Source organism: Oryctolagus cuniculus, chromosome 5 (genome assembly GCF_964237555.1).
Source record: "Oryctolagus cuniculus chromosome 5, mOryCun1.1, whole genome shotgun sequence".
NCBI lineage: Eukaryota > Metazoa > Chordata > Mammalia > Lagomorpha > Leporidae > Oryctolagus > Oryctolagus cuniculus.
The window spans coordinates 105394784-105538962 of record NC_091436.1 but is presented as its reverse complement, the minus strand read 5'-3'; positions in this window follow the sequence as shown (position 1 = coordinate 105538962).

Genomic DNA, 144179 nt, shown 5'->3' with positions numbered 1-144179 from the left:
GATGGCGAACCATCAGAAGTATGATCTCTCTTTTTCTCTGCATTTAAATCTAAATAAATAAAATCTGAATCCATGTTTTTAATATTTGACTATTTACAATTTTCAAGCCTATTCTATTCTATTCGCTTTCTTTTTTATTTATTTTATTTTATTTTTTATTTTTTATTTTTTTCATCAGGCAGAGTGGACAGTGAGAGAGACAGACAGAAAGGTCTTCCTTTGCCATTGGTTCACCCTCCAGTGGCCACCACGGCTGGTGCGCTGCGGCCAGCGCACCACGCTGATCTGATGGCAGGAGCCAGGTACTTATCCTGGTCTCCCATGGGGTGCAGGGCCCAAGCACTTGGGCCACCCTCCACTGCACTCCCTGGCCACAGCAGAGAGCTGGCCTGGAAGAGGGGCAAAGCAGGACAGAATCCAGCGCCCCGACCGGGACTAGAACCCGGTGTGCCGGCGCCGCAAGGTGGAGGATTAACCTAGTGAGTCATGGCATCTAGTCTAGTTAATGGACGTCTGCATTGTTTCCACATCTTAGCTACTGTAAATTCACCAGAAACAAACATGTGGGTACAGACCACTATTTCATATGATGATTTCATTTCCTTTGGATAAATTCCCAGGAGTGGGATGGCTAGCTGATATGGTAGGTCTGTATTCAGCTTTTTGAAATACTGTCTTCCACAGTGGTTGTACCGGTTTACATTCCCACCAACAATGGATTAGGGGACATTTCTCCCACATCCCTGCCAGCATTTATTGTTTGTAGATTTCTGTATGAGAGCCATTCTAATTGTGAGGTTAATCCTCATTGTGGTTTTTATTTGCATTTTCCTGTGGCTACCAATCCTGAACATTTTTTCATGTGTCCATTGGCTATTTGAATTTCATCTCTTAAAAAAATGTCTGTTCAGATACTTTGCCCATTTCTTGACTAGATTGTTTTGTAGTTGCTGAATTTCTTGATTTCTTTATAGATTTTGGAGGTTAATCTTTTATCGGTAGCATAGTTTACAAATATTTTCTCCCATTCTTTCAGTTGCCTCTTCAATTTGTTGAGTGTATCTTTTGCAGTACAGAAGCTTCTCAGTTTGATGTAATGTCAGTTGTTAATTTAGAATTGATTGCCTGTGCCTCTGGGGTATTTTCCAAGAAGTATTTTCCTATTCCAATGTCTTGTAGGGTATCTCAAATATTCTCTAGTAATTTAATGGTATCATGTTGTGGATTTAGGTCCTTGATCCATTTTGAGTGGATTTTTGTTTAAAGTAGGGTCATGTTTCATACTTCCACATGTGGAGATCCAGTTTTCCAAAAAAAAAAAAAAAAAAAAATTTGTTGAATACTGTGTTGTCTCCTTTGTCAAGATAGATTGATTGTAGATGCATGGATTAATTTCTGGAGTTTGTAGGCTGCTCCATTGGTCTATGTCTGCTTTTGTGACAGTACCAGAATGTTTTGATTATACTGCCCTATAGAATGTCTTGAGGTCTGATATTGTGATAACTCTGTCTTTACTTTTATTGTTTAACATAGTTTTAGCTATTTGGGGTTTTACTGTGTTTCCATATAAATTTCAGCATTGTTTTATCTAGACCTGAGAATGTTGTTGGTATTTTGATTGGGATCACATTAAATTATACCTTCTTTTTGGGAGCATAGATATTTTGATGATGTTGATTCTTCCAATCCATGAACAAGGAAGAGTTTTTCACTTTTTTATGTCTTCTTCTATTTCTTTCCTTAAGGTTTTGAAATATTTATCATTGAGATCATTGATTAAATTTATTGCAGGATATTTATATTTCTGTAGCTTTTATTAATGGGATTGATCTTCAAAGTTCTTTTTCAGCTCTGGCATTGTCAGAGTTTATAAAGGTTACTGATTTTTTGTGTTGATTTTATATCCTGCTACTTTACCAAACTCTTTTTTTTAACTTTTATTTAATGAATATAAATTTCCAAAGTACAGAATATGGATTACAATGGCTTCCCCCCCATAACGTCCCTCCAACCCGCAACTCTCCCCTTATCCACTCCTTTTCCCCTTCCATTCACATCGAGATTCATATTCGATTCTCTTTATATACAGAAGATCAGTTTAGCATACATTAAGTAAAGATTTCAACAGTTTGCTCCCACACAGAAACATAAAGTGAAAAATACTGTTTGAGTACTAGTTATAGCATTAAATCTCAATGTACAGCACACTAAGGACAAAGATCCTACATGAGGAGTAATTAATTAAAAAATGTTTTTACACTTAATCTTTCTATATTTTTTAACTTTTATTTAATGAATATAAATTTCCAAAGTACAGCTTATGGATTACAATGGCTTCCCCCCATAACGTCCCTCCCACCCGCAACTCTCCCCCTTCCATTCACATCAAGATTCATTTTCAATTCTCTTTATATACAGAAGATCAGTTTAGCATACATTAAGTAAAGATTTCAACAGTTTGCTCCCACACAGAAACATAAAGTGAAAAATACTGTTTGAGTACTAGTTATAGCATTAAATCTCAATGTACAGCACACTAAGGACAAAGAGCCTACATGAGGAGTAAGTGCACAGGGACTCCTGTTGTTGACTTAACAAATTGACACTCTTGTTTATGGCATCAGTAATCACCCTAGGCTCTTGTCATGAGCTCTTTTATAGGAGGGCCAATAGTCATTTAGTGTATTATTTTTGAGAATCATGTAATAAGCAAAAAGAGATAATTTGACCACTTCCTTCCCCATTTCTATACCTTTGATTTATTTTTCTTGCCTGGTCACTCTGGCTAAAACTTCCAGGACTATATTAAATAGGAATGGTGAAACTGAGAATCCTTGTCTGGTTCCAGATCTCAATGGGGATGCCTCCAATTATTCCCCATTTAGTAGGATTATGGTTGTAGGTTTGTTTTAAATTGCTTTGATTATGTGAAGGAATATTCCTTCCATACCGAGCTTGCATAAAGTTCTCATCATAAATGGGTGTTGACTTTTGTCAAATGTTTTCTTTGTATCTGTTGAGATAATCATATGGTTTTGGGTTTTCAGTTTGTTAATATGATGTATCACATTTATTGTCTTTTGGATGTTAAAATACTCCTGCACACCAGGGATAAATCTCACTTGGTCTGGGTGAGTGATCTTTCTGATATGTTGTTGGATTAAACTGGCTAGTATTTTGTTGAGGATTTTTGCATCCATATTCATCAGGGATATTGGTCTGTAGCTCTCTTTTTCTATTGTATCTTTCTCAGGTTTAAGAATTAAGGTGATGCAGGTTTCAAAAAGAAATTTGGGAGAATACCCTCCTTTTCAACTTTTTTGAATAGCTTGAGAAGTATTGGAATTAGTTTTTCTTTAAATGTCTGGCAGAATTCAGCAGTAAAGCCATTGGTCCTTGACTTTTTGTTGTTGTTATTGTTGGATGGGTCATTATTAGTAATTCAAACCTTGTCTTGGTTATTGGTCTATCACTGTTCTATGAATTCACGATTCAATATAGGTAGGTTGTATTTGTCCAGGAATCTATCCATTACTTCTAGGTTTCCTGCCAAATAGTTGCTTATTAATAGTTACCTTGAATGTAAGTGACCTCAAGTCTCTAATTAAAAGATATAGACTGGGGGCCAGTGCTGTGGTGCAGTAGGTTAATCCTCTGCCTGCAGCACCAGCATCCCATATGGGCACTGGTTCTAGACCTGGCTTCTCCTCTTCCAGTCCAGCTCTCTCCTATGGCCCTGGAAAGCAGTATAAGATGGACTGAGTTGTTGGGCTCCTGCACCCATGTAGGAGACCCGGAAGAAGCTCCTGGCTCCTGGTTTTGGATCAATGCAGCTCTCAAAATAAATAAATAAAATCATAAAAAAGATATAGACTGACTGAATGGGTTGAAAAACAATACGATCTATTTTCTACCTAGGAGAAACACATCTCATCAACAAGGGTACACATAGACTGAAAGTGAAAGGATGGAAAAAGATATTCCATGCTAATGGATAGCAAAAAATCTCAGGTGTAGCCATCCTAATATCAAACAAAATAGACTTTAACACAAAAACTGTTAAAAGAGACAGAGGAGGAACCTTGTAATGATTAAGGGATCAATACAGAAAGATGTGACTATAATAAATATGTATGCACCCAATTACAGGGTGCCTGCCTATTTAAAAGAACTGTTAACTGACCTAAAGGGAGACATATGTGGGGAGCAGCTCGGACTAGACTAAGTTACTGGAATTAAGACTTATTCTATGCATCTGCTCTCCTATGTGGGGAGCATCTCGGACTAGACTAAGTTACTGGAATTAAGACTTATTCTATGCATCTGCTCTCCTACAATATGGCGCTGGGAGAGGAGAAAACAGCTTCTACCCAGCTGCCTCCAGTTCAATCAATAAACTGTAGGACTTGCTCCTGATTGGAGGAGAGCGGCGTGCTCGGCGTGTGGGCAGCCGAGTTGGGATTGGCAGAGGAGGACTATAAAGGAGGATAGAGACGGCATGCACCAGGAACATCTACGGGGAACATCTAAGGGGAACATCTAAGGGGAACACCTGTGCAGCCCCCGAGAGAGCTGGCCGGTGGTGTGCCGCTCCCCTGCGGAAGTGGGGAAAGCGGCCAGGGGGAACTGCCCTTCCACGGAGGTGGAAAGGATAGTAGCCAACCCGGGAAGAACCAGCAGCAAACCCGGGGAGGGCCGAGCAGACGAAAGAACAGCGCAGGGTCCTGTGTCGTTCCTCCACGAAGAGGGGGAGCGACAACATAGACTCCAATACAATAGTAACTGGAGACTTTCAATATCCTACTTTAATCAATGGATAGATCAACCAGATATAAAATCAATAAACAGCATAGCTAATTGACAGAACTTTTTACTCTGCCTTGGCAGAAAACACATTCTTCTCAAAAACCCTTTTAACCTTCTCTAGGGTAGACCATTTACTAGGACATAAAACAAGTCTCAGGAAATTAAAAAAAAATCAAAATCATACTATGCACTTTCTCTGATTACAGTGAATTGAAGCTTGAAACCAACAACTCAAGAATTTCAATAACATATGCAAATAAATAGAGACTGAATAACATGCTCCTAAATGAACGGTAGGTCATAGAAGAAATCAAAAGAGAACTCAAAAGTTTCTGGAAATGAATGAAGATGACAAAATATCACATCAAAACTTAAGGAATACAGAAAAAATCAGTGTTAATAGGGATGTTTAAGCAATTAATACCTACAACAAGTAACTGGAAAGTAACCAAATAAATGAGTTGTCAATGCATCTCAAGGACCGATTAAAAAATAGCAAACCAGATGAGATTGGGCGCGTTCAGGGTGGTATGGCCATAGACATCTTCCTTAACTAGAATTAAGGAAGAATAAGTGTTGTGAATATATAAAAAGCTAAGCAAAAAAAAAAAAAAAAAAAAAAAAAACAGGGCAACTAATAACTCCAGGAGAAACAAAAGGTTACCCAAGAGGGGAAATATAGTCATTAAGTCCTACAGGGAACTGCTGGGAATAATATTTACTTTGTTAAACTCCTATAAACTCTAAGTATTGACTTAGCCAAATGTTGTAACAGAGCCGAGAGGATTGGGGAAGTATGACATATTTGTATATGGAGGTACAGATGGTATTTGAGAACTAAATGCTTATGTTCCACAGGGAAAGTTGAGTTGCCTCTCGAGAGTGAGAATTGGGTATGTGGAACAAGGCGGCTGGGGACTTCCACTTTGTATTATAAACTTGGCAGTCCTATTTCATTATTGTACTTTGGCAAAAATAAAAATAGTTAATAAAAATATGGACCCAGCATTTGTAGTGCTGAGAGAATCTTAAAAAAAAAGAAATAGACAAAATTGAAACAAAAAATAGGAAAGATCAATGAAATTTAGAGTTGATTTTTTTAAAAAAATAAACAAAATTGGCACACCACTGGCCCAACTAACCAAAGAGAGAGAGAGAGAGAGAGAGAGAGAGAGAGAGAAGATTCAAATCAGTAAAATTAGAGCTGATAAAGGAAATGTAAAAACAGATACCACAGAAATAAAAAGTATCATCAAGCATTATTTCACTTTTCATTCTTTGGCATAGAGAGAATAATGTGCTCATATACATGCTTTTACATAACTAAATAAATAATCATTTTTGTTTTTAGTACATTTTTTTCTATAATAGCATTGACTGACTCTGCATAATATTATACAATTTTTTTTCTTGAACTCACCCACCTCTCCCAGATATAGTAATCCAATCAAAAGGCAAGAGTACCTGAATATGTTGATAAACAAACACATAGGCTAACGAAAATGTAGGTTTATACTCTAGAAGAAGCAGTATCCTTACAATATTGTTTTATTCCTGCATGTGTATTCACAAAACTACTTTCAAATCTATGTTTTTTTTTCTTCTTCCCGCCAACAGGTAGTTAGCAGAAAACAAACTGTTTAGTGGATCTAAGTCCTACTTGTACATATTTGTGGTTTCTCTTACGAAATTGATTCTTTATTAAACCTGGATTTTTCCACATTCCTTATGATACTGGCATTAACTAAATCTTGGAAATCTTAGGTTTGAGGATGAGTTAGCACAAACACAGGGGTATTTAGTATTCACAGGAATTGGAAGAACAGCTGTTATGAACTTAGGAGCTTCTGACTCACTTCAACTTCAGAATCAGAGCTTACCTTGATATCCACATCTATTCCATGGAGATGGAACTCATGAAGGAGTTCTGTTTATTTCATCCTTCCCTTAAAGAGCTTCTGTCTCCCTCAGATAGAGACATTATGCATTGTGGATTTTATTTTTGTATCACCATATGCCTCATCAATTGTATTTTCTTCTGTATCTTACCAGGACTAGATCTGGAGACAATAAAAAAGAATTATATAAATTTGAGTTATTCAGGTCTCCCATGTGGAAATCACTAACCAGTAAATTAACATACATAAGGGAATACACAACAAAAAATTGAGAGAGCTAAATCCAAGTCCCATGTTATTATTTGAAACTATTAATTTGTCTATTCTCACACCTGTCTCTCATTGGATATATCAATTAGAAATGCTGAAGAACTGCCTTGACTTGTGAGCAGATTGGTTTCTTAATAGAACCAAAGCTCAGATTCACTTTAATTTATAGAATACATTTTCAAAAATATTGAAAGTATTTCTTACACATAAATGTAGTATATCTTTACAGAACATGTGTTGCATTAATTAATTAAGGATATTTTTCCTTAGAAAATATAATGGGTTAGATTTAAAAGTTTGGATAAGAAAACTTGTATCTTCAACAATTTGTAAATTATTTCTAATCTGTTTTCTTTCATGGTTTCAATAGTAATGAAAGTGATAACTAAATTACATCATTGTAACTCATTAAATTACATGAGTAGAATTTTTTATGTTTAAAATGTTAGGATGTAAGAATACAAGCATAACTGAAAGACTAAGTATTACATTCTTGTATGTTGAAACAGTCCACAATCTATGTGTAGGGGTTGCTGTACATTTGCCAATAGTCTCCTGCAACTTTCAAGTGAAAATGGGAGTAGCTTCTCACTCTAATGCCTTTAATAAATCACTTGTAGTCTCTCCTGTATGTAATTAAGTATCAAAGTCTTCCTAGAAGAAAGGACTGTATTCATTTAATATACTCTTATTAATAATTCATATATTTAACATGTTCTATAGGCTTAATGCATCCAATAATAATTATTAAGAAAATATGAATACCTGCTTCATGGATAAGTCAGGAAAAATAACAAATAATAAAATAAAAATACCTCAACAGAATGAGGCATTGATGAGGTGCAACAGGATAAACCACTGATTTGGATACATGCATCCCATATTGGGGTAGGTGATATTGAATCCCATCTCCATGTCATGCTAACATACCTTGAGACACAGCAGATGATGGCTCAAGTACTTGGGTACCTGCAAGTACCCAAGTACTTGAGACATACACATATGAGACATCTGTTTTGAGTTTAGAGTTTATGGCTCCTACTTTCATCCTGGCCCACACCAGGCTGTTGTAGGCATTTGGAGTGTGAATCAGTATACAGAAATAATCTCTCTCTCTCTCTCTCTCTCTCTCTCTCTCTCTCTCTCTCTTGTCTTTCAAAGAAATATAAATTTTAAAAGAAATTTTTTTAAACTCAAATGCTTAAAAAAAAAAGAAAAATCTAGGAATAGAAGAATTCAGTGGTGAATTCTACCACATAGGTAAAGAATTTACACTGATCCTTTCTAAACTCTTCCAAACAAGATAACAGGAACAAAGGCTTCCTAAATTGTTCCATGAGTCCATTATCCTAAAATCAAAGCCAGATGAAGCCACCACAAGAAAATCACATCGCAGTAATATGTCTTATGAATATAGATAAACAAATTTTCAACAACATACTAGCAAGTCAAATCCTACAGCACATGGAACCAACAGAGTTGTACATTGTCAGATGAAAGGATAAAGACAAGAGGCTTCCAAGATGAGATTCCCCAATTCCAAGATCTTGGAATAGGGAGAGAGCTTACTGCTCTAGGCTAGAGAAAGATAGCTTAAAAACAAAGTGAAGAGAAGGCAATCTCAGGGAAGTGTTAAGGAATGAACTGCAGTGGAAACTCCCCAGAAGGAAGAGAGATGCTGTGGCTATACATGCAGAGTGTGGATAAGCAGCAGGACAGACACAGCACAGACCCCAGCAGCAAGAGCCCTAACACCAGCTTTGGATATCGCGATGAGTCCAGAATGCAGCAGCCCAAGCCACTGGCGAGATAGCTGCTGGGAGAGTTTGGCATGAGTGCTGCCTGGAGCCCTGTGGGAGACAGTGTACCTGCCAATTTAGGGGGGAATAAAAAGGGCACATTTTTCTCTCCCCATCCTCCTGAAAATGGTGCTCTGAAACTGGCTGGGAGTGTCATTTAGACATATGTAACACTGTGCCAGCTTGTGACTGTGTGCCCACCAGAAAGCAGGGAGGAGACAGCTGAATCTGGCTGGGAGGATTGAAAGGGGTCTAGGCACCACATAGTACTGTGAGGTGCCCACAGCCTCCCAGCATGTTACAGGATCTGAGGCTGAGGCTGAGGCTGCCTTGGCGGAGTACTCACAGGCAGTTGGCTCTGGGAATGTCTCTGCTTCCTTGTGGATGGGATGGGCGGAGTGTATCCTCAGTGTCCTGTGACTGTGGGAGATTTATGTGCTGGGACTGCGGAAACACTAACGCTATAAGAGAGGGTGCAGGGTGTAGCTGGGTCTTTGGGCAATTGCTGTGGGTAGCTTGACACTGATGCACTGGGATCCATGCTCACACTGAGGACTGCGCAGAGCTTTTGTGAGGTTCTGATGACAGCAGGGATGAATTTCGCACCCACTGGGGCTAGGACCTGGGGAATTGGTCACCTTGGTGGAGAGAAGATGAGTGTGAACCTATGCCAACAGAGCTAATCAAACTCTTCCCTCTGATTAAAAAAAAAAAAAGTGATATCCCACACCCAAGTTGTGTGTCACCTTGGATACTCCCCCCATACCTGAGAACTGAACAGAGCTCCCTGGCCACACCCAGCAGGTACCTCTGGGTATTCATTGAGAGAGAAGATACTCCATCAACCCACAGAGGCATAGTCCAAAGGTAAAAGCCATTAGAGGAATAAAATCCAACAAGTATCTCCACAAATGTGTAAAAAATAAATGCAGAAATACAGGAAACAAGAATAAGGAAGAAACAGGATGCCCCCAAAGCAACACACACAAAAAAACTTTAATATTAGAATGTGAAGATGAAGAAATTAATGAAATGCTGGAAACAGAATTCAAAGGATTAGTCATAGGATTACTCAGAAGCAATCAGAAGCAACCCCACAATTAAAGAAATCAATACACAACATGAATGAAAAGTTTTTCCATGAAAAACCAAAATGAAAATATTAGAAATAAAAAAATTCAATAGATCAAATGAAAATGTGGAAAACCTTAACAGACTTGGTAAAGCAGAAGATAGAATATCCACACACATTAGAAGACAAATCTCTGGAAATTTTACAGTTAGGTTAAAAAAAAAGAAGAGGTAAGAAAAATTGAAAACAGTGTTGGAGCTTTATGGGATATCATCAAACAACACACATGTAGGTCATAGGAGTCCCTGAAGCATGGAAAGTGAGAATAAATGAGAAGGCCTATTTAGCGAAATAATTACAGAAAATTTCCTCAATTTGGAGAAAGAAACTGTCATCCACGTGCAGAAAGCACATCGAATGCTTAAATTCATAATTCAGTGCACCCCTTACACCTATATTACCCTTAAAAATTTCTAAAGATTGCCATTAGAGGAGAAATAAATTCTCCCAGACTCCTGCATTCTAAATATAACACAAGAAATCCTACTGAAAAATAAATTTAAGAAATCAAGTCATACGTCTATCCAGTTATGTAGATGGCAGTTCAGAAGATGGTGGGGAGGATTCCAAGATATTAGCATATCAATCTGACATAATCACCTTGTGTAGTCAACATCCAGATATACCCTTCTATCTAAATTTCTCTTTCAGTTAAGTAGTAGCTACTATATCATCTTCTTCCGTACCTTATGGATATAGCTTTTTTATTAATTAATAGGACTTATCCTCTCCCCCAAATGGAGAACCAATCATCTATCATTTGCTTCCTTTTCCAGACAAATGAACTTCTACTCTTTGATGCCTACCTGTAATTAAAGATTAAATTATGAAGTGAATCTAATTACAACACAATATATAAATAATAAAAGACATGTGGAAAATGTTATTGGTTCTTTTTTTTTTCAAAAAAATCTATATAATCAAACAAGAGAAAATTTAAAACACAATTATCATAACATATCCAGTTATGAAGCAGTATCTGATAATTATGGCCTTGTTTCAAAACTCATAGCAGACTTGCATGAATCTGAGCTAACATTTCATTATACATTTCAATAAGTCATAGATATATACCTGATGTAATGACTCAAATACTCATTTCTGAGTTCTTATTAATTTTGCCTAAATTGGGTCCTATTTATTTGCTGCTGAATTTTGCTATTGAACATGGAAATACAGAGAACAAATTTCCCTGACTCTCAGAAAGTTACTGACTTCTTAACATACCCCTCCTTTCTGTAAAATTCGGCATCAGTTCAGTATCAATCATTGATATTATTGGATTACAGTTATTGCTGTATTGATAGTATAAGATCCAAAAATAGAGAAGTGGATGTGGGAATTTTTATCCCAACAGAAACATGGGTGTGCTGTACAGGAGGTGTTCTTAGAATTAAAACTAAAATGCAAGCTCTTTGTACAGGAGGCAATATACATGCATGCATGCATACACAACACATAGTTTCTTAGAAGTAATACATAATGGATTCACTTCTTCCACTCTGAATTCCTTGATTCATCTGTGCTGGCTGATACAGAATGCCACAATATATCAGATGCTGTATCAGAGTACATTTCAACTTGCCCCAGCTTGTGTCATCACTGAGCCTTCATTAGACCACTTCACCAGTCTACCTGGCCAATTACGTCTGGATGGAGCTACACACTGATGGAATGGCAAGTGTCAACAATGCGAACTTTTTCTCATGTTCTCACTTTTGTGTTTTTATAAAATGAGATTCACAGTCAACAACAAAGCTGTTTAGGATATCAAAATAGTGAATCTTGCATTTAGTGATTTGCTAAATGGCTGTAAAGGCAGAAGTGTTGTTGGAAAGAGAAGAAAATCTTTATGTGGATTAATTGTACTATCAAATGAAAAATAAACATTAATTCAGCATATCTAATGCAATTAATTTGCTGCCAGGTGGCTTGACAGTTAGGAACTAGTTCCACATTAGATATAACTTTGATCTGCACTATTGGCATATAGAAGGATCATCACCATTACTCACAACAGTTACGGTAAGATAAAGCCCATACATTGAAATCCATGCTTAAGCATAATTTTTATTGAATCCATTGAGTAATCATTAAAATACCCCAGGAAACAGTCTGGAAAACATTAATAGAGATGATTATTTTGTTTACCTGATTATTAATAAAAATCTCATCTGCCATTGTGAGGCTCCTGTCTTCGGATCTGGGTAGTTCCAGCCGTTGCAGCCATTTGGGGAGTGAACCACAGACAGAAGACCTTTCTCTCTGTCTCTCCCTCTCACTGTCTGTAACTCTAACTCTCAAATAAATAAATAAAATCTTTAAAAAAAAAAAGAAATAACCAACTGGAAATAAGACCACATTTTTTCTTTGTTTTATTAATTTTTCATAGAGAAAAAGTGTGTGACTACATGCAAACATGGACAAAGTTTCTGAGGTTTTATATTTGAAGTCTTTCATCTAGATTAATAAAGGTTGTATAGTTTTGCAGCTCAAGTACAATGCCAAAAATTTCTATGGTATTCCAAGTGTGTAGCAGACAGATCAACATAAATGTGTTTCTGATATTGGAAAAGGCATCCATTATAACTTCTCTCTTTTTTAATGTCAGAGAGACAGAGAGAGCAAGAGAGAGAGCTAGAGTTTCTTCTATTTAACATGTCAGAGTAAAATGTATAGAAATTTTATAGCCTGTCAGAGTAAAATTCATAGAATTAAAGAGGGGAACTTTTGTAGTTTCATTATTACCTCATATTTGTGTAAATTATATCATGCAGAATTTCTATTGAAAAAATATTGTGACAATATATTACATTCCAAGTGAAGATGATTGAGTTTAGAGAGTGTGCCATATGTAGACATTTCCTGAGCGAAAAAAAAAGCACATTTTTGTTCTTTAAGTCAAAAGCTCTTTTTCTGAAAGAATTTGTTAGGGTGGGGGTGAGAAAGTATGCTTCAAAGTTTGAATTAATTTTGTCCCAAATTTAGGTTTCTTTAACATTGTTAAAGTCTGACTGTGCTTTTTCCTCCATGTCACTGTTATTCAGTCACCATAGCTACAAGTAAAATTGAATATTCCTGCCTAGATTTAAAGCATTGCTGGTCCTTATATTAAAAGAATGAGCTGCATAGATTTTTTTTCTGGCTTTGGTAGAGCTCTTTTTATAAGAACAAGATTGACATAAATAAACTTTTTCAAACATCTTAAAAAGCTTAAATAATGTTAGCGACTTCACTGTGAGAACACGGAATCTAGCTCACTTTTTGTTGTTGTTTTCTTAGAAATTAAAGAAAGTTACCACTGAAAAAATCTGATAGAGTAAAAACCATGGTTATGGGTGAGAATTCTGTACAAGGTTGTGAGGGGTAGCCATCCAGGTTTGCATATCCATTTGCTCTGTTATGCTTGATCAATTTTCCATCATCTGCAGTATGACAATAACTACATGCCTGCTCTAACGCTGCCTTGAGTATGAAAAAATTAATATATATTAAGAAAACTGCAATACATCAAAACTTAACAATGTTAGATCATAATATTATGAGAAATTGTCACATTAAATATAATTTTATATAGATACAAAAGTCAAGTCTTAGTAAAGATTCAAATCACTGCCTCAGACATGCCTTTTATTTTGTACAAAAAAAAAATTTCAGGTAAACTAGATGATATGTCCTTCAAACTAAGGTCAAAAGAAAAGCACACCTACTTCAGAGCTGCATTTATATGCAAAATCTGTACCTTTAGTGATTTTTGTGTGGAAGATCAAAACAAGTATGTTTTAAACTAGATAAATGACATTTTATGAAATCACAAAATGTGCCTTTAAACAGAATAATGACTCTAACGCATTTTAATTAGCTATATGGCAAATTAACAGATGTACAAAACTAAGCTTGCATAATTTATCTACTAACAATAGTGATGGTCCTTTTTTAAGAGCTTATAACACTGTCTACATTTACAGTCTTGATACATCATTGATTTCTAGACTAACAATTTACAACAGAGTTCTTAAAACAATGCCATATTGAGAATATCAGCAAAACATTGTCCTTATTCAATGCATATATATATCATATACAAACATTATTTCTCAAAATGATGTTTGGGTGTGTCAAAAATATGTCAAAATTTGGGAGTTTTCCTATACACATGAGTCACAATCCTTACCAGAGTCAAAAATGTCAGAATATGTTTCATCTTTTCTCAAGAAAGCATTTTAATTCACAAGGCTGTGTGGCATATTAGCTTAAGAATCACACTCTGGAGGAAGACTGCTAGCAATTAAATCTTGTTTCTAGTTCTTCGTGGCTCTTCGACCTTGGAAAACTTATTAAACCTTACTGAGGCTCTGTTTTTTTCATGTTTGATGTTAGATAAACAAAATGATCTTCCTTGAATTGCTGTCAGTAAAAGGAAAGAAATGTGTAGATTTGTGCTTCTCCTCAGTTAATTATAATTACGCTATGTGAAATAACCCAGAGGCAGAAAGACAAATACCACATTTTATCTTACTTTTGTTAGTTGGTAATCAGAGTATAAAAAGTGTATGGATGTCATGTCATTAGTCCATAGTCATAAATATTGCTTCATTGAATCATAAAATGTACATGATAGTATACCCTTCTTTCATCATGTTATGAACATTGACATGAAGTTACATTTTATATTTTATATATTAATATATATTTCCCAGAAAAGCATAATGTATACATATGTATGTGTGCGTGTATATATATATATATATATATATACACATACATAGGTGTAATGGCTGCATATAGAGTGAATGTGGCAAAATTTAAAAAAAAATGTTAAATTTTAAACCTAGAAAATAAGTTTCTAAAATAGGCACTTAGTTTTAAATTTATTCAATCAATGAAGTAAGAAACTAAGTACTACTACATCTATAATGGTTCACTTTATTTATTTATTTATTTATTTATTTATTTATTTATTTCAAAGCCAGAGTGACAAAGACAGGGAGAGACAGATCAAGATCTTCCATCTGCTGGTTCATTCCTCAAATGGCCAAAATAGCCAAGGTTGTGCCAGGACAAAGCCAAGAACCAGGAACTCTGTCTCAGTCTCCAATGTGGGTAATAGAGACCTAGTACTTAGGCCATCATCCATTGCCATCCCAGGCACATTAGCAGGAAACTGGAGTGGAAACTGAGCAGCTGAATTTGAAGCAGCGCTCTGATATGGATGTAGGTATCACAAGTGGAAGCTCAACCTTATGTACCACACCAGCCCCAGTATTTTTATATTGTTTTGCCAAATGAAACAAAAAGGAATATTTTTTCTATTGGTGTATTTTATTAAGATATTATTATGTATTAAGTGGTTCATCAACAGTCAGGGCAAGAGCTGATCAAGTCACTGTTTCTCATAGTGTCCATTTCACTTCAACAGGTTTCCCCTTTGGTGTTCAGTTAGTTGTCGCCAATCAGGGAGAACATATGATATTTGTCCCTTTGGGACTGGCTTAGTTCACTCAGCATGATGTTTTCCAGATTCCTCCATTTTGTTGCAAATAACCAGATTTCATTTTTTATGACTGCTATATAGTATTCTATAGAGTACATGTCCCATAATTTCTTTATCCAGTCTTCTATTGATGGACATTTAGGTTGATTCCAGGTCTTAGCTATTGTGAATTGAGCTGCAATAAACATTGAGGTGCAGACAGCTTTTTTGTTGGCCAATTGAATTTCCTTTGGGTAAATTCCAAGGAGTGGGATGGCTGGGTTGTATGGTAGCATTATATTCAGGTTTCTGAGGAATCTCCAAACTGACTTCCATAGCGGCTTAAACAGTTTGCATTCCCACTAACAGTGGGTTAGAGTCCCTTTAACCCACATCCTCGACAGCATCTGTTGTTGGTAGATTTCTATATGTGAGACACTCTAACTGGGGTAAGGTGAAACCTCATTGTGGTTTTGATTTGCATTTCCCTGAAGGCTAGTGATCTTGAACATTTTTTCATGTGTCTGTTGGCCATTTGGATTTCCTCTTTTGAAAAATGTCTATTGAGGTCCTTGGCCCATTTCTTAAGTGGGTTGTTTGCTTTGTGGTTGTGGAGTTTCTTGATCCCTTAAATATTCTAGTTATTAACCCTTTATCTGTAGCATAGTTTGCAAATATTTTTTTTCCCATTCTGTCTGTTGCCTCTTCACTTTCCTGACTGTTTCTTTTGCAGTACAGAAACTTCTCAATTTGATGCAATCCCAATAGTTGATTTTGGCTTTGACTCCCTGTGCCTCTGGGGTCTTTTCCAAGATGTCTTTACCTGTGCCTATATCTTGCAGGGTTTCTCTGATGTTCTGTAATAATTTGATGGTGTCTTGTCTTAGATTTAGATTATTAATCCATGTTGAGTGGATTTTTGTGTAAGGTGAAAGGTAGGGGTCTTGCTTCATGATTCTGCACATGGGAATCCAGTTTTCCCAGCACCATTTATTGAATAGACCATCCTTTCTCCAGGAATTGGTTTTAGATCCTTAATCAAATATAAGTTGGCCCTAAATGTTTGGGTTGATTTCTGGTGTTTCAATTCTGTTCCATTGGTCTATCCATCTGTTTCTGTACCAGTACCATGCTGTTTTGATTACAACTGCCCTGTAGTATGTCCTGGAATCTGGTATTGTGATGCCTCCGGCTTTGTTTTTGTTGTACAAGATTGCTTTCGCTATTCGAGGTCTCCTGTGTCTCCATATGAATTTCAGCACCATTTTTTCCAGATCTGAGAAGAAGGTCTTCGGTATCTTGATTGGTATTGCAGTGAATCTATACATTGCCTTTAGGAGAATGGACATTTTGATGATATTGATTCTCCAATCCATGAGCATGGGAGATTTTTCCATTTTTTGGTATCCTCTTCTATTTCTTTCTTTAGGATTTTGGAATTCTCATCATAGAGATCTTTAATGTCCTTGGTTAAGTTTATTCCAGGTTATTTGTTTTCGTGGCTATTGTGAATGAGATTGATCTTAGCAGATCTTTCTCAGCCATGACATTGCATGTGTATACAAAGGCTGTTGATTTTTGTGCATTGGTTTTATATCCTGCTACTTTGCCAAACACTTCTCTGAGTTCCAATAGTCTTTTAGTAGAGTTCTTTGGATCCTCTAAGTAAAGAATCATATCATCTGCAAAGAGGGATAGTTTGAGTTCTTCCTTCCCAATTTGTATCCCTTTAATTTCTTTTTCTTGTCTGATGGCTCTGGCTAAAACTTCCAGAACTATATTGAATAGCAGTGGTGAGAGTGGGCATCCCTGTCTGGTACCAGATCTCAGTGGAAATGCTTCCAACTTTTCCCCATTCAATAGGATGTTGGCCGTGGGTTTTTCATAGATTGCTTTGATTGTATTGAGGAATGTTCCTTCCAAACCCAGTTTGCTTAGAGTTTTCATCATGAAAGGGTGTTGAATTTTATGGAATGCTTTCTCTGCATCTGTTGAGATAATCATATGGTTTTTCTTCTGCAGTCTGTTAATGTGGTGTATCACGTTGATTGATTTGCGAACACTGAACCATCCCTGCATACCAGGGATAAATCCCACTTGGTCTTGGTGAATGATTTTTCTGATGTGTTGTTGTATTCTATTGGCCAGAATTTTATTGAGGATTTTTGCATCTATGTTCATCAGGGATATTGGTCTGTAATTCTCTTTCAATGCTGCATCTTTCTCCAGCTTAGGGATTAAAGTGATGCTGGCTTCATAGAAAGAATTTGGGAGGATTCCCTCTTTTTCAATTGTTCTGAATAGTTTGAGAAGAATTGGAGTTAGTTCTTTTTAAATGTCTGGTAGAATTCAGCAGTGAATCCATCTGGTTCTGGGCTTTTCTTTGTTGGGAGGGCCTTTATTATTGTTTCAATTTCTGTCTCAATTATGGGTCTGTTTAGGTTTTCTATGTCTTCCTGGTTCAATTTAGGTAGGTTGCATGTGTCCAGGAATCTATCCATTTCTGATAGGTTTCGCTGTTTGCTGGCATACAAGTCCTTGTAGTAATTTCTGATGATTCTTTTTATTTCTGTGGTGTCTGTTGTTATGTTTCCTTTTTCATCGCTGATTTTATTGATTTGGGTCTTTTCTTTTTTTTAATTAGTTGGGCCAGTGGTGCGTCAATTTTATTCTTTTTTTTTTTTTCAAAAAAAACCAGGTCTTCGCTTGGCTGATTTTTTGTAATGTCTTTTTTTTTTTTTTTTTTTTTTTGGATTCAATCCTATTGATTTCTACTCTGATTTTAAAAATTTCTCTTCTCCTACTAGATTTTTGTCTGGTTTGCTGCAGTTTCTCCAGATCCTTGAGATGCATTGAAAGCTCATTTATTTGGTGTCTTTCCAATTTCTTGATGTAGGAACCTATTGCTATAAACTTTCCTCTCAATACTGCTTTTGCCGTGTCCCATAAGTTTTGATATGTTGTGTTGTTATCCTCATTTTGAGATATCCATTGTTGCATATTTGTTATACACACCTGTGCACAAACAACATATATATATATATATATATGTTCAATGATGGTATGTAAAATATATTGTATGAATAAACTATACACGACTGCAAAATTTCTTTGAACCAAAATAAACTTATCTTTAGTTCCACTTTTCTATGAACTTTTTAATGTGCATTTGTAAGATTAATATGATCTATATTCCTAATATGTGCTATGGTACAAAAGTACAATAAGTGCATGAAATTGAACTGACCTAACTGGGAGCACAACAGGCATTGTCTCATTTCAGATCTGTGTTTCCTGACTTTGTCTCAAATCAATGCTTCTAAAATGACAAGTTGCTGGGATGCTCTCATGGCTAGCGAGGCACATCCTTCAGAGAAGGATTTTACTAATGAAAGTCAAAAGCTATTCTTTTACTTTTATCTTTCTTCTCCACAAAGGTAATTATGTCATGGAAATGGAAAGTAATGAATTAGGAATAATAAAGAAAGCCCTGTAAGACCTAGTGACTAGTAATGCTAACTTTAGAAATATATTTGCCAAAGAATGCAAAAATGCTTCAAACTCCATTGTCTGAAAGAAGAAATTCTACATAGAAAATTTTCCTAAATATCAATAACACATAGACCCCAAATTAGTGTTTACTGGGATGCTTTCCCCAGTGGGAAATGTAGAGTGTGGGCCAGAGCTTTGGCTCACTTGGTTAATCCTCTGCCTGCGGCTCTGGCATCCCATTTGGGCGCTGGGTTCTAGTCCCGATTGCTCCTCTTCCAGTCCAGCTCTCTGCTGTGGCACAGGAAGGCAGTGGTGGATGGCCCAAGTGCTTCAGCACCTGCTCCTGCATGGGAGACCAGGAGGAAGCACCTGGCTCCTGGCTTTTCATCAGCACAGCACCGGCCATGGCGAGCATTTGGGGGGTGAACCAATGGAAGGAAGACATTTCACTCTGTCTCTCTCTCTCTCACTGTCTAACTCTGTCTGTCAAATAAAAAAGACAGGATGGATACATCATATGTAGGCTGGAATCCACAAAGGAATAAAACTTGTTTCAATTTTTATTGTTTCTTCATGTTGATACCTAGGGCTTTTCTGTGATTTCCAGGGCCTTTAGTCATAGAACTAAGAAGCTGAAGCAGGATTTAGAAGGTAGAGCAGGCACTGCCTCAGCCACTACCTCCAGCCAACATGGTAAGTCAATAGGTTAACAGCAACGTTTATGAGTTACAAAGTGGCAGTTGTTTTCCTTTGCCCTCCAAATATTCTTACAATCCGTCATGCAGGGAATCCATGAAAATGTAGGTCAGCCTTCACATCAACACTTTTTAGAGTTATTATCTACTCCTCTCCTCTCTATGTGGGGCGAATCACTGTCCTTGGATTCTGATATATTTTTTACTTTGTCCACAGAGATGAAATAGATTTGATAATATAGTGACATTTGTTTATGTTTCTTGATGTAGGGAAAATAACCTATACAAATGTATTTCATTTTTGAATTATTAATTAATTAATTTGCATTATATTTGAATAGGAGAGACACAGAGAGAAAAGAAGATAGACCTTCTGCTGATTTATGTCTCAAATGCCCACAACAGCCAAAGCTGATCCAGGTCAAAGCTAGGAGCCAGAACTCAACCCAGGTTTCCCACATGGGTGGCAAGGACCCAGTTAGTAAGCCATTATCTGCTACCTTTTGTGTACACATTGGTTGGAATCTGGAATTGGAAATTGAGCCTGTATCAAATGTATGGCAGTCTGATATGGACACAGATGTTTCAAGCAATAGCTCAACTGCTGCATCAAACACCCTCCCTAACCTCTATACATTTTCAAAATGAAGGCAGTGACAAAGAAAAGAAAAGAATACTTGATTAACTCAGTATGTCTTTCAGTGATTTTCCCAAACTCTACACTGACAGGCAGATAACTAAAAAAACCATTTTTCTCTCACACCTAAGTGGAATTCATCAATATATTTTATGTCAGTAATAAAGTTTCCAATTGTATCTGTATATGAGAAATATTTTATTTCTTAACTTATAAATTGAGAGGAGAGGGAGGCTTTATTGTATTTGATTTTATAATAGATATATGAATATTTGAGTGTTTATATGCGATAAACCAAAATATAATTACATTTATTTTAAAATAGCATTATTTTGAAATTTCTATTTTTCTTTTCTGAGCAATTTTGCAATAAGAAATTTGTTCGATTATATCTACTTAGCCACATGTTTCTAGCCATGATATCTAGGGGATGGTTTAATTAAAGTCTTTGTGAAAATGTTAAAAACATAACAATGATTTGAAAATACCTCACACTCTGAAACAACTGTACAAAGTGCACTGTGCCAGTTTTATGTACATATCAGGTTGCATATTTATAAATTTTTCATTCCTATAAATAAATTTCCGATGATATCCACTGTTTATGGACAAGAGTTGTTGATGATTATAGTGACAGATAATTATGGTGTTACAGTATTGGAATATGTGCTTCAAAAACTAAGATCTAGGCAGACCATAAACTCACAAGGAAGTTTGTTCGCTTCCTCAGCATAATGCTCTGGGCCATAGAAGAAAACTATTAGAGACTATGGTATTAAAGTGTCAGTGAAAAGGCACACTCATCTTGCTTTTCTGAAACCCAAGAATTATGATGAGCCCAAGGTACCCTGGGTTTCCAACAGCTTAAAAAGAATCTGTTTTCTACTAACCACCCAAAGTCCTAAGACATAATCCATTTGATGACTTTCTGATTTTAATTTCAAAATCAAGGTAGTAGTGTGAGTTAAGTAGCCAAACAGTCCAAATAATTTTAGAAAGTTACACACACACACACACACACATACAATTTCTTTACTTAATGGAAATAGCTATATTAGTAAAATCATGCAATTCTCTTTAATGAGAATCTGTTTCCAGTCTTATATAATAAACATATTTGGAATATGCTTAGTTAATAGAATAGGTAGATAGATGATAGATCAATATAAAGATAATAGTTACACATACATACCTGTCACATGAGAGCAAAAGTACAATATGATTTGGAAGACCTGGTAGAAGATATGTTTAAAAGAGGTAGACTTAGGATAAATTTTTGTAATTAGTGAATGTAGAATCAACATAAATGAAATCATGAAAACATGAGCTTGTTAGCAAGAACATATCAGAAAAGTGGCTATGCATGGAACTCCATTTCCCTAACAAATCCATTGTAATTGCAGAAAGATAGGTCAGCATTGGCAGATGATATGTCAATAACTGCTCATTTTCTTTTTTTAAAAAACATGTACTTATTTTTATTTAAAAGTAAGATTTACACAAAGAGAGAAGGAGAGGCAGAAAGAGAGAGTTTGTTCATTCTTTCATCCACTGGTTCATTCCCCATTTGGCTGCAATCGCTGGAGCTGTGCTGATCTGAAACCAGGAGCCAGGAGCTTCTTCTGAGTTCTCTATGTGGGTGCAGGGGCCCAAGGACTTGGGCCATCTTCCTCTGCTTTCCCAGGCCATAGCATAGAGCTGGCTTGAAAGTGGTACGACTGGGACTCAAACCAGTGTCCATATGGGATGCCGGCACTGCAGGCAGTGGTTTTTACCCGTTAAGCCACACTGTCGGCTGATGCCCATTTTGAAAATACAGAAATTATGGGAAGGCAAATACTCCAGAATGGATGTGGATTTGTCTGTTGTAGACCAAATGCAACCATTCTATTTCCAGATGATACATATTTTACATTATAGATATATTGATCCATGGTTGCAAGTGACAATAAATGGTATCAGTATCTCTTTGGAAACAGTGAATACCCAAAGACATCAGCATGATATTCCTGAATGGTTTTTCCTCATCAATGGAAATCCAGAATTTATTCTGATTCTGCTTTCCCCTAAAACAATTGATGTTCAAGTCTTCCTTTCATTTGTGAATATTGTGTCAAACTTTTAATTTATTACAATAATTGTTAACATGTTTCCCACAACTTCATTCAATTGTTTAATATAAAACAAAGATATTGGTATTAAAATGATCATGGCAGATTCAAAACAAAATAACCGAGATATGTACATTTGGTTATTGTATTTTTTAATCTGTATTCTGTTTTTTTTTATTTTTTTAACTTTTATTTAGTAAATATAAATTTCCAAAGTAGAGTTTATGGATTACAATGGCTCCCCCCCATAAATTCCCTCTCACTCCCACCCCTCTCATCTCCCACTCCCTCTCCCATTCCATTCACATCAAAATTCATTTGCAATTATCTTTACATATAGAATGGTTGTATAGTTACAATGGTTGTATAGTTAACCCTACACTAAGTAAAAGAGTTCAACAAATAGTATGGCGAGAACGAAACACAGCATTGTTCTTTAGTGGAAGAGAAAAGGGCTAAAAACAATCAGCTAATCTCAAAATTTCTATTTCACTAAAATACATTTCATAAAATACATTTCAGGTACTCTATTAATTACTTAGATCAGGGAAAACACATGATATCTGTGTTTTAGGGACTGGCTTATTTAATTAAGTTCAATGTTTTCCAGTTATATCCATCATGTTGCAAAAGACAGGATTTCATTTTTTAAAAAACTGCTTAGTACTCCACAGCATATATATACCATAACTTCTTTACCCAGTCAATAGATGATGGACATCTGGGTTGACTCCATATTTTGGTTATTGCAAATTGTGCTGCAATGAACATGGGTGTACATAAAACTCTTTTAGGCGATGATCAAATTTGTTGGCATACAGCTGTTTGTAGTAACTTCTGGTGATTCTTTTTATTTCTTTGGTGTCTGTTGTTACATTTCCATTTTAATCTCTGATTTTATTGATTTGGTTCTTCTCCCTCTTTTTTAAGTTAGTAAGCCAAAGATGTATCAATTTTGCTTATTGTTTTAAAAAAATCAGCTCTTCATTTCACTGATCTTTTGTTTGCTTTTTGGTTTCAATTTTGTTTATTTCTTCTGTAATAAATTATTTCTTTCTATTTCTACTTTTGGGGTTTGCTTTTTTGTTGATTTTCTGGGTCCCTTGAATGCATTGATAGCTCATTTATTTGATACCTTTACAATTTCTTCATGTTGCCGCAGATTGCCATAAATATCTGCTTAACATTGCTTCTGCTGCATCCTATATGTTTTGATATACTTGTCATCCTCATTTGTTTCTAGAAAATTTTTCTTTCTCTTATGTTTTCTTCTATGTCCCACTGTTCATTCAGTAGTGTGTTGTTCAGTCTCCATGTGTTTGCATATGATCTAGAGATTCTTGAGTTGTTGATTTTCAGTTTCATTCCATTGTGGTCAGAGAAGATGCATGGTATGATTTTGATTTTTTTTAATTTACTGGGACTTGCTTTATGTCTTAGCATGTGGTCTATCATAGATAAAGTTTCATGCACTGATGAGAACATTGTGTATTCTGCAATTCCAGAGTGAAAGTTCTGTAGATATCAGTTAGGTCTATGTGACCCATAGTGTTGGATTTATTTTGCTCTTTTCTGGGATTTCTGCCTTCACATCCTTTCATAATAATCGCTATATTTCTGTGTTTCAATGTGTTGCATGTTCTTAAGATCTTTTGTAAGACTAAATGAATGGTGGCAAATCTTTCAATTTCTGTTTATTATGAGATCTTTATTTTCCCTTCATTCATAAATGATAGCTTTGCAGACTACAGTATCCTAGATTGACAGTTTGATTTTTCTTTTAAGACTTGGACTATATCTAGCCATTCTTTTCTTGACTGTAGGGTTTCTGATGAGAAGTCATCTGTGAGTCTAATTGGAGATCCTCTGAAAGTAATCTGGTGTTTCTCTTGTGCACATTTACCATCTTTTTCTTTGTGTTTTATTGTTGAAAGTTTGACTACAACATGTCATGTTGAAGATCTTTTCTGGTCATGTCTGTTAGGAGTTCTATATGCTTCCTCTACTTGGACATCCCTTTCTTTCTCCAAATTGGGGAATTTTTCTGCAGTTGTTTTACTAAACAGGTCTTCTAGTCCATTGCCTCTTTCCACACTTTAAGAACTCCTGGGACTTATATGCTGGGTCATTTGATAGTATCTCATCAAACTCCAACACTGTTTTTACTATCTTTTTTTTTTTTTTTATTTTGTCTGACTGTAAGATTTCAAAGATTGTTTTCTAATATGAATATTCCATCTTCTGTCTCTCCAAGTTTGCTATTAAGGCTTTCTTCCACATTTTTTATTTGATTTACTGAATTCTTCATTTCTAACATTTTATATTAATTTCTCTTTAAAATCTCAATTTCATGAGAAAATTTTCACTCATGCCCCGTATTTTTGTTTATTTCATGGATTTGCTCCTGATTGCTTTTGAGTAATCCAATGATTAATTTTTTAATTATGCTTCTCGCTTTTACTCGATCTCTTCATCTTCATATTCTAATAATGAAATGATGCATGTTCCTTTTGGTATGGTCATGGTGTCTTCCTTATTCTTGTTTCTTGAACTTCTTTGTTTTGAGGCATTTGTGGAACTGATTTTTTTTTTCTTCTGATGGCTTTTATTTTTGATCCATGCCTCTGTGGCTTGGTGGAATTTCTGCACTTTCAGTGAATACCAAGAAGCATGTGGTGGGTATGGCCAGGGAGCTCTGGTCAGTGTTCCAGGGTGGGATAAGTGTCCAAGGTAACACCCAAGTTGTGTGTGGTAGATCTCAATGCCCAGGTGTTAGCCTCCAGTGTATTCCATGCCACCATACAATCTGCACAAATGATCTGTGTATTCCTCACTATGAGCACAGTTCCCACTGCAGTGAACTGCTTATAGGCCATGAAGGAGCTCTGAGCATGTGGAGCCACACCCAGTGATAGCCCAGAGATCTAGCTACACCCTGCACCTTCTCATGTCACCATCAAGTCCCCTCGGTCTCAGCACACAAGGCTCCCGCAGTGACTGGGTGCAGAGATTTCTCACTGCTCTGCCAGCCTACCCAGTCAACAGAGAGGTATTGTTCCCTGAGGAAGCTCCACATAGGCCTCTTGATCCTGGGAGGCTATGGGCACCTCATAGTCCTTTGTGGTTGCCCCGCCACCTCCCAGGCAAGTTCCTAGTCAATGGGGACTGCAGATCGTTCCCTCCACTAGAATCTCTGGATCAGGTACATACTCAAGAGTCACTGGTCAAATGTTGCTCTCTCCCTGCCACTGCTGCTGGTACTGCCAAGAAGATGGTGAAGAGTTAAAATTGTATATGTGCGGGTGTAAAAAGTTAAGCTTAAGCTTACAGGTTTAAACCTTCCTGGTACAGCTGTGAAAATAAGACAGAGTGAAGTAGCACCTTGACAGTAGGGACTCCATTTTGGAGCACTTGAGACTCCATTCTGAGAAAGCACCCCCCCCCCCCCCCCCGTGAGACTCTGGTCTGAAACTATGATCTCAAATAGTTGGACAATAGCAGTGCACTACATCACGCTTGGCAGAGCACAAAAACCCCCTAGCATGACTGCTCAAGCTTAAAAGTAGAAAGGTTGCACCTGGGTTACCTGGGCTAATAATAAAGATGTGATTTGTCTGTGTCTTACATTAATGTCAAGTCCTAATTGCTAATTGTAAGATTGTAACTGGTATTGTCAAGATTATAATGAATATTAATTTAACTTAGGTTTTAGGTTATATTGACCCCAGTAACCATATGCTCTCTTTTGATTTTATGTACTCTCTTTTGATCTTAGCAACTGTGTATAGCAACCGTGCATGGCAACCGTGTATTCCCCCCTTCCCGGTTTTGCGGTTTTTTGCCTTTATAAACCCTAACCTTTGGTTATTCGGGGCTGCTCTGCTCATGATGATCAGACAGCCCCAGCATGCTGGATAATCAATAAAGCTTCCCCTTGCTGGTTGCATGAGAGAAAAGTCTCTTGGAGTCGTTCCTCCAGCGGTGGGCTTTTTCGGAATCTAACAATGGCATTTTTCTCAACTAGATGCTGGGTATGCACAAAAAGTTTTCTGCAGCTCCCACCCAAACCAAAAGGGAGAGTTCCTTTTCTCATCCAAGCAATGGGCATTGTTGTGGGGAAGTTTGTGTGAGGTAAGTGTCTCCTCTCTACTTCACTGGGTCCGCGGGTAACTGCTACGCACAGGGCTCCAGGGAAGACTCAGACTACATTGTTCTGCCAGCTAAATCACCACAGGTTTCTGCAGTCCAGTCTTAGATCTGTCTCCAAGCTGTTGCCCATTACATCTCTTGGCTGCTACAGTTGTGTGTTGTGTTCATGTTTGTGCTTCGTGTCCACATCCTCCGCAGAGGTCCACAGCGTTTCTCTCCCTCTTGTAGGATTTCCAGCACAGTTTTCTCTCTAATTCTCCCTGAGAGTGCACTTCCTAGACTTTTTTTTTTATTGTTTATCCCCCATCTAATGCAGTATGTCATTTCCTAATCCACCATCTTGTAATCTCTTGGTTATTCCATTAAGATGTGACAAAAGATAGGAAACAAGTGAAAGGTAATGTGGTACAGTGTTTTTAACCTTGTGTATACTCCTGAGGAATAGTGGTTTTTCCACTTAGTACTTGTGGAATTATTTATTTAATGGAGTATTAAATTTGTGACTATAAAGTAAATTGAAAGTATGTCATCACAAAAATTAAAAGTAAAATAAGAAATGAAGAAGGACAGGGAATTGTGGGAAGTATCATTATGTTCTTTTAAATGTATTGATTATATACATGAAATCTCTTTCCCTTGCACAAATAAACAAATTTTTATTTATGCTCTCACTTCTCCGCTACCTATATCCTATCAGGAGTCTTGGAACCCTACCTAAAATCATGAATTGTATTTTCATCTAGACCTTACATTTAAGAAAGAAAGCCTCCTGTCAGAATTTTGGAGAATTCATGAGATTGTAACAGTTTCATATTTTTTAAGTCCATCTGTAACCATATTTTATAGTTATTTTTAAAATTTGTTTTGTCTGTGGGTTTTTCACTTTTAAAGATGGATTTCTGATTGTGTGTCTATACATATATCCATAAATTTTCTGCAGGTAGACATATATAATTATAACATGTCAGAGTTGCTTTCAAAGAGGTGAATCATGATAACATCTTAATTTAGGATCAATGGTTTCCATCTATGAGATAAAAGAAACAGAGTAGAAGAGACAAAGTTGGATGGATGACAATACAGATTGTAGTGCAGATGGTAAGAATTGTCTCTATTTGAAATATATTAAGGTCAAAAAAATCAGTGTAGTTAGTGAAAGAAGATAAAAAAGAAAAGAACACTATCCTTAACTTTTCTACCTTGCATAACTGGGCTGGTGGGGAACTTTATTCAAAAATTTCAAGAGGGAGACTTTACAATAGCAGGAACATTCTTCCTGTCACGGAGGTGACAATATCCAGAAGAAAATAGATACATTCAGTCATGTGGCAGATCTGCTTCTAATTCTCTTGATTATCTTTCATGTTGTATAATCAAGAACAAACAGCAGCCGTCACCATGGCTCACTAGGCTAATCCTCCGCCTTCTGGCACCAGCACACCGGGTTCTAGTCCCGGTCAGGGCGCCAGATTCTGTCCCGGTTGCCCCTCTTCCAGGCCAGCTCTCTGCTATGGCCTGGGAGTGCAGTGGAGGATGGCCCAACTGCTTGGGCCCTGCACCCCATGGGAGACCAGGAGAAGCACCTGGCTCCTGCCTTCAGATCAGCGCAATGTGCTGGCTGCAGTGCGCCGGCCACAGCGGCCATTGGAGGGTGAACCAACGGCAAAAGGAAGACCTTTCTCCCTGTCTCTCTCTCTCACTGTCCACTCTGCCTGTCAAAAAATAAAAATAAAAACAAACAAACAAAAAAAAAACAAAACACAACACAACAAAACAAAACAAAAAAAAAAAACAAACAGCATGGAAATGAAGAGATGGGAAGGAGAATGATGAGTGAATTATTAAAAGCTTTCATCATTTAGTTTTGTTCAAGAGAGGACTCTGTAAACACTGAAGAAGAAACAGTATTATCAAATTTAATTATTTTCAAAATACATTTGATCAGTTTTTTCCAAATTCTATTGAAAAAAATTGACAACTAAAATTTTTTTTCTAGCAATAAAGTATTATCAACTACAGTCACTATGACATGCATGGATGCTAATTATCCTTTATATCTGAACCTTTGAATCCTTTTATCAACATTTTCCACTCCTCACATCTCCAACCTCTGGCATCCACCATTCTACTCTTATAGATCAACACGTTCTTTTAACTTTTTTAACATTCTACATATAAGAGAGCTCATATAGTATCTGTTCTTTTACCTATGGCTTATTTCACTTAGTATACTCTTCCAGATTTATCTAAATTGTCTCAAATGGCAAGATTTCCTACTTTTTAAATACTGAATAACATCAAACTGTGAATCTCATATTTTCTTTATATATTAATTTGTTGATGGGGACTTCAGTTGTTTAAATATCTTGATAATTGGAATAACCAATGAATATGATGATATGATGTTGCTTTCTCTTTGAGGAACTGAATTCACTTTCTTTGAACACATGCCTAAGTGTGACTGTTGGGTCATATGGTAGTTCTATTTCTATTTTTGAGGAACCTCCATACTGTTTTGCCTGAGGGCCATTCCAATTTCCATTCCTACCAAAGGTAAAAAAGGACTCTTTTATCTTCATAGCAACATCAATATTTACTATATTTTGTCTTTTTTTCAATAATAGCCTTCGGTAAAATTTTTGAGGAGAAAAAAGAAAAACAGAATTCAGAGGTTAAATTAAATCTCACTGGTCCCTGAATTTGAGATAATTTTGGTTTCCTCTGTATTTGTGATATAAACATTCAAATCTGGCTCACAAGGTATGTATCTCAAACGGTAACCTTTAAATTTTGGTAACAGCTGCATTAAGTACAGTCTCCGTCCTACAAGTCAGCTTAATGTGTAGAATATTGCCATTTTTATTGCTTTCTAAATTTGTCATCTCTTAAATTGTTAAGTCTCACAACACATTGGGGATTATATGCGACGAAAGCATGTTTCAGAATTAGAAGTAATTTCGAATAAAGAGTCTAAATTTCTCCTCTTCAAATATATTGCTTAAATATACTTAAGCAGTTATTTACTTCACTTACGGTATGTGCACCCTTGATGAACTCAACTAAATAAGTGTCCAAATTTCTAGTATCTCACATGCAGTAAAACAATTCAATGTGTTTGAAACAGACCTCTTATATTGAGCTATAAATCTACCCTTGGGCTGTTTGGCACCATTTTCATCTTTTCAAAAGTGACATCTCTTCATCATGTCTCTAAATGCCTTTTCTGATGTTTCTAAAAAGTGACAAAAGACTACAATGATAACATAAATTCTCACTCTTCTTCTATCTTCTAGCTCCCTTTTTGTGGCTCAATGATAGTTGAAATAAAGAAAACTTAAAAAAAAAAAGTCCCAAAGACATTTTGTTTTCTCCATGGTAGAGTAGATAGAACGTCTGAGTCATTTAGAGCTAGTTTTTGGGAACAAAATGTGACAGAATAAAATATGCAAGCTTTTTTAAATAAGCAAAGTGTAAGGAGAAAGGTTGATGGAAACAGAAAGAAAATATTTGTTGGAGAATTTTGAAGGAATGTAGATAGGAAAAAAGATGTTTGTCAATCTGACAGCCTAATACTAATACTTAAGAAGCTGAATTCATTGCTAGCAGGATAAGATAATGACAGAGAAGCCAGTCATTCCTATTTGAATACCTGTTCTAATATTATCTATTTGTCATCTTAGAAAGCTATTTAATTTCTTCTTGTCTCAGTTTCATAGACTATGAAAAGAAGATTGTGACAGTACTTTTCTCATAGAAGTTTTGTGTGAGGTGTCAATGTAAGCAAACATTTAAAGCAAAAACATAATGTATAATAAGAGTAAATAATCTTTAGTGACTAGTCCTTCTGGCTGACTTTTCCTGTTATGTAAACACGGCTACTAAAAAATATAATACAGATCCAGGTACTTGTACATGCCATCAACCCCTTCTCCCTTCTCTTTGTTTCTTATAAATGTTGACATCTACAGCCAACTTATATTTGATCAAGTATCTAAAATCAATTCCTGGAGCAAGGACAGTCTGTTCAACAAATGGTGCTGGGAAAACTGGATTTCCACGTGCAGAAGTATGAAGCAAGCCACCTACCTTATACAAAAAATCCACTCAACATGGATTAAAGATCTAAATCTATGACCAATTCTAAATCTAAATCTACATCAAATTATTATAGAACATCGGAGAAACCCTGCAAGATATAGGCACAGGTAAAGACATCTTGGAAAAGACCCCAGAGGCACAGGCAGTCAAAGCCAAAATTAGCTATTGGGATTGCACCAAATTGAGAAGTTTCTGTACTGAAAAAGAAACAGTCAGGAAAGTGAAGAGGCAACAGACAGAATGGGAAAAAAAAAATATTTGCAAACTATGCTACAGATAAAGGGTTAATAACTAGAATATATAAGGGATCAAGAAACTCCACAACCACAAAACAAACAACCACTTAAGAGATGGGCCAAGGACCTCAATAGACATTTTTCAAAAGGGGAAATCCAAATGGCCAACAGACACATGAAAAAATGTTCAAGATCACTAGAAATCAGGGAAATGCAAATCAAAACCACAATGAGGTTTCACCTCACCCCAGTTAGAGTGGCTCACATACAGAAATCTACCAACAACAGATGCTGTCGAGGATGTGGGTTAAAGGGACACTAACCCACTGTTGGTGGTAATGCAAACTGGTTAAGCCACTATGGAAGTCATTTTGGAGATTCCTCAGAAACCTGAATATAACCCTACCATATAACCCAGCCATCCCACTCCTTGGAATTTACCCAAAGGAAATTCAGCTGGCCAACAAAAAACTGTCTGCACCTCAATGTTTATTGCAGCTCAATTCACAATAGCTAAGACCTGAAATCAACCTAAATGCCCATCAATAGTAGACTGGATAAAGAAATTATGGTATATGTACTCTATAGAACAATATACAGCAGCAAAAACAAATAAAATCCTGTCATTTGCAACAAAATGGAAAGCATCATGTTGAGTGAGATAGCCAGTCCCAAAGGGACAAATATCATATGTTCTCCCTGATCATTGACAACTACCTGAACACCTAAAAGGAAACCTGTAAAAGTGAAATGGACACTATCAGAAACAAGGTCTTTATCAATCCTTGTCCTGACTGTCGAGGAACAACTTACTATTTTATTCCTTTCAGTATTTTTTGTTCTACTTAATACCATCGGTTGAACTCTTTAATTAACACACAATTATTCTTAAGCCTTTAAAATTAGATGAAAAGTGATACCTATTAAATATCAGAGTAGGGATAAGAGAGAGAGCACGTGCTCTCTCTGACTTACCCCTAATGGTAGAACTAGAAACGTGTCCGGGGATTCCAATTCAATCCCATCAAGGTGGCATGTATGAATGACATCTCACAAATCAAAGTGATCTGTTTAGGTTCATAATTGATCAAAAAGATAGGATTAAGTGTTAAAGGGATTACATAAATAAGACCAGTGTCTGCAAATAATAATTTATAGAATTAAAAAAGAGAGAATGATCCTACTTGGGAAGCAGGATACACAGCAGACTCATAGAATGGCAGATGTCCTAAACAGCACTCTGGCCTCAGAATCAGTGCTTAAGGTATTTGAACCTGGCTAAAAAGCCCATGAGAATTTCTCAGGCATGGAAAGCCAAGACACTGTGGTAAAGAAATGACCTAAATGAAATATCTGTGAGTGAGATCCCAGTGGAAAGAATGGGCCATCAAAGAAGGAGGTACCTTCTCTGAAGGGAGGAGAGAACTTCCACTTTGACTATGGCCTTGTCTAAATAAGATCAGAGTTTGTGAACTGAAGAGGCTTCCATAGCCTTGGCAGCTCATGACAAGAGCCTTGGGTGATTACTGACGTCATAAATATGAGTTTCAATTGTTAAATCAAAAATGGGAGTACACCTGCTCCCCCTGTAGGATCTCCGTCCTTATTGTGTTGTACTATGCGAATTAACTGTGAAACTACTACTCAAACAGTACTCTGTATTTTGTCTGTCTGTGTGGGTGCAAACTGTTGAAATCTTTACTTAGTATATACTAACTTGAACTTCTCTATATAAAATAATTGAAAATTCAATTATAAAAATAATTGAAAATTGATGAAGAATGTGATGGGAGTGGGAGTGGGAGATGGGATGGTTGCGGGTGGGAGGGAGGTTTGGGTTGAAAAGCTGTTATAATCCAAAGTTGTACTTTGGAAATTTATATTTATTAAATAAAAGTTGAAAAATATTAATGTGGATCTAGATAACTTAATATTGGTAGTTGATGTTAGTACTACTGCAAAGTTTTTGACATAAAATATATTTTATATAGCATAAATGTATCATTCTAACTAAAGAAACCTCTATAGATATCCAATAACTGTTCATCATAAGGAAATTAGTAAGCAAAATTGCTGAAAAGTGCTGTGCAATATTTCAGCATGCTAATTGTACACTGACATGGGGTATGTTTGTTTTCCAAGTATAATATTTGCTAAAGACTTTTTTACTCTCTGATTTTTATTGTAAATAAAATAATACAATAGTATTTAAAATAATTAGAAATTACATTTTATATATAGAAAACATAAAACATCATGATCTAATATTTGGTTTTCAGTTAAAAATTTACAAGATTTTTATCAGTGTAGTCTCAAATGGAAAATTCCTGAACTAATACAAACATAAATGTTCATTGAATATTAAAGCTTAAAATACCAAGTTGTCACTAATAAATTAGATCTCATACAGATAAAATGCTTTCGTGCTTTGATATCTTTTGGAAACATATTCAGTTTTGTGCCTCATTAAGAAGCATATTTTTCCAAGACAGATTAATCTTCCTCCAAGTACAAAATCTATCACCATTTAAAGAGAGAAAATGAGTGCTTTTAAATTCTGCTGATTGCTCTCCTGAAATTCCTCACATCATTGAAACCTATTTTTGTGAAATGTGTTCTTACATAAAAGTTGAGTATATCAGCTTCCTAATAGCAAATAACTCACATACTGAATTTTTCACTTTAAAGTGGGTATGGAGTTATTACAAACAAATAACATAAATCAGAAGATATGTTTCATTTGTATAATGAGATGTACTCTGCATTTTGAAAATGTATCACCACACTTTCAATTATAAGGAATTTGAGAAATAACTGTAATAGGAATAAGTTGTTGTTGGAATCATTGAATGGTGTACTCAGTGTAAGAGCTTTTCCATTGTAACAACTCTTCCTGAGCTTCCTGGAGCTTTATATAATGTTCATATAAGTTGCATATTTGCATGGTATACTTGTTTACAGAATAGTTTGGGGTGGATACAAATCATAAACACAATGAAGCTATGGGGTAATACATGTATATATTTCTGATCGTACTTTCATTTAGGTATTTATTTTATAGAACAGTTAAACAACTAGAATACACACTATGTTATGACTGAAAATAGCGAAACTACAAGTTAAATCATCAAAAGACAAATAACTAACAATTGGAATTGGATTGATGAAAATATTAACATTTTTTTGCTCAGGTACCCATGCACATTTATTCAAAATATTTTAGAAAAATAATTTACATTTTCTTTGCGGGATAATTTGTAGTCAGGGTTTCGAAGCCAGGAAGCTTTTTATGCTAGGTTTAGGTAAAATTGATCTTGACACAGATTTCCTTCAAGCTTACTTTCAGGGCACAGTAGAGTGCCAGCTTTGCTTGAAGAAATCTCGGTACTTTGCGGTGTCTAGTTTTGGAGTGCTACATAAATCAGAGGATTTCTAAAAAATATCTTTGTATCAAAAAAAAAATCTCCTCCCTTGAATAAAATTAAGATGCCAGGAAACTATGATGTGTCTTTTACTTCACCCCCAGAACAAGAAGTAATTTCTGACAGAATTTTCTTTCAAGTGTGGTGCTTGGTTTGATATCCATTTTGTCTTAGTCACATTAAACAATTCAAGTAGACTATCTTGCTAGGAGATATACTCATCCAGAAAATGTTAAAAACTTATCTAGGCAACAGATTGCTGGCTTTATTTGAAAAATCATTTAGGAAAGTCCTAACTTTTGATTGAATCATTTGTAGGGGCTGGCAACATGTAAACTTCTAAAATCTATTTTGGGCTCATAGGTGTTTCTTTTTTGTAAGTGAAAATGAGATTTACTAAAAGCAGCATTTCCTTTATAAAATGAAGTTTTTTTCTTTCTTTTTTATTTCATTTTTCTAACAATTTGTCTTTATCTCAATGGTATCCTACATATCATTTTGCAAAGAAACCAGAATGAGCTTTCCTGATTTTCACATTTCCAAATATTTTAATATTGTTTATTTTCAAAAAACCTCTAACCATTATACATATATTGTATGATCAATTTAATACTGTAGGCCGGCACCGTGGCTCAATAGGCTAATCCTCTGCCTTGCGGTGCCAGCACACTGAGTTCTAGTCCCAGTCGGGGCACCGGATTCTGTCCTGGTTGCCCTTCTTCCAGGCCAGCTCTCTGCTGTGGCCAGGGAGTGCAGTGGAGGATGGCCCAAGTGCTTGGGCCCTGCACCCTATGGGAGACCAGGAGAAGCACCTGGCTCCTGGCTTCGGATCAGCGCAATGTGCTGGCTGCAGTGCGCCGGCCGCGGCGGCCATTGGAGGGTGAACCAATGGCAAAAGAAAGACCTTTCTCCCTGTCTCTCTCTCTCTCACTGTCCACTCTGCCTGTCAAAAAAAAAAAAAAAAGAAAGAAAGAAAGAAAAAAAAAATTTAATCCTTGATATGTGAGCATACATGTATATTTGTTCCTGAGTGACTATGAGAAAATTTTTTTGGAAAGTGCAATTGATTCTTGGCCTTAAAGTTGTAGCTTTTTATAAGTTTCAAGTCAATCACAAAGCAAAACTTAAACATAGACTTAACCAAAAATAATAGCCAGGGAATCAAAGTATACCACTGGAAAAAGTCACTTAACAGAGAACAAAGATTGAAAGAAAACAAAGACAGAAAGAACTACAATAGAAATACACTGTCAAAACAATAGTACTAAGACCTTAACTATTAATGATTATTTTAAATAACAATGGACTAAATTATCCTATTAAAATTTATATAGTGACTAAAAGAATTAGAAAAAGAACATATCTGTATGTTGCTTAGGAGAAAATCACTTTATCTCTAAGGATACAAATAGTCTGAAAGTGAAAGAATGGAATGAGATATTCCACTAAAATGGAATCCAAAACAAATCATGAAGAGTCATATTTCTAACAGGCAACATTGGTTTTAAATAGAAAGCAGTAAAAAGAAACCAAGAAAGTCATGATACAGTGAAATAAGCCAGTCTCAAATAGGCAGATGTCATATGTTTTCCCTGATCCGAGGTAACTAATAGAGTACCTAATTTGCACTGTATTGGAGTGAAATGAGCATTTTGCGATTTGATGATTGCTTTCAGCCCTTGTCTCTTCCATTAAGGAACATTTTTTTTTTCTCTTTTCTTCATTCTATTTGTTAAACTCTGTTGTGGGGTTAACTATACAATCATTAAGTAAACTGAAAACAGATCTTTGTAAAAATTAAGAGAGGGAATGAGTAAGGGAGGATGAAGAAGAGTTGGACTATCAGTGGGAGGAAGGGTATGGGGAGAAGTATCATTATATTCCTAAATCTGTGTATATGAAATGCATGAAACTTGTATAACTTAAATATTTTTTAAAAAGAGAATTCAATCTGTCAAGAGGAAATAATACTTAAAATATGGAGGCATACAATGTTGGAGCACCCATATATGTAAAGCAAATATCAATAAACCAGGACAGATTATGGGATAATAATAGTAGGAAAATTTAACAATGGACACATTGTAGAAACAGAAAATCAACAAAGAGATAGCAGATTTAAATTGCACACCAGATCAATTGGACCTAACAGACATTTATAAAATTTACCCTCCCAAGAGACTGAATATGCTTTCTTCTCAACAGCATACGGAACATTTTCCAGGATATATCATCTGATGGGTCACTAGCAAGATTCCACAGATTTAAAGAATAGAAATCATAATGAGCATCATTTCTTACAACAAACAATAAAACTAGAGGGTGATGAGAAAAACTTTATAAGCCACAAATACAAGGAAATTAAGCTAGTCCTGAATAACCTATTGATCGAGAAATCAAACAGCAAATTTAAAAAAAAATCTTAAAATCATGAAAAATCAAAACATAGCATACCAAAAATTATAGGATACATAAAAAGCAGTACTAAGAAGGAAGTTTACAGCACTTAATTCCAGCATCAAAAAATCAGAAAGGTCTCAGACGACCAATTTCTTTCTTATCCTCTCAGAACTAGAAAAACAAGTCAATCCAAAATCGCTAGAGAGAAATAAGTTATAAAACCTATAGCACAAACACATGATCTAGAGACTGAAACATAATACAAAAAACAAAATGGAAAAAAAAAGTTGGTTCTTTGAGATGATATAGAAAATTGATGCACCCTGTGCTGGATGAACCAAGAAAAAGTGAGAGAACTATCAAATGCATAGGATTAGAAATGTGGCATTTGATAAAATTTGCCATCCATTCATGGTTTTTCCCACTCAGTCAGTATACATTTATTGAACAAACAGTATGTCCCCAGTACTCTTCTAGGCATTGGGGATTTAAAGCCTGACCAAATTAGATATAGAAGGGACATACCTCAACATAATAAAGGAAACTTATAAAACTTATGACAAAACAACAGCTAGGAAAAGTTGAAAGCTTTCTCTCTAGTGTCTGGAACAAGGAAAGGATGCCAAATAGTACCACTTTTATTCAAGATAGTACAGCAGCTCCAAACTACAGCAATCAAGTAAGAGAAAGAAAAGGAATCCAAACTGGAAAGGAAGAAATCAAACTCAATTTATAATGACATAATCTTATACATAGAAAACACCAAGGGCTCCACCATAAATATTTTACAACTAGTGAACAGATTTAGCAAAGTTTTAGCATAAAAATGCAATGTTCACATATCAGTAGTGAAAAACGAATCAACAAAGTAATTCTGTTTCTAACAGCTAAAAAATACAATAAAATAAATTGTAATATTTTTAACCAAAGGAGTCAGAGATCTCTACAGTGGAAACTATAAATCATTGCTTAAAGAAATTGAAGAGGACACAGAGAACAGAAAAAATATTCCATGTTCATAAAATGGAAGAATCAATATTGTTAAAATTTTCATACTACTCAAAATGATTTTTGGATTCAATGCTATTCCCATCAAAATTTCAAAGACATTTTTCTCAGAAGTAGAAAAAGAAGTACTAAAATTTGTGTGTGACCACAAAAGACCACGAACAGCCAGAATGATCTTGAACACAAACTACAATACAGGAAACATTCCACCACAAGTCTACAGTATATATTCATGAAGCAATACTCTTGTTTGACAGAGACTTGGCTATATTTTCCTCAAAATGTACTCTCCCTCAATTGCAAACATATTTAGTGTAATGTAGTGCAGTGTAGTGTAGTGTAATGTAGTGGTTTTGTTGTCTGTCCATGAGTGTCTCTCCAAATCATTCCAGTACAACATACCACAAGTATGTCATCTGACTCCTATGCCATTTTTAATAGTTTTACCACAAGACCTGTCCCAGGTAGGGAATGAGTCTCTGGTAAACTCTATCCACATGAGATTTCTATATGTACCTGTCTGGAAGTCTGGATGGGCCAACATTCCAGAGATATATTTTTGGGTAAAACACAGGATTTCTTCAGATTGTTCTGGTGACTAAAGTCTAGACAATCTTCCTGGGATTGATTCTGTGCCGGTATTTATTATTTGCTTTTGTTTCTTGAATTGATTTCCTTCTGCTCTCTTATTGGTTGCTACTGTTTTAATAAATCCAAGCTAGATTGGAGCAAAAGAATATATTATAAAACTATAATAATTAAAACAACATGTACATAAAAAAATCCATAGACCAATGGAACAGAATAGAGACCCTAGAAGTAAACTCATATATCTACCACTAATTAATCTCCAAAAAAGATGCTAAGAACATGCATTAAAATATAGAGTTTTCAATAAATAGTTCTGGGAACATTGGATATCCACATACAGAAGAATGCAACTAGATTTGAATGTCTCACCATTTATTTTAAAAACCTCATAATAGATTAAATAATTGAATGTGATGCCTGAAATATTGAGACTATGATTAAAAAAAGGTAGGTTAAAAATACTTCAGGACATTTTAAAAGGCATCAATTTTTCTAGATAAAACCTTTAAGTCACAGGAAATAAAACCAAAAATAAACAATTAGGAATGCATTAAACTAAAAATATTTTTGCACAATCACGGAGAAAATCAAAAGAGCCATGAGACAACCTACACAATGGTGGAAAATATTTTAGCACTGCATATCTGCCAATGAGTTAATATCAAGAGTATACAAAGACCTCAGACAACTCAATAGAAAAAAACACACAAACAATTCAACTTAAGAAAAATGGTCAATGAATCTAAACAGACATTTCTCAAAGGAAAACATACAAATAATCAACACATACATAAAAATGCTCAACATCACTATTCATCACAAAAATCTGAATCAAAACTACAGTGAGATATTACTTCATCTCAGTAAAACTGACTTTTATCAAGAAGACAAAAGATAACAAGTATAGGCCAGGATTTGGAGAAAAAGGAGGCATTTGAACAATGTTGAGCATGTAAATAAGTGCAGACATTTTTGAAACAATATGGAGGATCCTCATAAAATTAACAATAATCATCCATATACATTTCTTCAGCAACTAAGATTTGCTTTGGGCAAAAAAAAAAAAAAAATAGAAAAAGGAAAAACGACTTTGAAACCAGACATAGGAGAAACCGATATTAGAGTACTCTGGAGAATTAGGTCACACATGGAATAATCCTTTCAGTGATCACTAGACAAGGGTTTTGCAGGCAAAGAATCAATGGAAATGAAGTGGCTGCCACCACTTAAAAATCTCCATCTCTGGTCCTGTGGTAGAATGACTACTTATTTCTGACGCCAGAGTTATTCTTAGAGGTATTTTTATTACTTGTGTTTGAATTCATCATACTAAGAAGAAGTTAGAACAGAATATGCCACCTTTGAGTTTAAGTTCAACATGGTTTAATATAAATATATATATATAATGTAAATATAACTCAGTTGTATTTGACATAGTTGAACTTCCAGACCACTGGTAACTCCTTTTACAATTGTCATGTTTTACTGTCTGTGACAGCTTCCCCTTGCTTTCCTTCATTGTTTCTTTTTTTGTGTCTCCCATACATTGACGTTCTAGTGGCAAGACTTAGAAAATAATGTTCCTAGGTAAGGCTTTCTTTACCAGAAATTTGTAGATACTCCATAAACTGATTATCCTGAGCACCCGATTTTTTCTTTCTTTCTTTCTGTCTTAGATTTATTTGTTTGAAAGGCATAGTTACAGAGAAAGAGGGAGAGATAGGGAGATAGCTGCCATCCTTGTATACTCCACAAATGGCCACAACTGCTGGGAATAGGTCAGGAGTCCAGAATTCCATCTGGTCTCCCATGTGAGTAGCAGGGTCCCAAGCACTCTGGCCATCTTCTACTGCTTTCCAGGACACATAAACAGGAATCTCAATCAGAGATAAAGTAGCCAGGACACAAACTGGCGCTCATGTGGGATGCCGGTGTCAAAGGGGGCAACTTAACGCAGGGAGCTACAATGCTGGTCCACAGAAATATATTTCTGATGGTTAGTTACTTAATAAATTCTAAATGATGCCTCAAAATAAATTTCTTTTTCACATGTAAATCTCTTATAGTCCACACTTAAATTATTAAAGATATTATCTAATTTCAAATGCAATGATCTGGAAATCACTCAAATTACTTGTCCCTCCATTTTCACATTCATATTTTAAAGAAACACTGTATCTCTTTACCCTAATTATTCCCAATCTGTTAACTTTCCTTATCCTCCATCAATATCTCATCCAAAATTTTCATTTCACGAAAGAACAATTTGAAAGATTCACCCCATAGGAATTGTTTCAATCCTCTGTTCTCACCATGAACTCTCCTATTATTGGCTCTTTTAACAAAATGTCTCCTATGTATAATTTTCTTAATTTCTGTCTTTCATATAATGAATCCTTTTCAATCTACATGTCATCTCAATAATCTAATTCCCCGTTTTCTGAAACACTTTTCTAATTAAACATTTTGATTTTTGTTTGCATGATTATCTTGTATAAATATATATATTACACTAAAACTACAGTATTTTTATAAATGACCTGATGTACATAAATTATGAATTGTTATTGTAATCCATATTTAGATCAGTTTAATCATTATCAAACATAATCAATGCAAACATATAAATCTTTTAGGCATTATAGGATTATAAATTTTAATTCATCGACAACCTATGTAGTGATCTTTGTTCTTATAAGGGGGTTTTCTAGCCTACCATGGATACATCAGTGAACATAAGCAATGTATTCTAAGCGTCAATTTTAGTAATAATGGACAGTCAGTAAATACAAGATATACACACATTTTCTAATTTTTGGAGTAAGAAAATTTTTGGAGCAAGTACGAGCAAGAGAAACTGCTTCTTGTGTGTGTTCAGAACATAATGATCAGGAAATCCTTCCTTGTAAGGTGATATTTGGGCAAAGATTAAAGATGTTGGGATGAACAACATGAGCATCTGAGAAAGTTCCTCTTGGGCAAAAGAAACAGAAAACACAAAGGCCCTAAAAGAGTTCAGGAGAAAATTTAACTGCTTATGTGCTTGACTTTTAATTTCCAGTAGCCATTTTCATGTGATTTTCACTCAATCTAGATATCTTTCACTGTGGTCAGAAAATGTGGTTTGTGTTGTTTCTTTGTGTGTGTTTGAAATCATCTCACTTTACTCATTTTTATAATGTTTCTACTTTTCCAAATCTTAATGAACATCTGGATTCACAGTTATTTTTGTTACATGGTATGATAGTCTCTGTTCTGTGATTATGAAATTGTATGCTTTGTCTATGCTATAATAGTGGATATACTTTGTTATACACTTGTTAAATCCTTTAAGATGGTACAACACAAAGTTAACCCTAATATAAACTGAGTACCTTGGTTAACAATAAAACATATTCATATGTACTCACCATAATAACAAATGTACCCCACCAAACCAATGTGCTAATAAAAGAGGAAATTTGTGGGGTGGAGTCAATAGTAACTCCAGACTTTGTTTTTTTTCAAGATTTATTTTTTATTTAAGAGGCATAGCCACAGACAGAGAGAAGGAGAGACAAAGAGAAGTCTTCCATTCACTGGTTCAAACCCCAGATGGCTCTAATGGCCAGAGCTGGGTGCATCTGAAGCCAGGAGCCAGGAGCTTCATCCTGGTCTCCCATGTTGGTGCAGGGCCAAATCACTTGGGACATTTTCTACTGCTTTTCTAGGCCATCAGCAGGGAGCCAAATCTAAACTGGAGCAACTAGGACAGGAAGTGGCATTCAGATGGGATTCTGGCACTTCAGGTGGAGGCTTAACCTCAGGGCCTGTCCCCATTGCATATTTTAATTCAATTTTTCTTAAACGTGTTCTAAGAGGTATAATGCATTAATTTAAATAAAAAGACACTGTTAAATTAAAAATAAGAGTGTATGTTTATTTTTTTTAAAAAAAATTTAACTATTATTTAGTGAATATAAATTTCCAAAGTACAGAATATGGATTACAATGGCTTCCCCCCCCTTAGCGTCCCTCCCACCCACAACCCTCTCCTTATCCACTCCCTCTCCCCTTCCATTCACATCAAGATTCATTTTCGTTTCTCTTTATATACAGAAGATCAGTTTAGCATACATTAAGTAAAGATTTCAACAGTTTGCTCCCACACAAAAACATAAAGTGAAAAATACTGTTTGAGTACTAGTTATAGCATTAAATCTTAATGTACAGCACACTAAGGACAGAGATCCTACATGAGGAGTAAGTGCACAGTGACTCCTGTTGTTGACTTAACAAATTGACACTCTTGTTTATGGCCTCAGTAATCACTCTAGGCTCTTGTCATGAGCTGCCAAGGCTATGGAAGCCCCCTGGGTTCACTGACTCTGATCATATTTAGACAAGGCCATGGTCAAAGTGGAAGTTCTCTCCTCCCTTCAGAGAAAGGTACCTCCTTCTTTGATGACCCATTCTTTCTACTGGGATCTCACTCGTGGAGATCTTTCATTTAGGTTTTTTTTTTTTTTTTTTTTTCCCCCAGAGTGTCTTGGCTTTCCATGCCTGAAATACTCTCATGGGCTTTTCAGCCGGATCTGCATGCCTTAAGGGCTGATTCTGAGGCCAGAGTGCTGTTTAGGACATTTGCCATTCTATGGGTCTGCTGTGTATCTCACTTCCCATGTTGGACCATTCTCTCCCTTTTTGATTCTATCAGCTAGTATTTGCAGACACTATTCTTGTTTATGTGATCCCTTTGGTTCTTAGTCCTATCATTACGATCACTTGTGAACAGAAATTGATCACTGGGAATAGTGAGATGGCATTGGTACATGCCACTTTGATGGGATTGAATTCAAATCCCCTGGTATGTTTCTAACTCTACCGTTTGAGGTAAGTCAGCTTGAGCATGTCCCGAATTGCACATCTCTTCCCTCTCTTATTCCCACTCTTATATTTAACAGTGATCACTTTTCAGTTAAGTTTCAGCACTTAAGAAGAATTGTGTATTGATTACAGTATTCAACCAAAAGTATTAAGTAGAACAAACAAAAAAAATACTAAGAGGGATAACATATTAAGTTGCTCATCAACAGTCAGGGTGAGGGCTGATCAAGTCACCGTTTCTCATAGTGTTCATTTCACTTTAACAGGTTTCCTTTTTGGTGCTCAGTTAGTTGTCACCTATCAGGGAGAACAAGTGGTATTTGTCCCTTTGGGATTGGCTTATTTCACTCAGCATAATGTTTTCCAAATTCCTAACAGGGATCACTTTTCAGTTAAAATTTAAACACCTAAGAACAATTGTGTGTTAATTACAGAGTTCAACCAATGGTACTAGAACAAAAAAAACCACTAAAATCGATAAAGTATTACATTGTACATCAACCATCAGGACAAGAGCTGATCAAGTCACTGTTTCTCACAGTGTCCATCTCACTTCAACAAGTTTCCCATTTGATGCTCAGTTAGTTGTTGCCAATCAGGGAGAACATATGATATTTGAAACAGTCAGGAAAGTGAAGAGACAATCGACAGAATGGGAAAATATATTTGCAAACTATGCAACTGATAAAGGGTTGATAACCAGAATCTACAAAGAAATCAAGAAACTCCACAACATCAAAACAAACAACCCAGTTAAGAGATGGGCCAAGGACCTCAATAGACATTTTTTTAAAAGGGGAAATCCAAATGACCAACAGACACATGAAAAAATGTTCAAGATCACTAACCATCAGGGAAATGCAAATCAAAACCACAATGAGCTTCCACCTCACCCCAGTTAGAATGGCTCACATTCAGAAATCTACCAACATTAGATGCTGGAGAGGATGTGGGGAAAAAGGGACACTAACCCACTGTTGGTGGGAATGCAAATTGGTTAAGCCACTATGGAAGTCAGTCTGGAGATTCCTCAGAAACCTGAATATAACCCTACCATTCAACCCAGCCATCCCACTCCTTGGAATTTACCCAAAGGAAATTAAATTGGCAAACAAAAAAGCTGCCTGCACCTCAATGTTTATTGCAGCTCAAGTCACAATAGCTAAGACCTGGAACCAACCCAAATGCCCATCAACAGTAGACTGGATAAAGAAATTATGGGACATGTACTCTATAGAATACTATACAGCAGTCAAATTAACGAAACCCAGTCATTTGCAACAAGATGAAGGAATTTGGAAAACATCCTGCTGAGTGAATTAAGCCAGTCCCAAAGGGACAAATATCATATGTATGTTTATTTTTATTTATTTCTACTTTTAAAAACATTTGTTTAATTGAAAGGCAGAATGAAAGAGAGAGAGAGAGAGAGAAACTTCCATCTACTCATTCACTGCCCAAATGGCTACAACAGCTCCACAGTCGGGAAGAAACATGAACGAGTCTTTACCTTTCTTGAGATTTTATGAGTGAAATACACTGAACAACCAATACTATAATATGAACAGAATCATGTTTCTGTTATCATTCAGATTTTGTTTTTAATTGAAGTATTCAATCATCTTTTTCTTTACCGATATGCATTTATATGTTATTTTTTCAAATTATGCAAGATATATATGTTCTTAGAAGTTCCTACATTTGTTTAACTTATCCTTCTTAATTTTCGGTTTTCTTTCATCTTATACTGGTCTATCCTTTAATAGTTTTGGATGGCTTTAAAATCTTTTAATTTATTCCTCTGAGCAAGTTGTATAACTTATTGCCTAGTCTTCAGAAACTAAATGTTATTATTAATAATTTAGATTATTAATACTATTTTGGATAGCCATTAATAGATTGTTCTTTTTCTTTTCTTTTTTTTTATAGGCAGAGTGTACAGTGAGAGAGTGAGAGAGACAGAGAGAAAGGTCTTCTTTTGCCATTGCCGTTGGTTCACCCTCCAATGGCCTCCGCGGCCGGTGCACCGTGCTGATCCGAAGCCAGGAGCCAGGTGCTTCTCCTGGTCTCCCATGGGGTGCAGGGCCCAAGCACTTGGGCCATCCTCCACTGCACTCCTGGGCCACAGCACAGAGCTGGCTTGGAAGAGGGGCAACCGGGACTGAATCTGGCACCCCGACCGGGACTAGAACCCAGTGTGCCGGCGCCACAGGCGGAGGATTAGCCTAGTGAGCCACGGTGCTAGCCAATAGATTCTTCTTAATCTTTAAGTTTTGGAAAGTTTAAAATCCCTTCTTTATGTAACATTTGCAATCATATCAAAGTATTTTGTTTTTTGTGAATTCAAGAGTATGCCAAATAGTTGGTTGGAAAAGGAATTAACATATAATTTTATTTTGACAAAGTATTTTGAAATCTTCCTTCATATAATAATAGAAGGAGACTGGAAGATGATTTTATTCAAGAAGAAAATAATTATGTAAGAATTAGAGATATTTTTATGGGATGTGCCTGGAAGTACTCACACCACTTCCACTCATGCATTCATGTTTTACTGTAAATTAGAGAGCCGTACATGATTGTAAAGGATATGAGAAGCATAATATTTGGAAGTTAATTTTTGGTAACAATCATAAATTTTTACATGGAGAAGTATAATTTATTTGTGGACAGCTATATTTATTCAGCAATTTTTATTTGGTTTATAAGTTGGCAATACTCTATGAAAAAAGATCTTGGTAAATTAGGTAAGCAAATAGTTTCTCATAGGTGTTTTGTGGAAGTAAATCTTTTACCTAATTTTCCTAGTAGTATATTTTCCCAGTACTGCCTTATTTCTGTATTCCCACTTTCTACAAGAGTACAAAATGTAAAGTCCTGTGTTACATAAATATTGACAATGACACTCACAAAGCTATTCACATCTCTTAAGTGGAATATAAATCATCCTGTCTGCTTATTTCTGCTTAACACTTCTATCATTGCCCCTACACTTTACGTACTTTTCAGATCTCATCCTGAGATATCACTACCATTTTGCAGCATAAAAAAGATACAGGAAGGCACAATGGTTTGTCTGAACTGAATGAGGTTGTTTTCTAAGAAAGGCATTGCTGTAAAGGCCTTGAAAGAATGTGCAGTACCTTTTGGAGAGCACTGTTTACTGTGTAAACACTAGATATTTTAGGTCCTTTTCCCTCGAACAAGAAGATCTATGTTTCATTGTTAAATAGCTATTCTCTGAGTTTTGATCCTATTAAAATGATTCCAAACTCCACAACATATTAAAATTCAATATTGAGTAACATAAGTATACTATAAGGCATTTTACTGTTGCACACATACAAGTTTCTCTGTTGTAAATGAAAAAGGTTGTGTTTCTCTTTCTCTGCTATCATGATCTAGAAATTTGTTCGCTTGTTTTTATGATTACAAGACCCAAAACTCTGATTAAAATTTGTTAAAGGAAATTGAAAAAGTATATTCTAAACAGAAAATATGAAGAACAAAATTCTGAATGTATGAGGCAGCAGTGTACATGTGAAACTAAACAACTCATATTTGTTGCAAGTTGTGTATATATATTTGTGCAATTCTTATTTTAATATACATGGAGATATATATATATATATATATATACATGAAAGATATGTACAATAGATACGTAAGATAGATATAGATAGGGATGTAGACACAATGATAATGTATCACACTTAGCTTCATATCTCAGTTTTGGCTTTTCCCAGCTCTGTTTACTAAGACAAGTTAGTAAAGTTTCATAAGCCCAGTTTTCCTTATGAGTAAATTGGGAATAATAATGCCAAACTCAAAGCATTATTATAAGAAGTAAAATAGCTGGTGATAGTTAAAGTTATAGTTGTAGTTTAGCATATAAAGAACTTAGCACCAGCATAGTAGCTGGTACATAGTTAGGCACAAAATAATTATCAGCTCTAAAAATATCAACAACAATAATAGTGTCATATAACTAAATAAAAGTAAATTGTTATAACAAGTATGTTGGAAATTGCATGCATTTATTACATTTTAAGAGAAAGTAGATATTTTTCACACATTTACTAGAGTTGTTATGCAATTTTCATATGCAGTTCTAATAACATTTTCAATATTTATAGACATGAATTGAACATAGGTGGAATTAATAAAAACATTAATTTTTGAGCTTCCAGAAATGTGCTTTTAAAGCTGTATGTTGCATTTGACTGAATCTATAATAGGGTAATTCTGTTTTCTAGTTTTCCTAAGTTGTACATGCTTTGGCATATTTTGATCTCTGCTTCATGGCAGAAGTCCACTAGCAACACAAAAGTCTAGTCTGCAAATAAAAATAGGGCTGGAATATGAAGATAAGTAAACAGTATGAATTAATTGCTTAAATTCTCTATATCATTAATACACTCAACCAATGTTTTCTGTTTAAATAGACAAATAGATATCCTATAGCAATTTGTAATTCTATCATGCATTTAGTAGATAGATAATGCAGGTTTATTCTTTTTTTAAAAGACTTATTTAGTAAATATAAATTTCCAAAGGAAAACTTAAGAATTATAGCGGCTTTTTCCCCCGTAACCTCCCTCACACCTGGAACCATCCCATCTCCCACTCCTGCTCCCATCACTTTCTTCAAAATTCATTTTCAATTATCTTTATATATACAAGATCAACTTAGTATATACTAAATAAAAGATTTCAACAGTTTACATCCACACAGATACACAAAGTATAAAGCATTGTTTGAGTAGTAGTTTTACCGTTAATTCACATAATACAACACATTAAGGACAGAGATCCTACATGGCGAGTAGGTGCACAGTGATTCCAGTTGTTGATTTAACAATTGTCACTCTTATTTATGATGTTAGTAATCACCCGAGGCTCTTGTCAAGAGTTGCCAAGGCTATGGAAGCCTCTTGTGTTCACAAACTCCAATCTTATTTAGACAAGGCCATAGTCAAAGTGGAACTTCTCTCCTCCCTTCAGAGAAAGGTACCTCCTTCTTTGATGGCCTGTTCTTTCTGCTGGGATCTCATTCACAGAGATCTTTCATTGAGGTCATTTTTTTTTGTCACAGTGCCTTGGCTTCCCATGCCTGAGAAACTCTCATGGGCTTTTTAGCCAGATCTAAATGCCTTAAGGTCTGATTCTGAGGCCAGAGTGCTGTTTATGACATTTGCCATTCTATGAGTCTGCTGTGTATCCCACTTCCCATGTTGAGACATTTTCTCCCTTTTAATTCTAGCAGTTATTATTAGCAGACACTAGTCTTGTTTATGTTATCCCTTTGACATATTATTATGATCAATTATGAACTTAAACTGATCACATTGACTAGTAAGATAGCATTGGTACATGCCACCTTGATGGGACTAAATCGGAATCCCCTGGCAGGTTTCTAGCTCTACTATTAGGGAGGGGTAAGTCCGAGTGAGCATGTGCCAAACTACATCTCTTCCCTCTCTTATCCTGACTCTTATATTTAATAGGGATCACTATTCAGCTAATTTTCAATGACTAAGAATAGCTGTGTGTTAAAGAATTCCACGAATGGTATTAAGTAGAACAGATAATACTAAAAGGAATAAAATAGTAAGTTGTTCCTCGACAGTCAGGACAAGGATTGATAAAGACATTGTTTCTCATAGTGTCCATTTCATTTTTACAGGTTTCCTTTTAGGTTCTCAGTTATTTTCCCTGTGGGACTGGCTATCTCACTCAACATGATGCTTTCCATTTTGTTGCAAATGACAGGATTTTATTTGTTTTTACTGCTGTATAATGTTCTATAGAGTACATATCCCATAATTTCTTTATCCAGTCTTCTGTTGATGGGCATTTAGGTTGATTCCAGGTCTTAGCTATTGTGAATTGAGCTGCAATAAACATTGAGGTGCAGACAGCTCTTTTATTTGCCAATTGAATTTCCTTTGGGTAAATTCCAAGGAGTGGGATAGCTGGATTGTATGGTAGCGCTATATTCAGCTTTCTGAGGAATCTCCAAACTGACTTCCACAGTGGCTTTACCAGTTTGCATTCCCACCAATAGTGGATTAGTGTGCCTTTTACCCCACATCCTCGCCAGCATCTGTTGTTGGTTTATTTCAGTATGTAAGTCTTTCTAACTGGGGTGAGATGAAACCTCATGGTGATTTTTATTTGCATTTCCCTGATGGCTGGTGATCCTGAACATTTTTTCATGTGTCTGTTGTCTATTTGGACTTACTCTTTTGAAAAATGTCTTTTGAGGTCCTTGGTCTATCTCTTAATTGGGTTGTTTGTTTTGTGTTTGTGGAGTTTCTTGATCTCTTTGATATTCTAGTTTTTAATCCTTTACCAGTTGCATAATTGGCAAATATTTTTTCCCATTCTGTCGGTTGCCTCTTCACTTTCCTGAGTGTTTCTTTTGTAGTACTGTAACTTCTCAATTTGATATAATCCCCGTTGTTCATTTTGGTGTTGACTGCCTGTGCCTCTGAGCTTTTTTCCAAGAAAGTTTTGTAGATGGATTTTGTGTTTTCACTTATGTATTTGTTGGTTAATGCTATATAATTTAAGGGAAATTCGATAAGTTTTAGCTATTAAGAATTTTCAATTGATATATTCAAGCTTTTCAAATGAGATCATTCAAAATAGCCAATACATAGAAACCACCATCCTGGAAAGTTACTCAAACGAAATGAAATCATCACTTAAAGAGTTCTTTGTATTCCCATAGTTTTTGCAGCTGAATTCACAATATCTAAGATATGGTATCAAGCCAGATGTCCATCAATTGATGACTGGATAAAGGAAATGTGGTGTGGAATACTACCCAGCAATAAAAAGGAATGAAATTCTGTCTTTGCAACAAAATGGATGCAATTGGAAACCATTTGCTTAGTAAAATAAGCCATTCTCAAAAAGGCAAATATATGTTTTCTTTGATATGTGGCAGTTAATATAGAATACCAAGAGATGTAGAGGAATGAAACAGACATCTTGTGATATGATTTTATTGGTTATACTCCTGTGGAATTGTAGTCTTCCTACTTTTTACTTGTTGAATATTAATACCATGGTTAGAGGTGAATTCAGAGTGTGGATTAAACTTATGTCTTTGCAAAACAAACAGAAAGAAAAAGAAATCACCTACATCTTTGCCAATGGACAAGTTGGCAAATAAGTTGTTATACACTCAGACACATGCATAAACACTCACACAGAAACATACCCTGCAGTGGAATGTCATTCATTCTTCAAAACTAAAGAGATATTTCATGTTTGTGACAACAGGGGTGAACCCAGAGGGCATTGTAAGTAAAGCAAGTCTGACCAAGAAGGAAAATACAACATGATCTCATATTATGTGAAACAAAACAGTCAACCATATAGGAATAGAATACAACAGTGGTAAAAGGAGATAGGAGGCAGAGGGAGTACATAAAGAGATGTATATCAAAAGATAAAAAGTAGCAAATATGTAGTAAAACAAGTTTGAAATTCTAATGCACAATGCCAAAAGTGTAGATAAAAAGTTGTACCATATTTGGGATTCCCACTAAAAGAGATTTTAATTCCACTTGAACAAAAACAAAAATTATGTGAGGTGATAGATATATTCACTAGCTTCATAAACACTTTACTATCTATAACCTATAACATCATGTTGTATACCTTGATATATATAATAATACTTATCTCAAAAGTAAGTAGAAAAATCTAAAGAACTTATCCACTCATTCATATATTCCATTTTGTAGCGTTAGATCAATAAACTTATCTAAATTCTACTTCATAATAGTATTTAGGATGGATATATTTCCTTCTAGTTCATAGCCAAGTTTATTTCTATCACAGTTTGTCCATTCATCCAACAAAACCACCATAATGATGAACATATAAATATTATTATGTAGAAGATAAGCTAAAATATTGTGATTTATAATCATTCCAATGTATGGCCCAAGTTACCTATTCCACAGCATCAAACATATTTCATTTTAGGGCCTAAATTTTCAATTTCAGTGTATCTATGTCTACTTTGTCATTAATAAGATGAACTTACTTATAAGTGTTATATAAGTTAAAATGACATAGTCTGGATAGCAAAGGTGAAAGAGATATGGGAAGGTATTTTGTTAGAATAGGTCTAGAATATTTATCTACAATTCAATGGCTAACCCCAACACAATGCATTGTCTGTCCAGGCTACATGTTCAAACCAAGTTAGTAGGGTTTTACTGTATGCAGTCAGGTAGAGCACAAGAGAATATGCATATTATATGCATTTGTCATGATAGGCATTCAGTATTTGTTTTTTGAAAGAAGAGATGAGTAGCCTGCACTTCAGCATAGCTGATAAAGCCGCTGCCTCCAGTATAGGCACCATATAGGCACCTGGCCTAGGAAATCAGTACAAGATGGCCCTTGCACCCATGTGGGAGACCCAGAAGAGGCTCATGGCTCCTTACTTCAGATCAGCTTAGCTCCAGCCATTGTGGCCAACTGGGGAGTGAACCAGCAGATGGGAGACCTCTCTCATTCTCTCTCTTTGCCTCTACTTTTTTCTCTGTGTAACTCTGACTTTCAAAAAAATAAATAATCTTTAAAAAAAGAAAAATAGATGAATGATTTATTTAAGATCAAGTATAATAATATGAATAGTTTAAAATATAAAAACCTTATTGGAATGGGAAAGAGTAGGTAGAACTGCATTAGGTCACGAAATTACTAATACATTTAGGATTTAAAAATTTAAAAATTTTCATATAATATTTACTGATTAAATATTTATTAATTGATCATGCATATTCAAAAATGTTATCATAAAGGAGATGAGTGAGGATTTGAAATTGGGAGGGCAATTGGTGCAGCACTTAATTTGATGATTGGGACATTTTCATTATATTGGAGTATCTGAGTTTGATCTGACCCTGTTTCTGATTCAGCTTCCTGCAACTATGCACCCTGGGAGGCAGCAGGTGATGATTCAAGTGCTTGGATCCTTGTAACCAACATGGTAGAATTGGATTGAGTTCTGAACTCCTGGCTACAGGGATAAGGTATTGGGGGAATGATTGAACATATGGAATCTCTCTCTCTCTCTCTCTCTCTCTGCTTCTCTCTGTCTCTGTCCCTTCCTCTCTCTGTTTTTCAATAAAATGAGATTGCTTTTTACAAAACAACATGAAAATATATGATAGTCATCAGTAATGTCACATGCATATGAAGAGGAACTCAAAGCAAAATAAAATACAAAGATATTAAAAATATTTAAAATGACATCTCTGGAAGAAGTTTGCTTCAAAAGTCAGAGAAACAGAGAAAGAGTTAGAAAGATAAACATGGAAGAGGAGATGGAATTGAGAGTTCCCACCCATTGATTCACTTCTCGAATGTTCTCCACAACTGATATTAGGCTAGGCCAAATAGGAGAGTGAGGAACTCTGTCCTTAACTGAGGGAAGGAATTTTATTAATTAGACACCACTGCTGCCTCCCAGGGTCTACATAATCAGTAGCCTGGAGTCAGGGGGCAGGGATGGGCATCAAATCCTGGTCCTCCTATATGGGAGACAGGCATCTTCACCAGTGTGTTAATCACTAGGCCAAACACCTGCTCCTGGGGAAGATTTTGTATCTTGACTCTAATAGAACAAATATTTTTGAAATTGCAATGCTAATATTACACTTTTATGGTAAGGTGTTGATTTCTAAAAAGTGATATATATATATATATATATTACAATTCTAAATGTACATGTCTAAATTTAAACTTTAATAAAATATATTATTTAGGCTACTGAATAAATTCTCTCTAAATTTTTAAAATATAATTTTGAAAGATAGAAAAAGAGAGATGTTCCGTTTTCTGGTTCAATTCTTAAATTCTCACAATATTCAAGGATGCTCCAGGCCAAAGCCAGTAGCTGGTAATTCAATCCTGTCTACCAAATCACATTCAGGCCATATGGGCCCATTTACTTGGGCCATCACATGCTGCCTAAGGGAGTTATAATGGGGAATGATGCCAGAATTCTAACCAGGCATTCCAATATGGGATGTGGTCATCCTTAAGCAGATGTTAATCCCTGAACCAAATGTCCACTTTTGTGGATGAAATTGTTAATGAGAAAATCAGAACTAAATACCCAACATTTCTGCTAGATTAAAATTCTTTGAAAAGTTAGCCTTGTCTTTTTAAATGCAACATCAGGTACTTTGCAAAAGGAACATTTCAGTTACTGGGTGGAAAAGGTTACATAGTCCAATGGGGGGAAAATCAAAAACAGAAATTACACTACCAACAAGAAATGCAGATTGAGAATTTGATTAGTTTCTTGGTGGAAATTACATAGCAACACTTCCCTGAGCATTTTCTATAAAATGGCATATCCAATTAACATATCCTTCCTGGTGCTGTAGATTTATCACACTTGTTTCCTAAGATCATTTTAACTCATAAATGTTAAGTCCCATTATAAAGCAAATTTTGCTTGACTGTGGTTTTAGACCAGAAACAATGTGTCGTTTACCTTAATTATTGACTAGTAAAGTAATGTATAACTCAGTTGATATAAAAAATAAATCTCATATTTCAATAATACTGCTTCAGTTTAAAGACTATTAGCTTTCCTAACACTGCAAAAAAATACCCTAGAATCTGGAAAATGACCTATCAATATTTCTTTTGTGAATAGTTGATAAGAACCTATTAGTGTCACCAATGAGCTCTTCTTTTTCTGTGACATGCATAGAGATCCCTTAAGCCTCATAATTTCACTATATCTGTTCTTCCTTAGTTGACTGAAAAATGAAAATGATTCCTGGGTGAATCCACAAATGTTCCCTAAACTATAAAATGACACTATAAATGCTATTATTATACAACAATAATAGTTTGCCTTTAACTTCTAATTGTCTGAAGTGCAGTTTCACAAACACTTTTAAGATCATCATTCACTAAAAAGCCAAGAATTAAGCACCCAGTACAAGCCTAGCATGGTAGAGTTATTTCTTTAAATTGTAATGTTTCATTATAGAAAATGGAAATAACATGATTTATTACTTAAGGGAGAGTATTTGCATTGCAATCCTGATATTGGTTATAATGAGAACATTGCAAGTAAAATAAAAAAAAAATGTAACTTATAAAACATAACAACTTAGTGCTGCATTTGAGCCATTGACTGTTTGGTGAAAAGATTGTCCTCATTCCCTTTGAAGGTCTTTATATTTACATATTGAAATCACATAAACAAAATGCAAGGCTAAGGTCAAAATGACTGAGAGCAAAAAGATACTCCTGAGAATATAGAAAGAAGGAAATGACAAATCATCCAGGGTTTTCCAGTTTCCATCAAGTGGTCTAAATTTTTTTGATTCAACAAATAACACAAAAATTAAAATGACTATAAAATTATTAATGTCCACAGGAAAAGAGTAGTTTTGATCTTATGAATCTGAAAGGATATGTAGCAACATATTATCTTTCACTGAAACAATTACTTCAAGATTTCTTAGGAAACAACAATAGTCTAATAATTATAGCATGGCAGGTATGGGACCCTTGCAAAGCTGAATAAGAAATTTTATACACCTAATGCGAGCTTAGGTACTTGATTAAAATTTCTTCAGTATAGTACTTAAAGATATAATAGTATACTTTTTATTTATTTATTTAACTTTTATTTAATGAATATAAATTTCCAAAGTACAGAATATGGATTACAATGGCTTCCCCCACATAATGTCCCTCCCACCCGCAACCCTCCCCTTTCCCACTCCCTCTCCCCTTCCATTCACATCAAGATTCATTTTCAATTCTCTTTATATACAGATCAGTTTAGCATACATTAAGTAAAGATTTCAACAGTTTGCTCCCACACAGAAACATAAAGTGAAAAATACTGTTTGAGTACTAGTTATAGCATTAAATCTCAATGTACAGCACACTAAGGACAAAGATCCTACAGGAGGAGTAAGTGCACAGTGACTCCTGTTGTTGATTTAACAAATTGACACTCTTGTTTATGGCATCAGTAATCACCCTAGGCTCTTGTCATGAGCTGCCAAGGCTATGGAAGCCCCCTGAGTTCACCGACTCTGATCATATTTAGACAAGGCCATGGTCAAAGTGGAAGTTCTCTCCTCCCTTCAGAGAAAGGTACCTCCTTCTTTGATGACCCGTTCTTTCTACTGGGTTCTCACTCGTGAAGATCTTTCATTTAGGGTTTTTTTTTTTTTTTTTTTTTTTTTTTTCCCCAGAGTGTCTTGGCTTTCCATGCCTGAAATACTCTCATAGGCATTTCAGCCGGATCTGCATGCCTTAAGGGCTGATTCTGAGGCCAGAGTGCTGTTAGGACATTTGCCATTCTATGGGTCTGCTGTGTATCTCACTTCCCATGTTGGCTCATTCTCTCCCTTTTTTATTCTATCAGATAGTATACTTTTATAAGGAAATATGGGCTATCAGAAAGTGGGTACATTTTGTTTATGAAGACTTCATGAAATAATTTGTTTGAACTGGTTTGAATAACTAAAATTGTTAAATGGGACATTTATTACAGGTGAGGGGCCTCCTTAACCAGCTGGATGAAAATTGCTTGGGGAAAAAACAGCAAAAAATATTTAGGTGGAGGTGACTGTGAGCATGGGGAACTTTTTTTTTTTTTTTTTGTATTTTGAGTAGTTTAAATTTAATTAATTTTTTTAAAATTTTTTTTTTGACAGGCAGAGTGGACAGTGAGAGAGAGAGACAGAGAGAAAGGTCTTCCTTTGCCGTTGGTTCACCCTCCAATGGCCGCCGTGGCCAGCGCGCTGTGGCCAGTGCACTGCGTTGATCCGAAGCCAGGAGCCAGGTTCTTATCCTGGTCTCCCATGGGGTGCAGGGTCCAAGCACTTGGGCCATCCTCCACTGCACTCCCGGGCCACAGCAGAGAGCTGGCCTGGAAGAGGGGCAACCAGGACAGAATCCGGCACCCGGACCAGGACTAGAACCCGGTGTGCCGGCGCCGCAAGGCGGAGGATTAGCCTAGTGAGCCACGGTGCCGGCCAATTTCATTTATTTTTACTATTTGGACGGAGAGTGAGCGAATACTTCCATGTACTGATTTATACCCCAAATACTCACTAGTGTTCGATCTGGGTCAGGCAGATGCCAGGAACAGAGTATTCAATCTAGTCTCACACATGGGTAACATGGATCCAAGTACTTGAGCTATCACCTGCCATCTCTTAGGGTGCATACTAACCGGGAGCTAGTCGGATCTCAGGGTGGGGATTTAGACACCGTTTTCACGCTAGGGGATATGAGTATGTTACCTACTGATCCAAATGCCTGCCCTGGAACAACTCTAAAATGCATCAGTGAGCCAGAATAAATTGTTTCCTTATGGGAAACTGAAATGTGGAGAATAAGCAGAGATTTTAAACAGAGCAAAGAAGCCACCTTTCAGGCTGATTTGTCTGTATTGACAAAATGGTACTCTAGGTTTTCATTATCTCATGGAATTTGAAATATAATGGAATTTGAAACTCCAGGCATGATCAAAAGAATAGTTCATAGATAATCCTGCTCATATCTTGCTGTGTTACTGATGAGCCAAATATACACCCTCCTACCTTCATTCAACCAGGAAACACTAGGAAGAATGACTTTCTTGGACCTTAATACTGGACAAAAAAGAAAATACATTTTGCTGTTTCTCATAAAAAAGAGAAGAAGAATGAGAAATGGTCATTTAGCCTAGTGATGGAGACACCCATGTTCAGTATTAGAGTAGAGCAAATGTGTTTCCTGCCTCTGGATCCTCATTCAAGATTCCCTATTTTGCATCCTTGGAACCAGCATGTGATGGCTCAAGTAATTAGTTCCTGCCACCCATTTGGGAGCCCCAGATTGAGTTCCTGGCTCTCTGGGTTGGGTTTGGCCTTGGCTCTGTCATGGCCACTGATGTATTTTGGAAGTCAATCAGAGTCAATCCAGCAAATAGGAGTCAGTCTCTCTCTCCCTCCTTCTCTCTCTCTCTCTCTCTCTCTCTCTCTCTCTCCTTCTCTCTTTCTCTCTCTCTCCTTCACTCAAATAAATTCAAAAACAGAAAATATTTGAAACCAATAAATACCTCTTTACTCCTTCTCTTGGGGCTGGCTTTCACTCTAATTGGATCAGCACATAGAACCACAAAAATCCAGACAGCACAAATGGCCTGATGACAGAGCCATTATGAAAAAACAAAGCTATTCTCATTCATCAAAAATCCCATGTACCCTCTGGATTTTTTTTTTCTAATTACCCAGACACTCAGGGACACCAGAAATAATGAATAGATAGAGGAGAGAAATGAGTAATCCATTTGAGTTTCAGTCAAGATTTATTTTTTTCACAGAATAAGCTGATTTACAATTGTAATTTACAATATAGTCTTTATCACTTAATTTGAATTAAATTATTATTGAGTACATACTATAAAGTTATTTTTAAAGTTTTTATTCATATAAAGAGAATAAATTTCCTGCATTCCATAGGTACAATTCCAAGACAAGTACACTTCCCTCTATCCCCTGTTCCTCCTCTCTCTCTCTTCATCAGTTCTTGGAAAGACATAATTTTAACTCACTCAATGTGCACAGACTTAATTTATACTAACCACAATATTCAACAAGTAAAATAAGAAGATCACAGTTCCACAGGAGTATGAACAGGGGCTAAAAATGAGACTCATATCCAAAAATGTCCATTTCATTCTTAAAATTTTTTGTATTCTATATTAAATATCACACATCAGAGATATTATTTGTCATTTTGAGAATGGCTTATGTCACATAATGGCTTTCAGTTGGCTCCATTTTGTTGTAAAAGGCAGGATTTCATTCTTTTTATGGCTGAGTAGTATCCCATTGTGTATGTATGCGTGTGTGTGTGTGTGTCTATGTGTATATATATATATATATATATATCCATTAGCTGATGACTGGATAGAGAAAATTTGATCACATTTTCTCTATCAGCTAAAGGACGTTTGGGTTAGCTCTTATGAATTTAGTTTGGTTGCAATAAATATGGGGGTGCAAATAACTCATCCATAAGTAGATTTCATTTTGTTTGTTTAAATTTCCAGGAGTGGAATGGCTGGGTTATATGGTAAATCTATTTTTAGATCTCTGGGGAATTTCCATACTGTCCTCTATAATGGTTGTAATAGTTTACATTCCTACCACCAGTGGATTAAAATAGTTTCCCCTACATTCTTGCAAACATATGCTGTTTGGTGATTTCTCTATGAAAGCCATTCTAACCAGGTAAGATGAAACCTCATTCTGCTTTTTATTTGCATTTTTATGATGGTTGGTGATCCTGAAAATTTTTTTTCATGTGTCTGTTGGCCATTTGTATTTCATCCTTTGAAAATGAATTAGCTGCTGGTTATCAGTGCAATTTACAGCATAGTCTTTATCACTTGATTTGAATTAAAGTGAATCCACAATGAGATTATTTTATTTAGTAAGTTCAGTAAAGCTTCACAGGTTTGAGGCCTGCATTGTGGTACAGTATGTTGAATCACTACCACTTGCAATGCCAGCAACCCATATCAGAGTGCTGTTTCTAGTCCTGGTTGCTCCATTTCCAAACCAACTCTCTGCTAATGTGCCTGGGAAGGCATCAGATGATGGGGCCCACGCACTGGGTTTCTGCCATTCACTTGAGAGACCTGATTGGAGTTCCAGTCTCCTGGATTTGGCCTGGACCAGCCATTTGGAGTAACTAGCAGATGGACAAACTCTCTCTCTCTCTCTCTTCCTCTTCCTCTTTCTCTTTCTCTCTCTTTTTCTTTTTATCCCACATACATTAAGATATAGTTTTTACATGAAAACCTTTTAGTGTGCTTTTCCCTCTTAGAATTCCACTCACCACCAACCTGCACTAACTCGATCTTTATGAAAGTAAATTCTCTTCATCCTAAAGATGTCCATACAAGTAATCATTTTTCTGCTAATCAATCACCTTCCAGGTAAGTGAGTATCTGTCTCCTCCTTATTTCTCTTTAATTGATTGTGCATTTAGAAATACGTATTTGCCTGTTTGATTGATTAGATTACAGAGAGCATTTAAGCCATTTTCCATGTTTCTGTTGTCTGTAACAGACTCACTTCATATACACATAACAAATACATTGAAAGGTAAAGGAAGGAGTAATGTATTCTTTAAAATTAATAACAAGAGAGGATGGCATTGTGGCATACAGTGTAAAGCTGCCACCTGTGATGCCAGCATCCAATATGGACATCAGTTAAAGTCCTAGATATTCCACTTCTGATCTGTCTCCTTGCTAATAGCCTGGGAAAAGAATCAGAATGTGGTCCAAGTGTTTAGGCCCCTGCCACCCATGTGGGAGACCTGGAAGAAGCTCTTCGCTCCTGGCTTCAGCCAGGTCCAACACAGCCATTGCATCCATTTGAGAAATGAACCAGACATTGGAAGATCTCCTTCACTATATATAACTATGATTTTCAAATAAATAAAGTATATCTTTCAAAAATAGCAGCCAGAAAACAATCAGTTAAGTACAATAAAACAAGAGAAATAGATTTTAAATCAACCATATTCTAAAAGACAAAGAATGATCATGTATAGTGATAGAAGCAACAGTTCAGCAAGACATTGTTTTTTTTGATATATACATGTACTAAGCATCAGAGCTCAAATATTAATGAAGTAAATTTGACAAAATTGAAGGGAGAAGCAGATCTGCAATAACAATCGGATACTTCAATATGTTTTATTAATGGAGAGAGTAGCATAAGTCCTAGGCACCACCTGAGATACACACAAGCCCCATTGGAGTGCCTGGGTTTAAGTCCTGGCTCCATCTCCAATTCCATTTTACTATATTTTGCACCCTGGGAAGCAGCATGTGATTGAGCAAGTAGTTGGGTCCTTGCCACCCACATGAGAGACTCAGATTAAGTTCTAAATTCTTAGCTTCAACCTGACTACACCATTTGTTTTATGCATTTGGGGAAATCAACCGATAGAGGGAAGAACTCTCCCTGTATATTTCAGTCTATTTCAGTTTCTCTGCCTTTCAAACAACAAAATATTACAGAAGGGATACAACAAACAAAATATCAGCAATAAAATAAAAAAAAACTGTAAACAGAATGAAGCAATTAAAACTAACATTTATACAGAGCACTATACCACATAACAGCAAAGTTCACATTTTTCTCAAATTCACATGGAACCTTCTCTAAGATACACAATAATGTTGCCCATGAAAACAAGTCCCAATAAATCTTTAAAAATTGAATTTGGGGAGCATTTTGCACAGTGGTTAAGACATCATTTGGAATTCCCACATCCCATATTAGAGTGTTTGGATTCAAATTCTACTTTCCTTTCAATTCAGTTTCTCTCCAGTATGCACCATGGGAAGCAGCAGACAATGTTCCAAATACCCATGTCTTGCCACTCACATGGTAGATTACAGTTGGGTCCGTATGTATGCCTTTTTATATAAATTTAAGTTACATAATAAAGGGAATTGAAAGGAACACATATATGGTGACTCGACAAGGAATATTTTGTTGTATTTACCACAAAATTGCTATATTTACTAAGTTTGTAGTTTGAATTTGAGTTCATCGTTAATTTGAAATCTGATAAAATTTGTAAAATATTTTCTGCACAGATGTTTTTATTTGCACTGAATATTTTCCATAAAAGCATATCTTGTTATCATTCATTCAGTTTATTTCCTAACATACGTGGTTTAACAGGATTATGAGTACCTGATAAGCTAGAGCATATTTTGCTTTAATTCTTATATTAAGGACTCAGAATCAACCCATTTATGTTCTCTTTTTATGCTTTCTTTGAAACTTACCGAGTATATTTATACTGTTCAGTAGCACTTGTGATAATGTGGTTGTCTTTAAGATTCTATATGCCTATCCCACCTGTAATAAAAATGTAATGAGTTCTTATTCCCATGCAAAGGGTTTTAATCAATAGTATAAGAGATTATTTAAACCAACCTGTGTGATCTGGTAGGGACCCCCATGTCCTAGGGAAAATGCTGGTCATGAACTACTCTATAGTTCTATGATGCCTCCTACCTGTGCTGCTGCTAGGAAGAAATTTAAGCCCCCAAATGACTGAAATAAGCAAAAATGTATACTTTTCTTTCTTTGGACTCATATTATTCTTTTTTTAACTTTTATTTAATGAATATAAATTTCCAAAGTACAGCTTATGGATTACAATGGTTTCACCCATAACATCCCTCCCACTCGCAAACCTCCCCTTTCCCACAACCTCTCCCCTTCCATTCACATCAAGATTCATTTTTGATTCTCTTTATATACAGAAGATCAGTTTAGCATACATTAAGTAAAGATTTCAACAGTTTGCTACCACACAGAAACATAAAGTGAAAATTTACTGCTTGAGTACTAGTTATAGCATTAAATCTCAATGTACAGCACACTAAGGACAAAGATCCTACAGGAGGAGTAAGTGCACAGTGACGCTTGTTGTTGACTTAACAAATTGACACTCTTGTTTATGGCCTCAGTAATCACCCTAGGCTCTTGTCATGAGCTGCCAAGGCTATGGAAGCACCCTGAGTTCACTGACGCTGATCATATTTAGACAAGGCCATGGTCAAAGTGGAAGTTCTCTCCTCCCTTCAGAGAAAGGTACCTCCTTCTCTTATGTAAATTTGGAAATATAGTGAAAAGTGCTCCTGTATCCATCCTTAATCACTCAATATCCCCTAATATTAATATAATACATAACCCCAGAACACCCTTATCAACATAAAAAAATAGCAATATATAGTACAGTTGGCACATGCTCAATCGGACTTGCTCCAAACGGTAGAGTTAGAAACGTGCCAGGGGATTCCAATTCAATCCCAACAAGGTGGCATGTACCAATGCCATCTCACTAATGAAAGTGGTCATTTTCAGCTCACAATTGATCATAATGATAGGATTAAGAGTCAAAGGTATCACATAAACAAGACTAGTGTCTGCTAATACTAACTGATAAAATTAAAAAGGAGAGAATGATCCAACATGAGAAGCGGGATACACAGCAGACTCATGGAATGGCAGATGTCCTAAACAGCACTCTGGCCTCAGAATCAGCCCTTAAGGCATTCAGATCTGGCTAAAAAGCCCATGAGCGTATTTCAGGCATAGAAAGCCAAGACACTGTGACAGAAAAAAGACCTAAATGAAAGATCTCTGTGAGTGAGATTGCAGTGGAAAGAACTGGCCATCAAAGAAGGAGGTACCTTTCTCTGAAGGGAGGAGAGAACTTCTACTTTGACTATGGCCTTGTCTAAATAAGACCGGAGTTGGTGAACTCAAAATGCTTCCATAGCGTTGGCAGCTCATGACAAGAGCCTAGTGTGATTACTGACGCCATAAACAAGAGTGTCAATTGTTAAGTCAACAACAGGAGTCACTGTGCACTGATCCCCATGTAGGATCTCTGTTCTTAATGTGTTTTACAATGTGAATTAATGCTATAACTAGTACTCAAACAGTACTTTACACTTTATGTTTCTGTGTGGGTGCAAACTGTTGAAATCTTTACTTAATATATACTAAACTGATCTTCTGTATATAAAGATAATTGATAATGAATCTTGATGTGAATGGGATGGGAAAGGGAGATGGGAGGGTTTCAGGTAGGAGGGAAGCTATGGGGGAAAAAACACTGTAATCCAAAATCTGTACTTTGGAAAATTATATTTATTAAATAAAAGTTAAAAAATACATTTATCAATAGAGAAAAAGATAGAATTGTGAGCATTCTTCACCGATCTACAAAAATTATCCTGAAATTTATTTTGGAAACACAATCTTTAAAAATAAGAACGAAGTGTGAGGTATCAAAGTACTAGATTTCAAGACATAGTCCAGGGCTTTAAGAAACAAAAATTTTTGGCACTGGCACAAAAATACACATGTACACCAATGGAACAGAATAGATTCCCTGGAAATTAATTCATGCATCTACAAACAAGTAATCTTTGACAAACAAGTTAACACCACTCCCTGGAGAATGGACAGTTTCTTCAACAAATGGTGTTATGAAAACTGGATCGCTGCATACAGAAGTAAGAAATAGGACACTCTACCTTATACTCAACAATTAACTGGAATTGTGGCATAGTGGATAAAGCCACTGGTTTTCATCCAGTGTGAGCACTCATTCATATACCTACAATCCATTTCCTAAACAGTACCCTGCTATTGGCATGGGAATGCAGTGGATGATTGCCAAAGTGTTTGCCACTCAGGTGCAATTCTTGGATGAACTTCTGGCTTCTGGTTTTTCCCTGGCCCAGTGCTGCATGTTGCAACCCTCTGGGAAGCAAACCATCAAATTTTGCTCTATCTCTCTCTCTTTCTCTCTCTCTCTCCTTTTTTGTCTGTCTCTCCCCTTCTTTGGCTGTAACTCTGACTTTCAAAATAAATAAATAAATCTTTTAAAAAAACCCTTTAATTTCTTTTTCTTGCCTAATAGCTCTGGCTAAAACTTCCAGAACTATATTGAATAGCAGTGGTGAGAGTGGGCATCCCTGTCTGGTACCAGATCTCAGTGGAAATGCTTCCAACTTTTCCCCATTCAATAGGATGTTGGCTGTGGATTTTTCATAGATTGCTTTGATTGTATTGAGGAATGTTCCTTCCAAACCCAGTTTGCTTAGAGTTTTCATCATGAACGGGTGTTGTATTATATCAAATGCTTTCTCGGTGTCTATTGAGATAATCATATGGTTTTTCTTCTGCAGTCTGTTAATGTGGTGTATCACATTGATTGTTTTGCGTACATTAAACCATCCTTGCCTACCAGGGATAAATCCCACTTGGTCTGGGTGGATGATCTTTCTGATGTGTTGTTGCATTCTATTGGCCCGAATTTTATTGAGGATTTTTGCATCTATGTTCATCAGGGATATTGGTCTGTAATTCTCTTTCAATGCTGCATCTTTTTCCGGCTTAGGAATTAAGGTGATGCTGGCTTCATAGAAAGAATTTGGGAGGACTCCCTCTTTTTCGATTGTTCTGAATAGTTTGAGAAGAATTGCAGTCAGTTCTTCTTTAAATGTCTTGTAGAATTCAGCAGTGAATCCATCTGGTCCTGGGCTTTTCTGTTAAAAAAAAAAAAAAAAAAAAAAAGAAGAAATTAGCAATTCCCAACTTGACTCTCACTGGGATTAAACATGACAATAGGTCTGATCTGATTTGATCATCATTTAAAAAATCATCTATTATTTTTCACTTTATGTTTCTGTGTGGGAACAAACTGTTGAAATCTTTACTTAATGTATGTTAAACTGATCTTCTGTATATAAAGAGAATCGAAAATGAATCCTCATGTGAATGGAAGGGGAGAGGGTGTGGGAAAGGGGAGGGTTGTGGGTGGGAGGGACGTTATGGGGGGGAAGCCATTGTAATCCATAAGCCGTACTTTGGAAATTTATATTCATTAAATAAAAGTTAAAAAAAAAAACAAGGATCTAAGCCTAAGACATGAAATCATGTGTTACTAAAGGAAAACAGAGGAAATAATGCAAGGCATTGGTATATGAAAAGACTTCTTCGGTAAGACCCCAGAAGCACAGGCAATAAAAGCAAAAATATATGAGTTCATATCAAGCTTAGAAGCGTCTGTACAACAAACAAAACGTTCAACAAAGGAAGAGGTATCTGACAAAACTGACAGTTTGGGAGAAAATATTTGTCAAATATGCATCAGATAAAAGATTAGTATGCAGAATATATAAGGAATTCAAGGATATCAATAGCAACAAAACAAACAATCCAGTTAAGAAATGGGCAAAGAACATGAACAGGAATTTTTCAAAGGAGGAATTCAATTGGCCAAGACATACATGAAAAAATCTCAGGATCACTGGTTATCAGAGAAATGCAAATAAAAACCACAATGAGGTTTCCCTATCATCCCAAAATCAGAAAATAGCAACTATTGGTGATGATATATGGAAAAGGGTGTCCTAATATTCTGTTGGTGGGTAAAAACTAATACAATCACTATAGAAAATAGTGCACAGATTACTCAGAAATCTGAAAATTATCTACAAGATGACCTAAGCACCAAACACCTGTAAATATACTCAAAAGAAAGGAAATCGGCATATGAAGCAGTTACTTGTGCCACATGTTTATAGAAGCTCAATTTACAAGAGCTAAGCTATGGAATCAACCTAGTTGTCCATCAACTGATGACTGTTGAAAATGTTGTACATATACACCATGGAATACTACTCGACCCTAAAGAATGAAATCCTGTGGTTTGCAACCATATGGATGCAAATGGAGACCATTACACTTGGTGAAATAAATGAAGATAAAAAAAAATAGCACATGATTTCTCTGATTTGTGTTAGTTAATATATAGAGAGCACAAAAATAAAAACCTTAATATATATATGAGTGAAATTGATATCATGTGATTTGCTTATTTTTATATATCTTTTCTATATTCCTGTTGTACATAGTAATATTTCTATTATTTACTTGTTGAACTTTTAATGTAGGGTAACATTAAGCCTGTGTTTACAATGTAATTTAACAATGTGCTTGGGGCCGGCACTGTGGCATAGTGGGTAAAGCCACCACCTGTAGTACCAGCATCTCATATGGTCACCAGTTCAAGTCCTGCCTGCTTCACTTCTGATCCAGCTCTCTGCTATGGACTGGGAAAGCAGTGGAAGATGGCACAAGTTATTGGGCCCCTGCACACATGTGGGATACCTGGAGGAGGCTCCTGGCTTCTGGCTTCAGATCAGCACAGCTCCAACCGTTGTGGCCATCTGGGAGTCATTAGATAGAAATCCTCTCTCTCTCTCTCTCTCTCTCTCTCTCTTTCTCTTTCTGCTTCTGCCTCTCTGTGTCTCTGACTTTCAAATAAATAAATAAATAAGTCATCTTAAAAATGTGTTAACCTAAAGATTAAAAAGAAAAATGAGGGAGGGAGTAGGAAAGAAGTAAAATTACATTAGAATTGCATCTATGAACTACTCAAAATCTATTATCTTTGCAATAAAATTTATAAATTATATAAACTTGGAAGTGGAAATAGAAAAATAAATAAATACTTTGACATAGAAAAAATCACATTATCTTCTAGTATCTAAAATGTAAGCTTTATTTGAATTTTTCCATTTAAATAATTTTCTTTTCCAGAATCTAAACAAAGACATCATGTTGGAGTTAATTGTAATGTCTCCATTATTTATTGTTTGCTGAGAATGTTTTTCATCATCAATTTATATAGAATTTTAAAAGACTTTTATGCATTTGATTGATATGACCACAGAAGTCATTTTATCTTTAAAATAATGCAGCAAATTAATTGATTTTGGAATGTTGGAGTGATGCAGTATTGCATTCTGGAATCAACTTATTTTGGCTTTATGGGTTATTTATCTTTACATTGCTTGATTTGATTGAGTTGCTAGTACATATTAAAGATGTTTTTATCTGTAGTCATGAAGTATGTATGTGTATTGCTTTCTTTCCTTTTGATATCTGTTTTCTTTTATGTTATTATTGGCATTACAAAATAATAATTTGGCAGTTTTCATTCTAGTTTTGGAGGAATTGGGTAGAATATTTGTTATTTCATTTTCTTTTTTAAACAAGGTCTACTTTATCTATCTGGAAGACACAGTTACAGAAAGAAAGAGACACACACACAGATCCCCCATCCTCTGGCCCACTCCCCAAATAGCTTTAATGGCTGAAGCTGGGCCAGGCCAAAGTCAGAAGTCAGGAGCTTCATCTAGCTCCCACATGTGAATGCAGGTCCCAAGGACTTGAGCCATCCTTTGCTGCTCTCCAGGCTCATCAGATGTAAAACAGCAGGGACTCGAACCAGCTACCATACGGACCGCTGATGTAACAGTTGGCATCTTTACCCACTATGCCACAATGCCAGCCCCATGGTCATTTCATTCTTAAAGAGTTGATTGCATTCACCAGTGATGTATTCTGGGCTTGGAGATTCCCCATGAAAACATTTTAACTGCAGGTGTAATTTCTCTAATAGGCATACAGCTTTTCATGTTATCAATATCAAATCCATATTCTAGACAAGAAGCAGATAAGGAACAAGAAAGAAAGAATGTGTCTCATTTACCTGTGTCAATTTTATGAGCATTCTCAGAAATCCAAGCCAGCAAATTAAGTTTCTGTTTTATTTAGATGTTAGTTTCATAATTGCATTTAACAGCAATGGACTCTGGGAAATGTAATCATTTATCTGGACAATTGCCACAAAAAATATTTGTTATTTTACTAATGATAAAGGAAGGGGTAACAATTCAGAAGCAACTAGAATATCTTTCCCCTCAGTAACACAGTGGTTGAGACAAGACAGAGTACCACGTTTGGCACAGAGAACCTGAGGTACCAGTGGGTCAATTTTGATTCGATGTTCAGAAAATATTTGAAATAATAAACTGGAACATGAGCTTCAGATGAAAATAGCTTTGGAAATCACAACTGCATGATGTTTTATGAAAATGGATGTGAAATTCCAGGAAGAAAATCAAGCCTGAGACAATATAGGTAGTTCACATTTTTTCTTAAGCAAACAAAACTATGAAAAAAACATAGTAATAATTTAATTCTATTACATATTAAATTGAATTCAATTAGAAATTTCTTATGAGTCCTGAATCATGAGAGGTTATCAGTTATAGTGGATGATTGTTCATGTAAATAATGAATAGATCCTACTTTTTTAGGTTCTCATTTATACAGTAGAAAAATGTGATGTGGAAAGTTGGACTGCTAATTTTTATTCTCTTTTTATGCACACTATTATGGAATTGAATGATGGTTTGGTGAGGATTTCTTTTTTATTAATTTTCCGATGTGCTCTGTAGGGTCCTTAAATTTTTATTTTATTGTTATTTTTCTCCTCTTATTTTATCTGGAAATGATTTTATTTTAATATTTATCTCCCACTAAGATTTAATTTATTGTGTTTCTTCTATTTTCTATATTGCATGTTCTCTTTTCATTCTTTATTCTTTTTAGGAACTAAATCCAATTTTACAGTCAATTATAACATATGTATTTCCTATATTTAGAATCAGTACTATTTTACATTCACTTTTGATATGATATATATTTTGTTATTTTGGGAGCTTTTTACCTGTACTATTTGTATTGTATTTTCCAACACATCCTAATCTGGTTTAATCGGGTACAGGGATATCTTTCATAACAGGGTACTTCCAAAAAGTCATGGAAAAATGAAATTGAAAAATAGGTTTATTTTGGAAAACATTTCTGAAATTCATGGATACTCAGACCACAACATCCATTTTCCACAAATTCTTGTGTTTTGAAATATTTAATCAATCATTTATTTTGAAGGAATAAGAGACTGAGAGAGATAGAGACAGAGATAGAGATGAGATTGTGAAAGAGAGAGTGATAGAGATAAAGATGGAGATGGAAAGGGATAGAGATAGAGAGAGAAATTCTATCTGCTAGTTCACAAACACTCAGCAGCTAGGACTGTGCCAGGCCAAAGTAAGGAGCCAACCAAGACTCTGAGGGAAAAAAGGAGAGAAGACAGAGACACCACTGTAGCTGCCATGGACAGCACAGCCAGCTGATGTCTGGGAGCTGCCATCTTGTCATGCCAAGGTAGGAAGAAATTCTTGTGCACCCACAGCTTGCAATTTTAGCTGAGAGGGAATTCCATAGTCACCCACTGACTTTAACTTAAGCCTGGATTGCTGACTAGGGTCTGAGCAATTGCTGGATATGGAACAAGGAAACAGTCTTGCTTCCTTCGCCTCCTCCAGTCCCATAGAACACTATACTTGTCAGAAAAATGTTTCCCAGTGCACTTCTGTTCTTCTACCAACTAGGAGATGTAATGATAATGTGCCTGGCAAAAGACATCCCCAGCATCCTGCAACTGTGGGAGCTTTGGTGCATTAGCCTCAGCACTACTCTAACTCACTGCACATGATCAAGGGAGATTAGCCTAAACTGCTGGAGGCTAACACCAGAAGTCCATAAAAAATTCTGCTCCCAGAATCTGGATAATGACCTCACTATACCCTGCAACACCAGGACTGTAACAATTTGTTCTAAATTTCTTGTTGCCACTGGAACATACCTGGTGGATGTAGAAAAGAACCTACCTGCATTCCTTCTCTCTGAACTCATAACTTCCATAGTAAAATCTCCTATAAACCTTATAGATACCCTATAGGCTTGGAACAGGGCTCAGTTCACATCCTCTAATACTAGGACAAGAGCAGTTGATATTAAAAGCCACAGAACCAATTAGACTATCCTAGCGAGACCTAAGAGTCTATCTGTATCAAACAAAAATTGGCGCCATAAGCCCTGGCATCACTCAGGTTTGCCAGTAGAACAAGGAGGCAGCCAACCTTGTCTCCCATGGGATCAAGAACAAGGCCTTGGCTATTACAGTGGCTAGGGAGACTATCCCAAACTTTCAGAGGGCCAAAGCTACATAGCCAAATAAACAGTATTCATCTCAAAACCACACTTGTATCCCCACAAACTGCAGCAGACTATTATACTGTGTCACTTATAGACACAGCTGATATTGATTAAGACAAAATAAATCACTTAGAGAATACACTTGTAGATTTACCTAGAACCAAAAACAAAGCAATGGGCAAAGTTACATGCCAAATAAACTCTATTACAACAAACTCTACTCCATAATAAAGAGGTGAATACACCAGATGGGCAGGTGCAAATGCATGAAGACAGGAGACATAAAGTAGCAAGGCAGCATAAAGACACCAAAATAACACAATACTCCTCTGGAATTAGATCCTGAACTGAAGGAAATCCAAGAAATTACAGATATAGAATCTGGCACTGGCATAGTAGGTTAAGCCTCTTCTTGAAGCTCCAGCATCCCATGTGGATGCAGATGTGAGACCCAGCTGCTCCACTTCCAGTTCAGCTCCCTGTTGATATTCTGGGCAAGCCGTGGAAGATGGCCCAAGTGATTGGTCTTCTGCACCTGCATGGAAGACTAGGAATAAATGCCTGAGTTCTGGCTTCAAATCATTCCATCTCTGGCCATTGTGGCCATTTGAGAAGTGAATCACCAGATAGAAGACCTCTCTCTCTCTCTCTCTCTCACTGTGTGTGTGTGTGTGTGTGTGTGTCTCCATTTCTCTGTTTGTAACTCTACCTTTCACATAAATAAATAAATCTTAAAAAATAATTTAAAAAGATTGTAAGGAAATTCTATGAGATGTAAGATAATATAGATAGACAGATTAAGGAAATGAGGAAATCAATGAGTGACATGAATAAAAATATTACTAGGGAGACAGAATTCATTACAAATTCCAAATAGAAATTTTGGCAACAAAATTTTGAATCAGTGAAGTGAAAAATATATATATAAGAATGAAAGTAGATCTATACAAAATTCAACTCAGTATGGATCAATGACCTACATTTAAGACATGAGACTATGAGGTTGCTGGAAGAAAACATAGTGGAAACACTCCAAGACATTGGTGTAGGGGATGACTTCTTAGACCAGAGCCACAAAACAAGGCAACAAAGCAAAACTAAACAAATGGGAGTGTATCAAACTCAGAAGCTTTTGCACAAGAAAGGAAATAACATATCCACTTGAATGTGAAAAAAATATTTGCAAACCACCTATCTGACCAAGGATTATACATGGGCAAAACACTCCAATAGACAGTTATCAAAAGCAGAAATACAAATGACCAACAAATATACAAAAACAAAAATGCTCAACATCACTAGCCATCAGGGAAATGCAAATCAAAACCACAATCAATACATACAGAGTGAAATTGAAAGGATGAAAAAACATAGTCCATGCTAGCAGAAACCAAACAAAGAGCTGGTGTTGCCATCCTAATAACAGGAAAATAGACTTTAACATAACAACTGTTGAAATAGATGAAGAAGGACATGATGTAATGATTAAGGGATCAAGCCAACAGGAAGATGTGACTATGATAAATGTGTGTGCACCCAATTACCGGGCTCCTGGCTACTTAAAAATGTTAATAGACCTAAAGGGAGACATAGACTTCAAGACAATAGTGACAAGAGATGTCAATACCCCACTTTCAGCAATGGACAGCAAACATCCTATTGAATGGAGCAAAGCTGATAGCATTCTCCCTAAGATCCTGACCTAGATGCCCACTTTTCATCATCGCTATTTCATATAATCCTAGAAGTTTTAGCTAGAGCAAAGAAAAAGAAAACAAAGGTATACACATTAGAAAAGAGGAACTCAAACTATCTTTATTTTCAGATAGCATGATCATATATACAGGATATCAAAAAAAAAAAAAAAAACTCCACTGATAGTCTATTGGAACTCATAAAAGAATTGGGTAAAGTGGCAGGATATAAAATCAACACAGAAAAATCATTACACAGACAATGCCATGCCTGAGAGAGTAATGTAATATCAGTACCATTCACAATAGCTCCAAAAATAATCAAATACTTTGAATAAATTTAACCAAGGATGTCAAAGATCTCTAGGATGAAAATTACAAAATACTAATGAGAGAAATAGGGGACCAGCACTGTGGCATAGCAGGTGAAAGCATCACCTGCAGTGCCAGCATCCCATATGGGCTCCAGTTCATGTCCTGGTTGGTCCACTTCTAATACAGCTCTCTGTGGTGGCCTGGGAAAGCAGTGGAGTATGTCCCAAGTCCTTGGGTCCTACCCACTATTTGGGAGAGCTGGAAGAAGCTCCAGGCTCCTGCCTTCAGATGGGTGCAGCTGTGGCCATTGTGGCCACCTGGAAAGTGAACCAGTGGATGGAAGACCCATCTCTTTCTGTCTCTGCCTCTGGCTCTCAGTAACTCTGCCTTTCAAATAAATAAAAATAAATCTTTAAAAAAGAAGAGAGAAACAGAATAGACATTTAAAAATGGAAAAACCTTCCATGTTTATGGATTGGAACAATCATCAAATGCCCATATATCAGAAAGCAATTTATAGATTCAACATGATCTCAATCAACATACCAATAACATTCTTCATAGATTTAGAGAAAACAGTGCTGAAATTCATATGGAAATAAAAGAGACCCTGAATAGCTAAAGCAATCTTATACAACAAAAACAAAGCTGGAGCCATCACAATATCTCATTTCAAGACATACGACAGGGCAGTTACAATCAAAACAACCTGCTACTGGCATAAAAACAGATATGTAGACCACTGAGCAGAATAGAAACTCCAGAAATCAATCCATGGATCTATAGCCAACTTACATTTGATGAAGGAGATAAAATCAATTGATGGAGCAGAGACAGTCTCTTTAACACATGGTGCTGGAAAAACTGGGTCTCCACATGCAGAATTTGAAATTAGACCCTTATCTTAGACTCTGCGCAAAAATCCACTCAAAATGGATCAAGGACCTAAATCTATGAGCCAACACCATTAAATTATTAGAGAACATGGGAAGAAACCTACAAAACTTTGGCTTAGACAAAGCGTCATGGAAAATACACCAGAAGCAAAAGCAATCAAAGCCAAAATAGATAAACAGGATTACATCAAGCTGAGAAGCTTCTGCACTGCAAAGGAAGCATTCATCAAAGGGAAGAGGCAGCCAACAGAATGGGAGAAAATATTTGCAAACTGTGCAACTGATAAAAGGTTAACATCCAGAGTAAATAAAGATATCAAGAAATTCAACAACAACATAACAATCCAATAAAGAAATGGGCAAAGGACATAAACAGGGATTTCTCAAGAGAGGAAATTCAACTGGCCAGCAGACATTTATAAAAATGCTCAGGTTCACTAGCCCTCAGGGAAATGCAAATCAAAAGTACATGAGGTTCCACCTCCCTCATTAGAATGGATAGCATGCAGAAATCAACAAACATATTCTTGCGAGGATGTGGAGAAAAATGTACTCTGATCCACTGCTGGTGTGAATGTTAACAGGTGCACTGTGGAAGACAGTATGGAAATATCTCAGAAACCTGAATATAGACCTGCGATATGATCCAGCCATCCCAATCCTGGGAATTTACCCAATCCAAAAGATATCAATACATGAAAGATATATCTGGGCCGGCGCCGTGGCTCACTAGGCTAATCCTCCGCCTAGCGGCGCCGGCACACCGGGTTCTAGTCCTGGTCGGGGCGCCGGATTCTGTCCCGGTTGCCCCTCTTCCAGGACAGCCCTCTGCTGTGGTCAGGGAGTGCAGTGGAGGATGGCCCAGGTGCTTGGGCCCTGCACCCCATGGGAGACCAGGAAAAGCACCTGGCTCCTGGCTCCTGCCATCGGATCAGCGCGGTGTGCCGGCCGCAGCGCGCCGACCGCGGCGGCCATTGGAGGGTGAACCAACGGCAAAGGAAGACCTTTCTCTCTGTCTCTCTCTCTCACTGTCCACTCTGCCTGTCAAAAAAAAAAAAAAAAAAAAAGATATATCTGTACCCCCATGTGCATTGCAGCAAAATTCACAATAGCTAAATTATGGAATCAACCCAGATGTCCATCAACTAGTGATTGTATAAAGAATTATCGTGTATATACACTTTGGAGTACCACTCAGCTGTAAAAGAAAAAAAATGAAATAATGTCTTTTGCAACAAGATGGCCAATATTGGAAACCATTATACTTAGTGGAATAAGCCAGTCTTCAAAAGACAAATATATGTTTCCCCTAATCTAATGCAAGCAATAGAATAATTGAGATATAATGTATTTGAGTGAAATAATCATTTGGAAAATGGATAATTATTTATAGCCTTTGCCTCTTTCATTGAGGAACAATCAGTTGTTTAGTTTAGTTTTGTTTTGTTTTCTTTCCATTCATATTATTAGCAGAACTCATCTAATTAGAGTAGGGCTAATTATAAGATCACTAAGTAAACTGATAATAGAATATCACAAAAATTAAGCATGGGAAACTGGTAGGAGGGATAGGGTTGGAATGTGGGTAGGGTGAGGAGAAACCCCACTTGTTACTAAATATGTACATATGAAATACATGAAACTTATATAATTTAAATAAAAACACAAAAATTTTACTATTTATGGGTAAAATACTCACTTTCCATTAAATTATTGTTTATAGCTACTTTCTATATAATCACTAAGTTGGGTCCTTTTGCTTTAGTGATGTTATATTTCTTCTTCATTGAAATATTAAGGCTTTTTGCCCTAATGTAATTTCAAAATATGTTATCTCAGAAACTAAAAACAAAAGAAATAAAGGGAGACTGAAAGGAGTAAGAGGGAGTGAGGGTGAGAGAGTGAGGACGAAAGAGAAAATCATTATGGTTTTAGAATTGTATCTCCAAATTACGTTGAATCTATTAAAAACTAATTAAACTTAAAAATCAGTTTAAAAGAAAGCATTTACTGATTTTTGTATTTAATTGTTTTCATTTGAAAGACAGAGAGGGATCTTTCTTCCTTTCTTTCACTCATCAAAGGCCCATTATAGCTGTGGTTGAGTCAGGCCATGGTTTGGAGGCTGTAACTGAATTAGCTTTGGCCTCCTAGGGTGCAAATTAGCAGAAATGAATAACTTGATCTGAGATTTGAACTCAGCTATTCTAATATGAGATGCAGACGTCCCACTTGGAATCCTAAATTCAGCACCAAATAGCTGCTTCAGAATTCTGTTTTGTTACCAGAGAGATTTCAGGGTAAATGCCAGCATTTTGTAAGTCATCAAAAAAGAATGTTGTGTTTCTACCTTTCAGTATTCAGTCTTTGTATTTTTTCTTTCCTTCTTTTTCTTACTCAAATCCACTAATAATGTATCTCTGTTTTCTGTTGCTATAGAATGGGCCACCACTACTCTAGGTTGGTTGAATATAACACACTTGGGATTCAAATATAACTTATATCATCTTTATACCAATTCTCCTATGATTATTCTCATTCAATGACATTTTCAAAGACACAATTCTCTAACATTCTGAAATGTTGGATTCTCTGGCATTAAGAAACTTGCATATTCTTGGATTTCTCTACTGTGGGATCTTACCAGAGGAAAACAAAATATTTAATTTTGAGTCAAGTATCACACATTGAACTATGAAGCACATTAAGCAAATTGTTTTACCTATACTGGCTTAGTTACTTTTGAATTCTTCTTGTCTTTTCCTTCAATGCTATTTTTAATTAATTATAATCCTAACAGTAGGGTATCAGTAAAAAGTAGAGATAAGTACATGTAGTTCATCTGCCAGCTTTAATAACAATTATGAATAGATATGGTTTTCTTCCTTATTACTTTTTTCTCCATCAGTTCCATATAAAGCATCAGTTAGGAAGTAGTGGGTTCATTGCCACAAAAAATGAGAACGGTGGTCAAAAAGTCTCATTCTGTCTTTTAAATGTACTACAGTATGTCCTAATATAATTGTATTTCTGAATTATAATTTTTCAACATAAATTGTTTGCAATATATTCCATTAACTTTGATTTTATTAAAATGTGTAATGCTGATATTACTATTTCTTCCATGCAAGAAATAATATAATTTCCAAGACTATGATGGAGAAAGAAGAAGAGCCAGACTCATAAGGAGTATGTGAAAAAGCTATTGTTCTTTGAGGAAGTATGTCTGTTCTTAATCTTGCTTAAGCCTAGTTGTCAGTGGACTGCAATCTTGAGAAAATACACTGAAATCCAAGAGTGGTGAAGATTTTGCTTTCTAATTCTTTACTAGCATCTAGAAACTTTCAGAATTTTGCAGAATTTCCCAACACCAATCTTCTATGACAACAGTGAAATATTATACATGTGTATATGTAACAGAAGGAGTAAAAGTTTAAGACAAACCTGAAAAACCTCATATTAACCTAGAGCTGGATAAAGAAAAAAACTGACTATTTCTCTTTCACTGTAAAATATGGATGAGTAGTTGGAAGGAAGTTGCAGGTCCTGATGGTGTCTTAGCTGCATGGATTCTGCACCCAGAGACTGGATGGAGGCATAGTCATGTGTGCAGATCCTGGTGTAGATGAAAGAGAACCACCAGAATCAGTTGTCAAGATTCAGCCATTTCCCAAGTAGGCAGGGCCACTGATGATTGGATAAATAGTATAAAGGAAATATCCAAAAATTTAGATATTATCCTCAAAAGGAAGTAATTTAAAAATCCTATAATAACCGAATTTGAGCCAGTACAGGATAATAAAAAATTAGTATATTTAACTTTCCTTGACTACATTAAGTTAATTGGTATTTTACAAAACTGATATTGTTATCAGATAGTTATCATATTTCCATAATTTAAAACTTTTAATTTATGAAATATTGTAACTGTTACATGTCATATTAGGGGAATCAAAGTATGGGGAGATAAAATCTGGTAGAATATGGAGATAAAGAAAAAGGTGGGTGTTACAAGCACATCATTAAATAGAAGACAGAAAATGTGGACATGAGGGTGTAATGGTTAATTTTATATGCGAATTTGAAGAGTGATTTTGAGGGAGATTATCTGTGAATTGTGAATTCGAACAGATTGCCTTTTCTTTTCTTTTTTTTTTTTTTTTTTTTTGACAGGCAGAGTGGACAGTGAGAGAGAGAGACAGAGAGAAAGGTCTTCCTTTGCCGTTGGTTCACCCTCCAATGGCCGCCGCGGCCAGCACGCTGCGGCCGGCGCACCACGCTGATCCGAAGGCAGGAGCCAGGTGCTTCTCCTGGTCTCCCATGGGGTGCAGAGCCCAAGCACTTGGGCCATCTTCCACTGCACTCCCGGGCCACAGCAGAGAGCTGTCCTGGAAGAGGGGCAACCGGGACAGAATCCGGCGCCCCAACCGGGACTAGAACCCGGTATGCCGGCGCCGCAAGGCGGAGGATTAGCCTATTGAGCCGCGGCACCGGCCCAGATTGCCTTTTTTAATGTGGGCAGACCTCAGGCCATCAGGTGAACTGGTAAATAGAACAAAAAGACTAGTCTTCCTGAGAAAAAGGGGCTTCTCTAGAAGATTGCCTTTCATATGAAACTGGAACATTGACCTCTTGGATTTCTAGGCAGCCTTCCTTTAAAATATAACCCCATCATCTAATTTCTAGGATCTGGAGCTTGCCAGCCAATACTGCAGATTTGCCAGCTTCCATAATTACAGGAACCATTCTCTTATTGCATCTTTATTTCTATCTCTCTTGCAGTCTTTCTGTCCTATGGTCCTTTGGATAACATTGACTCACACAGAACCCCCCCACCCAACTGTAGGGAGTGTTTCCAACACCAGCAGCGGATACCTGAAACCACTTACAGTACCAAACCCTATATACACTGTATTTTTGCCTACACTTACACACAAATATAATGTATTTTCCGTCTTCAGGAAACAGTTGTCAGCCAATGTGGCCATACATTTTTCAGTTTAAGGGGTTATTAAAAAACAGCATGAGCCTCTTTTTTCTTTATGATTTTACACATTGTATACTTCTTATCTTTTCATAGGACTTAGTAGCACTACCATATAAACAAATACGTATTCATTTATTTAATTGAAAATTATTGCCCTTTAATTTAAACATTTCGTGGCTTCTCCTTAGCATATCCAATTTGCTAGCATTGCAATTTTGTAGTTTTGGATCAATTTTTACAATTAATATTCCTTGAATAAAGCACAGACATAACCAAAATGGCTGCTAAGTAACTAATGAGTACCCTGTGTATATGACATGGATAGTGTATAAAAGAGGACGGTTCATGTCCTTGGTGGGATGGATTGGGACTACATGAGACTTCATCATGCCACTGAAAATGACATGCAACATAAACTTATGAATTGTTTGTTTGTGGAACTGTCCATGGAATATTTCTGGCTATAGTTGACCATGGATAACTAAAGCTATGGAAGATAGAACTGTGGAAAAGAGGGTACTGTCATAAACAGACTAATTCAATTTTTTTTATTTAACTAAAGACAGATTAATATCACTTGTTATTATATTTATTATTTTAAAGTTTATTAATGATTAACATACATAATTTCAAAATGTTTAGATAAATCCATATGTAATTTTCATGAAACTCTTTGACACAGCTGTATCTTCCCATAAAACAGCCCTAGAAATCTCTGTCAAAAACCAATTTAGGGTAGAATGATCATCTGAATAACCCAATACGACATTTCCTGTGTTCTCATAGGGATGATTTCATTTGGCAAAAAGATTTATGCTGACTCTAAGAACACAAGGCAGATGACAGGTGCTGCCAATAACAGGCATGGATACTACTAAGCTAACAAATAAGGACTCAGAAAAGACCTTTTCTAGGTACACAATTTCTGCTCTACAGAGCAAGAAAACAACATATAAATACAATTTTGCCTCACATCGAAAATGTTTTTGAGAAAAATTAAACTTTTTGTATTGTATAACAATAAAGTATTTGCAGATTCTGAATGTTTAAAAATAGGTTATACAAATAGTATAATTCTCTTACACTGTGAAGCATGGCACATGTTAGAGTCTTGTTTTCAGTGCATAACAGCTGTTATAAATAATACTCATTTATGTATGACAAGATGAAAATGCAAGCAGAACACAATTTGTCTCACAAATACATGGACATTTCTAAGAACATCAAATTTCAGAAGCTTTCCACATACAGTATACAATTCATGTTTAAAGTAACATATTTCTCATCAATAGAATTGCAACTGTCTCTGAATAAATGCACAGAAAGAATCTAAAATGAGATTCACTAAAGATATGGAATAAAAATAAACTCATTTTTTTGGCTTTCCTCTTGAGCCTTATACAGTGACCCAAAACTTTAACAAATGCAGAGTAAATACTTGAAGACAAAGTTTCTTTGCTCAGATTTCTCATAAACACGTGAAGCTTCACTGCTGCCTGTCGTCTACTCTACTCTCATTTTCCCTTCTTACACCCATTAAGGAAGGTGGTTCTTAGGAATAATTTAAACATTCCAAATGTAAATAAAAGGGAAATTCCATCATTATGTTTTCTTCCTTTTTTTCTGTTTCTTTCTTTAAGATTAATCAATTCAGTTGATTTCTAGGAATACACAAGAAACTACTTAAATGAGTTTCCTAAGAAAACACATTTGCATTCGGTTTGTTTCCTCCACTTTAAAATCATTGTCCTTCCTGGAAAACCCCATTTGCACTACTATTTTCTTGTATAGGCACTTGATGACCTATGGAAGTCAAATCATCAAGGGCCTGGCCAAAGACAAAAGAACACTCCCTTTCTATGTTTAATTCATGACCTTCCCTGGGTGGAAATACATACTCTTGTTTTTGCTTGAGTGTAGTTCACTAAGGTGGTACTGCCTTTTTTTGTTGAGAAAAGCTATATTTCTGGTGTTTGGAGTACTCAAAAAATAAATGCAGTTTGGGATTTGGGAAAATCTGGAGCTTAAATGTTTCACCTTACCCCATTCATATACACCCACAGCCATAACGCCACTCTGAAATGCTTAATCTTATTGAGAAATCTTCTTATTGAGAAAATGTGTGTAGGCCTTCTGTGTTTTAGCCACGGACTGTATTCAAAGAGAAAACATAAAATTCAGTACATATAATGTATATCAATGGTCAATGAAATGTATTTATGTTGTGTTCCTATGAGACTTTTCCTTTTGAAATTCTAAGCTCATGAAGATATATAGAATGTCTGTCATTTTCAAGCATATATAGCCAGCATGAGAAAAGGGATCTCCACAGGGTAGACAACGAATAAGTTTATTGATTGACTGACTGAATGAATATCTGCTCTCACTTATACAAATTATACCCATTATGGGGGCAGCGGTGTGGCATAGCGAGTTAAGCTGCCGCCTGCAGTGCCGGCATCCAATATGGGTGCTGGTTTGAGACCCGACTGCTCCACTTTTGATCCAGCTCTCTGGTATGGCTTGGGAAAGCAGTGGAAGATGGGCCAAGTTCTTAGGCCCCTGCACTCGCATGGGAGATCCAGAAGAGGATCCTGGTTCCTGGATTCGGATTGACACAGCTCCGGCCTTTGTGGCCTATTAGGGGTGTACTAGCAGATGGAAGACCTCTCTCTCTCTCTCTCTCTCTCCCTCTCTCTGCCTTTCCATCTCTTTCTGTGTAACTCTGACTTTCAAATAAACAAATAAATCTTTGAAAAAAATACCTATTCCACTTTCTTATTCATCAATTTAAAACATTTATTTATTTATTCATAATAATAAATATAATTTTGTTTGTGTGTGTGTGTGTGAGAGAGAGAGAGAGAGAGAGAATCTTCCATCTGCTGGTTCACTGCTGAAATGCCGGCAACACCTGTGTATTGAGATTGCTGTGAATGCCTAATGTATAATTTGATCATTCTTCTGATCACAATTCCTTTTCCTACATATTCCATTTATATTTGAAAAAGACCTTTATGTGTGCTACTTTTAGGTAGATGTTTTTCACAGATTTTCCAGACACATAATTGTTCATGCTTCCCTGCTTTGCATTTGAAAGTACCTGTGTTTTGTCTCCTCATTAACACTGTGCAGAGTAGTGAACATCCATTTTGCATAGATAACATCAGAATAAATAAAATGTTGTTACTTTAAGCTGCCGAGTACTTGCATGATTTATGCTTTTTTTAAAAATTTATTCATTTATTTGAGTTACACACAGAGAGAAGGAGAGTCAGAAAGAGAGAGAGAGAGAAAGTGTGAGAGAGAGAGGTCTTCCAGCCATTGTTCACTCCCCAACTGGCCACCATGGCTGGAGCTGAACTGATCCGAAGACAGGAGCCAAGACCCTCTTCTGGGTCTCCCAAGGGCTTGGGCCGTCTTCTACTGCTTTACCAGGCCATAGCAGAGCCGGATAGGAAGTGGAGCAGCAAGGTCTTGAACCGGCACCCATATAGGATGCTGGCACTGCAGGCGGTGGCTTTACCTGCTATGCCACAATGCCTGCCCAATAATCATTTATTCTTGTAATACAACACTAAAGAGCAAATCATGATGAAGTCTTTCTTGATCTCTTCTCCGCTTATATTCTGACAGCATTTCTCCCTCTCACTTTGTTTACCTGTGTGTTACTTTATACTTCCTTTATGCCTTTGGTCACTCAACAAGCATCTTATATAAATATCTAGGTATTACCATGAAACATTAATAAAAGGTATTTTCCTCAGTCCCTGAAAAAAGACACTTCCCATCTTCTAAGGGAAATAAAGGCATTAATAAAGTTGAAAGTTTACAATAAAGATACTAAGAGTGGTTGCAACTTGTAGCATTCTGTCCCTATTATTACCCATATACATTATTCTCATAGTATCCAGTCCTCAACTTTTATACCCAGTACATGTTCTCACTCTCATGGCTTTTGTCCTTTCTCAGCTACAGACTCCCTAGAAAAACATGATTTATTTAGGATGAGATAAAATAGTAAGTTCTCTAAAGACAGGATAGATTATCCCATACAATTTTTACCAAAGCTAATTGCACTGTAGTACTCTCTCACACTGGACATAGATTTTGAAGCATAAAGACCTGAAGATGGCTTAAAAATATCAGTAGGGATGTATACATTTTGAGGATGAATAGTGTTCATTCCAAAGCAGAGGAAGGAGAAAGAAGAAACCGTGATTTTTGTGTTGTGATAAACAATTGGATCAAACACTAGTCTTCCTTTTGAGTATTTTGATATGAGTGTCAACTAAAATCTTCTCTGTGTGTATCTAAGTACATGTGTGTGTGTACCTCTGCACACGTTTGATTGGATTTTGTCACTGAAAAATGGAAGGCTTCCCTAAAGGAGAAACCTACCTGTTGAATGATTAGAATGGGGCAAGAATGTGAAGAACTGTAGGAAGAGAGATCTGACATAAAAATATCCTGCAGGCTATAAAGGCTTGGCTTTAATAAGGAACTGAATAGGGATGTCAACGAGATTGGACTACAGTGAGTTGGAGTGGCAATAATAAGAAGTGAAGTTGGAGAATTAGGCAGAATGAGGTTAGTCAGCTTGTTGATCATGGAAATAAGTGTAGGTTTTATTTTAAGAGCAATGAAACCCACTAAAGGATTTAAGCAGGGAAATAGAAGATTTGATTTATATTCTTTAGAGAGTTATTTTCTGCAGAGGCTGAATGAATAAGTGATGAGCATGGGTTGGCATCTGGCACAAGAGTTAAGCAGCCAAAAGGGACACCTGACATCCATATCAAAGGGGTTGGGTTCACATCTCAGTTTTGCTCTTCCTTTCAGTTTTGTTATATTGTATGGCTTAGGATGCAGCAGGTGAGGACTCATGTAGTCAGGTCCCTACAACCTGTGTGTGACACTTAGATTGAATTCTTGGCCCTGGTTTCAGCCTGAACAACCTTGGCTATTTTGGGGATTTAGAGAATGAAAACAGATGGAGGATCCTTCTATATCTCTCTATATTTCTCTTTCTGTATCTCTTCTAGTCAAATAAACTAAATAATTTTTAAAAACATAGATGAGCAAAGTAAAGAGGGATATTTCTATATTAGTCTTTTGGAAGCAGATTTTGGCTTGAACTAGTAGGAAGTTTTGCAGTAAAGATGCTCAGTATTTCTGGAATGCCTTTACATGAACGTCCCCTTTATAACTCCTCTTTATCTTTCAAGTCTCAACATGAAGACAGCATTGTAGAAGAGACTGAATTATCAAAAGAGAATAGATTTGAGAACAGTATATTCTAATTGTGACCTCAGTCTCTATAAAGCCAGTTGGTTTTTTTTTTTTTTTTTCTGTCAATGTGAAAATCATTTACCAACAGAATTACTGGAGAAATCATTAAGTATACATTTAAAATACTTATTTACCACTAATAATGGCTTTGAACTATTAATAAGAAAATAAACATTTTTGGTAACATTAATAAGATTAATAAGATTTGTGATTCTTACTGCAGTGACATTGAATTGAACCATCTTCATTTTCTTCAATTCCATGAGGCCATCTTGTGCCCAATATGAGTCAAACTGAATCAGAAAAACAGTAAGTAAGAACTGGGTAGAATGAACTGCTGGAAGGATGGATGAAACATGGTTAAAGAAAAATACTTACTCATGCAATAAGAATGTCACAGTAGGGAAGAAAGCTGGAATGTTCTTTACCATTTATTCAATTAGTTTAGATATTACTCTTTGTGGCAAAAATAAGATTTAGAGTGGTTGAAAACATGACAAATAAAAAAAAGCAAAAAAAAAGGATAGTCTGACTATATTACTTTGAGGACATTTACCCATACTTTTTCTAGAAAGACCTTACTAATATTAACAAGTTTGAAGAGAAGTGGGACAGCTTGAGAGGGCAAATGGGTGAGGAACAGAGTAATATAGTAATCAGTAAAGTGGGCTGCCTCTTATCAGGCATCATAAGTTAATTTTAAAAAATATTAAAATATTAAATATTAATTTAAATATTAAATTTACTATTAAAATATTAAATGACAAAAAGTCAGAAGTTTGCCGTGAAAAACAAGAATACTGTTAGACACCAATATTTCAATTCTTCCCTAAAGCTAGTCCTACAATTCTGTGTGTCATTTCATAGCTCCCATGACCAAGTCTTTTCCTATAACAGCTCCAGCCTAGGAGCACGGAGTGGAGTTCTGATCTTCCTTAACTGGGCTCCTATTTGGGCAAAGTGTATATGTATTAGAGTCCGTCAAGATCAGCTTCTGATCTCAGGCAGTTACAGTCTGGGAGTCACAATCTCTGACTTGCGGTCCAGAGAAAGAGGCAGATGGCCAAGGATGAGCTCTAGGATGCCTAGAGGACAACTGCTGCCTACAGAGAACAATGGCCACCTGGAAGATGGCTGTGTACACCTGGAAGATGGTTGTGTACACCTGGAAGATGGCTGTTTACACCTGGAGGATGGCTGTGTACAATAGGAGGATGGCTATGTGCACCTGGAAGATGTCTGTTTACACCTGGAGGATGGCTGTGTACACCTGGAAGATGGTTGTGTACACCTGGAAGATGGCTGTTTACACCCGGAGGATGGCTGTGTACACCTGGAGGATGGCTATGTGCACTTCGAAGATGGCTTTGTACACCTGGAGTATGGCTGTGTACACCTGGAGGATGGCTATGTGCACCTGGAAGATGGCTATATGCACCTGGAAGATGGCTATGTACACCTGGAAGATGGCTGTTTACACCTGGAGGATGGCTGTGTACACCTGGAGGATGGCTATGTGCACCTGCAGGAATGCTGTGTACACCTGGAGGATGGTTGTGCAAACCTGGAGGGTGGCTGCTTACACCTGGCGGACAGCTGTGTACACCTGGAGGATGGCTGTGTATGCCTGGAGATATGCTGCTTACACCTGGAGGACAACTATGTACACCAGGAGGATGACTACACAGCTAGAGGAGATCCTTCACACTGATAGTCTTCCCATCCACAATATCTGTATGATTACAAATTACTAATTTGTTTTATTACAAAGTAACAAAATTTTTTTCTCAAAAGCAGAGATTTGAGTGATGAATTGTATGATTTCCAGGAAAAGGAGGGGAAAAGACAAATGAAACATAACTATACCACTGTCAAATTTCACATAGAAAATCCATTTTTAATTCACTGAATTTTCAATGAAATTAGTATAAATGGGTTCCCGTCTGCTGAACTAAGGGATAAATGAAAAATAAAAGGTAAATTATAATATAATAACAAATATTTTAAGTGTTTACAATAATTTTGAAGTAGAAGAAAAAATCTAAAATACATAAATGATTTTTAAGTAATTCAACAAATCAAGATTGCAAAATTGGTGACCAAAGAATGCTAAGATTAAGTCAAGAGATTAGGAAATAGAGTCAAAATGAGGGAAACATGGGACCTGAATGAAGGCAATGGTCAGGAACTGAATAGGAAGACATGGATATGTTTTATGAAACTGTTGGTTATCTAGGGGCAGAATGATGACTATAAATTTTGTATTGGGGTTTATTTACAGCAAAAATAGTGACCTTGATTATCTACATGCTTCTTTAATTTTGGTACCTTGCATCTGGATATAGACCTTCATTTCTAGTAGTGATTGAGACTTAGGTGTATAGATTTCAGGAACAAGGAATAGAGAAAAGCACCTTAATCTTGCAACAAATCAAGATCACTGAGGCAATTACATAGTTGCAGTAGAACACTCAGGGCACTTTTGAATCTGTTGGGAGACTTATTCTGTTTTCCATAAAAAAACCTAATTAAGTAAGTAATACACTTTTTCTACCTCCTTGGCACATGTGTAGCTATGTTAATCTGAACATCCAAGCCGATTTTAGTTAGGGAAACTCACCCCACTTCTGTAAGTTTGCCACAACACTTCATGATTGTTGATAAAAACAGTCTTGAGTGTCTAGTATTATAATCCCTCCTACACCCCAAATCGACCCCAGCCAGTCACAGGAGAATGGGCCTGGAATCTAGAAAACTTCCTTACATTGAGATAAAGCATCCATGAAGCCATGTCAGGTTTATCATCTTGTACAAGGATGTTTCCCTGTTTAAGTACCAATGAATATTTATTCTGCTTCAGTGTGTGCCTCAACAGCTATAAAGCAAGGCTGTAGCTTTTGGTATTTCAGACTCCGTGGGGAGAGGAGTCAGGGTTCTTCCTGTGCTGAAGAGAGGGATGCACACAGGCAAACTGTCCTGCATTAGTTGCAAAATGATGCTTTCTAGCTGTGGAGAACCGTCACACATGATTGAAACAGATTTGCTCCGTGTCTTCTCCATGTAAGTAAAGCACTAATTCATCTAAGTACTGCATGGACTCTGTTGTGACTCCAATTGAAGGGTGTGGTGACAGAAGTGTTAGAGTCCTCACTTGGGATTAGTAACCAGTGCATGGTGTTCTACTAGGTGATAATCGCTTACACAGTAAAACAGCAAAAATAGCTACTTATCCACTCAGTTTAAAAGATTTCTACTATGAAGAGATAGAGTGATTCTCTCTTTAGCTCAAATTAGTTTATTCTTATGTTCTCATGATTATTACAAATGGATTCATTTTTATTTTTTTACAATGAGAAAACATTTTGCTGAAACTTCCCAAGGGGGGAGATCAGATTTTAAAAGCACCTTTCTGACATACAGACTTCCTTGATGTCAGTTTTATAGCTTTAGGAATAATACATTTGTTATAATATTCTGGTAACATTTGCTCTAATGTAAATGTGGGAAGCTTACAAAATACATAAGAGATGAAATAATGTCTGAAAGGAAGGTTGAAGTTCAAAATGCATAAAATATTTTTCATGGTAAATAGAATACTTAATAACAGCATATAAAGCTTCTAACACTTGGAGCATTTGCAGTTAGCATAATATCAGTAAACATTGTTTAGCGCTTAATGTATGTCAATACACACACACAAAAAGAAAATTTTGTTAAAATGCTTCTAAGAAGAAATAATCAGTTCTTGTGAGAAACTGCCTTTATAATTTGATTTTCATTTTGGTACAATGCATGCCCTTTTATTTTTCTCTCTATCTAGATAATGTTTCCTTCATCAGGCCCAAAACAAAATTTCAGAGCTAGATCTATAAAGGAGCAATAACAGGCCATGGAAGGCAAGGAGAAGAAGCAAGGATTAACTTTTGAGTTTTTTTCATTGTTTATAAGAGAATAGTCAATTGACCAACTGGAGTAATCAGATAATCAGCGGGTATCCCTGCCCTTTAGACAAGTCAGTTAAAATCCAATCCAGTCTTGTATTATCCAGGGATGTCTGACTCTGGGTGAGAGACACTGTGTGTCTCATTTGACCTATCTGAATCCAGCCAATGCCAAGAAACCAAGTGCCAAAGCCAATTCAGCTTGTATGAATTCCCTCACAAAACTATAGATTTGAATCACAAAACATTGTCATTTCTCAAAATAAAACTGTAAAAATCCTAAATAATTTTAAGCATATCATTATTATCTTTTGTTTGAGGGAATAAAAGTCATTGATATTTTTTAGATTTTATAAGCCTTCATTGTAATTTTAACTCTTCATTTGGAGGCTTATATAAACAAAATTAGTTTTGTACATTAACAAAATTTTTATACAGTAAATAATCAAATAAATTAATAACTTCAGTTATGTTTATATAAAATTATTTCTATTTATTGAAATTTTATAATGCTTATTGGGGATGTTAAGGAAGACTATATCTTTTTATAGACTTTTATTTATTATTTTAATTTTATGTACTGTTAAACAATCAAATAATATTAAACAGAATTTTCTCAGTGATGCCATTGAGCACTTTTCTAGTTTGAGCTTTATATCAAAAAACTGCTACCAGATTAAATTTAAATAAAAATCATTGCAAGGCAGATTTAAATTGAAATGGGCATCACAAGGAATGAGGAAATTGGGAGCCAGTGATGTGGAACAGCAGGTAAAGGAGCTGCCTGAGAGGCTGGCATCCCATATGGGCAAAAATACATTTCCTGGATGCACCACTTCCAATCCATCTCCCTGCTAAAGGCTTGGGAAAGGTAGTAGAAGATGGCCCAAGTGCCAGGGCCCAGTCATCCACCAGGGAGACTTGAGTGAAGCTCCTGGCTCCTGTCTTTGCTTGGCCCAGCCTCTGCAATTGCAACCATTTGGGGAGTAAACTAGTTGATGGAAGGTCTCTTTCTCTCTCTCTCTCCATCTCCCTTTCCCTTTTCCTCTCTCTCTCTTTCCCTCTTCCTCTTCTTCTTCCTCTCCCTCTCCCTCTCTCTGTCTCTCTCTTTCTTGATCTTGCCCCCCTCCAACTCCACCTTTCAAATAAATTAATTAATTAAAACAAGAAAAGGGGAGATCCATATTTGGAAAATCTTGATTTTTTGTGGCCTGTTGTAAAATTTATACTTTTGGCTGGTGTCGTGGCTCACTAGGCTCATCGTAGTTCTAGTTCTAGTCCTGGTTGGGGTGCCGGATTCTGTCCTGGTTGCTCCTCTTCCAGTCCAGCTCTCTGCTGTGGCCCGGGAGTGCAGTAGAAGTTGGCCCAGGTCCTTGGGCCCTGCACCCACATGGGAGACCAGGAGGAAGCACCTGGCTCCTGGCTTCGGATTGGCTTCCTGGCCAGCCGCAACACACCGGCCGTAGCGGCCACTTGGAGGGTGAACCAACGGAAAAAGGAAGACCTTTCTCTCTGTGTCTCTCTCTCTTTCACTGTCTAACTCTGCCTGTCCAAAAACAAAAACAAAAAAAGGCAAAAGAAAAATTTATACTTTGCATTTTTTGTCAAATTAACTTTAAAATTACAGAGTAATCATGGAGTTTGAGTCTTGGAAACAGATGGACACGTATTTGAAACATTCTGTATCTTTTAAATGTGTCTTATGGTTTTCACAAAAATACTGACCTTTGCAACAGATAATAAAATGTCATTAAACCGGGGAAGGCATTTGATGCAGTTGATAAGAAGGGACACTGTTTAGAACACCCACGTTCCTGTATTGGAGTGCCTTGGTTTGAGTCCTAGCTCAGTTTCTGATTCCAGCGACCCATTAATGTGCACTCTGGGAGGCAGTAGGGGATGGATCCAGTACTTGGGTCTCTGGAATCCACATGGGAGATGAAGATTGAGTACCGTGCTCCTGGATCAGCTAGCCTAGCCCTAGCTGTTGTAAGCATTTCAGAAGTTAATTAGTACATCAAAGATCTCTCTTTTTATCTGTCTCTCTTACAAATAAAATTAAAATAAATAAAAATTTTAAAACATCTGCATCTAATTTATTAGAAAACTTTTTTATACTTTTTAAAGGATTTTATTTGGGAGATTGAGAGACAGACATAGATGGATAAAGTTCCAAACCATGGGTCACTCCTCAATTTCTCATAATGGTGTGGGCTAAGCCAGGATCAGAGCCAGCAACCAGGACCTCAGTTAAGGTCTCTTGTGTGAGTGGCAGGGTCCCCACTACTTGAGCCATTACTTGTTGCCCTCCAGAGTGCACATGAATAGGAAGCTGGAATCAGAGGTGCAGCCAGTACTTCTACCAAGGTCTCTGTATGAGCTGTTAATGTCTCAATCAGCTGCTTCCCACTGGGCAAAATTCCTGATGCTGTTCTTAAAGTTTTCAAAAGTATTTCCTGTTAGCAGATTTAAGACACGCTTTTAATGATAATTGAAATATATATGAGATATTGATTTTTTACATGTTGGTATTTATATAACATTGTCTTCCATTTCAGTCAAACAGAATTTATATATATATATATATATATGAAAAAATAAGATGATAATTGTTCCCCCTAACTATTTGAAGGGAAGAGGGATACGGCAATAAAACATCCTTACTAAATGCCATTCTCCGATCACCTATCCTGACTTAAAGCTTTTTAGAATTAATTTGCCAATTAATGATCTGTTCTCTGTTTCAAAAAGTCAGTTTAATAAGATGTAGTTGGGCCAGAGCTGTGGCATTGAGAGTTAAAGCCCTGGCCTGAAGTGCCGGCTTCCCATATGGGCACCGCTTCGAGATCTGGCTGCTCCATTTCCAATCCAGCTCTCTGCTATGGCCTGGGAAAGCAGTAGAAGATGGCCCAAGTCCTTCAGCCCCTGCAACCATATGGGAAACCTGGAAGAAGCTCCAGGCTCCTGGCTTCAGTTCAGCACAGTTCCAGCCATCGCGGCCAATTGGGGAGTGAACCATCGGATGGAAGACCCCTCTCTCTCTCTCTCTTACTCTCTTTCTGCCTCTCTGTGTAACTCTGACTTTCAAATAACTAAATAAATCTTAAAAAAAAAAGAAGATGTAGCCAAATCTCTCAATGGAGAGCTTGTTCATATCTTCAAATTTAAGAAGTTTGAACTAAAAACCTGATGTCTTTGTATAACAGAAGAAAAAGTGCTATAAAATGTTCAAAGTTGTAATCGGCAATATGCAAAATGAATATAGTACCAACGAAAGGAAATTTAAATTAGCACAAAAGCAAACAAATCTGGAATATTTAGGAATATATATACATATATACATATTTAAGATTTATTTATTTATTTGAAAGTCAGAGTTAGACAGAGAGAGAAGGAAAGTTAGAGAGAGAGAGAGAGAGAGAGGTCTTCCATCTGCTGGTTCACTCCCCAATTGGCTGCAAACGCCAGAGCTGGATGGTAAGTGGAGCAGCCAGGCCTTGAACTGACACCTATATGGGAATGCGGCACTGCAGACAGTGGCTTTACTAGCTATGCCACAGTGCTGGCCCCAGGAATATATACTAAAATGTGCAAGACTAATACACTAAAAAGAACAAAGCATTGATGACAGAAATTAGAGAACAAAGATCACAAAACTCATTATTTTTAGCTGTAATGGCAGGCATTGTTGTACAGAGGGTTAATTCACTGCTTGGACACCAGTACCCCATATTGGAGTACCAGTTCAAGCACCAGCTTCTCCACTTTCAAGCCAGCTTCCTGCTAAGGCATCCTGAGAGGCAACAGGTGATGACTCAAGTGCTTGAGTTCCTGCCACCAGTGAGGGAGACTTGAATGGTGTGCTTGGCTCCTAGGTTTGGCCAGACCCAGTCTTCCAGTCTTGGCTGTGACAGACACTTGAGGAATGAAACAACTGGAAGATATTTTCTCTCTCTCTCTCACCCATTCTGTCACTCTACCTTTCAAGTACATCTAAATAATAAACAATTAAAATTTATTTTTAAATGCTGGTTCGCTAAAGATTGGTATAGATATTATTTTTTTAAAAAATCACCTAATTAAAAGCAGGCATATTGGGGATAAATATATAAGTTGATTGTAGAATTAATTGAAAATGTAAAGTGTGCATAATGTATATTTACATTTATATAAGTTATAGAAAATGTAAACTCATATATAGTGAGAGAGCGAGCGAGCAAGCATATCAATGATTGCCTGTGGTGAGAGAATGAGGATGGGACAACAGGTGGCTGTAGGTGGGGGACATAAGGAAACTTTGGGAGATTATGGTGACTTGTGTTGGTGTTTTGCTTCTGAGTAGACAAACAAGTAAAAAATAAAACACAAAAAACAAAATAGATACAAGTACTCCTATATTTTTATATATATATATATATGCATCAAAATGAAGTTTGTGTAGTTTATCTAATATCAGCTAATCCTTAGTAAAATTTTTATATGAATAATAAATCTATAATGAAGGAATTTTCTCTATCTAATTGCCAAAGTTTTTATAAAATTTGAACCAACAGGTTTGGTGATTTCATTGGGAAATAAAGCCCTAAGATTTCATGTAGTTGTATGAATTCCTATGAACTCTACTGAGTTCAAACTAGTTACATATTTGAAATATATGGCTTTTCAGTTACAGTATTTTTTTCAGCAGTATGGCTGTGTAACAGAATATTTTCAGTTACAGTATTTTTTTCAGCAGTATGGCTGTGTAACAGGATATTAAAATTAAATTGAACTCTTTTCATGTCAGCTTTGAATGAGTTTTCAAAGACCAGGACACTACATTTGGCAACTACTTCCATATCTCAAAACTAAACATTAAACTGCCAGAATACAGACATTTAAAAAAATAATAAAATAAAATCCATTTCAGCAACAGTAACCTCACTTATCTTGTGGGTATGAGTTGGAGTAAAAGGTTTGGAAGGTACTAAATTACTAGATGCTGCATTATAAGTGAAGTGAATGCACACAAACATCTTGAGATGTGTCCATTGCCATTGTGTGTATGTAGGATGTGCAGTTTATATTTGTAAGAAGCAGTTTTGAGGCCCACGTTAATGGCTGGCAGGATGCTTTTTCAGTAGATAAGTGAAGGGGTTTTGTAGTAGCAATCTCCACTTGATCCTACGGCAAGCATAGGGCTTACTGGATTTTCTACGGCCCTACTCAAACTCACTGTATTTTAAAAGAAGATTGAACAGGAGAAGGGCGAAAATCAAAACCAACATCTAAAATCAGCAAAGTAAAAAATCAGCAAAATGATCTCATGATATTTTCATTACCTGACACTTATTATCGTTTTATTAAAGTCCATATGAAATAAATATTTAGCATCTCTGCCAGGCTTACACGTGTTATTAGAGGAAAATGGTGCGGTTTTGATGTAAAAGAAACACAATGACCTTAAAAATTGAAGTTGATTAAATAAAATAGAAATAGACATACAACAATAACCATAGACAAACCAAATACAAACATGAAAGACAATTCATGGTAAGCCATTTCAAATCAGACAGTTGATATTTCTATATTCAATCTGATGCTTTGTTAAAGACATTCTTAATTTCCTTCTAGCTATTGAAATGTTTATTTTTTTCAGAGGTTTATGACCTCAGGATAATCTTTAATGCTAAGGATATGTAAGAAAACTCGATTTTTTTTTTTTTTACCCTAAGAATGGAGAAGGAATTGAAGTTGAAATTTAGTCAGTACCTTTTAGGAAAGAAAAAGTAACTTGATTCTTTGCAAAACTTCCATTGTGTTCTCTTGCCAGCTTCTCAAGGGAGCCTATGGATGGAGTGGTTCCCTGATTATGCACGGCTTTGACTTTTACTCTTCCTCAAGTTTTGTCTGGGTGTTGTGCTAGGAAGAAACAAATCATAGTTTTATAATCTATAAGAAATGGGTAAACCACTGAGGATGTCAGTGTGTTTTAGGAATGTATATTATTATAACAAAATTATATTTTTCCTTATTCGTTGGCAGCAAGAAGTTAGTGGACTTCCTCCTTTCTCTCTATGTTCTAACGTTTCTCCATCGGAATCATTCTTGGCATATCTGTGATATCGATTCATAATGCAAGGCAAGGAGACCCAGAATGCGTTCACTTGTTCCTCACTAACATCCTTAAGGCCCATCTGTCTTGAAGCCCTGGTTATTTTAAGTTTAAAGAATTTCTACTAGTTGTTCAGGAAAATGCAAGCATTAGTGAAATTGGAAATATTTTAGACATCTCAATGGGAATAAAGTAGCAAGATGTCAAGGTAAAGTCTTAAATTGTTATCTCACAAATTTTCAAATTTTCTTCTCTAAATGTTTTTCAATAGCCAACATATTCATAAAATAAAGATTTAAAAAGACAAAGTCATAAAAAGCTAAAAAATATTATGAACATTTATACTAGTGGCAGAATAAGGAAACAAATTTATAGACTACACGTTGTAAATTTTTTTTAAAGATTTATTTATTTGAAAGTCAGACTTACACAGAGAGAGAGGCAGAGAGAGAGAGAGGTCATCCATCTGATGGTTCACTCCCCAGATGGCCACAATGGACGGAGCTGCGCAGATCCGAAGCCAGGAGCCAGGAGCCAGGAGCCAGGAGCCAGGAGCCAGGAGCCAGGAGCCAGGAGCCAGGAGCCAGGAGCTTCTTCTGGGTCTCCCAGGCAGGTGAGGGGCCCAAGGGCTTGGGCCATCTTCTACTGCTTTCTCAGGCCATAGCAGAGAGCTGAATCAGAAGTGGAGCAGCCTGGTCTTGAACCAGTGCCCATAGGGGATGCTGACACTTCAGGCCAGGGCGTTAACCCGCTGCACCACAGCGCCAGCCCCTACACGTTGTACATTAAAATCATAAAATTAGTTTATAAAATTAATTGCTTGAAAATATTCCTTTATATTTAAATACATAGGATTTATATGTTGTATATTATATATATATATATATTTTTTTACAGGCAGAGTGGACAGTGAGAGAGAGAGACAGAGAGAAAGGTCTTTCTTTGCCGTTGGTTCACCCTCCAATGGCCGCCGTGGCCTGGCACGCTGAGGCTGGCACACCGCGCTGATCCAAAGCCAGGAGCCAGGTGCTCATCCTGGTCTCCCATGGGGTGCAGGGCCCAAGCACTTGGGCCATCCTCCACTGCCCTCCCGGGCCATAGCAGAGAGCTGGCCTGGAAGAGGGGCAACCAGGACAGAATCCGGCGCCCCGACTGGGACTAGAACCCGGTGTGCTGGCGCCGCTAGGCAGAGGATTAGCCTATTGTGCTGCGGCTCTGGCCTATATGTTGTATATTATATATTCTATATATCTATCATATACACAATAATGAGGTTTATTCACTCAACATTTGCCAAAACTTGTTGGGTACTTAATAGATTTCATAATGTGATTTTATTAACACAGAATTGGACAACATTCTTGTATAAAAACAAGCACACTTTCAGTCTTTGGGGAATTATAATATGAATAACTAGGAAAATAATGCTACACAATAAAGCTGTATAATTGGTAAATAATAGAAGTAGAGACTTTTTTAAAGATTTATTTTAATTTATTTGAAAGGCAAAATGACACACACACACAGAGAGAGAGAGAAAGAATCTTCCATGCTCTGGTTCACTTACTAAATGACCTAAACAGCAGGGCAGGGCCAGGCTGAAGTCAGGACCCCACAACTCCTTTCAGGACTCCTAAATGAGTGGCAGGGACTCAGGCACTTGGGCCATCTTCTGTTGCTTTCTCTGTTGCAATAACAGAGGCTGGATTATAAGAGAAGCAGTTGGGACCCAGAACTTGAAACAGTTCTCAGATATAGGATGCTGGCATCAGGGACATCAGCTTAATCCGTTGTGCCACAATGCCAGCCCTTTACAGAATTTTTAAAGGTATGTTTTAAATATTGAGTACAATAACTTAAAAAAAAATCTATACCCACCAGTAATCCAATTGGGAATTTTTGGTGGGTAATAACCATCCGTGATAAGTGTAATTTAAATCTAATGTATGTTTTATCCATGGTTTATTGAATAATAAACTGCTGTATGATTGAAAGAAGTTTGAAATGGTTTGTTGGAAAAATATTTTTCAGTTCTCAAAGCTGGCTTCTGATTGCTGCTCAAATCAAAGAACAGATTTCATAGTTGTTAATCAGGTATCTCTCTAAAACTAGACTTAGAAATAGAGTAAGCAGTCTTACATACTGTAGAATGGATATAAACAGAGCTGTTCATATACACAAAACACTGGAAGGTTCACCAAGTGAAATTGAAATATCAACTTATTTTGGTATATAAAACTTCAATATTCAGTCATAGTTTTTTTTAATACTGCTTATTTCCATGAGATGTTTGTAAATGTTTCACACGTTATACCTAACATCCACCCATATTATACTACATTTGTCTAAATAGCCCAAAGAAGATCTCTTGTATAATTTCTTATTTCTGTAAAAATGCAATTGACTTTCAAACATTCTTTAACCAGTTTTTCAAAATATTTATATAATGTGTCACATTTCTAAAGCATCTATAGAGCAGTGGTCCTAATATGTTCTATATGTAACACTAGAATATTAATGAGGAATAGTGAATCTATATATAAATCAAGTGTTCTTGGGAAATAATTTGCTTTTAAATAAGCATTGCAGAATAGAGCTCAGAGATGTAGAATGGACTTTACTGAGATCAGAGTATATTTCAATGAACTTGTAAATTGCCTATTATGTATCAGATTTTCACTTTTTCCAGCTTAGTGACATTGAATGATCTTCAAAAGTGGACAGATAAACATTTGTGAATGTCCATCTTTATCTTAGCAATTGCAACTAAAGAGCCATGGTGAATGCATTTCATTTAACCGGGCATTTTACATGTGTTAGCCAATATGTTTGTATACAGGATCCATGGATCAGATGGGTCATTTTTTGCAAAATTTTTGACAAATGTGATTGACTTCATTCCACTCCAGTAGACCCTGAATAGCTGATGACACCCTTTATACCAAATTTCAACCCACACAATAAGAATGACTCAATTGATTTCAAAATAGGATGTTAACAATTATCTTTCATACAGTTTATATGAACATACCAAATCATCATAGCTGAAAGCAGCTATGTATTATTACTATTTTTTCCATTTAATGACAGAGGATATTTTAGGCATTATTTTTTCTCCTGTAATGCATAATCATTGTCTCTAGAATTTTATTCGACCTGTCTCAGGGAGTTGATAAAGTTTTTTTTATTTTTAATTTCATGAAAATATTTGCTTACCAGAAAATAACAATTTCTAAATGACTCTTAAAATGAACACAGCAAAATAATCAGTAAGAACATCTCTACTATAGCTGTTAATGGGATTATTCTATTATTTTATGGAAAAGGCTGACCTAGGCTCTCCTCCTGTGATCATCTAACAGTTTTTTTAGTGAGTATTCCAAAAGCAGATTTACCATAATCTGCTGCATAGATTTGTAGCTGTTACCTACTTAATGAATGGGTGTGAGAGAAATAAAATACTTTAACTTACCTTGAAAGACATTCCTTTTGAAATGCTGGCCTCATTCTCCAATTTATGCTATAGAGCCCAGACCTTGGAGGAACTGGAGCTAAAAGACTCCAATCCTGTCTGCCGCTTCCAGAATTCTGTTCTGGCATTGAACTGCTGATTTATACCAACAAATGGGAGTTGATTGTTCTTTCTTTGGGAAGAGAACAAATCTTATGACTAGAAACTTTACCATTGCTGAATACACCCGGGTAACACATACATGTGTCACACTTCCCAAAGCAAACAAATGCTGGTAGTTGATATGATCTGACCCTGTGCTTTATGCTTATAAACAGAGAAAATAATCCTAGCATCTCCACAGGAACTAATAAGATTTCCCTCTGCTTTTCACATCCCATTGCCTGACTTAATGGTCATAAACTGGGAGTACTATCATTTAGTTTGTATAATTCTGCACTGATACTTGTATTTAGAATTAGACATTTCACATAAAATAATCTATGCATATTATAAGTAGATATTCCAGTTAAATATATATTTTCAGTTTTAAAAATTCTGTTCTATCACTTAAATGGCCCTCAATACTGCACAGCATTTTACATAATGAACTGAAGGGTCCTGATGACTGAAATGATGCAGATCCGCTAAATTTCAGGAATTTGGCAAGTGTATTTTAAGATCCAGGCTGATAAGGGCATGATACTCATATGTGGATGCATTCTTATTTGACAATGTGTTATTTCTATAGCAGAACCATGAGTGAAATAATTGAATTGCAGCTATCTAAATAGGGGTCAGTGATTGATATGAATCTTTAATTATGCATTTGGTTTTGTAAATAATTCATTTGAATTGATACTATTCAAGAATTCTTGACAATTTCAATCTATAGTTGATTTTGTATTAATTATTTTCTTGTTTGACTCTCAAATAACATAGTGATCATCTCCTGTTGGAAATGATCAAATAACAATACATTATATTCACAAAACTTCCCTCTGTAGTAGAAAACCTGGAGCTATGTAATTTGAGAATTTCTATATGATAAAAAAAGATATTACAAAAATCTTATCAGAAAAAAGTTGAACTTTTCAATGCTAATTTCTCAACACTATAGTAATTTAGCTTTTTAACCAAATTTGATTGATTTGAGTATATTCGGTATGCTATTTTTTATTTTTTTATTTTTTTTAACTTTTATTTAATGAATATAAATTCCCAAAGTACAGCTTATGGATTACAATGGCTTCCCCCCCCATAACATCCCTCCCACCCGCAACCCTCCCCTTTCCCACTCCCTCTCCCCTTCCATTCTTATTCTGTATGCTATTTTTTTAAAGTCAGGTTATAAGAATGTATGTACAGCATAATTCATTTCCTTTAGGTGTGATATACTATAAATTTTGACAGGGGCCGCGCTGTAGCATATAGGGCTAAGCATCTGCCTGTGGCACCTGTGTCCTATATGGACACTGGTTCATATTCCTACTGCTCCACTCTGATTGAGCTCTCTTTTTATGGCCTGTGAAAGCAGTGGAAGATGGCCCCAGTGCACCTGCAGGAGAAACCTGGAAGAAGTTCCTGGCTCCTGGCTTTGGATAGTCCCAGCTCCGGTTGTTGCAGCTATTTGGGGAGTGAACCAGTAAGTGGAAGATATATCTCACTCTCTCTCCCTCTGTCTGTAACTCTGTTTCTCAAATAAATAAATAAAATCTTTAAAAACAGTTTTGGTGAACACTTATACTTATGTAATTACCATCATAAGCAAAAGAAAGGAATATCTCAATATTCCAAAATTTACCTGTGACCCTTTGCAGTAAATCCTATTACCTGAACTCTGACCTACTAATCACTAATCTGTTTTCTTTCCATATGATTTTTATGTTCCATACAACTTTAAAATGATGATAAAATATGCATTTTTTAGTTTGACTTTTCTCTAACAATAATGAATTTAAGTTTAATCTAGGATCACTAGTTTATTTCTGTGACTTATTGAGTAGTATTTCAAAGTGTGAATACATGCTGTTGGTTTATCTCTTCACTTACATGGACTTAAAATGTTACAAGTTTTTGGCATTTATAAATAAAACTATGATAAACATTCACATATAGGATTGTATGTGGGCATGCATATTAATACATATTTGACTAGTATAAGTGATGATGTTGCAACACATGGTAAGAACATATTTAATGTTTAATAAGTTGACAACATGTTCATATGATGTTGAATTCCCTCTAGCTATTATGAGAATGCCATTTGTTTCTGTCTATAAAACTCCTAGACAATCAACTCTCAACAGCTCTCTTCTTAAGGGACCGCTTTCTATGCAGCCAGGAAATTTTCTCTTTGCTTTTGCCTTCTCTGCTTTTCTTTTTTTTCAATAAATTACTTCTGCTTTGCACACTCTCCCTTGTCCAAGCCTCTCATTCTTCATGGATGTGCAACATGAAACTCATGGAAACAAAGAGTTTAATAACTGCAGACCCATGAAATGCTTCCTGGGGGCTGTTTTCAGAATCATCACAAGGGTGAGTAAAGATGGATTGTATCTGCTTACTTTTTGAGATGCTTATTCTTATCTTCTATCAATTAAAAACTCTTTATTTTGTCAAACAGTTAAAGTGATTAGCATGGCTGCTGGTCTTAAGGACTCAGAGGGTAGGCTTTCTGTGGTAGACCTGATTTGTCTCCTCTGCCTTTTGGCTCTGGAAATGTTAGTCTTGTTCTGCCTGAATTTCCTTTCATGGAAATTCATCCAATGCATGAGACTGGAATGAGGTCTTAGAGTAATTGAAGACTTTTAGCCAAAGCAGTAACCCAGTGCTCCTGAAGCTTCCCTGATCAGAGCCAGACCCCAACTGTCCTTCAGAGTATTGGACCAACATCAGCACTCCTTACTCTCCTTCCTGCCCATCCTCACTCAGTCTCAAATGTCAGAAAGGGAAGTGGGAGATCTCTAACTATAGCTGGCTGACCTGTCAGGTTTCCCTACCAAAGGTAGCTGAGAGGCCTTAATTCATTAACCCTTTTCAACATGATAGATATTTTTTCTCCTTTCTGTGCAGCTGACCTTTCGTTCATGATTTTTTTTTCCTTTGGCTCTTAGCAACAAGATTATCTGATTCTCTATTGCTTTGGGAGAACAGAGTCTTAGAGGAGTTAGTATTTCTTTCTTTTCTTTTCATCTTTATTATTTTTTAAAATTTTTCTCCAGAAACCTTTTATTTAAGGAATACAAACTTCATACTTTTCATAATTACAACTTTAAGAACATGGTGATTCTTCCCATCATACCCACCCTCCCTTCCACTCTCCTGCCCCTCTTCTTTCTCTTACTTCCATTCTTAATTTTTACTGATTGATTTTCAATTACTTTTATACATATATAATTAACTCTTTGTTAAGTAAAGAGTTCAACAAATAGTATGGAAAAAACAACTTCCTCAAAAGTTGAAACAAGGGTCATTCAAAGTGTCAATTTCACTTCTGTACATTACCTTTTAGGTGCTCTATTAGTTATCACATGTCAGGGAAAATATATGGTATTTGTCTTTTTGAGACTGGCTTATTTCACTAATGTGATATTTTCCAGTTTCATCCATTTTGTTGCAAATGACAGGATTTCATTTTTTAAATTTTTATTGCTGTGTAATATTCCATGGTGTACATATATCATAATTTCTATTTCAGTCTTCAGTTGATAGGCATTTTGGTTGATTCCATATCTTACCTATTGTGAACTGAGCTGCAATAAATATGGGGGTGCATATAAATCTTTCACATGCTGATTTCATTTCCTTTGGGTAAATTCCCAGGAGTGGGATGGCTAGGTCATATGGTAAGTTTATATTCAGACTTCTGAGGTACAGCTATGCTGTCTTCCATAGTGGCTTTACCAGTTTACATTCTCACCAACAGTGGATTAGGGTAATTTTTCCCCACATCCTAGCCAGCATTTGTTGTTTGTTGATTTCCATATGAAAGCCATTCTAATGCGGGTGAGGTGAAACTTCATTGTGGTTTTGATTTGCATATACCTGATAGCTGGTGATCATGAGAATTTTTTTCATGTGTCTGAGGCCATTTGGATTTCCTCTTTTGAAAAATGCCTTTTGAAGGGCTTTGCGCATTTCTTAACTGGGTCCTATTTTACCTTCTTTCTCTCATGTACATTTTCCTGGTTTAGGAATTAAAGTGATGTTGGTTTTATAGTAGGAGTTTAGGAGGATTTCCTCCCTTTCAATTGTTTGAATAGCTTGAGAAAATTGAAATTAGTTCTTCTTTAATGTCTTGTAGAATTCAGTAGTGAAGTGATCCAGTCCTGAGATTTTCTTTGTTTGGGAGAGTCTTTATTACTGATTCAATTTCTGTCTTAGTGATTGTCTGTTTAAGTTTCTTTGGTCTTTATTACTCAATTTAGGTAGGTTGTATGTGTCTAAGAATCTCCATTTTTTAGGCTTCTGGGTTTGTTGGCATACAGCTCTTTGTACTAATTCCTGATTTTATTTTTATTATTGTGGTGTCTGTTTTTATATTTTGTTTTTCATCTCTGATTATTTGACTTGGGTATTCTCTCTTCTTTTGTTGGTTAGTTGGGCCAATGGTGTATCAATTTAGTTTATTTTTTCAAACAACCAGCTCTTTGTTTTGTTGATTTTATGTATAATTTTTTTTTATTTCAATTTTGTCTATTTCTTCTCTAATTTTGATCATTTCTTTTCTCCTACTAGTTTTGGGTTTGATTTGCTGTTGCTTTTTCTAGGTCCTTGAGAAGCATTGATAGCTCATTTATTTGGTGCTTTTCCAATTTCTTGATGTGGACACCAATTGCTATAAATGTTCCTCTTACCACTGTTTTTGCTGTATCCCATACATTTTTATATATTGTATTGTTATCTTCATTTGTCTCTAGAAATTTTTTTAATTTTTCTTTTGATTTCTTAAGTGATACACCATTCATTTAGGAGCATGTTTTTCAGTCTCCATGTGTTTGCATATGTTCTAGAGATTCTTGAGTTGATTTCCCAATGCATTCCACTGTGGTCTGAGAAGATGCATGGCATGAATTGACTTTTTTGAATTTGTTGAGACTTGTTTTATGTCCTAGCATAACATGTGATCAATCCAAGATAAAGTCCCATGTACTAGTGAGAAGAATGTATACTCTGTGACTGTAAGATGGAAAGGTCTGTGCGTATCTGTTAGATCCATTTGGTCTATAGCGTCGATTAACTCTGCTGTTTCCTTGCTGATTTTCTGTCTGGTTGTTTTTCCATTGCTGAAAGTGGGGTATTGAAATCCCCAATTACTATTGTATTGGTGTCTATGTCTCCCTTTAGGTCCCTTAGCATTTCTTTTAAATAGCCATGTGCCTTGTAATTAGGTACATATACATTTATAATAGTCACATCTTCCTGTTCAATTGATCCCTTAATCATTATATAGTGCCCTTCTTTATCTCTTTCATCAGTTTTTGTGTTAAAGTCTATCTTGTCTGATGCTAGGATGGTTACACCAGCTCTTTTTTAATTTCTGCTATCATGGAATATCTGCTTATTTTTAATTGTTTTATTACCATAACTCTGATTAGATTTTCACCAATAGCTTTGGTTAAAATTTGTAGGTTAAATGGATTTTTTTTTTTTTTTTTGACAGTCAGAGTGGACAGTGACAGAGAGAGCCAGAGAGAAAGGTCTTCCTTTATCCGTTGATTCACCCCACAATGGCCGCCACAGCCAGTGCACTGCAGCCGGCTCGCACCACCCTGATCCGAAGCCAGGAGCCAGGTGCTTCCTCCTGGTCTCCCATGCGGGTGCAGGGCCCAAGCACTTGGGCCATCCTCCTCTGCACTCCCAGGCCACAGCACAGAGCTAGACCAGAAGAGGAGCAACCGGGACAAAATCTGGTGCCCTAACCAGGACTAGAACCAGGTGTGCCGGCGCCGCAGGCAGGGGATCAGCCCATTGCCCCATGGCGCCTGCCCAGCTTAAATGGATTTTTACTACTTTTTGAACAAATGGCTGAAAGCTTGAAAATTCTTCAGATTTCATGCTTTAAACTGAGTTGTTTAACCTGGAGGCTTTCAGTTGTATCCCTGGAATTCCAAAAGATATGCCTCTTAATTGAGTGTGATAACAAACTATTTGAATTAATTTAAAATGGTGCTGAACTTATGTTGTGCTTATGTAAAGGTCAGATATTTTATGTTCTTGGATCAGTGGGACATGGTTCCCAGAGCAGACCCATCCCCTATGGCTTATTTGTCCTGCAGGTTGTTGGTTGTGTGATGTTGGAGGATAGCAGGAATGTATGCTCTCTTTCCTCTACTCAGTGTCCAACTAGTACCCAGTTGGCACTGAGACAGACAGCAGGCTGCCCTCTGCCCCCTGTATTCTCATTTATTCTCACAACCCTCAGCTGCCTAATGCTTCCTAGCACTAATGGTTAAAATTCCAGAAAGATATTTCAGTTAGTGTAGCAGTCAGGCCAATGCACCTATGGGGATTCCGCACCCCAGGGTAGGGCACCCACATCAAAGACAGGGAACAGCCCACAGACATGAGACAGGAGAATGCATGTCATTCTTTCTGTGCAGCCACAGTTGGCTAAAAAGCATAAAAGGATAAAAGATGTTTTTTTCTGCCCAATTGACAGACTCAGAAAATAGGACAGATTCTTTAAAGGCAGACTGAAAGAGGCACGGGGAAGTTGAACACGAAATAACTAGGTATGGCCAGATTAACTATGAATCGAAAAGAGAGGTCCAGATTATCAGCAGGGTGAAAAATATGAGCTCAGGAAGCTTATGTAACAATTAGGCCAAGTTATGTGGTGTAAGACATGTACGTCTAGACTACAAAATATAATTCTGAGGAGTATCATCTACTGGCAGCTCCAGGAAACTGACTTTCAGATATGGGAATATGCTGGCTTGATGTGGGCAGGATGTCTTCAGCAAGGACTAGAGGAAAGACGGAGAAACAGAAGGGAGGATCAGAGTTAGGCAATGGTAAAAGTGACTATTGCAAACTTAACTCTCCTCAATCATGAGTGCCAGGTCATACATGCACCCATTATGCATAGAACCAAGTCTCGTAGGGAATTAAAGGCAACACTTTTGTTCTCTGACTTCTCTCTACTATAGGCTCCAGGATGCTATGCTCCCACAGCCCAGAAAGTTGAGGGTTACAAGTGGCTAAAAGCAGAGACTTAGGTATGCCCTTGTTTTTTCTTCTGCTTAGAAGGATAAAACCATCCTTTGGAGTGTTTCCTTGGGCATTGGCATTCTTTTGACCTTCAGACCTTAAAGAAAAACAAACATTTTTACCCACTGAAAAATCCCGGTTTAGAAATCCATGAGCTCAAGCACAGTCTATTTGCATGTATGAGAAAAAGGCTAAGCCCTTAAACTGCTTCAAAATGCCCATGATAGACCAAAATTTAAAGGGGAACCCCTCCACCTTCTGAGAAAGATTATGGGAGGCATTAGTCAAATATACTTCCATATATCCCGATTTGATAGAAGGACATGGGATCTTGAAGAATAAATCCATTCTTTAGTCAACTTCAGATATTAAGATAAATCTTCAAATTAGGCTAGTGGGTCTGAGAGTACCTTGGAAAAATTCCTGATGGTCACTTCTTCAATCTGTTATAATTGAGAGCAGGAGAAGCCTCAATAATTTGAGAGAAGGGAAAAGAAAAAGTTGTAGTTCTGGTAGCAGCCTTATGGCCATACTAAAGTGAGGTTCCCCAGAAGTCTCCAAGGAACTATTGCTGTGGGCTCCTGGAGCATTTCTAGAAAGAATGAAAGAATGCCCATATTCCCATCACCAGATAAACCCCTCACAATCCTGTCCTATTTGCAACAGGCCTCTGGATCAATCCTCCTTGCTTGGATTATTTAACAGGACTGAAGGGGCCCAAAGTTTTTCCTACAGGCACCTACCACTATGACCTTCAGCACTCAGTGACCCTGGTGGTCCTAACAGTCAAATGGAAGGAGTTTGATTTCCTCTTCAACACTGGAGCCACATTTTTCTGTCCTCTGAAATCTGGGTTTCTGGCTTCCTTTAATATGAATATGAAAGGTGTCTCAAGAAAGCTTTTGGTTAGATATTGCACAGAGAGCATGTATTTTTTTATACAAGCCTTCCTGATGAAACAGGAGAGTACAACACTTCTTTTTGGGTGAGATCTCTTAACCCAGATGGGAACCACCATCCACACAGCTGCAGGGAAATCCTAAAGACTTCTGCTAATTGATACAGATATTAATCCAGAGGTTTGGGCAATCAATAGAAAAATTCAGCAAACAATAGCTGCCCAAAATATGGGTTCACTTTACAGAACCACCTTTTTTCCCATTAAAAGCAATATTCCTTAAAGCCTGAGAAACAACAAGGATTAAAAACCATAATAGACAACTTAAAGTTAGGGGACTTTGAAAGCCATCCAAAAGTCCCTGTTACAGTTACACTCTAAGAATTTGACCAAGTGGAGAAAAAATACCAGATAACGACAAGGAAGCAGCCAAATAAATAGGAAGGAAACTAAGAAAATATTGCTTAACTAAAGTCAAGGAAGGAAAGAACATTAAGAAAGGAAGTCCCTAGCGGCGCCGGCACACCGGGTTCTAGTCCCGGTCGGGGTGCCGGATTCTGTCTCGGTTGCCCCTCTTCCAGGCCAGCCCTCTGCTGTGGCCAGGGAGTGCAGTGGAGGATGGCCCAGGTCCTTGGGCCTTGCACCCGCATGGGAGACCAGGAAAAGCACCTGGCTCCTGGCTCCTGCCATCGGATCAGCGCGGTGCGCCAGCCACAGCGCGCTGGCCGCGGCGGCCATTGGAGGGTGAACCAACGGCAAAGGAAGACCTTTCTCTCTGTCTCTCTCTCTCTCACTGTCCACTCTGCCTGTCAAAAAATAAAATAAAATAAAAAAAAAGGAAGTCCCAATTATGTTGAAAACTATTGATAAATCGAGATAAATGAAAAATAACATGTTTAGTTTCTATGTACATATTCTGAATTGATATAATTTTTAAAAAATGTGGTGATATAGAGTTCAGAGAACATGATGTTTGAGATAGACCTAGTTTTAAATCCCAAAACACATATGAGTACTTTTTGGGACAGACACATATGCTTCTTGTCAACTACCCATGGCCCATCTGCCTGAACTGTGATCACTTGGAGGACAGTCAACGACAGGCAGATTGAGAGTGAACATGTTGCAAAAGTGTTAACACACTGTGGTGAAACATTGGTGACCCAGTGGTGATGAGATGAGATGAGATGAGATGAGATGAGATGAGATGAGTTGATTTCTCGCGTTGTTGGTGACCTTGAACCTGATGAGTGATGACAATATTGTTGACTTCTTTATTGACACAGATGCAAACATCAGTGGAATCTATATCCACATATCCGTGATCAACAATCCTCACATAAATTGAGTCAGAGATGAAGATTAAGGAAATTACAATTCCAAAAAACACTCTAATATATAATGATATGAACATTGCATATATTTGAAATCCTAGATGCAGGATTACAAAACTGATCAAACAAATTAATTGCATTGCTGATGACAGACTCTGAGTGGTTATGAAACTTTAAGTGTTGTGATGACCTAAAAATGGCAACTACAAAGAAAAAAGATTGCTGAGTATTGATATTTCTTTTTTTAAAATATTTATTTATTTTATTTGAAAGTCAGAGTTACACAGAGAGAGGAGAGAGAGAGAGAGAAGAGAGAGAGGTCTTCCATCCGCAGAGAGCAGAGAGCTGCATCAGAAGTGGAGCAGCAGGGACTCGCACAGGTGCCCATATGGGATGTCAGCACTGCAAGCAGTGGCTTTACCAGCTACACCACAGTGCCGGCCCTAAGTGTTGATATTTCTAAGAGAGATAAACTTTTTTTTTTCTTGAAGTCAAAGGCAAATCAGTGTGCCTGGTTTGTGCTGATGAATCAGCAATAGTTACAAAAGCCAATCTGGAACACCATCACAGCTCAAAACACATGCAACTCAATGAACAGGGAGACCAAATGAGTCTGAATAAAATGAATGCTCTTCTACAGAATTTGGAATCACAGCAAGACACTTTCACTGGGCCTTGTGGTAACAGAGATAATATTATTCAGACTATCTGTGTAGTGAGCAAACTAATCATAAAGAAGCTGAGGCCTCATGTAGAGAGAAAGTTTGTGAAAGGGTAGATGGTTAGCACTGTACCAAGTAAATTTTTTCAGAATGTTAGTTTGCATAGAAGACCTGTCTCAGATGAGATTATAGACTTGGCATAAGACATTAAAAAAAAAACACTGAAGCATTCTGTAGGGGACTTCTAGTTTTTTTCATCTCTGGCTTACGCTGAGACAACAGACATAACAAATTCTGCCCAATTGGCTGTTTTCATTCATGGGATAACTGCACAGTTTGACACATGAGAAGAACTGCTGTTGCTGGAAGCCATACATGTCAGTACAAGAGGTGACTTGTTTGAGAGACATTTTTTTTTTCAATGAAAAGGCTTGAGCTAACATTTGGAAAAGTTAACTGGAGCTCCATTCATTGTTGATTCGCAGTTGTCAAGAAAAAACTGAACCAGGCCGGCGCCGCGGCTCACTAGGCTAATCCTCCGCCTTGCGGCGCCGGCACACCGGGTTCTAGTCCCGGTCGGGGCGCCGGATTCTGTCCCGGTTGCCCCTCTTCCAGGCCAGCTCTCTGCTGTGGCCCAGGAGTGCAGTGGAGGATGGCCCAGGTGCTTGGGTCCTGCACCCCATGGGAGACCAGGAAAAGCACCTGGCTCCTGGCTCCTGCCATCGGATCAGCGCGGTGCGCCAGCCACAGCGCGCTGGCCGTGGCGGCCATTGGAGGGTGAACCAACAGCAAAGGAAGACCTTTCTCTCTGTCTCTCTCTCACTGTCCACTCTGCCTGTCAAAAAATAAAAAAAAAAATAAAAATAAAAAAAAAAACTGAACCAGCTCAGTCTTGATCCAATTTTCTTGATTATGTGCCACTTTATCATATACTAAGAAAATATCTAGGCACAATCATTTTGGCAGATATGGAAGATGTAAAAGTCTCCATTTTAAGGAGTTACTGAATGCACTGAGTATCATTATGAAGTAAGGTGGCTGAGTCATGGAACACGCTCAGGACATTGTACAAACAGTAGGATGAAGTCAAGCAGTGCATGGAGATGAAGAGAAAAATCCGTAAGGGAACTGAATGATAGCAAGTGGCTGTGTCATCTGGCATTCATGGTGGATGTTACCATGTACTTCTCAGAGCTGAACATCAACTGACAGGGCCCCACCTAGCTTCTCAGCTCCATGCTCTCAAACAAGAAATCATCTGACGCTCAATTGAGGCTGTGGAAAGTGTGACTTGAAAGGAAAAATTCATGATAATTAAATATGCTGATGAATGAGAAAAGCTAATTAAGACATTCAACGAACATTCAAGGATGTGAGAAGTAAATAAATGGAACTGAACATCTTTGATACACCACTCAATGCAGTTCTTGCTGATATGACTCATAATATACAAACTTAAAGCATTCAACTGCAATGCAATTTTGAGTGGAAAGCCAGGCACAACAACCTCCCTTTGAATCTATTAACACTTATTTTATAAAACTAGGTGCCCTATTGTTGGGTGCATATACATTTATGGTAGTAATATGTGTTTCATGAATTGATATCCGTAATCATTACATAGTGATTTCCTTTGTGTCTTCCAACAGTTTTTGTCATAAAGTCCATTTCACCTGATCAGAGTATAGCTATCACTCCTTCTTTTCTATTTCCACTTGCCTGGAATGTCTCTTTCCATCCTTTTACTTTCAGTGTGTGTGCGTATGTGTTTATTTCTTTCTGCATTTCAAAATAATAATTCCTTCAAAATATTTTTAATCAACAAACTTTTAGAAATATGGATTATCTCTTGAATATTAAATCAAAAGTACACATTAATATATTCTGATAAAATAGAAAAACGATGATATTCATTAAATCTAAAATGTGACATCAAAAGGACTATTAAAAAGAGAAAAAAGAAACAAATAAAATAAAAGGTAGAGAAAGAGCTATTCATGAAATAGGTAATAGCTGGGTGATAAAGTTGTTTTTATTATTAATGACAAAATACTTTGATTTGTTTATAAATTTTCATAAACACTATGTTAATAAAAGTCTAATCAAGTATTGTGCAGACAGTTCTGGTAATTTCTCCTTCAAATAATGGAAATATTAATGTGGTATGTCTTCTGGTGGTTCAAGGCTTTGAAATTTATTACATTATTCTCTTTAGTATATCTAAAAGAATATTAAAGTCTAACATCTTATACAGCCATACAGAGCTCCAGCAGAATGATCACATACCTGGGAAATTTTTTTTATCTTTCATATAGTAAGGAAACATGATATGAATTGATGAGTTAATAGTCCCTGCAAATTTGAAACTTGGCCATATTATTTGTGAATTGAATGCTGTTCCTTCTTTATTATAGGTCATAGTGGATATGAAGCATGTGGTGAGAAATTCCTCAGAGAATAATGGACTCACTATTATATATATGAAATCTATCACTGTAACTGTATAGTATATGCTTTCAAAGTTTTAGAAAATGGCAAGATCAAATGGAATAGCTTAGATCTAAAGTGGATACTAAAACCTCCCTTGCCACATAGCATTAAAGTTTAACTTCTTTGGTCAAAATAATCAGCATTTGCACAAAATGTTGAATTTATAATTGCTTGTTAATATTTCTTTCTGCCACCTGATAAATATTTTAAAACAAATTGAACATAGAAAAATTTGTAAGAAGAAAATGAAGATAGCTATAAATGTCTAAAATATAATGAAAAGTGTAAATGATGAAAAACTGTAATCAAAGATACTCAAGCCATGTCCATTATTAATAAGAAATTATTTAAACATATCTTAACATCACTTATCATTACCTATCTGCTGAAGTTTACAAGGACAATATTTATTCATTTGCCATCTTTGAATTTGGCATTTTGCCTAGAAATTACAGAGAAAAGTTGATTTACTTCACAACTATCAATTTTTACATATGCAAGAAACATCAGATATTAATTAATTGTCACACAACAAATATTACATTGAACTCGATTGCTGTGAAGATGTGGGGTCACTTCAAATTTGCTGACCCAAAATGTTGCTCAGTTTGGAAATACCAGCTTTGGAAAGTCTATTAAAGTTTTCAAAAAGTAGTTTTCTTTCATAAATTCCATTTGTGTCTATTTATAGGCTTCCTATAATAATAAGAATAAAGAAAACTTGTTATTGAGTCTATGGAAACTAATTTAACTCATTCAGCTGTTTTAGAAAATAATGAGTATTTCACAAGTTTTTTGTATTAGAATTTCTTTTTAATTCAAAAATTATGAAAAATTGATGAAAGTGGTCAGAAAATACGCACAATTCTTTTAGATTTTACATAAATTGAACTGAACCACCTGTAATTCATAAATTACCATGTATAATAGCAATTACATTTATATTATAAATTCATATGCTTTTACATAGTTAATTTGCACTTCCCAATTAGTCTTCCAAATAGTAGTCTGCAGGTACTGCCATTTCATAGCATTTTCTATAAAAGCACATGAAATTTTCTGAAATTACACAGTAGAATATACTAGAAAACCTGGAAAGCAAATGTTCACAAAGAATATCAGTAACAAAAGTATAATTTTAGAGGCCATGCTGTGTCACAGCTAAACTGCTGCCTGCAATGCTGGAATCCCATATGGGTGCCTGTTTGAGTTCCGGCTGATCCATGTCCCATCCAGCTCCCTGATAATGTGCCTGGGAAAGCAGAGGAGAATGTCCCAAGTCCTTGGCCCCTGCCACACTCATGGGAGACTCAGATGAAATTCCTGGCTACTAGCTTCATCCTGGCCCAACCCAGTCTTATGCAGCTATTTGGGGAGTGAACCAGCAGATGGAAGCTCTCTCTCTCTCTCTCTCAGTCTATCTCCTGCCCTCTCTCTCTCTGTAGCTCCGTCAAATAAATAAATAAATTGTCTACACAAATAAAGAGTTGCATAAATATGCACTTCTAATTACAAATGTTTGATTTTTACAGAAATGGGTGCTAAAAAGACAAAATGACTGATAGAAATAGATGAAAGTGCAGCTAATAAAACAGGTCTGATAATAGTGGTTGAAAATTGAATATACTCAGAAGAGGTTAATTTATAGATATAATTTATTGAATATTTATTTGAAAGGTAGAAAGATGAAGAGAGAATTAAAGAGTATAAAACATATCTTAAATCAGCCGGTTAACTCCCCAAATGATCCCAATGCTAGGGACTGGGCCAAAGTAAAGCCAGGAATCTGGAACTCCATCCATATCTCCCACATGGGTGCCAGGGGCCTAAGCACTTGGGACATTTTTTACTGCTTTCTCAAGTTTATTAAAAATAACTGGATTTGAAGAGAAAGAGCCAGGACTTGAATGAGCTCTCTGGTATTGGATGTCAGCATTGCAGGTGTCAACTTAAACCACACTGCCATAACACTGTGCCCCTTACCCCTCAGAATATTTTAAAATAGTCCTGTAATTTATAGACCTAAGCATGTGTGAATTTAAGATATAACTGTATGTACTTACTCCTCATGTAGGATCTCTGTCCTTAATGTGTTGTCCAATGTGAATTAATGCTATAACTAGTACTGAAACAGTATTATGTTCTGTGTGGGTGCAAACTGATGAAATATTTACTTAATATATACTAAATTGATCTTCTGTGTATAAAGAGCATTGAAAATGAATCTTGATGTGAATGGAATGGGAGAGGGAGCAGGAAATGGGAGGGAAGTTATGGGGTCGAAAAGCCATTGTAATCCATAAACTGTATTTTGGAAATTTATATTTGCTAAATAAAAGTTAAAAAAATTCAAAAAACAAAAAAGATGAAAAAAATTCCTATATGTATTCTTATTCCTGCAAATGTAGTTTTGTTCAATTTGGTTTGTATCATTACAAACAAATGGTTAAGAATGGTATACTACTGTATTTTAATGATCTGTTGTAATTGTTAAATTATTGCAAATGAGTTAAACTGACATCTTTTCATTTTATTTCTGTTTTTAGCACTTACCCACATGCTAGTTGAACTATATTCTTCCTATTTTTCACATGTTGGGATTTTATTTAGTGGAACATTAAAGGTTTGACAGTAATGCAAATAAAATATGTTATCTTGAAACAGTATGAAAGAGAGAGAGAGAAGAATGGAAAGAAACAAAGAAGGAAATAAAGAAAAATAAAGGAAGGAAGGAAGCAAGGAAAGAAGGAAGGAAGAAATAAAGAGAGATAGAGAGAAAAGAAAGAAATGTAAAGAGAAGGAAACAAAGAAAAAAGAAAGGAAGGAAACAAGCAGGTGTGAAGGAAGAAGGAAAATATTATATTTTTAAAATTATGACCATGAACTATATTAAATCTGTTCTATTTATATTAAATTGATAAGTAACTGGAGAAAAATTAAAAGTTAAAAAGAACCCTGTATCTTTCACTGTACAAAACGTTAAGATCAGTTGTCCTGATTCCAAGATGGCTGATTAGGGAGCAACATGATGAGCTGGGCTAAGGATAAACAGTATGAGTAAAGTGTAGGTAGCACACTCTGAAGGGAGAATTGGAGAGAAAATCGCACTGGAAATCCTATGGGAGAAGGAGAACACAAGGGACTGTTGTGCAGAGTGCGGACCTGCAGCAGGAATACAATCACAGCTGCAATATTCGAGAGCCAGAGCAGGCGACAATTTGAAGACAGAGGTAAGACCAGACTACAGAAACCCATGGTGATAGAGCTGAATGGAGAGCAGGATGTGAGTCTGAACTGTAGCTCTGTGGGCTAAAGGTCGATAGGAATTGCCCACAGACCTAATGGAAGTAGAAGAGGAACTTTGGTTTGCCCCATCTTCACTAGAACAGCACCTGCTGTCCAGCTGCACAGGGCAGGACCATTCTGGGTTTGTGCAGCAGCTGCAGAAGTCTTTGTGTGCACATACTGCAGCTGGTTGAGATGGGACACCTTCTCAGCAGTGCTGGTGGCAGTAGCAGTCAAGGTGCAACCTTTGGCCAATGGATCCTGTGTGCTCATGTGAGCCAGAAATTCCAGCACAGGGAACAATCGGCACTCCCCACTGACTTTGAGCATGGCTATTAGGTATCTGGGCATCCATGTGGGATGGAGGCTCACCCGCAGTCCCTCAGGATCAAGACACCTAGTTGCAGCTGTCTCAGGGAACATGTGCTTCTTTATTGACTGGACATGCTGTCAGGACAGGGAGAAACCTCTGGACCTGGTGACTGTGGGAACTTGAGTGCTGAGGCCATGGAGACTCAGTGCTTACAAGAGAAGGTACAGGGTGTAGCTGGGTATTAAGAGCTACCACACCCACAGAACATGGGGATTGCCCTGGGTATTTTCCCCACACTGCAGCACTGATGAGAGCTCCCTGGCCAACCCACCACACACTTCTTGGTATTCACTGAAAGTGCAGACATTTCACTAAGCCACAGAGGATTAACTCAAAGATAGAAGATATCAGAGGAAGAAAAAAAAAAAACAAACAAACAAACAAAAAAACAAAATTCAACTCCACATACCCCTAAAAACAAACACAGAAATTCAAAAAACAAGAATAAGGAAGACACCATGACACCCCAAAAGAATACAAGATTTCAGTATTATAATGTGAAGATGAAGAGATTGAGGAAATGCCAGAAATGGAGTTCAAAAAATTAATGATAGGATTCCTCAAAAGCAATCAGAAGCAGATCCACAAATTAAAGAAAATCATACTTGACATGAATGAAATTTTCCACATGAAACTGACATTTTTAAAGAGAAATCAAATGAAATATTAGAAATGAAGTATTCAATAGATCAAATGAAAAATGTGGTGGAAAATTTTAAAGGAGGTGCTGGCACTGTGGTGTAATGAGTAGAGGTGCTGCCTGCAGTGCCAGCATTCCATATGAGTGTGGATCCACATCCCAGTAGTTCTGCTTCTGATCCAGCTCTCTGATCTGTCCTGGGAAAGCAGTAGAAGATGGTCCAAGTCCTTGGGCCCCTGAACCCATGTGGGAGACCCAGAAGAATCTCCTGGCTCCTGGTTTCAGATTGGTACAGCTCTGGCCATTTCAGTTAATTGGGGAGTGAGTCAGTGGATGGATGACCTTTCTCTCTCTGTCTCTGTCTCTCTCTCTCTCACTCTGTCTGCCTTTCCTTCCCTCTCTGTGCAACTTTGACTTTCAAATAAATAAATCAATCTTTAAAAAATATTTAAAGGAGAATTGGTGAGGCAGAATAAATAATATCCAAATTAGAAAACACATCTTTGGAAATCTTACTGTCAGACAGAAAACTAAATAAATAATAGAAAACTTAAAAACAGTGTTGGAGATTTATAGGATATTATCAAAAGACTGAACATACATGTCTTAGAAGTTCCTGAAGGTATGGAAATGGAGAATGGACTAGGAGGCCTATTTACTAAAAATAATAGCAGAAAACTGCCACAATTTGGAGAAAGGGAAGTCCAAATTGAGGAAGCACATAGAAGTCTTAACAGACAAGATCAGAAAAGATCTTCACTATGACACATTGTATTCAAAGTTTCCACAGTAAAATGTAAAGAAAAGATTATAAACTTTGCATGAGAGAAATGCCAGATTACTTTCTAAGGATCTGCAATTAGAATTACTGCTGGCTTCTCATCAGAAAAAGAGAAGTTTAGAAGGGAATGGTGAGATACAATCCAAGTCTTAAAAGAAAAAAATCTGTCAACCTAGAATACTGTACTCTGCAAAGCTCTCATTTATAAATGAAAATGAAATAAAGATCTTCTATAATAAACCCAAAATGAAAGAATTTGTTGCCACTTGTCCAGCTTTACAAAAGATACTTCAGTATGTGCTACTCACAGAAACACAGAAAGATAGCCACCATTATGAAAGGATGAGAAGGCACAAAATGACCAAGTAAAAATAAATAAGAAATTCAAACTAAACAGTAGGAATATCCATGGAAAAATGACAGGGCCAAATTGTTACTTATCAACAGTCACCTTGAATATAAATGGTCTCAACCCTCTAGTTAAAGATACACACTGACAGAATGGATTGAAAAACAACACACATCTCTTTGAAGCTTACAAGAAACATATCTCACCAACAAAGATACATGCAGAGTGAAATTGAAAAGATGGAAAAAGATATTCCATGCTAAGAAAAAACAAAAGAGAGCTGATGTCGCCATCATAATATCAGAAAAAATAGATTTGAACATAAAAACTGTTAAAAAGACAAAGAATGCCACTCTCTAATGATTAAGGGATCAATTGAACAGGAAATTTATATTCATTAAAAAAATTAAAAAAAAAAGAAATTGATAGATTCCTAGGCACATACATACAATATGCAACATTGATTCCTGAAGACATACAAAATTTAACAGACCAATAACCAAAGACAAAGGTTGAATCAGTAATAAAGACCCTACCAACAACGAAAAGCCAGTACTGGATGACTTCACTGTTGAATTTTAGCAGACATTTAAAGAAAACTAACTCCAAATATTCTCAAGATATTCAAAACAATTGAAAGTCTTCATTACCTTAATTACTGAGCATAAAAAGATGCAACAGAGAAAACAGTTATATAGACCAATGTTCCTAATGAATATAAATGCAAAAATACTCAAAAATATATTAGCTAATAGAATCAAGCAGCACCTAAGAAAGATCATGCACCAGGAACAAGTGGAATTTATCCCTGATATTCAAGGATGGTTCAACATTCAAAAATCAATAAACGTGATACATCAGATTAACAAATTGGAGAACAAAAACTATTTATTTGTCTCAATAGTTGCAGAGAAAGCATTTGATAAAACACAACATTCTTTCATTATGAAAATCTTAAGTAAATTGGGTATAGAAGGAATATTCTTCAATAAAATCAAGGCAATTAATGAGAAAACCATGTCCAGCATCCTGCTGAATTAGGATTAGCTGAAAGCATTCCCTTAAGATCCAGAAGAAGACTAGAATGTCCATCTCACCACTGCTATTTAATATCTCCTGGAAGTTTCAGCCAGAGACATTAGGCAAGAGAAATAAACCAAAGGGATACAAAATGGAAAGGTAGAAATAAAATTATCCCTATTTACAGATGGCCTGATCCTATATAAACAGATTGCATAAGACTCCACTGAGAGACTATTGGAACTCAAATAAGAGCTTGGTAAAGTGGCAAGGTATAAAATCAACACAGAAAAATCAATAGCCTTTGTACACACAGACCTTGTTATGGCTGAGAAAGAACTTTTTAGACAAGTTCCCTTCAATAGCTCCAAAAAGAAGCAAATACCTTGGAATAAATTTAACCTAGGATCTCAAAAATGTCTATGATGAAAATTACAATATACTAATGAAAGAATAGACGAAGATAGTAGAAAATGTAAAACACCTTCATGTTCACAGATCGGAAGAATCAATGCCATCAAAATGTCCCTACTATCAGAAAGAAGTTATAGACTCATTGTGATCCCAATCAAAATTCTATGACATTCTTCACAGACCTAGAAAAAAAAAAAAGATGCTAACATATATAGAAACACAAGAAACCCCAAAAGCTAAAGCGATCTTATAAAACAAAAGCACAGCCAGAGGCATTGCAATACCTGATTTCAAGACAAACTACAGTGCAGTTATATCAAAACAATGTTACTATACAAAAACATACTTGTAGACCAATGGAACAGAATAGAATCCATGCGTCTACAACCACCTTATCTTTGACAAAGGAGCAGAAATTAATCCCTGGAGCAAGGAGTCTCTTCAACAAATGGTGCTGGGGAAACTGGATCTCCCTGTGAAAAACTATGAAACTAGACCCCTACCTTGCACCTTACACAAAAATCTAATCAAAATGGATCAAAGACTTAAATTTTCAACCCAATAACACCAAATTATTAGAGAACATTGGGGAAACTGCAAAACATTGGCATAGGCAAAGACTTCTTTTTTTTTTTAACTTTTATTTAATGAATATAAATTTCCAAAGTACAGCTTATGGATTACAATGGCTTCCCCCCCATAAGGTCCCTCCCACCCGCAACCCTCCCCTTTCCCACACCCTCTCTCCTTCCATTCACATCAAGATTCATTTTTGATTTTCTTTATATACAGAAGATCAGTTTAGCATACATTAAGTAAAGATTTCAACAGTTTGCTCCCACACAAAAACATAAAGTGAAAAATACTGTTTGAGTATTAGTTATAGCATTAAATTTCAATGTACAGCACACTAAGGACAAAGATCCTACATGAGGAGTAAGTGCACAGTGACTCCTGTTGTTGACTTAACAAATTGACACTCTTGTTTATGGCCTCAGTAATCACCCTAGGCTCTTGTCATGAGCTGCCAAGGCTATGGAAGCCCCCTGAGTTCACTGACTCTGATAATATTTAGACAAGGCCATGGTCAAAGTGGAAGTTCTCTCCTCCCTTCAGAGAAAGGTACCTCCTTCGGCAAAGACTTCTTAGAAAAGACACAAGAGGCACAGACAATGCTAAAGTTGACAAATGGGATTACATCAAACTGAGAAACTTCTGCACTGCAAACAAAACACTCTGTGAAGTGAAGAGGTAATCAACAGAATGGGAGAATATATTTGCAAACTATGCAACTGATAAAGGGTTAACATCCAGAATCTATAAACAGCTTAAGAAATTCAACAACAAAACAATCCAGTTAAGAAAATAGCAAATGACTTGAACAAGCATTTTTCAAGGAGGAACTTCAAATGGACAATAGACACCTGTGAAAATGCTCAGGATCACCAGCCATCCGGGAAATGTAAATCAAAGGCACAATGAGGTTTCACCTCACTCCAGTTAGAATGCTTCTCATACAGAAATCAACAAACACAAATGCTAGTGAGGATGTGGGGAGAAAAGGTACGCTGGTCCACTGTTGGCGGGAATGTAAACTTGTGCAACCACTGTGGAAGACAGAGTAGAAATATCTCAGAAATCTGAATATAGACCTACCATATGATCCAGCCATCCCACTCTGTTAATTTACTCAAACCAAAAGAAATCCCCATATGAAAGAGTTATCTGTACCCCCATGTTCATTGTAGCACAATTCACAATACCTAAGATATGGAATCAACTCAGATGTCCATCAGCTGTTGAATGGATGAAGAAATTATGGTATATACACAATATGGATTTCTACTCAGTTGTTAAAAAAATGAAATCCTGTCTTTTGCAACATGATGGATGCAGGTGGATACCATTATAGTTAGTGAAATAAGCCAGTCCCCAAAATAGATACATTATATTTTTCCTGATCCAAAATGGCTAATAGAGTATCTGAAATGTAATTTATTAGAATGAAATCGCTATTTTAGATTCAATGATTGTTTACATCCCTTGTCTCTTCCATTAAAGAAGTGTCATGTTTTGGTTATTTTGTTTGTGTGTTTTACTTTTTTTCCCTTCATATTATTTGTTGAACTCTTTTACTTAGAATAGGGTTAACTATATAATCATTAAGTATCCTGAAAATAGATCTCTGTAAAAATTAAAAGTGGGAATCTGAGAGATAGGTGCAAGAAGGGTAGGAGGATGAGCGAGGTGGGGGGAGGTGCCACTATGTTCCTGAATCTGTATATATAAAATATATGGAACTTTTATAACTTGAATAAAATTTTAAAAAGATCAGTTGTTCTTAATTATAGTAATAATTACAAAAAGTTGGAATGAATCATTTATTGATATATATACAAAAATTGTGCTCATCACAATGATAAAATGTCTGGTTAGAAAATATTCTGATGCAAAATTGGCAACCAAACTCCAAGAATCAGTTAAGGCATCTGTATATGACAGGAGAATAAAATTGTAACCAAGAGAGTGAGTAGCAGAAAATATTTATATTAAAGGAACTTGGAGACATATGTCCTGACATTGAAACCACAAAGGATAAATTTTGGAAGCTAATCCAAATGACTCTAACAATCTTCTAATGAAGGCAAAGAAGTGAAGCTCTCCATATATAGAAACATATACTATGAAAAGAAGACAAACCTTACTTAAATTCCTTATCATATATTTTATAAAGCAATAAAGCAATTGATTACTGGCATTTGTTATGTTTAAAATTATAGTGTGCTAAAATATTATTTTTACTTCCTTTTAAAATTTTCTTTATATTTAATTACTATTTTATCAAAAAACAATGTTGAAGATTTCTATTTTTTAAATTATGATGTTTCAAAAAATTTCTAACGTTCTTCTAAAACTTCTAAATTTCACAGAGCAAATCATAACTTTTCAGTTGCTTTCTTTTTTTTTTTTTACGTCACTTTGCACTGTTTCAGCTTTGCATACTCCCATCCTATTATGAAAAAAGAAAAGCATAAATAATTTTGGTTATATTCATAAAATAATAAAACGAATGAGAAAATTTAACTTTTTACTTTCTATGTATCAAAAGAATGCTAAAAGTATTGTATTTGAACTTAAACTCATTGACATTTATATGTTTCATTTCTTTTTGTTTTAGTGTTAAAATTATGAGATATGAAAAAATTACTGTTAAGCATGATTTTGGATTGTAAAATTAGTATGCAAAATGGAAAATATCTTTAAATTTAAAATATTAAATATGAAGGTTAATTTCTTAAATATTTTATTTTACATAATTAATAATAAAATATAATTTAGCCAAGGACAATATAGAGATTTAAAAATAGTTATATGTAAGTATTTCTTCCTTATGTAAGTATGAAGTCTACATCAATTATGTATTTATATATGATATGTATAAACATGAAAAATTAGGTAATAATATATTTTAACATAGTGCATTTATTTGCATCTCTCAAGGGAAAAAACATCAACAGAGACTCACTAAGGAAGCCAAAAGTGTATGTGATGCCTACCATATACTATGTTCACCCTGCCTGATTGCAACATTGTTGTTGGCTTACAAAAATATCCTTTTTATGTTTTTATTCAGGTTATTGGACTACTAAGAGATTTGGTATAGTAATGTTTGATTGATTCCTTTGAGTGATTTTTAATTTTAATAGAGGATACTTTTTTAAAGGAGGTAAGTTTTGAAACCAAGATTGACCCTTCTTGGGAGTGAACCAGTGGATAGAAGATTCTCTCTCTCTCTCTCTCTCTTTTTCTCTGCCTCTCTGTAACTCTGCCTTTCAAATGAAATAAATAAATCTTAAAGAAAAAAAAAGATTGACCCTGCTAAAACAATGTTTAATTTTGAGAATATCTATCCACAGTTTAGGAAGAAAGTTGAATTTAAATCTTAATCTCTGTAAGTTTATATGTTCTCTGGAATTATGCTATTTCTTGTGCCTGATATAAAAAAAAAAGAAAAAATATGTCTTTTGAAAAGTACGATTTACAAGGTAGTAAAACTTCCAGAAGTGGTTTACAAGCACAATAATAGTATGGTATCATGATTATTCTTGCTTCTATGTCCAAGGTAAATGAAATCTTATTTGAATTGGGGTGCATAGGAGGATGAGAGTTTTCATGTAGGGAGAAAGCAATATTTTATTTATTTGTTTTGGTTCAGTTAACTACTTCTTTATTCAGCAGGGGTACATCTCTAAGTTTTATCCACAATGTTTAATGCAGTATTATGGGATTCAATGATAATTTTTTTTTTTTTTTTTTTTTTTTTTTTTTTTTTTTGACAGGCAGAGTGGACAGTGAGAGAGAGAGACAGAGAGAGAAAGGTCTTCCTTTGCCGTTGGTTCACCCTCCAATGGCCGCCGCTGCAGCCGGCGCACCGCGCTGATCCTGGCAGGAGCCAGGAGCCAGGTGCTTTTCCTGGTCTCCCATGGGGTGCAGGGCCCAAGCACCTGGGCCATCCTCCACTGCACTCCCTGGCCATAGCAGAGAGCTGGCCTGGAAGAGGGGCAACCGGGACAGAATCCGGTGCCCCAACCGGGACTAGAACCCGGTGTGCCGGCGCCGCAAGGTGGAGGATTAGCCTATTGAGCCACGGCGCCGGCTCAATGATAATTTTAAAACATATACAAGTATACAATAGAGAAATGAGACAACTTGAGTGGTTGTCAAGATATGCTACTTTTATAAAACCCTATGATACTATTAGTTCTGCAGTATGTGCAGGCATAAAATCACAAGCAGAGAAAGACATTTTATCCCACATCAAGCTACAGAGTTGAGTATTGAGGGGACAAGATTTGTATTAAAATGACTCATTCCACAACATATATAACATTTTTGATGCAGTCATTTTAACACATACTCTTCATTTATTGCCCATGACACCTAGCACTCCTTCCCAGATAAATGTCTGTGTACTAGAAGAAGCTACTGCACCCTCAGGGCACTGCACATTCATCCTTTCCAATTTCACCCACAGCCTTGCTTTTCCATCCATTTCATACCAGAAAATATATTTATTTAAAAAGGAAAAATAGACAAACACAAATGAAGACCCACAAACAAATGCTGCTACTGCTGTTTGAGGTAAATTTGGCGCCTAGTACTGACTATATCCACACTAGACTAAGTTTTGTCTTTACTGTAATACAAAGATATACAGCGTGGGTGGAAAGTAAGTTTTGGTTCCTAATTTATACTGGTTATGTGTTTAATCTTAATGTCTTTTGTATCACTCTACCGTTCACATAGTTTTTCCCTGTACTTGTAATAACATATAATGATTTCATTTAAGATTGACTTTAAGATTGTAGCAGTTATAATACATTTCAAGAAAATAGAGAATAAAATAACTTTTCAAAAATATGATAATTCAAGGATCACAAAGCACTTGAAGTTAGCATAAAATCTGAACTTGCTGCATGAATTTCTATGTTAACTATGAGCAATTCTATCCTAATTATTTTCCTTTTGTTTAAAAGGTAAATCTCAATATAACGGACATATATTTACTTTTATTTTTCAGCCCAATGAGAGTACATTCTCTCCTTTTAAATTCTATTATTTTGAGCAGACACTTGATCTTATTTATGTGATCCCTTTGACAATTAATCCTATGTACATGATTAATTAAACACATAATATAATCACTTTAACACATAAAATGGCATTATTACCACCCAGCTTAATGTGATTTGGAGTCACATGGCAAGTTTTTAGCTTTACCCTTAGAAGAAGGTCCATGGGAATGTATGCAGAACTATATAGCTCCTCCATCTCTTATTCCCACTTTTATTTTCTACTGGGATCTATTTTCAATTGACTTGATACACATATGATTAATTCTTCGTTAAGTAAAGAGTTCAGGTGCTGGTCCAGCGGTATAGTAGGTAGAGCTGCTGCCTGCAGTGGTGGCATCCGACATGGGCACAGGTTTGAGTCCTGGCTGCTCCACTTCCAATCCAGCTCTCTGTTATGACCCGGGAAAGGAGTAGAACATGGCCCAATTCCTTGGGCCCCTGTACCCATGTGGGAAACCTGGAAGAATCTCCTGGCTCCTGGCTTCAGATTGGCGCATCTCCAGCCACTGCGGCCATCTGGGGAGTGAACCAGGGGATGGAAGACTTTCTCTTTCTCTCTCGCTCCCTCTCTCTCTCTCTCTCTCTCTCTCTGCCTCTGACTCTTTGTAACCCTTCCTTTCAAATAAATAAATCTTAAAAAAAGTGAAGAGTTCAACCAATGTTTTTAGTAGGAAAAATAATACAATAAAACAAAACAAAATAAAATAAAACAAAATAAAATATAATAATAAAATAAAAAAAAAAAACTTTCTCAACAGTCAAGACAATGCTGTTCAAGTCATTGCTTCTCAAACTGTCAGTTCACTTCAGGTTTCCTTTTAGGTGTTCTCTTAGTTATTCCACATCAGGGAGAACATGTAGTATTTGTCCATTTGGGACTGGCTTATTTCACTATGCATGATGTTTTCTCGATTCACCCATTTTGTTGCAAATGACCAGATTTCATTTTTTTACCATTGTGTAGTATTCTATAGAGTAAGTAACTAAGTATTCTATAGAGTAAGTAGGTATACTTTCTTTATTCAGGCTTCAGTTGACAGGCATTTAATTGATTTCATGTCTTAGCTATTGTGAATTGAGCTGTATTGAACATGGGATTGCAGACAACTCTTTGCTTATTTTATTTCCCTTGGGTAAATTCCCAGAAGTGGGATGGTGGGATAGTATGATAGGACTATATTCAGATTTATGAAGTATCTTCTTACTGTCTTCCATAATAGTTTTATCAGTTTACATTCCCACCAACAGTGGATTAGAGTACTATTTTCCACACAACCCTGCAGCCAGCATTTGTTGATTTCTGCATAACAGCCATTCTAACTGGGGTGGGGTGAAATCTCATTGTGGTTTTGATTTGCATTTCCCTGACAGCTAGTGATCCTGAGCATTTTTTAATGTGTCTGTTGGTTATTTGGATTCCCTCTTTTGAAAAACACCTGTTCAAGTGCTTTGAGCATTTCTACACAGGGCTGTTTGTTTTGTTATTGTGGAGTCTCTTGATGTCTCTATATATTCTGGTTATTAACCCTTTATCAGTTGCATGGCTTGCAAATAATTTCTACCTATCTGTTGCCTAGTCACTTTCCTGAGAGTTTCTTTTGCAATACTGGAGCTTCTCAATTTGATGTAATCCCATTTGTTAATTTTGACTTTTGTTGCCTGTGCCTCTAAGGGCCTTTTCCAGGAATTCTTTTTATGTGCCAATGTCTTGCAGGATTCCCCAATGCTTTCAAATAATTTGATGGTATCAGATCATAGATTTAGGTCTTTAATCAATTTTGTATGGATTTTTGTCGAAGGTGTCGAAGGTGTAAGGTAGGGGTCCTGCTTCATACCTCTGCTTGTGGAAATCCTGTTTTTCCAACACCATTTGTTGAAGGACTGTCCTTGCTCCAGGGATTGGCTTCAGCTTCTTGGTCAAATACAAGTTGGTTATAGATGCTTGGATTGATTTTTGGAATTTCTATTCTGTTTCATTGTTCTATCCATCTGTTTTTGTAACAGTAAAAGGCTATTTCGATTATCACTGCCTTATAGTATATCTTGAAATCTGGTATTGTGATACTTCTGGCTTTGCTTTTATTATATAAGATTGCTTTAGCTATTCAGTGTCTCCTGTGTTTTCAAATTAATTTTGGCACCATTTTCTTTAGATCTGAGATAAATATCTTTGGTATTTTGATTGGTATTGCATTGAATCTTTAAATTTCTTTCTGAAGAATGAACATTTTGATAATATTGATTCTTCCAATCCATGAACATGGAATTTTTTTTCCATTTTTGTGTATTTCTTTCTTTCTTTAATGTTTTGTGATTCTCATTACAGAGATCTATGACATACTTGGCCACATTTATTCCAAAGTATTTAATATTTTGTAGATATTGTGAATAGGATTGACCTTAAAATTTCAATCTCAGTCAATGTTTTGTTTATGTATATAAAGGCTGTAGTTTTCTGTGTGTTGATTTTATATCCTGCTATTTTACCAAAATCTTCGATGAGTTCCAAAAGTCTCTTCATGCAGTCTTTTGAATCCCCTATATATAGACTCATATCATCTGCAAATAGGGATAGTTTGAATTCCTCCTTCCCAATTTGAATCTCCTTGATTTTTTTTTCTTGCCCCATGGCTCTCACTAAAAATTCCAGGGCTACATTGAATAGCATTGCTGAGGGTGGGCATCCTTGTCTTGTTCTGGATCTCAGTGGGAATGCTTCCAACATTTCTCATTAAATATAATGATTGCTGAGTGTTTGTCAAAATTGCCTTTATAGTGTTGGGGAAAGTTACTTCTAAACACAACTTGGTTAGAGTTTTCATCATGAAAGCATGTTATATTTTGTCAAATACTTTATCTGCATCAATTGAGATAACCATATGCTTTTTGTTTTTCAGTTTGTTAATGTGATTTATCACATTGATTGATGCAAATGTTGAACCATCCCAGCATACCAGGGATAAATCCCACCTAGTCTGGGTGGATGATCTTTCTGATATGTTGTTGGATTCAATTGGCAAGAATTTTGTTGAGGATTTTTGGGTCTATGTTTATTAGGTAATTGGCCTGTAGTTCTCTTTGGAAAAGTTCTTCTTTAAGTCTGGTAGAATTCAGCAGTGAAGCCATCCTGTTCCTGACTTTTCTTTGTTGGAAGTGTCTTTATTACTGATTCAATTTCTTTCCTGGTTAGGGGTCTGTTTAGGTTTTCTATGTCTTCATAGCTCAGTTTTGGTAGGTTATATGTGTCCAGAAATCTCTCCATTTCTTCTAGGTTTCCCAATTTGCTGCATAAAGCTCTTTGTAGTGGTTTCTGATGATTCTTTTTATTTCTGTTGTTACATTTCCATTACCATCTTTAATTTTACTGATTTGAGTCTTCTCTCTCCTCTTTTTGGTTAGTTGGGCCAAGGGTGTTTCAATTTTGTTAATTTTTTCAAAAAACTAGATCTTAGTTTTGCTGATTTTATATTTTTTTGTTTCAGTTCTGTTGATTTCTTCTCTAACACTTATTATTTCTTTTCTTCTACTGGTTTTGGGTTTGATTTGCTGCTGTTTTTCTAGATCCTTGAGTTGCATAGAAAGATCAGTTATTTGGTACCTTCCCAATTTCTTGATGTAGGCACCAATTGCTATAAACTTTCCTCTTAACACTGCTTTTGCTGTATCCCGTAGGTTTTGATTTGTTGTACTGTCGCCTTCATTTGTGTTCAGAAATTTTTTTTTATTTTTCTTTTGATTTCTTCTATATACCCACTGTTCATTTAGGAGTGTGTTGTTCAGTCCCCATGTGTTTGTGTATGTTCTGGAGATTTCTGAGTTGCTAATTTCTAACTTCATTGCATAGTAGTACAAGGAGATGCATGATAGGATTTTGATTTTTTTGAATTTGCCGAGACTTGCTTTATGGTCTTGCAAGTGGTCAATCCTAGTGAAAGTTGCATGCACTTGTGTGAAAAAATGTGAATTCTGTGGCTGTGGTGTGGAAGGCTCTGTAGATATCTGCTAGGTCTATTTTGTCTATGGTGTTGATTGATTTTTTTCTTGTTCATTTTCTGCCTGGTTGATCTGTCCATTGTTGAAAGTGTGCTGTTCAAGTCCCTGATTACTATTGTATTTGAATCTGTATCCCTTTAAATCCATTAACATTTATTGTAAATATCCAGGTGCCTTGGTGCATATATCACATGCATACACATTTATAATAGTCACATCTTCCTGTTGAATTGATCATTTAATCATTATGTAGTGTCCTTCTTTGTCTTTTAAACTAGTTTTTGTGTTAAAGTCTATTTTGTCTGATATTAAGATGGCCACACAAACTCTATTTAAAGCTTTCTTTTAGCATGGATTATCTTTTTTCCATCTTTCACTTTCAGTCTAATAGCATCTTTGTTGGTAAAATATATTTCTTGTAGGTAGCAAATAGATGGGTTTTATTTTTTAATCCATTCAGTCTATGTCTTTTCACTGGGGAGTTGAGACCAATTACATTCAGGGTGACTATTGTTAACTATCAACTTTGCCCTGCCATGTTTCTGTAAATAGTCCTGCTTTTGTATTTTGTATTTCCTTTGTACTTTTGCTGGGTCATTTTATGTGTTCATCTTCTTTCATAGTGATATCCTTATTTCTGTGTTTCTGTGTGTAGCACATCCTTGAGCATCTCTTGCAGGATTGCATGAGTAGTTATAAATTCTTTCAATTTGTGTTTGTTTTGGAAGATCCTTATTTCTCCTTTATTTATAAATGAGAGCTTTGTAGGGTACAGTATTCTGGTTTTACAGTTTTTTTTTTCTCTTAGGACTTGAAATATATATTGCCATGCTCTTCTTGCCTATAGAGTTTCTGATGAGAAGTCTGCAGCGAGTCTAATTGGATTTCCTCTAAATGTGATTTGGTGCACATTTTAAGATTTTTTTTTTTATTTTTTTACTGTGGAGAGTTTTACTACAATGTGCATATTGAAGCTTTTTTCTGGTTGTGTCTATTAGGAGTCCTGTGTACTTCTTGTAATTGGATGCCTCTTTCTTTCTTCAGATTGGGGAAGTTCCCCATTATTATTTCATTAAGAAGGCCTTCTAATCATTTTTTTCTTTCTAAATCTTCCAGAATTCTTAGTATCCATATGTTGGGTCATTTGATTGAGTCTTGTAGATCTCCAATTCTAATTTCTAATTTCTTCTTTTATTTATTTTTATATTCTGTTGTTACTGTTTCCATTGCATTTTATTTGATCTATTAAATTCTTTATTTCAAATATTTCGTTCTGACTTCTCTTTAATATCTCAATTTCTTGGGAGAGCTTTTCATTTAGATTGTGAATTTGCTTCTGAGTGCTTCTAAGTAATCTGATGATTACTTTTCTGAATTCTTTTTCTGCATATCCTCAATCTCCTTTTCTTCACCTTCTATTATTGTAGAGGTATAGTGTTCCTTTGGGGAGCTCATAGTGCCTTCCTTATTCTTATTTATGTTCTTTGTTTTTCAGCATTTGTGTATTTTTTTTTTTTTGGGGGGGGGTTTGGAGCTTTTCTATTTAATTTGTGTCTGTGCTTGTGGTGAGATTTCCCTCTTCTATGAACTGCTATGTGTCTGTGCATTGCAAGTGGAAGCACACAGTCCCATTCCCTGTAGTCCAGCTCATTTCTTAATCGTGATGTGGGTGAGGACAGGCCCTGGTGCACTAAGCTCCTCCTACTGGGCTCCAGCTGGCTTCTCACTGGTGAATGAAATGAACTCTAGTTTTTGATATTCAGGACTTCTTGTTGTACAGCTTGTGTGGTGGGAGGAAACTACTCTGAAATGTGGTCCTTGTTCTCAAGTGAAGTTTGTGGTGAGGTGGCTCCCACAACTGATGGACATGTACCCATGAGGTAAATGTGATAGCCCCCTGCTTATGTTTAAATATGTAAACAATATGGTTTCTTCCAGCCAGATGCAGGTCCGGTATGGGGTAAGGGGGATGTAGATGGACAGGGGCATGTCTGGCCTTTCCATTTGTTCCTCTATACCTTCTCTTTCTTCCCACATGAAGCTTCAAATGCAGTTCACGAAGCTCCCCTTCCTGCTGTTCTCTACAGCTCCATGGATTCACAATTTCCCATCTAAAATTGTATGCTTGGGAATGGTGCCAGCCTCCTTGTTCTGTATCTCTGCTGCACCTCCACTGCACCTCCACAGCTTCCCGTTCCTAGTGCTCCTTCAGTGTGGACCTGCCGAGTCTCTGTTGGACTCCTGGACTTCCCTGTTTGAATTTCCCATGGCTCTACATCCAGCTTGTATCTTCTTTCCTTTTTAACTGCCTATTTTGCCCCCTTGTGACTTGGATTGTCCTGTTGCTTTATGCCATCCTAGGCTCTCATTCAATGCCTTTTGTTTTTTAAAAAGCAAATGTTGGCCGGCGCCTCGGCTCACTAGGCTAATCCTCTGCCTTGCGGCACCGACACACCAGGTTCTAGTCCCGGTCGGGGCACCGGATTTTGTCCCGGTTGCCCCTCTTCCAGGCCAGCTCTCTGTTGTGGCCAGGGAGTGCAGTGGAGTATGGCCCAAGTGCTTGGGCCCTGCACCCCATGGGAGACCAGGAGAAGCACCTGGCTACTGCCATCAGATCAGTGCGGTGCGCCAGCTGCAGCGCGCCGGCCACGGCGGCCACTGGAGGGTGAACCAACGGCAAAAGGAAGACCTTTCTCTCTGTCTCTCTTTCTCACTGTCCACTCTGCCTGTCAAAAAAAAAAAAAAAAAAGGCAAGTGTTATATGTGATTAGTCAGCCCCAAAAGTCCAGGATGGGTGGAGGGATGATGGTCTATCTTCTATATCTGCTTCCAGCTGACATGGGGTGATGAGTCACTCTCCTCTGGTATGTAGCAACATCTCAGGTTGCAATCTCCCAGGTAGGAATCTGAATATAACCTCATAGTAGCATTTGATTGACCACCTGGTTGGTGAAGGCTTTGGTTCTTTCTGTTATCACCGCCTGTAAACACTTAAACAAAGTAGTATAAAAGCCAGGGTAAGAATAGCAGCCAATTGTTCCAGAAGTGGCATTAACCAATGGTGAGGGGACTCCATAGGGAGGAAGAGAGGAGAGACTGTCTGGACCCTAGGGCAGACTGTTTAATAGACAGGCAATTTGTTGGAGATTGTTAACATTTTATTCTTTTGCTCTACCTGGCTGAATTGATTAACATAGTAACAACATGATTCTCCCAGAAAACCACAAATTCCCCTTATTCAGCTGTTATAAGGTCCAGAGCTCATTTGTTTTTAACACATCTTCCAGTGAGATGATCTTATTTTGAAGCCTCAAATGGTGTCAGCCAATGTTTCAGTGGAACTGGTGACCTCCTCTCATAGTTGCTGGAGTTGCTCTTGGAACCAGTTAATGGACATAACATTGCAGTTCCCAAGACCACCACTGTAGAGAGGAAAGCTGTGAAGCTGACTCCATCTAAGACTGAGAGAAAGATTGCTCATTTCTTGTGGGTAGAGGGATTAGTCTGAGTATATGTATTGTTAGATGGAGGAGATGATCACCAATACACAGACCTGGAGTAGAACTGTTGATACAAGTGTATATGAAGTTCCAAGTGGGCTAGAGAAGGAAGCTGTGGAAGTAACAGTTATATTAATAAAACAGGGGATGTTATGTGGCAAAAGCCTGTTAGGTTGTTCTGTTATGGTGGTGGTCCAACATGTTGCATCCTATCCTCCAGAATGCAGAGGAAGATGACTGATGACTCTCTGAGGATTGTGGGAGCAGGAGTTTGTAGAAGCGGAAACATTAGTGAGCCACAATGGCTGTTCCCAAAGGGGAGCACATGTAAAAAATTGCTGTTGGTAAAGGGCCAAGGGTAAAGTAGAATTGAGAAGTTGATAAATTTGGGTGAGAGACAAATTGATGAGTTGTAGCCATGTTAAGAGAGATTTGGTCTGGTTAATTAGCTGGGACAGATGTTTAGAGGAATCCTTTACCATGTCAACCACCTCATTCATGAGTGTTGTCGGGAGCTGAGTGTAGACCCTGATAAGTTTTATGATTCTGTTAGGATCTTGCATGTTAGAGCCCATAAACAACGTGACAGATCCCTTGATTCCATCTTGCTGGACCTGAAGATAGGGATCAGTTAAGGCCACCACAAAACACACCAAACACCAAAATTAAAGGAAAGCTTTATTGTCGGGTGGAGGAAACCAAACAGATCAGAGGAAGAGGATTAGAGGGCAAAAAGGGAGAGGGGTCCAGAGAGAGTTCAAGAGAGCATGTGTTGGAAGCAGTTCCTGTTATATCTTTGCAGGGAGTAGGGAAGTGGGAGTGGAACTGACGCTTGTGGTTGGGGCGTTTGGTCACCTGATATCTAGTAGAAGACTGAAGCTTACTGTGCAAGATGGTACCTGGGGGGCCAGAGCCTGAGATGGCGCTCAGGGCTTAAGATGGTGCCAGAGATAAGATGGCACCATTTTACTAACACTTAATTCATGTAACTGTTTCTGTTTGGTTTTGAGTAATTTTAAATCACCATTTTGAATTCCTTTTTAGACATTTTATCAATCTCCTCATCTTCACAGTTGACTATTAAAGTACTACTGCTTTTCATATGGTGAGTTACATTGTCTTATTTATTCATTTTTATTTACTTCTACATTGTTTTACATTTGGAGGAACACTTGTTTACTTTGCATCTGTGGAAACCCTTGTTCTTAAGAATGTGCCTCTGTGGCTTAATGGGATGCCTGCAGCTTATTGCAAATATCCAGAGGTGTATAGGATAGGAAGCAGTCCAGAATGATACCCAAGTTGAGTGTTGTAGGGGATTGTTGGGGGGGGGATTGTTGCACCCACCAGCATGTTCACAGTCTCAATCGTTCTCTGAACTCCATATTGTGAGCTTACTGTGCCTGTGCCTCCCACCCACACTGATGTACAAATTTCACAAAGGGTCTATGCAGTCTGGGTATGTGGGGTCTGCATAACAGAGTCATGAGGTAGAGGTTTCCCTCAGTCACAGCATGCAGAGAATGAGCTCTCTACTTTGTGAACCCCCCTGTTTCTCAGGTGAGCCATCTATCCCTGGAGCTTCTACCTGCCCTACAGAGGGCTATCGGTGCTCATCTTCAGCAAGCTGAGTTGAGTGCTTTGGCGCTAGGAGGGGAGGGAATCAACATTCCCTCACATCTCATAGATAAGTTTGTACTCTGCCTCTTGTCAACTCTCCAGACCAGATGCAAAGTCAATGGGGACCATAAAATTCTCTATCAGACAAATTTTACCAGTGGCATGTGGGCTGATGGAGCCTCCTCTCAATTCGCTCTAGAAAAATGGTATCTCCCTTCTGACCACCAGCCACAAGAGTCACTGGTAATATCCTGTTAGCTGCTGAATGTTAGTACATCGATTTTACAGTTCTGAAGAGCCTCTCTTATCTTCTGTTTGCATTCCACTGAAAAATTATCTGCAACTGTCCCCTGGGAATGTGGTCCTATCCCTGCTCTTCTTGTATCTTCCCATGGTCAAAACCAGCATGTCATTTTCCTATTCAACTATTTTGGTTCCAATCATATTGTTCTATTTTCCTATACACATATGTTTACTGCTGAAAATATGGAAATCTGTGCAATAGTTTTGTGTATTTGCCTATATTGAAGTATTAAAAAAAGTTAAAGAAATTATCAGAAAGAAAGTGCATATATGATGCTGGTAGTGTGATGTAGAAAAGATGATATGAAATAGGAATGATTACTTACAAAAAATTACTTTTTTTGTAAGGATTGGGAAGTTTAAAAACTGTATTTAAATTTAAGACTAGCAATTTAAGGATTTATTGCTTCTGGGCCATTTGGCTAAGATCAAGTGTGATTTAAGGATTTAGACATATTCAAATTGAACCAAGAAAAATATTTAATGGTTTTATTTGTACATAGAATGATGTTAATTGTTTTAACATAGATATGTGTTAGTAAATAATCCTTAGTAGAAAAGTGTAATAAATGATTAATGTACCTTTATAAATTTTGAATTTATTTGCTGTGTTTTTAAGTTACAAATATATTTTCATATATATATTCATTATAGAAATAAAGTTGCAGAAACTTTAATTTTTATCTTTATACTGATACCTTCAAGGAAATAAGTAACAATGATTAAAAGCATGAAAAATAAAATATTATATAAGGATATACACTATGTTGTAATGCCTTTTAAATGTAATAGCACAGATTTTTTATGCTCCTACTTAATATATTTTTGTTTGTCTTTATTCTAAGATATTCAATGAAGCATAGAACTGAACTTTTTATTATACTTTTCTAGAGTGCATAACACATATAATAGGCGTTTCTTAAATCTACCATTGTCATATGCACCTGTGAGGCAAAAGCAATTGTCCCAGTACTTTGAAAAGGCAAATGTTTTGAGAAAAAAAAAAAAAAAAGAAAAAGAAGCAATAACTTTGTGTCCATTTTCTCAAGCAAAACATTTATTTTCCTTTCCTGTTGGGTAAGGTAAAATATACCATCAAATTTTTTGGATAAATTCAAATTCATTTCATCCAATATTAAAGTTTATTCAGATCCCTTATATTGATTTAAAGTGTCACAGAGAAAGCCTTGATTTTATATTTAGATTTTCCTATTCCTTTGTCCATTTTTTCTCTTGTAAAGTTTAAATGTAAGTTTTTCTTCTTATTTTATGAGAATATTAACATGCTATAGTTAATAAAAGCATAAAAGAAATCGTCTTCTTTATAGCAAATGTACATTTTGACTTACCATATGGCTACAACACCCCTCAGTTGCTAATCTGCCATTTTAGTAGCAATCAACACAATCAGAATCTTGCACATGGAAAACCACATAGCACTATACTCAAAAAACACATTTCTATGATTATACCACAGAAAAAAATGAGTTCAAATTCTCAGCAGAGTAGAAAACCATATATTAGCATATGCTCCTATAATGTTTAATGAATCTGAAGAAGGCTGAGATTACCAGTAAATGACAAGTGGCAGAGGTTTATCACGATTGCCTTTGCCTCTCTCATCTTGGAGCTTGTAGGTATCCTGCTTCCCTTTCTTCCATTTCCTGATTGTGAGAGGTTGGATGCTTAAAAATGAATAATAAATTGTGAAACTTCAGTGAAGACATGTAAAGCAAGTGATAAATTTTCATTTATGAAAGTCACATAAAGTAAAATATAGATTTGCTGCTTGTATAGAACAGATTTTTTGTTTTTCTTTTCATACTACTTAAACTCTTTACTTAACATAGAGTTAATCATATGTGTACAAAGTTAAATGAAAATATATCTTAGTAAAAAATAAGTGTGGGAATAAGAGAAGGGTGAGGAAGAGATGTGGGAGTGAGGGTGAGAGGAGGGTGGCACAGTGGGAAGAATCACCATGTTCCTCAAGTTGTAAGTTTGAAATGTATGAAACTTGTAACTGTAAAGCTGTATAATTTGGCATACATTCTTATGGTCTTACCTCTAAGGGTACAGTTTAAAAACCTGGCATGGGACAACAAATCCCCATAATCTGGAGGTGAAACATTTTAAGTCTTAAAATGATCATAGGGATAGGAATAAGTGTTACACTACTTATATAGATAGAAGTGTTAAAATGATTGTACAAATAGGAGTAAGTGTTTGGTAATAATAATAATAGATAGAATTAAAAAGGAGAGAATGCTTCAACATGGGAAGCAGTCCATACAGCGGAAAGACAAACAGAAAGACTCACAGAAAGATTGATTAAAGCAGCACTCTAACCTCAGAATCAGCCCTCAAGGCATTCTGGTCTGCCTGAAAAGCCCACAAGAACATTTCAGGCATAGAAAATCAAGACAATGGGGAAAAAATTGGCCTACTTGAAGGACTTCTGTGAGTGAGAACTCAGTGGAAAGAAGTGGTCATCAAGAAGGGTGTACTTTTCTCTGAAGGGAGGAGAGAACTGCCACTTTGCTTATGACCTTGTCTAAATAATGAAGGAATTTGTGGACTCAAAAGGTTTCCATAGCCTAGGCAGCTCATGTCAAGAGCCTTGGGTGATCACTGAAAATCATAGATAAAAGTGTTGTTAAATTAACAACAGGAGTCACTGTGCACTAACTTCCCATGCAGGACCTCTGTCCTCAAAAAGTTGTATTATGAGAGCTAATAGTAAAACTTATTCTCAAAGATTCACTTTATTATAGTGTATTAAATAGAGGATATTCTTGTGTCTCATAAGTTTCAGATAAGCCTAAGGGCCCAATGCCTTTGCTTATTTCCTTAAGTGCTTCTTCAATTAATGATAAAACTTGTTCTCAAAAAAAGCAAGTATATTATCACAAAAAATTAAAAGAAAAAGAAGAAAAGAAGTAGGAGGAAGGGTGGGAGTGAGGGGTGATGGGGTGGGAAGTGCCATTATGTTCTTAAAACTGTATGTGATTAATCCTCTGCCTGCGGCACCGGCACACCGGGTTCTAGTCCCGGTTGGGGTGCCAGTTCTGTCCTGGTTGCTCCTTTTCCAGTCCAGCTCTCTGCTGTATCCCAGAAAGGCAGTGGAAGATGGTCCAAGTGCTTGGGCCCTGCACCTGCATGGGAGGCCAGGAGGAAGCACCTGGCCCCTGGCTTCAGATCAGTGTAGCGCGCCAGCCGCAGTGCACCAGCAGTGGAGGCCATTTGGGGGGTGAACCAACGGAAAAGGAAGATCTTTCTCTCTGTCTCTTTCACTGTCTAACTCTGCCTGTCCAAAACAATAATAATAATAACTGTATGTGTGAGATACATGAAATTGGTTCCATTTATATAAATTTAAAAAGTGCATATAACCTGAAAAAAAAAAAAAACAAAACACCATGTTTAAAGAATTAGAAATTTGCTGTATCATATTGTCATTATTTTGAAAACTTGTTTTATAATGTGTGTTCCTGGATATGATATGCTACTCTTGAATTAAAAAATCTTTATATATCCATGGATATTTTTTCTTTTGTGTTGGACTCTGCAACATATTCTTTGTGGCAGTCTTTAGGGCAGAGCATAAGTTATGTGGCCAGATACTCAGGACTGTTAACTGCCTTTTAATGTTCAGCTTCAATCATTACCATCATAAGTCTTTAATTCTAAGCAAATGGTTTATTTATTAATCCCACTGCACACATCAGATTTTATCTGTAATTATCCCTTTTTCCCAAGTCTTGTCAACTATAATTCCTTATAATGGAACACATGTAGTTTGATTTTTTTATGAAAAATAAATCAAAACACAACTACAATTATATTGATAGAAGGAGTTGTGTTCTATGCCTTATTTATTTGAGAGAAAGAGTGTGCTCACATCTACTGATTCACTCCCTAAATGCATATATAATGACTGGAATTGGGCCAAGCCAACTCCTGGAGCAAGGAACTCAATTCACGTCTCCCATGTGTTTAACTGGAACCGGATTACTTGGGCCATTCTTCCCAGAGTCTGCATTACTAAGAAGCTGCAATCAAAAGCTGTAGGCATTCTGATACAGGCATCCTAAATGAAGTCTTAACTGCTACAGATAAAGCACCTGTCCATATCTTTCCGTATTCGTAGTACCTTGCATGGTATTCAAATATAAATGGCACTAATCACTTTCAATTGTGGTAACAGATATAGTATGATTATATTGAAAACTTGCTTTCATAATATACAAAACTATTTTACATTCTCAACATAATTATAACACATTAAGTACTTAAACATTACTGGATTTCAAAGGCCAAACCCAGGAACCTGTAAAACTCTCCAGTCTTCCAAGAGCATGAATCAGAAATCAAATCCAAGTATGCAAATATGGGATGTGCATCTTCACCACTATAGGCTAAACACTTGCTTCCCTATGAAACACTTTGGATCATTATCCAAAATGCTTCTAGAGCAAGTTACTTAATATATAATGAACCTACTTCTTATGGCACCAGTTTCTTTAGTATTATAATGACCAAATTAACCATTTCAAAGAGGAACTGAATGAAAGGCAAAAATATACTATACACAAAACAGACTGGGAAAATTCAATTATAGCTTTCATCAGATTGTAAACAGCTATTATATTAATTCTCTTTGTTTTTTTTTTTTAATGACACAAACACTTTTTTTAAACTTTTATTTAATGAATATAAACTTCCAAAGTACAGCTTATGGATTACATTGGCTTCCCCCCCATAACGTCCCTCCCACCCGCAAACCTCCCCTTTCCCACTCCCTCTCCCCTTCTATTCACATCAAGATTCATTTTCGTTTCTCTTTATATACAGAAGATCAGTTTAGCATACATTAAGTAAAGATTTCAACAGTTTGCTCCCACACAGAAACATAAAGTGAAAAATACTGTTTGAGTACTAGTTATAGCATTAAATCTCAATGTACAGCACACTAAGGACAGAGATCCTACATGAGGAGTAAGTGCACAGTGATGTCTGTTGTTGACTTAATAAATTGACACTCTTGTTTATGGCATCAGTAATCACCTTAGGTTCTTGTCATGAGCTGCCAAGGCTATAGAAGCCCCCTGTAATGACACAAACACTTTCAATGTATAAAATACTGTAAAAAATGATACACTAATGGGGAGGACTCTTATTCCTGAACTGGACTGCTCAGTTTGCATATATCTAAAGTTATTGTACACCATGAAAATACTGGTTTTTAAGCTTTGTTGTGCTAAACGACCCTTTATAATAATACTTTCATTTTCTCTTCTGGATTATTTTAAAATAGTTTTTGAAATAGGCTATCTGATTGTTCATTGGAAAGAGAAATCAAAAGGTTAGATTAAGTCTAAGTCTATTGCTTAAAAATATGGTACTACGCATGAATATACTTAATGCTTAATATTGTTCAAATAAGTATAGTTATTTTAAGTTAACTAATGAAGATTCAGAAGCTAAGTGATACTAGTTAGGGTTTGTCAAGATCCAATTACCTGGGCCAGCAGTGTGGCTTAGTAGGTTAAGCCTTTGCCTGAGGCACTGGCATCTCATGTGAGTGAGGGTTCATGTCCTGGCTGCTGGTCTTCCGATCCAGCTCTCTGCTTATGGTCTGGGAAAGCTGTAGAAGATGGCTCAAGTACTTGAGCACCTTCATACACATGGGAGACCCAGAAGATGCTCCTGTCTCCTGTCTTCAGATTTGTCTAGCTCCAGTGGTTGCAGCCATCTGAAGAGTAAATCAGCAGATGGAAGACCTTTGTCTTGGTCTCTCCCTACTCTGTCTATAACTCTACCTCTCAAATAAAATATTTTTATAAAAAATCCAATTATTGCTGTGTTAGACTAACTAGTATATTTTAGTGTTTGTGCTTGTCAGCTTTAAGTGCTTTCTGTTTATTTTTATAGATATTTTACTTTATTCATAGTATTTTATATTTTAACTATATTATTGTTATTTCATTTCAATATACTTTATATAATAAGAGGTTTAATATATGTGAGGAATTGAAATATCAAAGAGGTTAAAGGACTTGCTGTATAATCTTATCTATGTGAAAAATATCACATTGTGCTAGGTATTCTAAAACTGAATTTGGGTTAATTATGTTGTTATTATAAACCTGGAAGAAGTGATATGGGAAAAGATAACCTAAATCATTAAAAAAGTGAGTAAAATAGCTAATTAAAATTCATTTTGAACATACCATTTGTTTAGAATTACATCATTTATTTCTCAAAAATGATGTACATCTTACTCTGTTACTGAAGTTCGAGGTGATGCAATTGTGATTCACAGATACCAATTTAACTTACTTCATTATCATAAATCATGGGGAGGAATGATGTATATAGAAGTTTCATTGATTCTAACACTTCAGTATAAGTTCAGCATGTGAAAATAGAATACAGGTATTGAAACACAGAATACAGGTATTGAAACATAAACAACATATACTGCTGGAAACCGCTCAAAATGTTTTTTAAGAAAAAGAATAAATGTTGGGAAAAATAGAAGAGAAAGATTATAGTTAAAGGTAGTTACCCTCCATTTCTGGCTCAAAAAACTGATAGATCCAACGGAATTAATCACAATATATTTGTAGTTTTATTAAAGTATTTTTGTTGTGTATATTTATGAAATACAATGTGATGCTACAAGACACACATGTATATAGCAATGTGATTAGCATGGAAGAACAAATTAAAATAAACATTACCACAAATAATCCCTATTCTTCTCCCTTGTAACAAAAGCAACTGTAATCTAAACTTGGTAGAACTTTGAATACACTATAATCTCATTAACTGCAGTGTTTATGGTATACATTTGATTTTTAGACTTGTTCATTCTAATTGTTTGATATTTTGTGTCCTTTGATCTACATCTCCCAGTAACCAAACCCAGACCCTGGGAACCACTATTCTATCATCTATCTCTATATATTTGATAATTAACCATATTTCAATTTTTTATATCCCAGTGAAATCATGAAATGCTTTATTTATTTATTTTTGGTGTCTGGCTTTTACACGTTAGATAATATCCTCTACTTTGACCCATGTGGTGAGAAATGGCTGGATCTCTTTCGTGTTTAAGACTGAATAATAGTGCTGTGGTATAGTGGGAAAAGCCACAGCCTGCAGTGCTGGCATCCCATGTGGGTGCTGGTTCAAGTCTCAACTGCTCCACTTCTGATCCAGCTCTCTGCTATGGCCTGGAAAATCAGCAGAAGATGGCCCTAGTCCTTGGACCCCTGCACCTGTGTGGCAGATCTGGGGGAAGCTCCTGGCTCCTGGCTTTGGATCTGCCAAGCTCTGGTGACTATAATCCAGTAAATGAGATACATTCATTGTATGAGTTTGTGCTTTAATATTTTCTGTGTATCTTTTTTCTGTTTTCCTCATATAGAATTACCATTTGTCATCTTAGAACACAGCATCTACTCCAGCCTCTGTCCTTCTCCATGTTCTATGTGTGCTCTGTAAGCAGGATCCTACCTTAGTTAGCATCAAATTAATGTGAAAAATCATATTTTTCCATAATCTAATTTTGACATTTGATAAGGGTGAGTGCTATGAAATAATTAGAAGCTTATAGAAATTAAATCTAAAAAAATCTATAGTCAAACATATATCTAGAGATTTTTATAACTGATAGACTTCGTTTTTAGTGTAGATTGTATAATAACTTGTTATTTGCCATTTACAAAGTAAAGTGTTTTCATGCCTTTCACAGTTGTTAAATGGTGTACAGTTTTTCAAATAGTCAGCCATATAGGATTTTATACTAGATTTTTTTTTAGAATTGTCCCTAATAGAGAATTGTCAGTTCATTATACTCCAGGTACATACTGGAACATGGATTCCATTTACTTAAATCAATGCACAGGTTTTAAGAATATATGATTTTAAATGCATCAGAATAAATAGTTTCTTGTTGCTTGTCACATGGTTTTTAGTGACATCTCCAACCTATAAATTGAATAGTTCCCAAAGGCAATACACAAGATATAATATCACTTTCTATGTTCTTTTTAATAATGGCATAGTTTTTTTTTCATTTTTTAATTGGAAATAATGATAAAGAATGGTTCATGGGGTTGGGTGTATTCACACTTGAGATTTTATGTTTCCTTCATTGATTCAATCTTTTATCATTCTGCAAAACCCTTCATTATCTCTATGAGCATTCATTTCTCTGATCTAACTGTATTCTCTGATCTAACTAGTATTAATATGACCATTCCAGATTTATCTTGAATATTGTTTGTACACTATGGTGTTTGTCATCTTACACTTAATGCAGAATTATTATGTACAATGCCCTTTATATTGAATTTCTTTATTTACATAATTAATATTTGTTGAAATATAATTCACATACACAATTTTTTAAAAATTTATATAATTCAGGATTTTTAGTTTATTCACCAAGTTGCACAACCAACACCACTCGAATTTCATACAACTTCATAATGCTGAAATAAACATAAATACTGAAATAAAAATAAACATAATACTGAAATAAATAGCAATCACTCCTGTTTTTGTTGCTCAAGTTCCAATGAGATACTGATCAAATATCTATCTGCATGATCTTCTTACTCTGAGCATTTTATACAAATAAAACTATATAATGTGTGGATTTCTATTCCAGCCTTATTTACTTAACATACTACTTTCAAATATATCCCATAGAAGAACATGCATCAATATTTCATTCCTTTTTATGATCAAAAATTTTATCATTACATGGATATCCCACCTTCTGTTTATCTATTTACCTAGTGTTGGATATCATTTTGCCTAGTGTCCATAATATTGCCTTTTTTTTAATTCCACAGTCCTTTATTGCTGGTGGTTGAGAGCAGGCTGATGCCCTAAAGAACTCTCAATCCCGAAGCTCAAAACAACAGTTTATGAAGGCAAAAACCACAAGGAGGGGAGGGGGAACACATGGTTACTAGGGTCAAGCTGACCTAAACCATATGTGAAACTAATATCAACTACAATCTTAACAGTACCAATTACAATCTTGACATTAGTCCAGGTACTGATCTAAATCATACGCGGGGCATAGACAAATTACATTAGCATTAATCCAGGTGCAACCTGTCTGTTTTAAGTTTCAGCAATCATACTAAGGGATTTTCTATATTTTACCAAACAAGATGTAGTGTACTGTTATGGTCTTAGTATTAAATCATAATTAGTTTCTGACTATAGTTTCACAGTAGGGGGAGTGCATTCTTAAGGAGGAATCTTGGGTACTCTAAAATGGAGTCCCTACTATCAGGGTGTCACTTCAATATGGAATGCTGGGGTTGCAGGTGGTAGCCTCAATGCGGGCCTAGCAAAAGCACTGTTAACGAGAGACTGGCTAAGAACTCAGTTCTCTACTTAAAGAAGGGTTAAATATACTTAACATTTGAAATGAAGTTTATGAAATATTTGATTTATAGTTGTTAGGTGATTGCACTTTTATTTTTTTAAATTTTAATTTATATGAAGTGAACAAATTTCATGTATTTCATATATACGGATTTAAGAGTGCAATGATAACTTCCCACCCTACCCTCCTGCCCACACTCACTCCCTTCCTCCTCCTTGGGTGATTGCATTTTTAAAATAACATTTGAGGGGCTGGTGCGGTGGTGCAGTGGGTCAAAGCCCTGACCTGAAGCACTGGCATCCAATATGGGAACCAGTTCTAGTCCTGGCTGCTTCTCTTCTGATCCAGCTCTCTGCCATGGCCTTGGAAAGCAGCCAAAGATGGCCCAAATCCCTGGGCCCCTGCACCCACGTGGGAGACTCAGAAGAAGCTCCTGGCTCCTGGCCCCAGACTGGCGTAGCTCTGGCCATTATGGCCATCTGGGGAGTGAACCAGCGGATGGAAGACCTCCCTCTCTGTCTCTACCTCTCCCTGCAACTCTGTCCCTCATTGCTTTGATATCTAAATTCTTCATATTTCATTATTCAATGAAAATCAAAATGCAATATATAAAAACCTATTGGGGGTGGTTGGTGCTGTGACATAGCAAGTAAAGCTGCTACCTACAGTGCTGGCATCCCATATGGGCTCCTGTTCATGTCCTGGCTGCTACACTTTCAATCCAGCTCCCTGCCAAAGTGCCTATGAAACAGTAGAAGATGGCTCAAATTCTTGAGACCCTTACCTACGTGGGAGATCTAGAAGCAGCTTCTGGCTCCTGGCTTTTTGGCGTGGTCATCTGTGGAGTGAATCAGCAGTTGGAAGAACACTCTCTGTATCTTTCTGATTTTTTCCCTCTCTCTGTACTTCTGATTTTCAAATAAATAAATATATCTTCAAAAAATCCTGTAAATTCAGAAATTAATTTAAAATAATTATACATGAAATGAATGAAAAAGAAAAACGAAGAATTTAAAGAACTTTAAATGAATACTGCTTTATCTCACAATAGTCATGGCAACTCTTATTCCAGAAGGATATTTTTGTTACATATAGAATGTTGAAGTTAACTTTTTTGCTTTTTTGTTCTGGTCTTTTTTTTTAATTGAACCATTGGAATTCAATTGAATCATTAATCCCTTTATTTACTTTTTCTGTTGTTTTCAAGACTTTTGGTTGGCTCTAAGCCAATTTATCAGGTATTAACTAGGCATAGTTTTGTTGTTGTTGTTGTTTACTATCACTTGGGATTGATGAGATACTTGAATCTGTAAATTTATGTCTGCCATTAATTTGTAGTATTCAGGGATATTACTTTGAAAGATACATCTCAACTCTTTCAACATACTAATTTTTTCTCTTATTTTTTCCCCCTGAGATTTTTTTTATTTGAATTACAGAAAGAAGTGAAGTGAGAGAGAGAGAAAAAGAGAGAGAGAGAGACAGAATGTACCATCTGCTAGTTTATTCCCTGGATGAACATAGTGGTTGGCCACTCTGAAATCCAGAGCCAGGAGCTTTAGCTGAATCTTCCACATGGACTCAGAGACCCAAGAACTTCCGCCATCTTCTGTTGCTTTTCCCAGGCCATTAGTAGGGAGACTGATTGGAAATGGAGTGCCCAGGACTCCAAATGGTTTCCATATGGGATGCTGGTGTCACAGGCTACATCTTAACTAGCTATGTTAACATGATGGCTCCTGTTGTCTTATTCTTGAACTCTGTTACATTAGAATTGTGATATAAACTTAACAAGTCTTTTTGATTCTATTCATCAATTTTTATCTTTTTTCCTGTATCTTTACCTCAATTAGAAAAATTATTTACATCTTGGGACGTCATTATTATTTCTAGCTCTTGTCTATATCACTGCTGAAAGTGGTATTTCTATTTATTAGTTATTGCATTCTTTATTTAATGGAGCATTGAGTCTGTAATTATAAAGCAAAATAAAACATATGTTATTGTGGAAAATAAAAATAGAAAGAAAGGAAGAAGGAGGGAGGAAGGGATGGAAGAAAGTAACAGTATGATCTTAGAATTTATTTATGAACTACATGAAATCTGTCCTCCTTATGTTAATTAAAAGAAATTAAAAAGAAAAAGTATACATATTTCAATTTTTTGTTTTTATTTCTGTCACTTCTTTTTTGCAGCTGAGCTCATTTTGTAGGGTATTTTATTATGACCATTGTATTGTAGAGTTCACTAACTTCCAAATTCATTCATCCACTTTTTTCTCATTAGGAATACTTCTTTCCATTTATTTCAAGAATACTTACATTCATAGAACATAGTTTGATTATAATTTAGCTGACCTAAAGTATTTTTCCTATAATTCCAATATGTGAGTCATCTTGGAGCTAGCATATGTTGATTTCCTTTGCTTTTGAGGATTAGTAGTGTTTGCTAAGTTCTTTCTCTGTTGATTAATTTTGCATTACATTCTTGATATTTTGAATACTATCTTGTAAATTCTACAAACATGGTGCAGTCCATTTTTTGTAATCTGTTGGCGTATTTTGTCAGCAATCAAGCCTGTTACTAACTGACATCAATGATTCACCTTCCGTGCCTGGCAGTTCCAATCTCAGCTCAGTATTTAAAATTTTTGTTATGCTGCTTTTGTCTCTACTGCTAATGTTCCAATCTTCTTGAGTCCAAAAATGAAGCATGCTTTAGATATCAGTTCTTTTCTAAATCTGCTTTGAATCAGTTCCATATAGATGCCACTTGGGAATCAATCTACTACTTGGGCCAGTTGAACAGTCAGTTCAGCCCTTAGTTCCTTTACTATGATGCTTTGGATTCCACACAAGTACTCTCAATATCCACCAGGACTCTCTGGCTTATTAGAGCCTTTTTCCTAATTCCTCAGTACCAAAGCAAAATGGATACCTCCTTATTTTAGTCATCTGCCTAATTCCACAGCTCTGAGAATAAGTAATGCTCTTAGGGCAAACTTTCCATAGAAATGGAGGTGGGAATGGAAAACTTCTGCTATTGTCAATTGAAGTTGTAATTTCTTTTTAATTATTAAAGTATTTTGGTTATGTTTGAGGATTCTTCTGTAGTCACTCTTTGCATATTTCATAGAGCTGTTGGTTGTGCTTTGTGAGGGAATGTGGAATGTTGATTTAACACTTGTCAAAAACAGTGATACCCCATTCATGTTTTAGAGAGATAATACTATTTCACTTCATAATCTTGGTTTCTCACTCCTATGTGAAATAATATATGAATGATAATTTCATAATTAATGGAATAATTAATCTGATAAACATAACTATTATGATATATAGCATCATGCATTTGATTTTCTGCATTCCTTTATGTTTCTGGCTTTATTCATTCATATGCAATAATTTTAACCTCATTTCTATATTTCACATGTACTTTTCTTAAAATATGTTCATTTATTTATTTGAAAGATAGAGCAACAAAGACAGAGGGAGAGGGAGAAAAATAGGGAGAGATGTTCCTTCCCCTGGTCCACTGCCCAAATGACCACAACATTTGGACAAGGCTGGGGGTAGGAGTCAAGAACTCCATCCAGGTTTCCCACATGGGTGGCAGGGACCCAAGTACTTAGGTCACCTGCTGCTGCCTTCCCAGCGATATGAACTGGCAGCAAAATCTACAGCCCAGTAGCCACAACAAAAACCAGGACTTGATATGCGGTACCAGGGTCACAAGCAATGGAATAACTTGCTGCATCTTAACACTGCACACAGGTATCTAGATATTGTATTTTGTTATACATTGAAATATTATATATGATGAATGTGAATCTACTGTAAGTAGGTTAAATTATGTACAAAATTATGCAGTAAATAAGATTATTTTAGTTAATTCACTCTTAGGGATGAGATAAAATAGTTATGAAATTAATATTCAATGGTATTATAATTTT